This window comes from Trichomycterus rosablanca, chromosome 7 (genome assembly GCF_030014385.1).
Source record: "Trichomycterus rosablanca isolate fTriRos1 chromosome 7, fTriRos1.hap1, whole genome shotgun sequence".
NCBI lineage: Eukaryota > Metazoa > Chordata > Actinopteri > Siluriformes > Trichomycteridae > Trichomycterus > Trichomycterus rosablanca.
This window is the reverse complement of record NC_085994.1, coordinates 27,544,362-27,688,540: the sequence shown is the minus strand read 5'-3', so window position 1 is coordinate 27,688,540 and position 144,179 is coordinate 27,544,362. Positions and strand designations below refer to the sequence as shown.

The following is a 144,179-nucleotide window of genomic DNA, read 5'->3' as shown; positions in this document are numbered from 1 at the left end:
TCCATTTTGCCATTTTACCCACACTGGTTTCTAACTGATAGTTAACATAAAAAATAAAGCCAAGCAATCTCCAAAAACAATCACTGTCATTCAGGCTTGTACTTAAGGTCCGGGGTGCATTCCTGCCTTGCAATCAGTGTCATTCACTACGAGGCTAAAGCACACAGTCATTGCATGATGAGCAGCAAAACCAATTTCTGCTGGCTGTGCCACTATGCAGTAAACTTAAAAAAAATCAACAATACTAACTGACAGTATTGACAGTTTAATCCCCTGCAGTTCTGCTTAAAATCTTTTTTGGTTCATACAAGAATTTCGGCCATCCACTTGAAAAGGTCAGCAGTAAACTGTCAGTTTCAATCAGACTGAACTTTGAGTGCAGTGATAAGCAGCAAAGACAGAGCATCAAAACGGCAAATCTGTGCAGTGTATGACACTCATTGTAGCGCAGCGACACTGCCTCACCCCATACCGGTTTTGCCACATATCATGCAAATGCAGCCTTATTACCAAAAAAGTACAACTCTGTATTAGTGGCATGTTTAACCAGCTTTTGAGCATGAAGAGCACATATGCTCTTATGTGACACTCACTTGTCCAGGCGAGATGTTGTCCGGTACCCCCTCTAGGACAGAAACATTGCTGCTTTCAATGTCCAAAACACAGAGAACAGGGGTGCTTTTACTGACCAGATCTTCACCCCAGTCCTCATAGTACACAAACTGATCACCCTAAGAAAAAACAAAGCATATTTGTTATGAATAGAAACAAATAAAGACAAAAGCATGCAAATTAAGAAAGACACAAATAGGTAAATTTGCATGCAACCTACTAACCTAACTAAAAAACTGCTTTAATGTTTTAGCTGGAAAGAAAAAATTAACTGGAACAAAAATTGTAAACAAAATAAATGGAATCCAGTAATCCAAGTAAAGCCATGTAAACATCTTGGTTTCAAAAGCCCACTGTCCTGTAGGATTTTAAGCTTCTTTTTAAGGAGGGTTTAATAGTCAGTTCATGAGCTTAAAGAATTTACAGGACAGTGAGTCTTCAAAACTGGACTTGAATAACCCTACCCTAGAACATTCATCCTGTCCGATACTAATGTGGCCATTTATTAACTTGGTTATGGTAATAAATCTGATCACACTTTTGCTTTTGCATGTATTTGATATGTGTACCATTTTTATTTAAAAAATGTGTTTAAAGCACAAAGTGCACCCTAATTAGGGATAAAAACTAAAGATGCAACATTGTGTTTTGTATTTGGTAGCATTGTCAGCATGTAACCTGTTTGGCTGGATATATGTGCTTATACTAAATAGTCTAAAAATTCCAAACTTCTGCAAAATTGCATTTCGATGTTATATTTTAGGCACAAAGTTGATCTAAAAGTTGATTTTTGGCCAGACATACCAAACTGCCATGGAGATTTGGAAAAAAAAGGTATAAATATTTTGGGAGATAGCCAATGGTAAAAAAAAAATGCAATGGTCTTTTTGATAAGCGTTTTATGAGTTCTTGAATAATGCTAATTTTGGCACTTATCTGAACTATTTATTTCCTATTTAAATGCACTATTATGCTTTTCAGTGACTTGACAAATCCTGAAAATAAAGCAGTATTGTTTACTGAAGTGTACTGCCAGATGACCTAGGTTGTGATGCAGCCTGAAGCAGCATGAACACTGGGGGAAATTTTGTTGTTTTCAAGTTCTTCTTAGAGATCCTTCATATGGTTTCAGATTGTACTTATTTACACAAAGTCATCTCTTTGTTCGGCACAGGTATATATAAAATCCCCCAAAATAAAAATATATACTATACAGTTGTGCTCATAAGTTTACATACCATGGCAGAATTTGTGATTTTTTGAACATTTTTCTGAGACTATGAATGATAATACAAAAACTTTTCTTTTATTCATGTTTAGTGGTTGGGTGAAGCCATTTATTATCAAACAATTGTGTTTGCCTTTTTTGAATCATAATGACAACAGAAACTACCCAAATGACCCTGATCAAAAGTGTACATATCCTATTGCTTAATAGGATATGCCTTTAACATCAATGACAGCTTGAATTCTTTTGTGGTGGTTGTGGATGCAAAACTTTATTTTCTCAGATGGTAAAGCTGCCCATTCTTCTTGGCAAAATGCCTCCAGTTCCTGTAAGTTCTTGGACTGTCTTGCATGAACTGCACGTTTAAGATCTCCCCAAAGTGGCTCAATGATATTGAGGTCAGGAGACTGAGATGGCCACTCCAGAACCTTCACTTTTTTCTGCTGTAGCCAATGACAGGTTGACTTGGCCTTGTGTTTTGGATAATTGTCATGTTGGAACATCCAAGTGCGTCCCATGCACAGCTTCCAGGCTGATGAGTGCAAATTTTCCTCCAGTATTTTCTGATAAAATGCTGCATTCATCTTGCCATCAATTTTTACCAAGTTCCTTGTGCCTGTGTAGCTCACACATCCCGAAAACATCAGCGATCCACCTCCATGTTTGACATTAGGGATGGTGTAATTTTCATCATAATCCTTGTTGACTCCTCTCCAAATGTAGCATTTATGGTTGTGGCCAAAAAGTTCAATTTTGGTCTCATCACTCCAAATAACTTTGTTCCAGAAATTGTAAGGCTTGTCTCTGTGCTGTTTGGCATATTGCATTGGCGTAGTAATGGCTTTCTTCTGGTGACTCGACCATGCAGCCCATTTTTCTTCAAGTGCCTCCTTATTGTACATCTTGAAACAGCCACACCACTTTTTTTCAGAGAGTCCTGTATGTCAGCTGATGTTATTTGTGGGTTTTTCTTTGCATCTCGAACAATTTTCCTGGCAGTTGTGGCTGAAATTTTTGTTGGTCTACATGACCTTTTTTTTTTATATCTTTTTATTTCCTTTTCCTGTTTTATAAAGTTCAACTATCTTCACCCACAGATCCTTTAATAATTCTTTTGCTTTCCCCATGGCTCGTAATCCAACATGTCAGTGGCAGCACTGGATGAAACATGCAGGGGTCTGTCAGGAGCCCAGAAACTCACTGACTTTTTATACACACACACTAATTACAAGCAAACAGATCACAGGTGAGAATGGTTACCTTTAGTAGCCATTTAAACCTGTGTGTGTCAACTTGTGTGTATGTTATCATGCCAAAACTTCCAGGGTATGTAAACTTTTGATCAGGGTCATTTAGGTAGTTTCTGTTGTCATTATGATTTAAAAAGGGCAAACACAATTGTTTAATAATAAATGGCTTCACCCAACCACTAACCATGAATAAAAGAGTCTCAGAAAAATGGCCAAAATAAATTGTGCCAGGGTATGTAAACTTATGAGCACAACTGTATATAAAATCCCATCTCCCTACCTGAGACTGTCCAAACCGGTACAAACTAAACACTTATTGCTTTAACATTAAAACGCAGTTTTGCAGAAGTTCAGAATTAAGAACAGACTTGGGGCTAAATACACACAAAAAAGATCACCCGGCAGCCATTCTCTTTCCAAAGATATTAACCTAACCATGTAGTAAATTCACTTTTAGGGTAGGGTCACAGCAAATCTGGAACTAGTCGACAAATCTGCAAATATTCGGGATCTTTCCATGAATGGGTCCCTTCATTCATCCCACTTTTTTGTCATATGGACAAACTTTCAAGAGGGAAAGGGGAAATCAAATTAATTAGATTACATTTTGAACCTTTTTGTGTGTGTTTACCTTGACAGAGTCCTCCTTTTTGTTGGTCCTTAATGTCTCCTCCTCGTCACCAATCAAACTGGATTCAGACTCTGACTGTTAAAAAAAAATGACCATAAGTAATGACCACTTTATTACTCAACTCTAAACTAATTTATCTGTTTTATGATAAGTGTAGGACCTGAAAGTAGGACTCAGTCTTGGGTCGTTTCTTCTCTGCTACATACAGAAGATGGGTCTCAGAGTGAGACCAAACCAGGCAGCCAAACTGATCTGCAAAAAGCAGACACACACACACGCAAACAACGTACATTTTCTTGAAAGGGCATCACAGTCACCAAGATAATGATCCCTAGCACATTTCTAAGTCAACCAAAGCTTAGTCCAAGAATATCCAGTGTATATTGTATATAGTGTAGATCTTTGAAAACATGTCTGGAGGGGGCTGATGCCTCCCTACAACATCAGCTGCAGCACACAAACTGGAAGCATCTTCTTATCTTAGGCCATTATAGACTCAACATGTACAACTCTGTTCTGAACTACATCAAGTGTGTGGACAGTTACAATATAAAAATAAATCAAAAACATTCCCCAATCAAAAGACTTGGATTAAGAGCGAGGTTCGTATCCTATTGAAGTCAGGTCTTGATCACTCCCTTCAAGTCAGAAAAGGCGTACTGTACATCCAGAGCTGATTTGAGGAGGTGCATTATGATAGCCAAATACTTAAATAAAAATAACTAAATAAAGCTTCTATCTATATCTACTCTTCATTCAACCACGACTGCAAATCTGTTTATCCAACATCAAATTTGCAGATGACACCACAATGGTTGGTATGATCAGCAACAATAATGAGACAGCCTACACAGAGGAGGCACCGCATCTTGCGCAATGGAGCGCCAGAAACAACCTCACACTGAACTTACAGAAAACTGAAAAAGTTATTGAAAAGCCCTCCAGCAGGTATTAACAACTGCACAATGAATTACGGCTGTCCAGCTCCCCTCCATTAAAAACTTACAAAGTTACATTATCAAACACAGTTCCCACCCGAATTATGGACTGGTAGCACTCTTACCATCAGGGTAAGAAAGTTCACTGCTGTCAACTTTATCAACAGATTATGTTAACTCCAGTACTTCTGTCAACCACCATCTTACTGTCTATGTAATTGTTTAATTTAAATAATTGCTAGATTATGTTTTTTATCTGTCTGGTTTACATTATATCTGCAGTTTCACAATATTCACTGCAATTCTGCTTTTTGCAATGTTTATTTATGCACCTTATTTCATTCATACACCTTATTTGTACCATACTTGCATGTTAAATTTACCTCATCATCACTTGCACAATTTATATGTTTGCTACTTTGCACGTCTGGTTAGATGGTATCTGCATTTCATTGGTAATAGTGAAAAGTTGAATCTACTTCTTTAAGAGAAGGTTATCAGTGCAAAAGGATGTCCACCAAGCATCGAGACTGAGGGTTAGATAATAGTGGACATGGACATTATACAAAACTAGATGTTATTTTATTATCATTTAGGCTTAAATAAGCTTAAATTAGCTTGTCAGCTTATGTTTTCAACATAGCTTGTACGTATTTATTTTTATGTAATTCTATACAAATCATCATAATAACTTTTAAGGTATTTTACTAGGGATGTCCCGATCACGTTTTTTTGTTCCCGATCACGATCACGAACTTTAATTTTTATCCCGATCCGATACCGAGTCTCAAACCGATACTTGCATTTTGTAGATATTGTCTCGATAAGAACTAGATAATACTGTTTACACAGTGCATACTTCAAGTACATTACAGTTATTCAAATTAATCCAATGTTTAACAACTGAATAGCTCTGCAGTGCTGTAGGAAAAAAATTGCCTGCATCCAAGCTATTGCTTAATGTTCTTTTATTTTTACAAAATAAAAGTAAACAAACTTGTGCAGCATTGTAGTAGTAAAACTAGAACACTCAAAATGAAGTGAAGATTCTTTTTGAGGAAAATCAGCATCTCTGCCGTGTTTGATGGACGTTTCTACTCGAAGTGAGTGTGTTTTGACCCTTTGGGGCTTCCATAGTGCATGGAATAGCGTGCTTGGCTAACGCGATGACACTAGCTGTCCGCTATTCGGTACTGTAACAGAAGAAGTTAATAAAGTGTTATGCTCCCGACAATTTGTGAATATACCGTGTAGTTATTTCTTTATTAAGCAAGTGCATCACTACGTTGTTTTGTAAACCAGAGTGATCCTTGACTCACACACCATATAAATAGTACAATTCTACAGTAATGAACGCAGCTCTGCTCCTACCGCCTCGTGAAAAGCTCGCATTGCAGACATTACACTTCGCTGTTGGACTTATTTCACTTTCCAATTTAAAGTATTTCCACACAGCGGACATGCTGACGTAAAACGAAGGATCGGCTTAGGAGTAAAGCCTATACCGATCAGTTAAAAAATGCCTTGATCTGCCCCGATTCCGATCTTTGAGATCGGATCGGGACATCCCTATATTTTACTGAATATTACTGATCGCAACTGTAAATTAAGAGTACTTACCATCTCCGTAGACCTTTTCATGCTTTTTCAGTGCAGTCAGGTTAAGGCTTTTTATCTTACTGTTCCTATGCCAGATCTAATATTCCCAAAAATGTAAAAATGAAAAGAGATTAAAAATACAAACACTGCATTACATTTAAAAAATACAATGTGTTAAAACAGGCATTTCATCTTAGGTTGTTCATATTACAAACCCAAATCATAAACAGTAATTAAAATTCAAAATCATTGTACAGATATTTCTTACAAAACATAAAAGGATGTAATGTTTTATCTAACTCATAAGCAAGATCCATAAAGCCAAGCTTAGCCAAGTATGGTTTACAGGACCTCCATTGGCCTAAACCTGACCTTAAACCAACTGAACAAATTTAAGATGAACTAAAACATTGATTGGCCTTCTCAATAACATTAATGCCTGTCCTTACAGATGCTTTTTGACTAAACATGGGCACAAATCCTTAGACACCAAAAATCAGGCACCAAGTTATCCCTGAAGAGCACAGTCTGTTATACCCACGGTGTTGAAAAAGCTTATGGTGTGGTGTCTGAATACTTTTGGACACATAGTATCTATCCAGAAATTTAAATAACCCTGCCCATAGCTATTACTATTTAGCAGTGGTAAATTAATGCTGGCTCACCTCAAGAAACTGTTTCTCCTCTCCTTTGATGGTGCACTCCCTCACTACAGCCTTCATCTCACCAGACGGAGAGTCATGACACAGCAGCCTGCACGTAACCATAGTGCAAAGATCAGTATAACTGTACAGTAGAAATTATCAAATTAGACACATTTGTGCACATGGCTGTGTCCATGAAGACTGCTAATTGGAAAACGTACTCTCCCTTGATCTCTGTGCAGTTGCCAGAGGGACCAGAGTACACTATTGACTTGTCGTCATGAAAAGCAATGTACTGTCTGCAAAATTTAACAATTTCATTCCTCTCAAGATCCCGCTGAATCCACTCTAAAAAAAAAAAAGAAGAAGAAAAAAAAACGTTAGTGATATGGTCTAAGTAGCCTCAGTCCTTAATATCACAATTGTTTTTATTTACTTTACTTATATAAAGACTCAATGTTTGTGTGCATGCTAAGGATGAGCAACAGTCAAGAGTGAATTATTGGGGCAATGTCAGTACAATGCTGACACTGACAAAAAAAAAAAGTTATCCAACACCATCTAGACCTGAGTGAAAAGGTAATTAGCTCCCATTACTGCCATCTTTACTAGCAACAACTGCGACCAAAACATTTAATAATATGTAGATTGCAGATTTATTTTATCTAGCCCCATCAGTAGTTTTTTAATTTAAAAAAACCTGAATGGTTAATATCAATAGCATTTTAATATAGCATAAGTAAAGGCTTTAACTGCATCATTCTAAAAGACTAATATTTCTAATGAGTAATTCAGCGGTGGAGCTGTGCTTGAGCTTTGGATCCTTGTCTTAAACAACCAAACTGCCTTGGATCTCCTGGTTAGAGGAAGGTTGGTTTGAATGTCATTAATGCCCAGTTTCATTTTAACAGTGAAACCTTTTTTGAGCTAACAAGGCCTGTGGTTCCTTAGTTGTTTGTCTAGGTTCTTTTTCTTGAATGAGCTATCAATGCGCTCTTAGAAAAAAACGTTGTTCTGTAGAATGGGTCTTACTGTGGTTTGGTAAACCTTGTCCAGTCTGATATATGTTAGAAACCTTGTTTTTCATCCTTTCCTAAATTTTCTTTGATCAAGGCATATATTCAGGCATAACTGTATATAATGATAAGCATAAAGAACTTCAGGTAATGCAGAAGTCCATCAAGCTAATCAGCACAGCAGGGAAGGAAGACTTGTGACATGGGGGTATGCAGACTGGTGATTGGTCAGTCTTCACAGAATTGCCACTTTACACAACACATCCAGCATCTTGTTGAGAATGCTGCCACCGACTCACCTGCAACAAACTTACTCTACATCTACAGTAGGTTTTGTGCAATGGAATAAAGGCATTAGCCAAAAAGTACGTCCCAGGCCAAAGTTTTTATTTAAACTAGTTAATGTTTGCTTGATGCACAACACCACAAATTGGAATAGAGTTCACATGACCACCTGTAAAAGCTGTGCTTGACCACTATCTCTTACCTGCAATGCAACGTGAGAAAAATGTTTGTCTTGTTTGCAGTCTTAACCTTGTCTCAAATTTATAAAAATGTTTTATTTGCTGCATATCTTGAGGTAGAAAATAAAGTGGATCTTCTTGAATGTACCAGAACCTTGTGGGAAGCATACCTGTGGAGATGTTGCTGTACTTTCCCCCATATTGAGACTCAATAACAGGCCCTACGTCAGCACGGCTAAGAGACGGAAGAAGACTCTGCTCCCGGTAAAGCTTGGCTATGTCCTCTGAACTGGTGATAACCTTATTAGACACAGACAAAACATAGTATATTGGTAACTCAGTTTGCCAGCATCACTGTCCACCATTGCAAGCATGTACAATGTCACTTAAAACAACTGCCATAGTTAGAAGCTGCTGAAACATGAATGAAACTGTCTACAGCCAAGCACACTACACAAATATTTCCATTGGCTGTTGTACAAAATTTTTTAATAAATTAGCAGCAAATCTCAGTATAGCTTTAGAGTGCAGCTTTAAAAGCAAGGGCTTCTTTCTTTCTTACATGATTGCCTCTAAGCCACACCTGGGCATTGCAGGGCTGTCCCCAACCGGCCCGAATGAGGTCAGTGGTAATTAAAAATCAGACGTAAATATCACACATGCAATACAACAGGATTGTTTTTATTTTGAAGGGACCGATATTTCTATTTACTTACGTTTCAAATTACGTGTGTGTGAGTGGATCCAGCTTCACCGTAACGTGTTGGCAAACAGAACTGAGTGCGACTGATAGAGACGGTAGCGTTTTAACAAGACATGAACTTCTACGTATTTATTTACTGAAGTCAGATGTATTATATTGAATATTGAGCAGAATTAAGTTCACCCTAATGGTCTGGCTCTCCACAACAGTCCCAGTTTCTTATGTGGCCCCTTGGAAAATTTAATTGCCCACCTCTGCTCTAATCCAAGGACAATTCCATGGCAATACACAGTGTACGTAGATTGTTGGCAGCATAAGGTGACAGTCTGGGTTTTCTTCTAAAAATTGACAAGACCATTGTTGCATGTTTTAATGGGTGAAAATCAAACAAGCTTAACTTAAAGGGACACAAACAAATCTCAACTTTTAACATAACCTGAACGCATACACTATTTAGCCAAAAGTATCTGGACACCTGACGGTGACCTTGTTGATCATCTAATTCCAAAGCCATTGTCATTCACATTGAGTTGTTCCCCTTTATAGCTATAACGGCCTTAATTTTTTTAGGAAAGCTATCCACAAGATTTTTTTAGTTTTTCTTTGGTAACTTCGGTGCCCATTCAGCCATTTGTGAAGTCAGGTCCCAGCCTCGGGTGGCAAGGCCTGGCTAGCAATTGCCATTTCAATTCATCTTAAAACTGTTTTACTGAGCTACACCTTTTTGTGCAGGAGGCACGGTCATGTTGGAACAGTAGAGGACTTTGCCCAAACTGTTTCTGCAAAGCTTGGACGCATATAATGTTTTACACCTGTTAACAATATGCGTGGCTGTAAAAAAAAAAAAAGGAAGTCAAAGAAAATACGTTTAGCCATAGAGTAGCAGCAAAAGCTTCAGTCAGATGGGTGACTAAGGTTTTATGTTACGATAGAGAAGGTTTAGCTGGTCAATTAGCATGAATGTGCAGATGAAATGGAGCTTAGTGGCATTATAAGCCACACCTGCGAATCGCAACAAACCATTTTACAAATGTATGTTTTAGATTGAGACAGCCAGATAAAATAAACAATTAGACATGTTATTCCATGTAATGTACAAGTTAAAGTCAGTGTAGGTCGCTAAGCTAGCTGTCTTAGCATTAGCCCAACAACTTCCTTAAAAGTAGAAAATAAAAGTGAATGCATGACCCTTCAGCAAACGGTTTTTTGTTGTTATTATCTGTTGTTATTATCTGTTGTTATTATTGTTGTTGCTGGAGCTTCAATGCAACAGGATTTACATTGTTTGATGTTCTTACCCAAACCGTATCCAACCAGCCACCATTTCATCTCAATTATTAATTTACCTTGTAATCCATGTCGGCGCTCAAACTCGTGCCCGTTCTAATCCAAGTCTTTTCTCCGTACGCTGTCACCGCTGTCTTGTGCCTGTATATTTTCCAATAACTTCGAGAATACACCGTTAGGTAGCTCGAGTCTTTTCTCTGATTTAAGTGCAGAGTCTGAATAAATAACTTGATCACTAGCAAGTCACTTTTTCTCCTGCTTAACATAAAGGCACTAAATCCACTATAACCGTACACCGAAGTACGATTAAAAGCCGAATTTAAATTGGTGCAGTATTATGTATTATAACAAGAAGATTGGAACCTGTCATGCTTTTGCACTCGTCTGCCTAGCTGTGTCGTCTGCTAAATGAGTCGACTCATTGATCCGATATAGATGATCATAGGGAACCGATTCACCTATACACAACTCGGCAACTACAACTACGTGGTTGCAAGTTGTCACAAACTATTCATTGTCTGTTTTAACACTACTTTGTTCTGGTCAGGATCGCGGCGCGGCGAGAGGTTAGAAGTCTGTCACAAGCAGGGCTCTCAAGTTTTGCCTCAAATGGGCCCCTTGAACAGCAGTGGTCATTGTCACAGTGACTACACTAAATTCTGTAATATTAAATAAATTGTTTTAGCTATGCCTTTCTAAACAAACAAAAAAAACAGACAAATTAAATAAAGAAAAACAAATGGGCCCCTTGAACAGTGGTGGTTATTCTGTCCCTCTGTGTGTGTTTGTGTTTATGAGTGATGTTGTGTGTTGTAAGTGTTTGTGGCAGATTTTGATGCCTTGATGACCGATATTGGGGGCTCCCATTTAAAGCACTGTGGTTCAATGTCCATTAATGAGTTCCATCCAGCACCAAACGCGTTCCTGGTTTTGGTTTTATTAAGCCCCACCATGGAAAAAAAACCCTCTCTGCATCTGCATTTGAGTGTGGCAGAACTAATACCAGTTTGGCAATCGTAGACAGCCTCGGAAATCTGCTCATACCAATCACCTTTGAAAAAAATGAACCAAGGAAGCCTAATTACACTCTACTACATATTTTTGCAGTTACTAAGTTGCTCATGTCAATGGGCGTGTGCTGAATATTTCTTGTATATATACAATGTCAAACATGACTGGGTCTTGGGGCATAGGAATGTCCATCAACTGGTAGTCCAGGAACTCCTCACCCAGCAACAACAAATTCTATTTTCTCATTGGCTGAGAAATTCTATTTTTCTGATTGGCCGATAGGTCGCTAATTCAAGACAGCTGTATGAGCGCAGGATAGGCTATATAGTCATTTCTGTGCGGCGAAGTTAATCATTTCTCAGTGAGAAATGCCATGTGTGGCGTGTGAGCTTGTTGAAATGCGTGTTGAAATGCGTGTCTCACGCCCTGGTCACAAGGCAGACACACATTTACACAAACACTCATACTTAGGGCAATATTAACATTATATTGCTAAAATATGTAAAAAAAAATAAATAATAATAATTAAATAAAAAAACGAAATCACTAAAATATTGTAGCGTCACTAAGAAATCGCTTTTCTTGTGAATATGTGGACAATCACCCATTCACACACATAGACATTCATACCACATTCACACAGCTAATGATGAATTTCTCGCGTAGCCAGCACTGATGTCAGTAACGCGTTACTCTAATCTGACCACATTTTTCAGTAACGAGTAATCTAACGCGTTACTATTTCCAATCCAGTAATCAGATTAAAGTTACTTACCCAAGTTTCTGTGCGTTACTATTTTTGTCATTTTCCTTAGTGAAAAGATATTTTTGCTTTCTTCTTGGCAGGGGCGGAGCCAGGGGGTGGCCAGTGGTTGCCATGGCCACCATAAAGTAATCTTCGGCCACCCCTGGCCCCCCCACCACCGCTTTGCCGGCAATTTTTTTGCGGAAACATTTCTGCATGCAGGAGCAGCGCACCTCAGATAAGTAGTTCTTCACCAAAACAGTGCAGTAATACATTCAACATAAATGTCAACCACCAACACAATTACAGAAGTAGTACTATTTAGTAGTATTCGTGGCGCGCTACAAGTAAAAGCGCCAGCTGGCTCTGCGCATTCCAGTGTTGCCAGATTGGGCGATTATCCGCCAAATTGGGCGGATTTTGTTGGAAAACAATTTAATAGCAGGTAAATAACACTTCTATTTAAAAGAAAATCTTCCGTTTTAAGAAGCTCCAGCATTGTAGAAGGCTATTAAAAGTAAAGTCAATTTTCAATGCTGATTTAGCGTAATAGTGTTGGTCAGTCTGTATCATATTCTTGAAAGAAAATTAAAATTTGTTTTCCATGCATTCACACTAGCATGTTCTGGGATTCAATTGAGTCTCATCAGTACACACAAGTTGGCAGCCAAATGATAAAGTATTGCAAGGAATATCTTTGAAATAGTCTGCATTATATAACTAATAAAGTAACTTGTAATCTAACTTAGTTACTTTTAAAATCAAGTAATCCATGAAGTAACTAAGTTACTTTTTAAAGGAGTAATCAGATTACTTTTTCAAGGTAACTATGCTATCACTGGTAGCCAGCCTATTCCCAGCGCTGATCAACACGGTCACGGTAGATCTTAATACCACAGCCAAGTCCTTGGTAAAGCTCTGCCCCCTTCTCATCCACAGCAGCGGGTTGCTACAATATGTTATACCACATTATACCCCATTAGATACATCTTTAACTGTTTATTGGTTTCAAACATGTAACAAATATTTTATAACTCTGTAATTTCACTATTATTTTGTCCCTGTGGCTCTTGCAGGGATCAAACAATACAACAGGTCTAAACTCAAGTTAGTCATTTCTTTGTTATTTTGTCTAACGTTTAAAACAAGTTCTTTTTTACTGCATTTTATGAAACGTCCCACTTTTCTGGAAATGGGGTTTGTAGATAAGCAAAGACCACACCTTATAAAGTTTCAACTGTTTGACATTTAATTTGCCTACCACACAAGTGCGAAATATCCCATTCAATAACTATGGGGTTTAATTAACCCCCCTACCCTGCCTCTGTGTCAGTGTTTTTTTCTAACATACAATATATTGCCAAAAGTATTCACTCACCCATCCAAATCATTGAATTCAGGTGTTCCAATCACTTCCATGGCCACAGGTGTATAAAACCAAGCACCTTGCAGACTGCTTCCACAAACATTTGTGAAAGAATGGGTTGCTCTCAGGAGCTCAGTGAATTCCAGCGTGGTATCGTGATAGGATTCCAGTCGTGAAATTTCCTCTCTATTAAATATTCCACAGTCGACTGTCAGTGGTATTATAACAAATTGGAAGCAATTGGGAATGACAGCAACTCAGCCATGAAGTGGTAGGCCATGTAAAAAGCGGGGTCAGCGGATGATGAGGCGCATAGTGCGCAAAGGTCGCCAACTTTCTGCAGAGTCAATCGCTACAGACCTTCAAACTTAATGTGGAACCGTGCGTAGAGAGCTTCATGGAATGGGTTTCCATGGCAGAGCAGCTGCATCCAAGTCTTACATCACCGAGCGCAATGCAAAGAGTCGGATGCAGTGGTGTAAAGCACGCCACCACTGGACTCTAAAGCAGTGGAGACGTATTCTCTGGAGTGACGAATCATGCTTCTCTGAGTCTGGGTTTGGCGGTTGCCAGGAGAACGGTACTTGTCTGACTGCATTGTGCCAAGTGTAAAGTTTGGTGGAGGGGGGATTATGGTGTGGGGTTGTTTTTCAGGAGTTGGGCTCGGCCCCTTGGTTTCAGTGAAAGGAACTCTTAATGCTTCAGCATACCAAGAGATTTTGTACAATTTCATGCTCCCAACTTTGTGGGAAGAGTTTGGGGATGGCCCCTTCCTGTTCTAACATGAATGCGCACCAGTACACAAAGCAAGGTCCATAAATTCTGGAATTGTCCATAATTCCTGGGTGTGCACATCAGTGAGGATCTCACCTGGTCCTGCAACACACGCCATATCATCAAGAAGTCTCAACAGAGACTGTACTTTCTAAGAAGACTAAGGAAATTTGGCATGTCAACCAAAATTCTCAGCAACTTTTACAGATGCACAGTCGAAAGTGTCCTTACCAGCTCCATCACAGTCTGGTACGGAAACTGCACTGCAGAGGACAGGAAGGCACTCCAGCGTGTAATAAAAACTGCACAAAGAATTTCTGAAACGTCCTTCCCTGCACTACAGGACATTTATCAGACCAGGGTGGTCAGGAGAGCCCACAACATAATTAAGGACAGCACACACCCCCAAAACATCCTCTTCACTCTTCTGCCATCAGGCGAACGCTTTAGAAGCATTAAGGCCAGAACAACACTATCACACACACAACCTACCTCATGAACATTAAACCTCATAATACAATGCACAACTGTATATCCAATGACTGCTGCTATGCATATTTGCACCTTAAAACAACCTAAACAACTTAAAAATTACTTAAAATAACTTAAAATGCTGCTATATTCTTAAACACTGCACAATTTTTCTGCACCTTAAACAACTGCTGCTATGTGCCTTTTTTTTTACTACCTTAGTTTACTTTTATTTCTATGTTTACTCATTGTATATAAAAGTTTTTATAGTTTAAGTTTATATTTAAAAAAAGTTTTTTATTGTGTTAGTTTAATTTTTGTTTTTATGTATAATACTTATATTTACGTTTGGAGGATGAACAAAGTAAGAATTTCATTGTACAGTGTAACTGCTGGTTCTTCTGTGCACATGACAATAAAACTCTTGAATCTAAAGACATGGATGAGTGAGTTTGGTGTGGAAGAACTTGACTGGCCTGCACCTCAACCCGATATAACACCTTTGGGATGAATTAGAGCGGAGACTGAGAGCCAGGCCAAAAATTCCCATAAACAAAATAATACACTGGATATTCCTGCATATATTTTATTTAACACCATTAAGAAGATTTCATATGCATCTTATTCAGTGTTCTATGTTCGTATGTGTTTATGATAACATGTATGTCAACATATAAGTTTAAAAACAATAAAACAATTCTCATAAACATACTCCTAAACCTTGTGGAAAGCCTTCCCAGAAGAGTTGAAGCTGTTATAGCTGCAAGGGGTGGGCTGACATCATATTAAACCCTATGGATTAAGAATGGGATGGTACTCAAGTTCATATGCATGTGAAGACAGACCAGCGAATACTTTTGGCAATATAGTGTATCCAAGTCACCCATGCTGTGGACACTGTTGACCCCCCTCCCCCAATGTAATAACAAAAGTTGGCTTTTGTACTTTTTTTGTACTTTCACATAATGTTTGCTTGTAAAGACTGATCATTTAACAGATCCTCTTTTTATATTCAGTCATTTCTTTGTACATGTCAGTTTAAAAAAAGCTTAAAGAGAATGAACAAACCACTGATTTTTGTTTTTTTGTATTTTACAAAATGTTCCAAAGTTTCCAAAAACAATTGTGATCCCACATTTAGTACACTGAGTCACTCTAAAAGAGGTTTTTGACAGAAGCCACAGCTGAGTTGGAGTTTTCTAAAACATGATGAAAAACATTCTGTAGTTGGATGAGAAGTATTCTTTAGGCAGAACATCAAGCACTATGTCTGGCACTGCACATTACCTATCTAATACCTATTCTATGGTAAATCAAGATGGTGGCAGCATCACTGTGTTTCTTATTGGCAGGGATAAGAAGACTGGTAAGAACTGAGGTACAGGGGAATGCAGACAAATACAACAATCACCCAAAACATAAAACCAAAGCACTGGACTGGCTTTACATTAAGTCTCTAATTGTCATTGAGTGGCTCAGCCAGACCTAAGCCCTATCGAACATCTGTCGAGAGATGTGAGAATGCCAGTTCACAGACACACAGATCTATTTTAAAGAATGGAATAATTACACAAGTGGAACCATATTCTTAAAAGTTTAAAAAATAAATAAAAATCAAAATACTTTTATAAAACCTTTATGCACAGAACTGTAGACTGATGAGTAAAATAGAAATTATATCCATTCAAAACAAATCCACATCACCACAGTGCAATTGTGCAAAAAGTCATGGGGCTATGGATTAAACAGAACTTGAACTACTTTATTACCTATTTTTTGTCAAGAGAGGTAATGGAAGTGTTGTCTTTAGTTACTGGACATACAGCGCCTATTAAAAATCGTCATACTCCTTTGCAATAGACTTTTTTGTCTAACAGCCTGCAAACATAACTCAAAAATATCTTTCTCCAGGTTTATTTACATGTTACCTCTTGGTAGTTTCCCAGATCAATATCCTCATGGCTCTGTCATCCAAAGACGGGCCAATCTTTGCAAGGTGCTAGTGGTGTCATTCCTGATAATGTCTTGAATTGTACTTAGCAGTATAACAAAGCCACTGAAATCTTTCTGTATCTCTCTCCTAACTTGTGCATTTCAATTGAGCACAAAGCTAAATTCCTTTAAATTCCATTCTTTTGTAAATTCCTTTCCATTAATAGTACATTTTAGTAGGGATGTAACTATTCACCACAATACAGTTAATAACCAATTAAAAAATTCCACGATTCAAATCAATTTGACATATAAAATGAATCGATATTCACTTTAAACAGCAGAGGTCACTGGGGCTATACACCTCGCCCTGTTGACGTCACTGGCGCTATACGCCTGGTTGCCAAATTTGGGGGTTTTCAGCCAAATTGGGCTTAATTCAAATAGTTTTGCATAGTTTGTACCTACCTCAGAAATAAAAGGGCATTCATTATTTAGAGAAATAAAAGATAATCACAAATACAGTATTTCATTTTCTTTTTTTAAGAGAAATAATAAAAGGAAAAATTTGTCTTTAATTTCAGTTTTTAAAAAACGGTAAAAAATCGTATTGTGAACCCAGTATCGTGAATCGCATCACATCGTGGGTAGAGTGTATCGTTACATCCCTACATTTTAGTGTTACCGTGCAATACAAGTAGTGTAATCCACAAAAAACAGCCGGTTTTATTCAAAAGTAATCATAACCACTACAATTGATCAGGTGTGGGCCATTTTGCCTGGTGCGTGATCTAGAAGGTGATTGGTGGTTGTACCTGACCACATTTATAATGCATGCTCTAAGGGGCTAATTACATAGTCAAACCAGGTATGTTGCTAATTAAATAATAATGATTTACCAGATTTTTATAAGTATAATTTTCAATGTAATCTGAGGGTTATATTGTGTAAATAAAGCCAAAAAGTTAATCAATTACTTTTTAATTTTCTTGGTAAGGATTTTTACAGAGTAAATGCTTTTCTATAAGCTACCAATGTACTGGACCTCTGGTTCTCAACCTTTCTGTCAATAAATATTAAATGCAATGAAATAGAAAAAGCCATTCTAAAACACAAAAGCCTGGGCCACATTTTCATGTGACGAGACATGCTTGTGACTTCATCACCTGATGTTTTATCAGCCTATGTTGTCTCAATCGTTGAGTGCCTAGTGGGTGTGTGTTAGTCTTTTCTTCATAGAACATTCAGCTGTCAGTCACTCCATTTTCCTTTGACGTTTTTCTTTTTGTTCATGCTGTGTATCGCTGACAGCTGCTGTCACAATAAACATGATTACATACAACACACTGCACAGCATTCTATGACTGTGCCTATCAGATAACAAAAATTATTCTCCAAACACGGCTTGAGATAAATCAAGTTTTAAAGACAATACTTGTTTTTTCATAATTCATATTTATTTTTTTGTTACATTTTCTTGATTGAAATGTATCATAGGTTCATTATTTCATTCATCACATAACATGACATGATGCACCAAGTCAACTACAACTGTTTACAGGTATACACTGAAACATACACAAGGTTTACAATGGGTGCATGAATAATAGCTCATTGCACTTACAACAGTGAATGTACCATATATTTTTTATTTGCTTAAAGTTCTTAGCTATTATTTTCGATTGCAATTTTATATTGGAACAAAAATTTTTTTTTTTTCAAATTAAATTACCCCTGTCGCAACCTACAAATGAATGGAAGCCAGGGCATCTTCTTAAATTTTTCTTATAATACAAACACAACATGTATATAAACTCTACACAGACCAGTAATGTTTCCGAATAGATTTTTTTTTCTGCAAACAGTCCACATGAGCCAACCACATACACTATGTTGTTTTTGATGCCTGCAGTAGTAGTTGATGACCTTAGAAAAAATTTACACAAAGCACAAATTTTGGTCTTTCGATTGTTTTACACACCATTCGCTTGTTCTATGTAAAGCTGTTTGTGCAGAAATGAGTGAATTATACAGGTGTGTTTTTTTTTTGTAAAAATGAGTGCCAGTAGGTCTGGAAAGGGGATTGGCTGCTGCTAGGCTTATGCACTTGTTACTTCAGTATATTAAAAAAATAATAATGACATTTTCCCTGATGTCTGAGTGACAGGATTGTTTATAGCATTACATAAAATCACCATGTTTAGCTACAGTTCCATTTCTTAGATTAAACCTAATGCTGTAGTAGAAATACCTTTAAATTAAAATAATAATCACTTTATTACAGAATTAGGTTTAAACACAGCCTAATAAATAAGCCTGTCGTTCAGTTTCTGTGTGCTAATAGGTAGCCAGAGTAAATGTCAGGGTGACACAGGGCATTCACGGGTGAAATCATTTTTGGTTGGTGTAAAATAATTAAACAAGGATGTAGATTTCTCTGTTATCAACTACTAGCAAATGTCTCTGTAATCTGCTAAGCTTCGGGCAAAAACAAAAGATGGCTTTCTCAGTATTGGAAATAAGCCCTTACAACGGTGCATATTAGATCTTCTTTATATCACTGTGTCGCATTTACTGTGTGCTTTCCTGAGGTGAATAGAATAAGACATGGTTTATGATTTAGAATAACACAAATTCATTTTATACAGTGTACATATTACAAATATATACCTAGATATCTGTCTCTGTGTATTGACTGGGAAGATTCAACTTAGGTGCCAACTGTAAACTTAATTTACTCATCGGTCATAAGATATTTATACAATCATTCCCAACCCTATTAATAATCCTTTTCCTTTTTTATAAGTAGTAAATCATCTGTAATATTCTTTTAATATACGCTTTATACTAAAATAATATTTGAATTTTCATGTTTAAAAATAAAAATTATACTCATTTAAACTAACACATATATATCCTAAACCACATTGAGAAAAAATGTCCTGGCTTACCTACAATTCAAACTCAACGTACAGTTTATCAATACACGTTTTGTCATGGCAGGCAATAAAGCACAGTGTAATAAAACTTAAGGAATGTAATGGTTGCTTTAGATGAATGTTTCACCTATCCTCTAAAAGCATGTTCAGTATTGCACAAAGTCTCCCTTGGCCTGTTATAGATATTTGTTTTAAATGATAAATGCATCATGAAGATGTAAAACATTTGGATCAAGTTGTAGACAGCTCTGTCACAACAGTTATTACTATTAAAAAATGAACTTTTTATAATTTTCCTTATGTAATTTCTTCCATTTACAAACCATAATTCAATACATGTTTATGTAATAACAAGTTCATCAACAGGCAGCAAAACAACTAGTAAACTGTTCACATTGGCTTATGGAAACTCAAGTGCAAGAACCCAAGCTAAGGAAGTGAATAAAATGTTTGGCTACATGCAAAACAGCATATTATTCTCCTAAATAGTATATCTAAATGTTTTCAAAGTAATTATTTAAGTAGTATGCAGTTTTGGTTATAGCCTGTTATTTGTGGTGGCTACTGATAAGTTGTATTAGGGGGACTCAAACATGCCACAAATTCAAAAACAAAAAGTTATTTTAAACTTTTTACATTACAAGGATTTATTTACAAACCAGTCACATATTTACCATATTATTTTTGTTTAAACTTCTATCAATTTTTTTTTAACTGACAGGTGTCTTGTCTCTACCTTTTCCCCCAAATAAGAATCATTGCATAGAACATTTAAATTGTAAAGTTGCCCCAAAAATCACCTTCTACTTTTGCTAATCTATCGGTTCCTTTTTGTTTATAGTGCCCACAAACTTAACACATACACACACACACACACACACACAAAACTGCAATGAGTAAAAATATTGAAGTGACTATTTTTTTCAAGAGCATGCTTTTACACTATCTTAAATGGCTATGTCAGCCATACCATTAAGCATAAGGTCCATTACTTTGACAAGCTGAAACTGGTGGAAGATCTGACCTGAGAGGCTTTAGTTGCAAACAAGTATTGTTTATATATGATGGGATGAACCTAAACCTTAATCATGTATTATGATCAAGATATAAACACGTTTTTTCTGACCTTAAATTAATCCAATGTAGTTGTAAAATAAAATCAGGTGTGTTGACATGTTTTATTGAAAGCAACATTTTGTTTATTGGTAAGCTTTTCACTTCATTTATGCATTTTTGTTTTTAACTTTTAAAATATTCTTTTTTGGTTTATCCTGACTGTAATGATTTATTTAGCCCAGCACTTTATTTGAAAAGAGCACCCTTTAAAAAAAATAAATAAATGCTTGTGTTGTACATCAGTCACAGTGGGATAGACTAAACTCAGTTTAAATTTTTGTAGGCCAATTTAAGCCCCTGAAAGCAAAGCTCATAGAAACAGCAGTGACTGAGACAGACTGTAGTTAGTGCACTAACATTTGTGTAGTTACAGTGGGCTACAGTAAACTCAGAATTTTTGTATGCCAATTTATGCTCCTTATAAGAAAAAACTGGGATGCACCCAGGAAATCACTATGCTGTGTAAATGCTATCCCCGTTATAACCATGAATAGAGGCTAGTATACCTCAAAAATCACTGGATCATTAGGCATAAAGATGTGTCTTGTGAGCGTAGAGCAGTGGTCCCGAACCACCGGGCTGCGGACTGGTACCGGTCTGTGGGCTATTTATTACCGGGCCGCACAGAAAGAATGAATAATTAGAGATCGCTAGAAAACCCGTTTTCACTGCTTCTATTTCGGGTGTTATTGTCTTATTGTCACCCCTAGGTGGGAGCAGCGTCATTTTACATCGTTTGTGAGCAATATTATTAAATCCTCCCTTCCCCGCCGGTCCGTGAAATTATAACTTACAGTATATGAAACTGGTCCGTGGTGCAAAAACGTTGGGAAACGCTGGCATAGAGAACACATTAAATGCAGTAAAATAATAATAGTAAATAATGATATTGTTCAATAATGAAACAAACGCTGCAGTCAGATAAATATGCATTGAAGGAATTGACAGCATTGGGTTTTTAAAGTCTGTGGGCATAGCCTGTGCTAAAATTTAGTGGCTTTTATAGTTATCTACAGTGCCACCTAGTGGTCAAAAAGTACATTGAATACCTTTAAGCATCATCACTTCCTCTGCTGTGTATTGAAATTGCAATAATAATAGAAAAAAAAAATTGGCTTAACACTTTTCACCATTTTGAGGATAGCTAATTTGTTATTACTTGAAACTATTGCTTTTAATAGATTTGGATAGTTGGTTTTGGGATAAGGACTGTGGTCTTTAGAAAACCATGATCTTTCTGAAATGTTTAAGCTTGGTAGGCAAATGCATTGCTCTTCTGACCATAAGTGTATAAATGTCTAACAATTGTGCTCTTACATGGAGTGACTGCAAATCCCCTATTGCTTATTTTTTTTACACCTAAACCAATAAAAAAATGAATCCCCTTAATGTAAAGGCTAAATGTTAACAGACTAATAAAGCCCATAAAACAGTGAATATAAATAATTAAATAAATATAAAACAAATCATTCACATCCAAAAATATAAATAAACTTTCCAGCATCTATTCTGACGTGTTATTATAATATATAAACAACTGTCAAGTGTATAAAACAATAAATAAAATCATGAACTAAATCATGCCACATTTGAAGAAAATGAAATCATTAGTTTAAGGCAACAAAAAATTGGCAACAAAATTAAACAACAAATGTACAGAAATATCATCAAAGTCCCCGATATTGTAGTTGTGACCGGCCTTGAGCACTATGCCCAGGCCGGTTTTTAAATGGCTTTGCAATGGCTAACAGACAAGTAAGACCTGACTGGTCAAAGCCTCAAAACATTCTTATATATTTCATAGTCTAGTGTCTTCTGTCCAGAGTATCCTCATAATATATTATATAATCATCTCATCATACATGCATTTCTTTTTTTTCTGAATCATCATTTTTTATGCCCATCCAAAGTCTCATCAAATAGGTGAACAGTGTAAGGTCTTGGATATAAAGTAACATGCATTCAGACTCCACTGTACATTTCTTGAACACATTGTAAGATCAGAGAGAATCAACAGTCTGCATTCATTGAAGAACCAAGAAAGAAAGTTTTTCCCCCATTTTGGAATGTTAAAAACTGAGCTTGAGATGCAAGCTTAAGAGATTTCTCATGTAACATTTTTATTCTTTCTTTTTTTTATATCAGGACATAAAATAAGGTCATTGATGGGATAGGAAAAACCTATGAAGTTATATTAACTTGTTTACATTTTTAGCTTTGCTGTATTTTTTTAATTTTAATTTTTTATTTTTTTATCATTCCTGAGATAAGAGGGGAGTCAAGTTTGTCTAAGTAGCTACAGAAACGTGGAATCACAAATCCTGGCAAGCAATGCACTGCTACCTTTTTGCCAAGAGCAAGCAGATATGTTGACACGTGATTGAAACTTATGAACCTCCTCACCTGCAACATTTTCATTCCTCCAGTAGTGAAGCTAAACATGGATTGAATTTTTGAGATGCCCATTGAATTAATTGATGCAGAAATAGTTGAGGTTTGCCTTTGCATTGTTACACTGCTGCCTATTTGCCTGGAAGAGAAGCGGTCATTCTTGTATGTGTAGTAGAGTATCCGGACATCTTTGGTAGTGTTTGCTTGCCAGAACAGGGAGGACAAAGTAAATCCAACTTCTGAGCAACCTACAGTGAGAAATATATGCACAAAAACCATATAGGAAAAATTTTAGGTATTAATTTATATTACATTACATTACATTACAAAGAAGTAGTTGCAGGAATGATTAAAATTCATAGGCTGCATTGTCCTTTTTACAACTACTTTGGCATTTCTATGATGTATAAATTTGTCATAACAGAGGTCTATTCGCTCCAGCTCAGGTAAACACTCGTCAAAACACCCCCACCCTATGCCTTCCGCCAACCCACCAGCCCATGGTGTTTTTTATTTCCAGTTCTGAAAGTTGGCAACCCTAGATACACGCCAAAACATTTTTTAAGTTTTGTGAAAAGGAATGGCGACATTATAAAGCTCCAGCTCAGTAGGCAGTTAGGGTTGCACCTATAAAAAATGTAACGGGTCTTACACCGTCATAGGAACATTATCAAAATGTTTTATTTACACTGTTTAACATATATTATTTTCATTCTTTATAATAATAAATCAGAACCATATTTTAGGCAAAACAACATGCATAAAGAACAGCATGTAAAAAAATTTTTTCAATAGTGCAAACAATATTTTTACATAATCCATCTTCACACTGACATGCAGCCTCGGTTCTGGACTGCGTTGCTTAGGGGGGCAGTGAGAAAATCTGGGGGGGGGGGGGGGGGGGTGTTGTTATGCTGATATGCCTGTGCACACACGGCGTTACTGAGACTAAAAGTAAATACCACTTAAAATAATAACCAAACCAAACGCTTTCTAATTCCCACGGTAGCAGCAGTTTCCTTCTGTTTCATACATATCGCCCTGTCTCAGTCTAATCTGCAGCATTTCTTTCCCACTGATAAAAATACGGAACAAAGCGCATCAGTTCAATACGGAACACGACGTTTAGTTTTCAAATAAGGAACGATTCCGTATTTTACGGGACGGTTGGCAACCCTACGTGTATCAGGAGTTATTTTGTCCTATTCTTCCTGCAAACGCATGGTGTGCAACAGAACAGGGTTGTTGTTTTCAGTTACAAATTCTCCAGACATTCTCCATTGGGACAGATCAGGACTGCAGACAGTCCAGTCCAGTACCCAAACCCTTATTATCTGGGTGCCTTTGGAATGTGTGCAGCATGTGGTGTTGTAAATGTAATACCTTTTCATACTGTGTTGTAAATGTAATACTTTTGTTTTTCATACTGTCCCAGCTGTTTCTGATTTGGTGTTGTAAGTTAGGCACTAAGTCTTGAAAATCTGGTTGTGTGAACATATTTACAATGTTTTTACTGACAAACTACATTATATTTTTTTTAATAAGAACAAAATTAGAATTTGATCCCTGCAACACACTCAAAAAGTTTGGACAGAGGCATGTTTACCACTTAATATTGTTTGGGAAATTATAGATACTTATTGTTACTGTTTTGCAAGCAGTTAAGCTTGGGCCCGAGAACTTGCAGGGGTGGTTTCACAGACAGGGATTAAGCCTAGTCCTAGACCACACAGCATTTTGAATGGAGATTCTCCATTTAAAGCAAAAAGTAGTCTTGCTTTGTTTTCAGCAGTGTTTTCACATACTCAGCTGCTTTTTGGTCCTGTATGATTTTTTATTTGCATGTTTAGCCGTCTAGTCAGCTAGGTTAGCAAGCTAAATGACTTGTTTTCTCCCTGCCTGATGGGGAACTGTGTACTGTAACTGTGTACTGTGGTTGTTTTGTGTTCTTTTTTCAATGATTATTCTGGGCAAATGGTTAACATATTGGTGGCTCATATGATTGATAATCATGGGTATGTGTGTTCCATATTTTTTTTATTTGTGCCAAATAACTGCATGACAATTGCAAAATTTAAATTAGATATTTAATCTCTTTTCAGATTAAATGAGAATCTGAGAAGATGATGAGGGAGATTTTTCAGCACCGCCAGAAACTTGTTAATGATCCAGGCAGAAGTGCTGATATCCTTTCCACCTTCCCAAGATTTCTGGATACAAAAGGATTGGTAAGTTTGGAATGATGTTTATACTGGGTTGAAATTAAGCATTTAATGTAGTAGTACAACTAGTAGTTTAAAATTCATTCTTAATTAAAGACTGATCAAGACTCTCCTTTTTTTATGACAAGACGGAATGCGTTCTTCAAGCTTAATATCATAAAAGAGGTCAAGAGGCTCACTTCAACACCAGAGCTGCGTCACGTGTTGCAGTCAGCAGAAAGTTCACCAGACATGTGTGTTTTGCATGTTTTAATGCATTTGCTATAATGTTCACCTTTCATAACTTTGTAATTATAGTCTAGTTTATACACTGGACAATCATTGTCTGTTTACTGTTCTTGATATACAGTGTATCACAAAAGTGAGTACACCCCTCACATTTCTGCAAATATTTTATTATATCTTTTCATGGGACAACACTATAGAAATAAAACTTGGATATAACTTAGAGTAGTCAGTGTACAGCTTGTATAGCAGTGTAGATTTACTGTCTTCTGAAAATAACTCAACACACAGCCATTCATGTCTAAATGGCTGGCAACATAAGTGAGTACACCCCACAGTGAACATGTCCAAATTGTGCCCAAAGTGTCAATATTCTGTGTGACCACCATTATTATCCAGCACTGCCTTAACCCTCCTGGGCATGGAATTCACCAGAGCTGCACAGGTTGCTACTGGAATCCTCTTCCACTCCTCCATGATGACATCACGGAGCTGGTGGATGTTAGACACCTTGAACTCCTCCACCTTCCACTTGAGGATGCGCCACAGGTGCTCAATTGGGTTTAGTCCATCACCTTTACCTTCAGCTTCCTCAGCAAGGCAGTTGTCATCTTGGAGGTTGTGTTTGGGGTCCTTATCCTGTTGGAAAACTGCCATGAGGCCCAGTTTTCGAAGGGAGGGGATCATGCTCTGTTTCAGAATGTCACAGTACATGTTGAAATTCATGTTTCCCTCAATGAACTGCAGCTCTTCAGTGCCAGCAACACTCATGCAGCCCAAGACCATGATGCTACCACCACCATGCTTGACTGTAGGCAAGATACAGTTGTCTTGGTACTTCTCACCAGGGCGCCGCCACACATGCTGGACACCATCTGAGCCAAACAAGTTTATCTTGGTCTCGTCAGACCACAGGGCATTCCAGTAATCCATGTTCTTGGACTGCTTGTCTTCAGCAAACTGTTTGCGGGCTTTCTTGTGCGTCAGCTTCCTTCTGGGATGACGACCATGCAGACCGAGTTGATGCAGTGTGCGGCGTATGGTCTGAGCACTGACAGGCTGACCTCCCACGTCTTCAACCTCTGCAGCAATGCTGGCAGCACTCATGTGTCTATTTTTTAAAGCCAACCTCTGGATATGACGCCGAACACGTGGACTCAACTTTTTTGGTCGACCCTGGCGAAGCCTGTTCCGAGTGGAACCTGTCCTGGAAAACCGCTGTATGACCTTGGCCACCATGCTGTAGCTCAGTTTCTGGGTGTTAGCAATCTTCTTATAGCCCAGGCCATCTTTGTGGAGAGCAACAATTCTATTTCTCACATCCTCAGAGAGTTCTTTGCCATGAGGTGCCATGTTGAATATCCAGTGGCCAGTATGAGAGAATTGTACCCAAAACACCAAATTTAACAGCCCTGCTCCCCATTTACACCTGGGACCTTGACACATAACACCAGGGAGGGACAACGACACATTTGGGCACAATTTGGACATGTTCACTGTGGGGTGTACTCACTTATGTTGCCAGCTATTTAGACATTAATGGCTGTGTGTTGAGTTATTTTCACAAGACAGTAAATCTACACTGCTATACAAGCTGTACACTGACTACTCTAAGTTATATCCAAGTTTTATTTCTATAGTGTTGTCCCATGAAAAGATATAATGAAATATTTGCAGAAATGTGAGGGGTGTACTCACTTTTGTGATACACTGTATGTCTCTTCATTGTTACTTACTTGTTACTTATCTGGACACTTTAACTGTATTACAGTGTTAATTTCCTTGACGAATGACGAATGATAACTAAATAAAAACTACATATAAGGATAAAAACTATGACGAAATGAATCGACACTTTCGTCAACGAATAAAAACTAGACGAAAATGTTTGGCAGGGACGACATCCAATCAGAACTGATTTAGTTTTGTGGAAGGTAGGGACAAGTTAGGAAGCGATCCAATCAGAACTACTTTAGCGTATGAGGAGAGGCGGGACAAGCCGATTAGCCATCCAATCAGTACTAATCTTTTGCAATACCACGGTAAGAGCACACTTGCACAGATTTGATCTAAACCCGGGAAGACCAGACTAGCCTGTGAACTGTCTTTACTCATGGAACTAGATTAACTCCACAATGTCAACAGGGTGAAAGAGGAGAGTCAATATATGGACACATTTCTCATATGACATCATGAAAAACAAGACGATGTGTGTAAACCATGTGGGGCGACGATCTCGGGTAAAAACACAACAAATCTGAAACATCTGGCACTCTGAAACATCTGGCACTGCTGGCAGTATAATGGCAACACAATGTCACAGCTGCTTTTACGGTACCCAGTTTTATAAAGAATGTAATATGCAATTTGTTATGAACAATGCATATACTCTTCAGGCAGAGCAGGCCTACTGGTCATTAATCTTTTGTTATTGTTGTGCTCAATAAGCAAGGTCATGTAAATAAAGATGTTGTTTGAAATAAGTTAAATCTGTTTTTGTGTGTATTGCACATTCAAACATTAATAATATTCCATAACTGATTAAAAATGTTTCATTTTGTGTAAGTGTATATAATGACTTAAATAATTTAAGGGAACTGATGAAAAAGCATTTACATTTTACACCCTTTATATGTATTTTAGGGCGGCACGGTGGCTAAGTGGGTAACACTGTCGCCTCACAGCAAGAAGGTCCTGGGTTCGAACCCCAGGTGGGGCGGTCCGGGTCCTTTCTGTGTGGAGTTTGCATGTTCTCCCCGTGTCAGCGTGAGTTTTCTCCGGGTGCTCCGGTTTCCTCCCACAGTCCAAACACGTGCAAGTGAGGTGAACTGAAGATACTAAATTTGTCCATGACTGTGTTCGATATAACCTTGAGAATCGAATAAACTTGTGTAATGAATAACTACCGTACCTGTCATGAATGTAACCAATGTGTAAAAACATGACGTTAAAATCCTAATAAACAAACAAACAAATATGTATTTTAGTCGACTGAATCGACTGTAGATTTAGTCGACTATATTCTTATGGTAATTAGTCGACTAAAACTAGACTAAAACTAAAACAATTCAGATGACTAAATTATGACTAAAACTAAATTACATTTTAGTCAAAAGACTATGACTAAAACTAAATCAAAATTTGCTGTCAAAATTAAAATTAACACTGCTGTATTATATGTAAATAATCTCTATCTTCTGGTTAGATGCTACTGCATTTCGTTGGCTCTGTACTTGTACTCCGCACAATGACAATAAAGTTGAATCTAATCTAATAATTGCAGTCTCTTTTTTTGCATTAATTCATGCATTCATTATTGTAGAGTTTAAGATTTAGTTTGTTTATTCTCTGTTTCAAAGTTTATCTGATTTAAGGGAAAATATGACCAATAGATAGACATTTCAAAACTCAACACCTCTCTGTAAGTATTAAATTTGATGAATTTTCCATTATTTGATTGTGACTTTGTCTTTAGCCTATGACCAACAAATGGCCTGTTGTTGCTTTTGCATCTTCAACCGCCACCACCAGGAAAAATAAATGTTATTTTTGAAAATTATTTGGTGTATTGGAATTAATTCTTCTTATTATTAGAAGAATAATTTAGGGAGTTAAATGAACACTACTGAAATAGTACAATATAACTCAGAGCAGTGTTATTTTTAGATAGAACCCAACAGTGGTTGCATAGCAGAGCCTGGATTTGAACCACCAATCTTTCGGTTGATAGCCCAAAGCTCTACCCACTAGGCTACCACTTTACCTTTCAGCCAAAGTTTGTACTCCCTTAGTTACTTTAACTCTGTTTTATGAGTTAAAACAGGAACTCTGACAAGGTGTTAAACATTTAACTATTTTGAAAGTGTTGATTTAACTCTTAAGAGTGTGGAGCTATATAAACCCTGAAAAAGTGTTAAAATCAACTCTGTGGGAGTTAATTCAACACTGGACTTTTTGCTGTGTAGAATTGGTTTTATAGTTTCAAGCTGGATTTCTTAATGCAGTGGCAAATTTTGTTAAATGCTTAAGTACTCTCAAACACATTAATGAGTTTGGTGTGGAGGACTATGGCCTGCACAGGGCCCTGACCTCAACCCCATTAAACATTTAGATGAACTGGAATGTCAATAGTGAGCTAGGCCTTTTCATTTAATATATGTTCCTGACCTCACAAATATTTATATATCACAGTAGCATGACGGTTTGTCTTGCAATGCCATCCAAGGACTCGAAGGTCATGCACACTCAACAATACTTTCCAGCCTTGCCCTACACAGACTGAGATTTCTACTGATGCTACTGATTTCTATAAATCAAAATATTATGTATGATTGATGGTAAAAGACCTGAATTATTTGCACTATTGCATTGAAATATTCTTTTTTATGGATTTTCCAACAATTTCTCTTCCAATGTAGTCATATCAAATTACACTATTATATTTCACCTCTTATTGCTGCAGACCACCACTCCTGATTGAGAAGGACCATAACTAAGGCACTAACACACAGTAGCTCACCTCCACCAAGCGAGTTCATATAGACATCTGTACCATGCACAGGTAGTCATGCAAAGATTCTATTGTCCCTGTCTCTGCACAGGCGCCATTGACCAGTCAGCAGAGGTCATTACTGTATCACTTATGAGGAACCTCTCAGACCCTCGCTCCCCTGACAAGCCAATTATTGCCCTATAGGCCATGTGTGAAATGTAGTGGTCCTTACAAAAGGATGGTCCTTTTCGTCTTTGGTCTGAAGCAAACCTCATCCATTTCTTCCAAAAATTATCTGGAATGCTGATTCGTCAGACCACAATACAATAGACCCTTATGTTACAAACGCTTTACTATACGAACATTTCGGGTTACGAACGATCTTTTTCAACTTAACGTACAAACACATTTCGATTTACGAACCGAAATTCACGAAACACGTGACTCCCAGCGTCTCTCTCTTGTATAATTACTCCTGCCAGTAGCTGTCACTGTGTATCAGACAGAGGGGACAGTGAGTGAGAGAGAAGAAGGAAATTGCTGAGTAAAGTATTCTTTATTTCGTGCAATTACACCTACAAAATAGAACACTATTGAAATAAAGAAGGAAATAATAGAGAAATATGAGAGTTATTGTTGTTTCTGGTAGATATAAAAAAGGATTATGGTGTATGGTACAGCACACATACTGTACTGAAATGTGATGTGTGTTATGTATAGTACTACTGTGTGTTGTTGTTTATTATTGTTTATTACAGTAATGTCTATTCTATAATTTAAGATTTAAGGGACAATATACTTATAACAAATATATACAGGTCCTTCTCAAAAAATTAGCATATTGTGATAAAGTTCATTATTTTCCATAATGTAATGATAAAAATTAAACTTTCATATATTTTAGATTCATTGCACACCAACTGAAATATTTCAGGTCTTTTATTGTTTTAATACTGATGATTTTGGCATACAGCTCATGAAAACCCAAAATTCCTATCTCAAAAAATTAGCATATTTCATCCGACCAATAAAAGAAAAGTGTTTTTAATACAAAAAAAGTCAACCTTCAAATAATTATGTTCAGTTATGCACTCAATAATTTTTGCAGAAATGACTGCTTCAATGCGGCGTGGCATGGAGGCAATCAGCCTGTGGCACTGCTGAGGTGTTATGGAGGCCCAGGATGCTTCGATAGCGGCCTTAAGCTCATCCAGAGTGTTGGGTCTTGTGTCTCTCAACTTTCTCTTCACAATATCCCACAGATTCTCTATGGGGTTCAGGTCAGGAGAGTTGGCAGGCCAATTGAGCACAGTAATACCATGGTCAGTAAACCATTCACCAGTGGTTTTGGCACTGTGAGCAGGTGCCAGGTCGTGCTGAAAAATGAAATCTTCATCTCCATAAAGCTTTTCAGCAGATGGAAGCATGAAGTACTCCAAAATCTCCTGATAGCTAGCTGCATTGACCCTGCCCTTGATAAAACACAGTGGACCAACACCAGCAGCTGACATGGCACCCCAGACCATCACTGACTGTGGGTACTTGACACTGGACTTCAGGCATTTTGGCATTTCCTTCTCCCCAGTCTTCCTCCAGACTCTGGCACCTTGATTTCCGAATGACATGCAAAATTTGCTTTCATCCGAAAACAGTACTTTGGACCACTGAGCAACAGTCCAGTGCTGCTTCTCTGGTTCAAAAGTGGCTTGACCTGGGGAATGCGGCACCTGTAGCCCATTTCCTGCACACGCCTGTGCACGGTGGCTCTGGATGTTTCTACTCCAGACTCAGTCCACTGCTTCCGCAGGTCCCCCAAGGTCTGGAATCGGCCCTTCTCCACAATCTTCCTCAGGGTCCGGTCACCTCTTCTCGTTGTGCAGCGTTTTCTGCCACACTTTTTCCTTCCCACAGACTTCCCACTGAGGTGCCTTGATACAGCACTCTGGGAACAGCCTATTCGTTCAGAAATTTCTTTCTGTGTCTTACCCTCTTGCTTGAGGGTGTCAATGATGGCCTTCTGGACAGCAGTCAGGTCGGCAGTCTTACCCATGATTGCAGTTTTGAGTAATGAACCAGGCTGGGAGTTTTTAAAAGCCTCAGGAATCTTTTGCAGGTGTTTATAGTTAATTCGTTGATTCAGATGATTAGGTTAATAGCTCGTTTAGAGAACCTTTTCATGATATGCTAATTTTTTGAGATAGGAATTTTGGGTTTTCATGAGCTGTATGCCAAAATCATCAGTATTAAAACAATAAAAGACCTGAAATATTTCAGTTGGTGTGCAATGAATCTAAAATATATGAAAGTTTAATTTTTATCATTACATTATGGAAAATAATGAACTTTATCACAATATGCTAATTTTTTGAGAAGGACCTGTATACTTATATTTATAACCAAAAAGACCATTTAAGACATTAGAAGGGTTAGGTAAGGGGGTGGTTTGGGAGGTCTGGCACGGATTAATTCTATTTACATTATTTCTTATGAGAAAAATAGGTTTAACTAACGAACATTTTGACTTAAGAACAGCCCTTTGGAACCAATTAAATTCGTAAGTCAAGGGTCTACTGTACACATTTTCACTGTGATGGTCCATCCCAGATGCCTCAGAGCCCAGAGAACCCAATGCTTCTGGACATTGCTTCTTTTTGCACAGTTTTAAGAGGCATTCGTGAATGTAACTCTGTATTGAAGTGCTTGACAAAGGTTTGCCAAAGTAATACTTTGTTCATGTGGTTATATCAACGCTTGATGAACTAAGGGATCGTAGATCAAGGGTGTTCAGTTTAGGTTTGTGCCCTTGCCCTGTATGCACTGAAATTGCTCCTGATTCCTTGAATATTATGCACTGTAGAGGAAGATCTATGCAAATCCTATCCAAATTGTTCTTTGAGGAACATTGTTTTTAAAAAATTTGATAATCTTCCCACACATTTGTTGACAAACTGGAGATTCTCTGCCCATATTTGCTCCTTAAAGGCTTTTTTGGATACTGCTTATGTACCAAGTCATGATTACAATCACCTGTTAACATCACCTGTTTGAAATCACATCAGCATTAGTTTTTTGGCTAATTACTACCTCTACATTGCCACAGTCCCAACTTTTTGAAATGTTTTGCAGGCCTGAAATGCAGGAGTAGATGCATATTAACAAATTAAATGAAGTTGACAAAACAAAAAAAATAGTTTATACTGTCTGCAATAAACTACAAGTCAAAGTAAATGTCAGAAACATTTTTATTTTACTTTTATTTACATATTGTCCCCAACTCTTTCTGATTTGGGGTTGTATTTTGCTAATTAATTGTTAATTGTAAGCTTTTATAGACACAGGTGTCTAATCAAAGACTATGTCAAATCAATTTAGTTTGCAAGAGCTGGACTTTAGTTGAGTTCTAGACACATAGCCAGGATTGCAAACAGGATGCATCTGACCATAATTTGGAGCAATGCAGCAAGGGATCTGAATATGTTAGTGAATACGAGATTTAATTATTTGATTTTTAATTAATTTTCTAAGTCTAAAAATGTTTTACTTCATTATTATGGGTGATTTGGTGTCTATTTCATGTACTTACTGTATGAATCCTATTGTTATGATTTTTATGTATATGTAATTGATACTTACTCTTTGGCTTGCTAAAGGAAAGCTGCGTAGTGCAACTGTGATCATGTAACCAGGCCTAGTGCAAATGGAGTCCTGTGATTCCAGTTCTGGTTGGCTAAAAGCATACAAAAAACTAACTCAGTTAAAATATAAAAACAATTAATAACATGTACCATCATGCTATCCAAGTGGCCATAACTTAGGAATTCAAGACATTTAGTTTTAAGATTGTAGTTTTTTAATCTGTTTAACTCTTTATGCATTACCATTAAGTCTGAGGTTTAATTCTACCTCCATAGGATTTAAAAAAGATACAGTACAGTGAAAGTATTTTCCCCCTTCATAATGTCTTCTATTTTTACATAGTCGTCACACATAAATGTTTCCAATCATCGAACTAATTTTAATATAAGATGAAGATAATGCAAGTAAACAAAAAATGCTTGTTCAAATGATGATTACATATACTGAAGGCTGCTTGACCCTGTGTGGAAAAATAATTGCGTCATTAGCTACTAAATAAACCAGTTAACCAAATTTAATTGTCAACTAAGTTTAATTTTACTAGCCACACCCAGGCATGATTACTGCCAGATTTGTGGAAACATTACTTAAACTGAACTTGTCTGAAAAAGTGAAGCAGGCTAGAAGGTCTCAAAATTCAAATACAAATGAGAAACAAAGTCATTAAGTGTTTCAGTCCAGAAAAGGTTTCAAACCATTGATTGGGCTCTGGAATTCCAACAAACCCAGTGAAAGCCATTATCCACAAATGAAAAAGACAAAGTGATAACCCCTTCCTCAGTGGCTGGCATACCAAATTTCACCAAACATAAATCGATGACTTATCCAGGAGGTCACAAAAGTACACAGATAAACATCCAGAACTGCAGGCCTCACTTGCCTCAACTGAGGTAAATGTACACAATTCAGCAAAAAGAAAGACACTAAGCAAAAAAAAAACAAAAAAAAAACATGCATTAGAGGTTTTCAAGATTTTAAACCACTACTGTCCAATAATAACACAAAGCCTCCTCTTGCATTTGCCAAAATAAATCTAGATGACCCCCAAGACTTTTGGGATAATATTATGTGGATTGATAAGTCAAATGTGGAACTTTTTGGAAGACAAGGGTCCCATTATATCTGGCGTAAAGCTAACACTGCATTGCACCAAAAGAACATTTTAACAGCAATCAAATGTGGTTGTAATAGTGTAATGGTCTGGGGTTGTGTTGACTTGTAATAACTGATGGAACCATAAATTGTGCTCTATATTCTCTATTAGAGAATCCTGCAAGAGAATGTCCCCTGTCAGTTCATGACCTGAAGCTCAAACACAGTTCAGTTTTGCAGCAGGACATTGACCTGATTGACCGAGTACATCTCTGAATGGCTCAAAAGAAACAAAATTAAGAAAATTAAGATTCTGAAGTGGCCGAGTCAAAGACGTGATTTGAATCTTATTGAGATGCTGTGCCGAGACCTTCATTGGACAGTTCATGCTGATTTAAGTAGGCCAAAATTCCTCCACATTGGTGTAAAAGACTTATCGCATGTTTTGATTGTATTTGTTACTGCCAAGGGTAGCAGTAGGTTTAGGGGGAGGATTACTTTTTCACATGGGTGATATAGGTTTAAAATAAGTCATTATCCTTACTAAATGAAATGATCATTTACATGCTTTATTTGGTATTTACTTATGTTGTATCTGTCTTACATTAAAATTTTATGGAAAATATGTAACATCTACATGCTAAACCTCCTCCTAAATTTTCCTCCTTTATCTCACATTCTTGTAATTTACGATTCCCGACTGTGAATGCTCTGATGCTTGCACAACTCTTGATCTGATGAAAGACAGTCGGATCACCAAACGCCCCCACTGATGTGTCCAATCAACAGCCGCTTTTTATCATCTGCCAGTGTTGGGTTCCCACACAGAACCATATCACTTACAGAATGCCAAGCTTAGCCTTATTTGAACACCCTCCCCCCTTACTACCGCAGGTGCCGAGGACCAGTCCTGGAGATTCTATATTGCAGCATAAGTAAGAGGAATCCCCTACATTTTCTCCCTCAAATGTGGCCAACTGTGTTTGTGTGGCTGCCTGGCCTGGTTGGTGGCTCTGCTGAAATGAAAACTCATGAGTTTAAACATACCACACTGGGGTGCTAGTTTGTAAGACTGCTGTGCCACCTGAGCATCAGGTAAGTTAGGTAAAAGTACTGTATGTAACCATTAAACCTGAACTTTAGTTTCCTAGTCAAATAACTATGCTATGCTAATAAACTTTGTAGATAATCTTTCATTCTACCCAGGAGTCTAAACTCCCAGTGGCCCATTAGCAGAACTTAATTAAAAACAGCACTACCCACTGCACCACTGTGCTATCCAACAGATTTTAATATATAAAAATTTTCCAAGATGTAAAGCAATATACAGAAACTAGGTGGGAAAAAATAGGTAAGTTTTTTAGTATGTGTTTATCACATGCACCATTTTAACAAAATTTTGGCCTACTCTTTAACCTTTAGTTGATTGATTTTGATTTTGAGTTCTTTTTAGAAAGAAGGTGCTTTTTCCGAGCCACCCTTCCATGAGAGCCATACTTATTGTGCACATGATTGTCTTAGTTTTTTTCTTTATACAGTGGGGCCAGAAAGTATTTAGTCAGCCACTGATTGTGCAAGTTCTCCTACTTAGAAAGATGAGAGAGGTCTGTAATTTTCATCATAGGTACACTATGAGAGACAAAATGAGAAAAAAAATCCAGGAAATCACATTGTAGGATTTTTAAAGAATTTATTTGTAAATTATGGTGGAAAATAAGTGGTCACCCCCAAACAAGCAAGATTTCTGGCTCTCACAGACCTGTAACTTCTTCTTTAAGAAGCTCTTCTGTCCTCCACACGTTACCTGTATTAATGGCACCTGTTTGACCTCGTTATCTGTATAAAAGACACCTGTCCACAGCCTCAAACAGTCAGACTCCAAACTCAACCATGGCCAAGACCAAAGAGCTGTCGAAGGACACCAGGAAGAAAATTGTAGACCTGCACCAGGCTGGGAAGAGTGAATCTACAATAGGCAAGCAGGTTGGTGTGAATAAATCAACTGTGGGAACAATTGTAAGAAAATGGAAGACATACAAGACCATTGATAATCTCCCTTGAGGTCAAGATCTCATCCCGTGGGGTCAAAATGATCATGAGAACGGTGAGCAAAAATCCCAGAACTACACGGAGGGACCTGATGAATGACCTGCAGAGAGCTGGGACCAAAGTAACAAAGGCTACCATCAGTAACACACTACGCCGAGAGGGACTCAAATCCTGCAGTGCCAGGCGTGTTCCCCTGCTTAAGCCAGTACATGTCCAGGCCCGTCTGAAGTTTGCCAGAGAGCATATGGATGATCCAGAAGAGGATTGGGAGAATATCATGTGGTCAGATGAAACCAAAATGGAACTTTTTGGTAAAAACTCAACTCATCGTGTTTGGAGGCTGAGTTGCATCCCAAGAACACCATACCTACTGTGAAGCATGGGGGTGGAAACATCATGCTTTGGGGCTGTTTTTCTGCAAAGGGGACAGGACGACTGATCCGTGTTCAGGGAAGAATGAACGGGGCCATGTATTGTGAGATTTTAAGCCAAAACCTCCTTTCATCAGTGAGAGCATTGAAGATGGAACGTGGCTGGGTCTTCCAGCATGACAATGATCCCAAACACACCGCTCGGGCAAAGAATGAGTGGCTCCGTAAAAAGCATTTCAAGGTCCTGCAGTGGCCTAGCCAGTCTCCAGACCTCAACCCCATAGAAAATTTGTGGAGGGAGTTGAAAGTCTGTGTTGCCCAGCGACAGCCCCAAAAAATCACTGCTCTAGAGGAGATCTGCATGGAGGAATGGGCCAAAATACCAGCTACAGTGTGTGCAAACCTGGTGAAGCGTTTGACCTCTGTCATTGCCAACAAAGGTTATGTTACAAAGTATTGAGTTGAACTTTTGTTATTGACCAAATACTTATTTTCCACCATAATTTACAAATAAATTCTTAAAAAATCCTACAATGTGATTTCCTGGATTTTTTTTCTCATTTTGTCTCTCATAGTTGAAGTGTACCTATGATGAAAATTACAGACCTCTCTCATCTTTCTAAGTAGGCGAACTTGCACAATAAGTGGCTGACTAAATACTTTTTGGCCCCACTGTATTAGTATTTGGATTTGAACTGAATTTGCTGGAATGCCAGGTAACTGTCTTGAAAGCTCTTGATTTGCAAACAATCTTTCTCATTCTAAATTTGTGAATTTCAAAATGTTTGAAGATGGCCCTACAACCTTTCCTAAGAATCCTGCTTTTATTATAGACAAAGCCTGTGCATTAGTAACACCTGAGTGCTAATGAATCTCTCAATAACTGCTAAATTTGGAAGGGTGTACTTGGTAAGCCAAGTTAAAAGTCATGACCTTCTGCATTGCTATTTTGGATGGCACGGAAAGTGCCTTGCGAGTGTTCATTTGCTCTAGGTGGAAGTTTTTCTATATAACACAATTTGTCCCTTTTAGACAAATCTTTGTTTGAAAATGAGCCAATTCTCTGAAACCATGATACAGTAAGTCTGGTTTTCTGCTGCCATGTGATGCCATTATAGTTTTTTTATTTGGATAAGTCATTAACTTACTGTGGTCATTGCATTTTTGGGCCTTACAACTAGGGGTGGGTGATATAATATCATTCACGATAATACCGGTATAGTTGTAAATTCGATATGATTTTTGCCATATCGCAATATTGTTAGCAAACAGGCGTCACTCGCTCTCAGACGCATAACAGTGAATAAATGAAGACCTATGCAGAGAGTAGTACTGGAGTTAGCACTTAGGACGAACTAGTCCCTAAAAGGGGAGCTACATCACTAGTGTGGAAGTTTTTCGGATACAGAAGGTCAGACTCCAAACAAACGACTGTAATTTGCAAAACGTGCAAAAATACTGTGACGACAAAAGGTGGCAACACATAAAATTTATTTCACCACCTAAAGCAAAAGCACCCGCGTGAGTACGAGGAGTGTCAGTCACTGCGTGAGTCCGAAAAGGATGTGAGGCCAAAAACGGTGTCAGTGACCAAACATAGAATACACAGGTTACCATTTGAGAACGTTTAAAACACAAAAGCGCTAAGCGGAATGCTTTCCTTCACGTATGAGCATGGAAACTGAATCACTGAGTCAATGAGTCAGAAATGACTCTTTTCAGACAAATTATTCATTGGAATTGAATCAGAAAACTGTGCTCTTATCTATGGTAAAGATTCATTCGTTTTGCTCACTCTGTGGGCAAAACAACTCAGGTTGAAGAGATTCAGATGTATAAACCAATCAGAACTTCGAATTAAGTTTTGGGCGGAATCTCTCTCTTCATTGGTTGCTGTGTAATTAATAGATAAGTGAACGAATTACCAGTTTCAGCTTTCAACCGCAACAGCCGAGACAATAAATGAAGTTAAATTATCTAAGACGGTTTTCATTAGTTAGGTGGATAAACACAGTTAAATATGGATTTTTATATTCTGGAAATATTCTGGAAACACATATACAAGTGGATGGCGGCGCGCACGGACGCAGCGGCTTTTGCTCTCCTGAACGGTACTTTGTTTTGTTTGTTTTTGTTAGTCTACTTGTTTTCCGGCATGATTAGAACACTCACGAACTCAACTTATAAACGACAGGATCTATTAAAGATCGGGATTTTATGTAAAGAGTTGGATTTTATCAGGAACTACCAACATGAAAACATCCCAGAAGAGATCGTGCGTCCAGCGGGATCTCCATGGATCACCATACCGGGACGCAGACGCAAGCGGCGTAGAGAGAGGAAACAGAAGCGAGGTTGCAGGGCTGGAATAAAAAACAGACTAAAGAAGGCTCCTCACAAGCCTGCGCTTCCCAGCCTATACATAACCAACGCAAGATCGCTCAGCAACAAAATGGGAGAATTGGAACTTACGATTGCAGCTCAGAAATCTGTGCAGGACTGCTCGCTAATGATAATAACTGAGACCTGGCTTCACTCCAAGATTCCCGACGAAGCTATCACACTAGCGGGTCGCACAGCTCACCGGAGCGACAGGAATAAAACCTCCGGTAAGAGCAGAGGGGGAGGGCTGTGTATTTACTCTAATAATCGGTGGTGCACGAATGTTACCATCATAGAGAAGCTTTGCTCGCCTGATTTAGAGTACATTACAGCAAAATGCCGACCCTTTTATCTGCCGCGAGAGTTCACCATCGTCATTGTCATTGCTGTGTATATTCCTCCAAGTGCTAACACCAAGATAGCATTAAGTACACTGCTTACAACGATCAACACACTGCAGTCTGCTCACCCTGAAGGGATTTTCATCATAGCAGGAGACTTCAATCAAGCTAATTTGAAAACTGTCCTTCCCAAATTCTACCAATATGTGACATGCGCCACCAGGGGCAGAAATACATTGGACCATGTTTACAGTAACATCAAGGAGGGATATAAAGTCTCCACCCTCCCCCACCTAAGCACGTCTGATCACCTATCACTCTTTCTCACACCTGCATACAGACCCATCATCAGCAGAACAGAGCCTTCTGTGAAAACCATCAAGATCTGGCCAGAAGGAGCTTCCATTCAACTCCAGGACTGTTTTGAGCGCACTCACTGGGACCTATTTGCACAAGAAAACATAGAGGAATATACATCCACTGTCCTGTTTTACATACAGTCTTGTGTGGATAATGTCACTGTTGACAAGCGCATCAGATGCTTTCCAAACAACAAGCCATGGATGACCAGGGAGGTTAAGTGCCGACTGAGGGACCGCAACACAGCCTTCAGGTCGGGAAATGGCGAACTTTACAGCACTGCCAGGTCCAACCTGAAGAGAGCCATCAAAGACGCAAAAGCAGCGTACAGGCTGAAGATTGAGGGCCATTTCAGTGATGGCAACCCCCGGCATGCATGGGAAGGCATCCACCACCTCACAAACTACAAAGGCAATAAAAACACAATCACCAGTAGCAGTGACTCACTAGTGGAGGAACTGAATTATTTCTTTGCACGCTTTGAGGGGGTTGCAGTGGAGGAAGCAGAGAACAGGACAGCACCACTGCAAACTGCTGACAGCCTAGCACTTACTGTGAGTACAGAGGATGTCAGGAGAGTGCTCCGCAGTGTGAACCCCAGGAAAGCGACCGGCCCAGACGGAATTTCAGGGAGAGTACTTAAGGACTGTGCATATCAACTGGCAGAGGTGTTCAAAAACATCTTCAACCTCTCTCTGTCCCACTGCACTGTCCCTAAATGTTTCAAGTCTGCCACCATTGTGCCTCTTCCAAAGAAAGCCACAATCAACAGCCTGAACGACTTCAGACCGGTGGCTCTCACCTCCACGGTGATGAAGTGCTTTGAAAAACTGGTTCTGAAGCACATACAGTCTTCACTCCCGCCCACCCTGGACCAACATCAGTTTGCCTACAAAGGCAACAGGTCAACAGAAGACGCCATCAACACTGCTCTCCACGTGGCACTGACTCACCTGGAACATCAGGGAACATATGTGAGGATGCTGTTCGTGGATTTCAGCTCTGCGTTTAATACAGTTATTCCCAGCAGACTGGTATCCAAGCTGCTAAACCTGGGTGTCAGCCAGCACACATGCAGGTGGATTGAGGACTTTTTAACAAACCGCCCACAGTCTGTTAGGATGGGGGCCCATCTCTCCCCTGTTCTGACACTGAGTACTGGAGTTCCACAGGGCTGTGTGCTGAGCCCTCTTCTTTACTCCCTCTACACCCATGACTGTACACCAACCCACAGCACAAACTCAATCATCAAGTTTGCAGATGACACCACTGTAATTGGATTAATACAGAATGGAGATGAGTCTGCCTACAGGGAAGAAGTCCTCAAACTGTTTGAATGGTGCTCCATTAACAACCTGGCACTCAACACCTCTAAAACAAAAGAAATGGTCATCAGCTTCAGGAGACAGAGAGAGGAACCTACACCCTTAGACATCGGAGGAAACACAGTAGAGAGAGTGTCTAATTTCAAATTCCTAGGCACACACATCTCCCAGGACCTCACATGGACCACCAACACCACCTCTCTAGTGAAAAAAGCACAGAAGCGGCTCTACTTTTTAAGGACACTAAGAAAGGCCAACCTGTCCAAGCAGCTACTGGTGTCCTTCTATCGCAGCACGGTGGAAAGCATACTCACCCATGGCATTCTGGTGTGGTATGCCAGCTGCTCTGAGGCTGACAAGAAGGCTCTTCAGAGGGTAATCAAATCAGCTCAGAGAACCATCAACACTGAGCTGCCTTCACTAGAGAACATTTACAAAACCCGATGCCTGCGTCGGGCCACAAACATCATAAAGGACTCATTTCACCCTTGTTGCAACCTGTTCTCCTTGTTGCCCTCTGGTAGGCGCTATAGGAGTATCAAGGCCCGTACTTCCAGACTCCTGAAAAGCTTTTACCCCTCCGCCATAAAAACACTAAACTATCAAACTTTACATCCTAGGAAATAATGTGCAATTTATAGAGACCGTGCAATAACCTTCTTCTTCTTTTCTTTTCTGGAAAGTTCTTAAAACCACACGTTTATTTCTGTATCTAGATGTGTATATGTTTATTTTGTAAATACATGTGTATATATATGTCTGTGTGTACATACATGTACCGTCAAGGAGATGCTCAAAAAATTTCGTTGTGCACTGTGCAATGACAATAAAGGCATTCTATTCTATTCTATTCTATTCTATTCTTCCAAGGTAAACTGCCGTTATGATTTTATGCTGCTGTGTGGTTGATCTGGCTCGCGGTGCTGCTGTTTACCATGCACTTTCATTTTGCTATTATAGCAAAGCATTATCAAATATTAAACGTTTTCGGGATTTTTTCTATGCTCATTTATTTGAAGTAAAACGGACAGTATAAATGTGATTGTGAGATTCTGCTGGTTTGTTTAATATAAATGTTGTCAATATGAATACAAATACAGCCTGTAATAATACAAAATATAAACACTGTAATTAGTCAGAATTTATCAGAACTACAAGGTTTTGTGTTTTTAAGATAGCTTATAAACAATATAAAGTAAAATATGGGCAGCGGCCTGCCATTGTACTTTAAGTTTACATTATATCGTATCGTATTGTATATCGCAACTTCTCAAAAGCATATCGAGATATGAGTTTTTTAGCCATATTGCCCAGCCCTACTTACAACTGGCAGAGTAAGCGTGATGTCTCTATTCCTAACTGTTTTATTGTGGGCAGAGTTGCAATGAGTCTCGTTTCCCCCAGAATCGCCAGGCACAATGCAGTAACACACCCTGAACAAGTTGCCAATTTACACACCCCAGACAGGATGCCAATTCATCTTAGGGCCTTGGCCAGCCCTCCCCAGACATAGCCAGTCATGTCTGTATGTAAACACCACTGGGGGCTTAAACCTTGGATTCAAGCGGTAATGGGCTAATGTATTTTACTGCCGTGCCACTTGAGCGCCTTGTCACATTTTAAAAAGTTATACTGCTCTACATGAGAGCTCTATAGCTATTAGATTTACTTTGTACATTACTCCTGTACTGCCCATGAAAACAAAATGAAATAATAATAATATAACATAATACTGAATGAATCTCATTTTGGTATAAAATATTTAAAGTTGTACTTCTTTTGATAACATGCAGATGTACAACATCAAATGCACATACAGTATGACTTTATTGTGAATATTAGGTCATATAAGGTCAAGAAATGCATATTTTTAAATTTTTATGCCTTTGTTTATTGAAATGGAACAATTAAATCTCAATACATCAATCTGTTTAAAGTCAGTACTTACCAGTATACCCAGATGTATTTTCTCCCTCTCTCTCTATTTTAAGGGTTTCTTATAGATTATAACTTCATAGGTTTTTCCAGGACAAATCAAAAATTTTCAATCTTTTTGTGAATATCCTGAAAATACAGAAACATTATGAGAAAACACACACATAACTATATTTTCTAAGAAGCAGTCTCCCACATGCACATTTTGACCCTCAAAATGACTTCCCCAAGGGTAAACTTGGCCACCTACACAAATGCATTTTACAAAACTGCAGTGTATTGTCATAGTCTTGTGGTTGAATGGGCTGCATTAACAACAGAGAGGGTTGAAAGTCAAAATGATGCAGACACACATTAACAGACACTTATTACTGGCATAATACATGGCCAAAAGAATGCGGCAAACTGATCTAATTATTTTAGCCACACATCACATATTAAATGCTTTAGTTTTAAAGAGGCAATGCCAATATCTCAGCTACAAAGCAGCAGACAAACAAGGTCATAGAACAGAACTAAACACAAAAACTGTAAGATCTGTATTAATTTGGTTCCATGACCAAGCAGACCTAACTTCACACTGCCACTAAGCTCTGGAGCATGTAAACACATGTATTAACATCAAGCTCAACATAATTGCATAAATGGTTTTGAGGTTAAACCTGTGGGTGTTCTGGATATACTAACAAAAGTATCCAGACACTCCTAAATATTGATTTGATGTGTTTTAGCCACATACATTGTAAATCTTTTATTTTTAAGAAAAACAAATGAGTTGATTATTAAGGACACATACGGTATGTGTGCTGTTTTGAGGAAATCACCAAGTTATGCAAATTATTGGACATAAATTATAACCTAAATGAACATGTTATAAGTGTGTAACTGGCATTACTATGCATGTATGTTCTAGATATTTCCATGCTGCGAGTGAATTTAATACGAGTTTAATAAGTCACTAATAAACCACATATACAGGGTGGGCCATTTACAGTGGGGCCAAAAAGTATTTAGTCAGCCACTGATTGCGCAGGTTTTCCTACTTAGAAAGATGAGAGAGGTCTGTAATTTTCATCATAGCTACACTTCTAACTATGAGAGACAAAATGAGAAAAAAAAATCCAGAAAACTACATTGTAGGATTTTTAAAGAATTTATTTGTAAATTATGGTGGAAAATAAGTATTTGGTCAATAACAAAAGTTCAACTCAATACTTTGTAACATAACCTTTGTTGGCAATGACAGAGGTGAAACGTTTCCTGTAAGTCCTCACCAGGTTTGCACACACTGTAGCTGGTATTTTGGCCCATTCCTCCATGCAGATCTCCTCTAGAGCAGTGATGTTTTGGGGCTGTCGCTGGGCAACACGGACTCCACAAATTTTCTATGGGGTTGAGGTCTGGAGACTGGCTAGGCCACTCCAGGACCTTGAAATGCTTTTTACGGAGCCACTCCTTCATCGCCCGAGCGGTGTGTTTGGGATCATTGTCATGCTGGAAGACCCAGCCACGTTCCATCTTCAATGCTCTCACTGATGGAAGGAGGTTTTGGCTTAAAATCTCACGATTCATGGCCCCGTTCATTCTTCTCTTAACACGGATCCTGTCCCCTTTGCAGAAAAACAGCCCCAAAGCATGATGTTTCCACCCCCATGCTTCACAGTAGGTATGGTGTTCTTGGGTTTTTCTTCTTCCTCCAAACACGACGAGTTGAGTTTTTACCAAAAAGTTCCATTTTGGTTTCATCTGACCACATGATATTCTCCCAATCCTCTTCTGGATCATCCATATGCTCTCTGGCAAACTTCAGACAGGCCTGGACATGTACTGGCTTAAGCAGGGGGAAACGCCCGGCACTGCAGGATTTGAGTCCCTCTAGGCGTAGTGTGTTACTGATGGTAGCCTTTGTTACTTTGGTCCCAGCTCTCTGCAGGTCATTCATCAAGTCCCTCCATGTAGTTCTGGGATTTTTGCTCACCGTTCTCATGATCATTTTGACCCCACGGGATGAGATCTTGACCTCAAGGGAGATTATCAATGGTCTTGTATGTCTTCCATTTTCTTACAATTGTTCCCACAGTTGATTTATTCACACCAACCTGCTTGCCTATTGTAGATTCACTCTTCCCAGCCTGGTGCAGGTCTACAATTTTCTTCCTGGTGTCCTTCAACAGCTCCTTGGTCTTGTCCATGGTTGAGTTTGGAGTCTGACTGTTTGAGGCTGTGGACAGGTGTCTTTTATACAGATAACGAGGTCAAACAGGTGCCATTAATACAGGTAACGAGTGGAGGACAGAAGAGCTTCTTAAAGAAGAAGTTACAGGTCTGTGAGAGCCAGAAATCTTGCTTGTTTGTTATTGACCAAATACTTATTTTTCACCATAATTTACAAATAAATTCTTTAAAAATCCTACAATGTGATTTTCTGGATTTTTTTTTTCTCATTTTGTCTCTCATAGTTGAAGTGTACCTATGATAAAAGTTACAGACCTCTCTCATCTTTCTAAGTAGGAGAACCTGCACAATCAGTGGCTGACTAAATACTTCTTGACCCCACTGTATATGGATACACCTAAATAAAATGGGAATGGTTGGTGATATTAACTTCCTGTTTGTGGCACATTAGTATATGGGAGGGGAAAAACTTTTCAAGATGGGTGGTGACCATGGCGGCCATTTTGAAGTCGGCCATTTTGGATCCAACTTTAGTTTTTTCAATGGGAAGAGGGTCATGTGACACATCAAACTTATTGAGAATTGTACAAGAAAAACAATGGTGTGCTTGGTTTTAACGTAACTTTATTCTTTCATGAGTTATTTACAAATTTCTGACCACTTATAAAATGTGTTCAAAGTGCTGCGCATTGTGTTGGATTGTCAATGCAACCCTATTCTCCCACTCTTCACACACTGATAGCAACACCGCAGAAGAAATGCTAGCACAGGCTTCCAGTATCCGTAGTTTCAGGTGCTGCACATCTCGTATCTTCACAGCATAGACAATTGCCTTCAGATGACCCCAAAGATAAAAGTCTAAGGGGGTCAGATCGGGAGACCTTGGGGGCCATTTAACTGGCCCACGACGACCAATCCACTTTCCAGGAAACTGTTCATCTAGGAATGCTCGGACCTGACACCCATAATGTGGTGGTGCACCATCTTGCTGGAAAAACTCAGGGAACGTGCCAGCCTCAGTGCATAAATCTGTAGCAATTTCAAATATCCAGTGGCCTTGAGGTTTCCATTGATGAAGAATGGCCCCACTATCTTTGTACCCCATATACCACACCATACCATCAATTTTTGTGTTCCAACAGTCTTGGAGGGATCCATCCAATGTGGGTTAGTGTCAGACCAATAGCGGTGGTTTTGTTAGTTAACTTCACCATTCACATAAAAGTTTGCCTCATCACTGAACAAAATGTTCTGTGTAAACTGAGGGTCCTGTTCCAATTTTTGTTTTGCCCATTCTGCAAATTCAGTGCGCCGATCTGGGTCATCCTCGTTGAGATGCTGCAGCAGCTGGAGTTTGTAAGGGTGCATTTGTGAGTAGCTAATATCCGCCGAAGGGATGTTCGACTGATGCCACTCTCCAGTGACATGCGGCGAGTGCTACGCTGTGGGCTCTTGCTGAATGAAGCTAGGACAGCCACTGATGTTTCTTCATTAGTGACAGTTTTCATGCGTCCACATTTTGGCAAAATCAACACTGAACCAGTTTCACGAAACTTGGCAAGTAGTTTGCTAACTGTAGCATGGGAGATGGGTGGTCTCGTAGGGTGTCTTGCATTGAAATCTGCTGCAATGACCCAGGTACTGCGTTCACCAGACATCAACACAATTTCTATCCGCTCCTCACGTGTTAACCTCTGCGACATGTCAATGGCTGTAAACAAAGAGAAGCTTGTAAATAACTCATGAAAGAATAAAGTTACGTTAAAACCAAGCACACCATTGTTTTTCTTGTGAAATTCTCAATAAGTTTGATGTGTCACATCATTGAAAAAACTAAAGTTGGATCCAAAATGGCCGACTTCAAAATGGCCGCCATGGTCACCACCCATATTGAAAAGTTTTCCCCCTCCCATATACTAATGTGCCACAAACAGGAAGTTAATATCACCAACCATTCCCATTTTATTTAGGTGTATCCATATAAATGGCCCACCCTGTATATGATTTATTAAGGTCTTGTTTATTGCTCAGTGAAGCATAAATTAGACAAATGAATGATTTATTCACTATGCACTATAGGCTTTATTCACTTTGCCCTTTATTAGTACATAATTGGGGGTCTGCTATGTGTAAATGTCTAATAATTGCATAATTATCCACAGTAAATACAATATACCTTGGAATGCAAATGATTAAGTATGAATTATAACTAGGGCTGTCGTTAATTGTGTTAAATAACGCGATTAACGCGTTAAAATTTTAATCGCAATTAAAAAAATTAGTAATTAATCGAGATTACAATTTTTAATCAAACTATTTTTATTGAGCTGTGTCTGTGCCATGTAAATATGTGTCTGTTTTAATTTGCGCTGCTTTAACACAGCAATATTGTGTTTATACTGTATAGAGATAACATCGGTCTTTTCCAGTTTGCGTCGTGAGCTGCTGCTGCTGCTTCATATTGCGAAATATAGGGGTATTTTAAATAATCATTTTTGTTTTCAAAAAGTGTGAGAAATCATCACTAAACAAAATTAGTTGTTAATTGACACTTTAATATCATCTTTGGTCAAAGCCGCATTTGTCTCGTCGGGCGTCTGCGCGCACGGATACGCGTTACAGGCTAAATGATCTCAGACTTTATTACCTAACTTTATTTCAGATGAATTTGGATGGAAAGCCCGTGGACTGTACACAGAACATTACAAACACTGGTGTTAAATGGATCGCAAAGGACTGTATAAACCATACCTGTCAAGTTTTGGATTTAAAAATAAGAAATTTTCCACCGCGCGCTTCGAGCCGTCCCACCAGCACCACCGAGGTTCAGTATCCCTTACATTTTAAGACAGGTTTACAAGAAATCTAAAATAACCACCTGTGAACCACTTACAAACTACAATTAGATGATCAGAATCTGATAGGCCTACCTTTGTTGACACTGAAATGCTGTGGACATTCCTACATATGTAATTCTTATAATACAGCCTAAACACAAACACAAAAGGGAATTGAAGCACATTTATTTATTTTACATATTTTCAGCATATATACACATTGCTTGTCTTAAAGTGAAACACATTTTATTTTCTTCTCCTCTTTAGAAAGGTAAATTCGATGTCCCATTTCTCTAGATATTTACATGCAGTCTTTACTTTTTTGGCAGGAATGCCCTCTCTCTCCTTGCATCCATCCATCTCTCCCTGTTCCAGGTTTGTTCCCGCTGTCCGCACTAACCTCGCGAGAACTGCCATTTGCAGCAGCCTGGGTGGCAGTTCTCGCAAGGTTAGTGACATTTCAGTTTGGAGAGGCACAGGAATGTTTTTTAAAATTATGATATAATACGGGACATTTACGGGAAAATACTAATACGGGAGGACGGCGGGAAAGAGGGGTAAAATACGGTAGTTTCCCGGCCAAAACGGGAGACTTGACAGGTATGGTATAAACGCTGTAACATAGATAACGCTGTAGGTCGACAGGACGTTCGTGTTGCACAGGGGCGTAACTACAGGGGGGCGGGGTTCCTCCATGACATTTACTCAACCACTCACCTCACTGCCCCCCCATTGGCTGCACTCGCCAGGTCGTTATTATTATATTCAGAGGTGGAAAGTAACGAATTACATTTACTCGCGTTACTGTAATTGAGTAGTTTTTTTGTGTACTTGTACTTTTTAAAGTAGATTTTACAACCTGTAATTTTACTTTTACGTAAGTATGTTCTGTATTAAGAATTGTAATTCGCTACATTTTAAATAACATCTGTTACTGAGTAAAAAGAAAAAAGAAAACAATAAAAAACTCGACATCAAGGTCACATCTGGCCCGCTGAGCATTTACAAAATTGTTCTTTAGAGTAGGGCTTGAGAAACTGAATCACTGAGTTAACGAGTCAGAAATGACTCGCTCTGTTTCATTATGATGTTGTGCATAAACAACTCTATGAATCGGTTCATTTGGTGAAGAGATTCAGATGTATAAACCAATCAGAGCTTCAGAATTCACATTCTGGGCAGAATTTCAATCTCTTTCTTCATTGGTTGTTGTATAAATGACAGTTAAGTGAACGAATAACCAATTTAAGCTTTTTACCTGGAAAGCTGAGAGAATAAATGATCTACAATGGTTTTTATTAGTTAGGTGGATAAAACAGTTGGGTATGGATTTATATATTCTGGAAACATACAAGATGGTCTTATATAAAGTGGATTATATCCCTAATGAAACAACACACGGATATAGATCAGGTAAGCAGATAAGTGGTTATGATTTTCTGCTGCTGCTGTGTGATTGATCTGGGTCGCGGTTCTGCTGTTTACGGTACGCTTTCATTTTGCAATGATAGCAAAGCATTATGAAATATTGTGATTTTTTATGTTCATTTATTTGAAGTAAAATGGACAGCATAAATGTGATTGTGAGATTCTGCTGGTTTGTTTTTGATTTTGATAATGTTCCTATGATGGGGTAAGACCCATTATATTTTTTATAAGTGCAACCCTAACCGCCTCCCCCCTCCCCCCCTGCTCCCGCTCAGGTAAACACCCGCCACCCACCCCCCCTATACCTTCCACCAACCCACCAGCCCAGGGTGTTTCTTTATTTCCAGTTCTGAAAGTTGGCAACCCTAGTTGGCACTATTGACCTGAACCAAGTCAGTTAGCGTCAAGTCCAACAAGTTATAAAATACAGCGATTTATTGAGGATAAACAGAAATAATGCTGTTTTGAACTGTTAGGTGTGTAGAGTGGTTAAATCCACACATTAACTGCTAATATGCACTGCATGGCTGGTGAGCTGTGTGTAGTCTGCTGTATCATTCATCTATCAACTTTTGTTGGAAAATGATGTCCTTCCTTCTGTTAAAAAAGTAACTAAGTAACGTTTACTCTGAGTACATTTTAAATGAGTTACTTTTGACTTTTTACTTGAGTAGATTTTTAGACTAGTAATTTTACTTGTACTTAAGTAAAAAATCATCAAAGTAATAGTACTTTTACTTGAGTACAATATTTTAGTACTCTTTCCACCTCTGATTATATTACAATATTTTCGTTAAGTAAAATTAAAATAACTAAAACTGTGCATTAAAAATACCAGAGGCAGGAATTTGGACTTGAACTTCTGAGTGAGTACTTTTAATTCATTCTGATCAGCTGTCAGCATATGCAATTTGTTGAGGGGGCCCAAAAATTATTTTTGCACTGGGGCCCATGAGTTCCTAGTTACACCACTGGTGTTGCATCTAGAAATGGTTCATATTATGAGCGCCTGTTTTTGGTGGCAGGGTTATGAACAGGAAAAGATCCTCACTTTTGCTCACTAATGTGAACAGACATTTTAAATAACAAATAACTGGCTGAAAGATGGGTAGCTGTTAACAACTCTTTATAGGCACTGGCTGGCTTTCTAAAAGTAATTTAGATTTAATAATTTTATCATAATTTTTTTAAGTTTTCATTGGTAAACATGTTCTTGCAATAAATATGTGTATAACTGTTCAAATTGTGCTTTGTTATTTTTGCAAGCAATTAATCGCGATTAATTTGGTTTTCTAATCGTGAATCATCTTGATTAAAAATTTTAATCGTGTGACAGCCCTAATTATAACCTAAATGTACATGTTACTAGTGTGTGTCAGCACTTTGAGTCATGTGGGTTTTAGGCTTTTTTGTTTTTCTTTTCTGTAGTTTGTAGTTTCATTTTTGTTTGTGGCTCTTTATCCACATTATTGCTTTGCCTGTTGTTCTCTCATCTGCATATTGGGTTCATTCTCCTGGGTCATTGTCAAAAATTATGGTCAAATAATCATTTTAAAATGTCACTCTCTCATTGTTTTTCTTTCTTCATCCCTTACTTGTAGTTGTACTGCTTCACCACAAAGAGGTGAACTTCTTGCCGAATCCAGAAATTGCTATTAAAAGAACAAAAAAGCAACAAAAATAAATTATTTTACTTTAAAAATGGGTAAATATGTAGCACAATTCTAATCAGTGTGTAAACACAAGAACTCAATACAGGTTGCTCTTCTCACCTTCTCCCAGTTTTCCAGCCTGCTCTGCAGCTCCACCAGGAAGAATCTTAGACAGCACACTTTCTCCTTCCAAACCAGACTGACCTGCTGCAGCACTGCCAATTCCACCAGGTCTCGGAGCAGCCTTAGAGCCTACGAAGAGTAAGAGAAATCAGAACAGACCAAAACTGGTTTCTTTCTGTTTTTACCCATTGTGTAGAATGCAATAATAAGTGCAAAACCACAACTCCAACTCAGTAACCTTCTCCACATCTATGCCTTAACACAATCCTGTTTCTGAGGTCTGCAGACAATTCCTTTGACCCCATGGCTTGAAGTTTGCTCTGATATGCACTGTCAACTGTGGGACCTCATATAGGCAGGTGTTGGCAATCCCAATCATGTCCAATCAATTGAATTTACCACAGGTGGACTCCAATTAAATTGTAGAAACATCTCAAGCAATGTTAATGAAATCTAAATTCACCTCAGCTCACTTTTTGGTATCATATCAAAGGGTGTGCACTTGTGTACATATGATACTTTACATTTTGATTTTTAATAAATTAGCACAAATGTCTAAAAACCTGCTTTCGCGTTGTCCTTGTGGGCTATTTTGTGTAGAATTTTGTGACAAAAAATGAACTCAATCTATTATATAATGAATTTGTGATGTAATAAAATGTGGAGAAGGTAAAAGAGGTGTGCAGACTTTCCGGCTTGACTGTAAGTGACCTGTACATGGTTCTTATACTGGAATGATTTAAAACCAGGAATTAGCACAGATTCCCACAGAAGCACTTTAAGATGTTGTCAGATGTTGTCAAACTGCAAGAGGATGCAACTCTACATTAATGCCCATGGTTTTGGAATGAGTTGTCCAGCAAGCTTAGGATGATGCGTTCACATATTTTTGAGTATAAAGGTTATTTATTAAAAAGCCCAAAATTTATTTATTATTATTCCGCTCTTTGAAAGGTGCATGTCTAAATCAGATTTTTGCATGTTGTATGTTTAAAAACAGGATTTTTAGAAAAGGAATGTATGCTTTTACACTATAAATAGAAAGATATAAATTCACTCTCACTTCTCTTCTGCCACTTGCATTTGCCACACTGAAGTAAAATTTAGCATTTGAATAGTAATAAACCACAATGTATTATTTGTATTTTAAGTGTATTACAGTTAAGGTCCGTATTTCTTACTTAGATTTTGTTTTAAATTGTGTAAATTATTTTATTTAAGTATTAAATATTATTTAAATATTATATTACATACTAAATTAAGAATATAAACATATCGTTCTAAATGTATTTTCAAATGTAATACTATGCACACAAGAGAAAGAGAATGTTTTAGGATGTCTACCCCATGGTTTCTGACTCTAAGATAGACTAAGATAGACAGTAAACAGAAATATACAGTGTGTGGGTGTGAGCTATTTACCTATTCCTGTGAGCGGTGGCTGGGCTGCTTTTGGAGGTTGTTGTGTGGCAGCTTTTGCTCCAATAGCAGTGACTGGAGCAGCAACAGGTTCAGGCTTAGTCTATCAAAGAGCAGAGACATATGATCATTTTAAGGATAACACACTATACAACATTTAATGTACTTAATATTAGATACATTCATTAGTATGTGGCAGAGAAGTGAATATTTTAAGTTACTGTGTGTGTACAATATTGCAGTAGGTGGGGTGTGAATACTTTTGCTCAGACATGTGATTGTGACACAAGCATGCTCAGCAAATGCTAATGTGTTGCTAAGTGGTTGTCAAGGTGTATTCGTTGGTTGCCTAAGGTTTTCTTTGATGGTTGCTAAGGTATAGCTAGATGGTTGCTATGGTAATAGGTTGTTGTTAGGAGATGCTAGGCAGTTACGAAGATGATGCAATGTGGTTGCTAAGGTGTTACTAGGCTTTTGCTGTGGTAGTGGTTTAGTTGCTAACATGCTACGTTTTGCTGTGTAGTTGCTATGCTGTTGCCAAGGTGTACAGAGTTTGCTAAGCTGTTGCTAAGTGGTTGTTAATGTGTTGCTAGACATTTGCCAAGGCATAATGGGTGGTTGCTAAGGTGTTGCTAGTTTGTTAGTAAGAAATAGGGGATGGTTGCTAAGGTGCTCCTATGTAGTTGCTATGGTAATGGGTTGATTGCTAAGCTGTTACTGAATGTTCGCTAAGGTGTTTGAAATAGTTGCTATGTTAAGATAAGATAAGATAAGATAACACTTTATTGATCCCAAAGGAAATTGCAGTAATTGCAGTTGCTGATACATGGTTGCTAGGGTGTATGTAAGTATGTATGTGAGGGGTGGGAATACTTTAGCTTAGGCAAGTGTCTGTGTGTGCATGAAAGCATGCACTTGGTGGGGTCTGAATACTTTTGCTCAGGCAGGTGACAGTGTGTGTGCAGGCATGCACCTGGTGGGGGTCTGAATAATTTTGCTCAGGCAGGTGACTGTGTGTGTATGTGCAAGCATGCAGTTGGTGGGAGTGTAAATACTTTTGCTCAGACAAGTAACTGTGTGTGCAAGCATGTAGTTGGTGGGGGTGTGAATCCTTTTGATACCCACCAAACATTTGGTCAGTGGTTAAGGTACTGGACACATTAACAGAAGGTTGATGGTTCAAGACCCACCACCACCAAGTTGCCACTGTTGGGCCCCTGCTTAAACTGAGTTTGGTCAGAATTGTAAGTCACTTTGGATAAAAGCATCTGCTGAACGCAACTTTTCAAATAAAGCAAGTTAAAGGCTTATTAATGTTTGTTTCAGATGAATTGTTGCATAAGCAAAGAACTGCATTGGTTGGAGTGTCTAATAATTGTAGTACTAAATGCAAATAGTAGTATATAACTCATTCATGAGCAAAACTACTCACAGCAGCAGGTGGTGGCTGTACTCCTGCAGTAGGAACCCGTGCTGCAGGACCAGTTTGGCCAGGTTTAGCTTGGAGTTGCTGGGCTTGCGTTGGCTGTGGCTGCACAGCACCCACTGTAGGTGTCTGCTGTCCTGGTCTAGCTGCTGATGTCTGTGCCTGCTGTTGTAGCTGGGTTCGTTGACTTTGCTGTGCATCAGCTAGCTGATGAGAGGCAGGCTGTCTGCTTGAGCTTGAAGGTCCACCAGAACCTCTCTGCCCTAAACCAGCTGAGCCCAGCTGTCTAGAGGATGATATATGGCCTTGGGGATCCTGCTGCTTTCTGCTGGAAGAAACTTGGTGATGGGAGGACTGTTTCCCAGGGCGTGAACTATGGTGGTGGCCTGAGGGGTCACGGGAGTAATCAGAAGAGTGGTAGCCCTGAGAGCGAGAATCTCCTCCCTTTCCTGAAGTAGAGGACAAGGATCGTGAATCATGCCGCATGGTTGGGTCCTTTGAGGAGCGAGATGATCTAGATGATCGAGGCTCATCAGAGTGGCGGGAAGTAGAGTGTCTGCCAGAACCTCCACTACCATGGTGACGATGCTCTCTAGAAGATGTGTGACGTGAATGGCCATATTCATCTTGTGGCCAAAGGTCTTCTTCTGGAGGTTCATCATAGTCATGGTATGTGTGTTTGACGTGACCACGCCTTCCAGAGGAGGTATGGCTACTGCTATAGTGACGGGAACCACGAGCATCTCGGGGCTTCTCAAACCAATCAGTCTCCTCCTGTCCGAGATGGTAGGCTTTGGAAACCAAAAGTAGATCACAATTAATTTCCAAGTCCAGTGGTGACAAACACATGCAATCTCATGCAAAGACAAAAAAAAAAGAAAAGAACAAAACAGAAAACTAGAGCTTAATATTCATGCATAGCACTCTAAAGCCAAGTACACCGCATACAAAACAGTACAAAAAATACATCACAACATTTAAAGCACTATTTCTGATGAACAGGCATTTTCTAAAATTTGCAGGACAACCTATAAAAAAATCATGCCTTAAAACAGAAAAAATAAAGTGAAGCACAATAACTTTTATGCAATGCAATTTAGGTTAGTTCTGATTAAAGCTGGTTGCCTAAAGGCACAACATAAGCATGCACTGGGCTTTCCTTTCTTTACATCTTCTTTTATTTGTCTTTTTCTGGGTGGGTGGGGGATGTATAAAGTAGACAGTGATTCTGGCATTTAGTACCCATTTACCTTCACTGTCAGACATAGCGCAACACATATCGTCTATAATGTACATATCATCTGGTTTGTAGACAATGGTCCGTGGCAAATCTCGAATATGGTCCTGTACATCGGGGAGAGAGTGACTTGAACCATATGAATGAGATGGATGATAGTAGGTATGCCTACTGGCCATGAATTTTCCCAGTGGACTAATTGGGCTTTCCTCTTCAGAATACTGAGATCTGCTGCGGCCATAGCTACTCCTGTATGATCGGTCTGTATAGTCCGGTTCATAAGACCTGCTCCGATAGCCCGTCTCCTGAGAAATCTTATCCATGCCATAACCAGCTGAGCGGGACCTGCCATAGCCATAGAAATGTTCATCATCATAGTAGCCCCGATGTGGGTCATATGTAGTCTGTCTCAGCCCACAAATTTCGTCTTGAAGTTTTCGTGAGCGCGAACTTGTGCCATAACCACTTGTAGTAGAGGTGCTCATGGTGTATGAGGCCAGATCAGCCTCCACATCACGAGCTTCCTCTATTGGGGAGAACCTGGAGATCTTTTGCTCTAAGCCTTGCTTACGATGCTTGCTTCTCTTTGAAGAAATGATAGATGAGGTCAAGTTTTTTATGGGGTTCCTCTGGGTTGTCTTTGTGGTTGTTGAGTACTTGTAGTCATCACAGTAATATGTGGATCCCCCACCCATACTACTGCTGCCCACTACCCGGCCATGCGTATCTCGCCCTCGTGCTTGGTAGCTGCCAGTGCTCTTACCCCTGCCATGGTGATGATCGTACATCTCTGCATCACGCTCATCCTCTGGTCTGCCGTAGGAGCTCCCCCCTCGTGTGTGCAGTCCATCACCCCCATGGCGCCCATAGCCCTCACTGCGGTGTGGGTCTGAGGTGGTGCCCATGCCCTCTTTGGTAAGTTCACTTATATCATCAATCATTACATAGTTCCTTGGAACATTCTGCTCCACACTGGAAGAACCATAAATGCTATCTCCATTATAAGCAGAGGAGCTGTCTACTGAGTGCAGATGGTCAGACAGCATTGTCTGCCCATATGTGTTAGCAATTGTGGTGGTATACTGTCCATAAGAACTGGCAGTAGTTGTTGTGTACCCATATGTATTAGCTATAGTTGTAGTATAATGTCCATAGCTACTTGCTGAAGTTGTTGTATATGAGCCATATGAACTTGCTGTGGTAGTTGGGTAGCCACCATAAGTACTTGAAACTGAGGTTGAGTATGGTCCGTACATGTTTGCCATGCTTGTGGTAAACTGTCCAAAAGATGGAACTAACCCAGACTGGCTATATGTAGAATCCTGGACTGTGGTTGTTACTACAACAGTAGGATTGCTTATAACCTCATAGTTAGTGGGCATCTTGTGTTCAAGGTCAGCCAGTGAAGTCTGACGTGGCCTATGATGGACAGTTAGTATATCTGCCAGTGGCTGGTAGGTACTTGCCTGACTGACCGGGTAGGGTGGTGTCTGGCTCGGGTATGGTGTAGTGTGGGTTGGGTAGGGAGTTTGACCAACAGGTGGTTGAGAAGGATGAAATCCTGGATGGCTTGGCTGAGAAGAAGGTAGTACGCTATGATCTGTTGGGTATGGTGGTTGGCTTGGTGGGAAGCCTTGAGGTGGAAAGGTCCCTTGAGCCTGATAAGAGGGGGTATGATGATGGGTATGCAGGGGTGTGGGCTGAGGTAGAGCTTGGGCCTGGGAGATTGTAGGATAGGGAGGCTGGTTGAATCCCGTGCTCTGGAATGTAGAGGCCTGGGGGGCGTTTGCAGTTGATTGACTCTGTGGGTACTGGTAGGACATAAAAGACGACGTAGATGGAAACTGTGCAGCAGTATAGTCCGGTTCACTGGTAAACTGGCTAAGAGGTGCTGTGCTTGGTCTTGTCAGTAGCCCATTGTTTTCAGATGTGGCTACAGCTGCCAGTCTAAGGTTGTTTAATTCAGAATCTGACATGTAGTCTCGTGTGTCACCCATACAGCGCAGATATGTCAGCTCTCTCCTTTCTCTATCTTTCACCAAAGTTTCCTTTCTCTGTGTGATACCCAGTTCTAGGTATCGAAGTTTGGCATCAATCTCTTTTTCCTCCTCTTCCAATTCAGCCTGTTGTTTTCGAAGTTTAGTAGATTCCTGCTCAACAGCCTTTAATTCATGGGTCAGGTCCTTCAGGAGACTGGCCTTGGCTGCTAGGCCTGGACGGGAAGCAGTCTTCAAGGAGGGCATTGAGGGCACATACATCTGGGGCAGGGCAGGGGTTACCATTGATAGTTGAGTTTCCTCAGGTGGGGGGCTTGGCAGTGTTCTTTTAACCTTTCTCAGGAGGGAGCTCTGTTGAAGTGCCATTAACTGCAATGATAAATTGGGCAGGGAGAGTAAAAAAATCAAAAGCATGCAAAAAATATCACAGCACAATGTTACATATTACAGGCTCTGTAGAAACACCTCTTTAAAACAAATAATATTGGGTAAAGCAGAGTTTAGAAGTGCAGAAACATAGTTTGTGAAAGATTTATTAACCTTCTACATATTGCACTAATCAAAACGATACCTAGTTTCTATTAAGACTGGTCCTAGCTGAAGACCAGACTGTTTATATCTGAAATCATTAGAAATAACAACATATATTAATAAACCTGCTTTTTGGACAGCAAAACATAACACATAGATAATTACATAATCTACAAAAGTAAACAAAAATACATAGGAACAAATAAAACAGAAGAAGCTGATATGGCAAACTAACATTTGGTAATACTTATACTTTGGTAATACTCACTTATTAATAGAGTCTCAATTAGAACAAGTAAAGAGACTTGGCTAAAACAATGTAATAAACGTAAAAACTCTGTTGTCCAATCTTACACAGTAATGTGGATGTAGTTATCATATTACAAATTTAAAATCTAAAATGAAAAAATGGTGGAACATTTTACAAAAACATTAACCTCTGAAATAGTGTTGTAAAATAAACTTATAAACATTCAGATTTATTTTAGATTTCTGAATGACATTAAGCAATGGTTCCTACGTAATTTTATGTGTGTACGTATGCATCTGTTTATTTCTTTATTGCACTTAATAATTTTGAATCAGGAGCCAGACCTGCAAAAATCCAGATAAACTTTAAAGCACATTAATACTGTAAACATAAGTGAACATTTAAATTTAACACAGAATATGTTTCCACCCATACCTGACTCTGAAGTGCTTGCTGCTGGTAAAGAGATATTCTAGCCTTGGTTTGCTCATCAAATGTGGGACTGAGGGGTTTGGGATCTGACAAAGATCGCTGAACATTCTTCATTGGCCGAGGTAAGCTCTGATGTCTTTGTGCTGACTCAGTTGTATAGGATTTCTGCTGTGGAGTAACATGGGCTTTATTTAGCCTCTCGCTAGATGAGAATGATGTCTCTATAATACGATGTGGTGAAGACAGAGGAGATACAGGAGAATACAGCACCTGAGGAGATTTGGGTGGTTGCCGAATCACACTGGACAGCGACTCATTGTGCAAATGGTGCTGCTGGTATCCAATGTCCAAAGGATCTGGCTTCCGTTTTTCAAACTTTGAGACATTCTGTTGACGAGAGACTAGTGGATCTGCTGATGCCACAAGTGCACTGTTGGAATATGGGCTAATTGTGGTGGTCACAATTTGTGGCACTACCACACCCTGAGACTGGGACTCAGGTTCTGTCTGACAAGCTAAGCTTTGCCCTTTTTGGGTTCTCTCTGGACCAGAAATGTAGTGGACAATCTCCACTTTGTTGGGGTCTGGCACAGTAACATGTATTGCTGGGAAGGTTTTCCCTAGCTGTTCTGTCTCTGTTTGGCAAGAGCAGTCCTGAATAGTTTGGATGGCAATACTGGAATATGTTACTTTGGGAGCTGCAGCTAACGTTGGAGTTTCAGTTTTAGAATCAGCCCCAGATTCTGAGTGCCTAGAGAACCGTGAACGTCTTCGTCTGACAGGCTGCTCCCACTCGACTTTATCTTCGTCATCATCAGTCTGAACACTGCAATCTACACTACGCCTAGTCCTTCTTCTCCTGGACATAAGGTATCTTTCTCCTTCATCTTCATCATCTGTTTGCACACTGCTGTCTACAATCCTACTGGGCAAGGAAAACATTGTTACCTCTCCCTCAATACCATCCTGCAGACGAGGCATTGATCTTTGTTTCCGCATAGACCTATGATCTGTTTGCCCCTCGTTATTCCTTAAGCACATCTCCGATGAAGAGTTGGGCAGGGACCTGGAAGACACTTGAATTTCACCATATTGCATATCTGATGGCAGCTCTTGTGACTGAATAATTCTGCCAGTTTGGTCACAGACAAGTTGAGAAGTAAAAGCAGCAGTTTTTTGTCTCTTTTGCTCCTTAAGATGCTGCTGAAGCTGTTGCTGCAGTGACTGTATCTGATCAAGCTGCTGTTTCTGCTGAGCAAGTTGTTCTCTCTGCAGGACAAGTTGGTTTTCTCTTTCAGCCTGCTGCTGATGTAAAACATGCTGTTTAATGGTCTGCAGCTCCAGAATTTCTTTTTGTACTAACATATGCTCTTTTTCCCTGTGACGTTGCAATTCTGCTCGTTCCATCTCAAGTTCCTCCTGAACCCTCAGTTGTCTTAATTTTTCAAGCTCTATTCTCTCTCTTTCAAACTTTAATAACTGTTCCTGTTGACGATGCAGCCTGTCTTCTTCTGTATCAATTTCTTGTAGAGGTCGTTCATAAGTTGTTGCAGTGGTTGCAGGTGCCTGTTTTGATAGTTCACTGTAAGTGGAAGACTGAGTGTGAAAGTGGGATTGAGAAAGGTTTAATGGTTGTTGCTGAAATTGTGATTGGCTTTCTGGCAAAGCCACTTGTGTTAATCCAAAATTTGTTGAGGTTGGGCAGCTTTGAACAGTAGAAGTTAGTGTTGCAGACGTCCAAGGAGCTGAAGAGCTTACTGGAGACTTTCCAAGATATAGAGGTGCCTCTTGCTCTTTTGTGATTGCAACCGGAACATTTGTAGAAACAGAAGTTGAAACAGAAGGACTACTGGGGGTTGGGAAATGGTAAGGTGCCTGTCCTGTAAGAGGCATTCTGGGGGCCAAAGGCATTCTGTTGAGGCTAGCCAGAGGAACTGGTGTCATATTTGGTGTTATATATGGTCTATAAACACCTCTCAATAACGGATGCAGCACAGATGCTGGCTGTGTTGTGATTGGCACAGTGGATGCAATAGGTGTGTTAATAGTTGAATATGTCATACCATCAGCTGACCTAATAGCTGATGGATACATTGCTCTAAGGCTGGCTTGTCTTGCATTGATTAGGCTAGTAAGAGCTTGAGAAAGAGGCTTTCCATCTTGGCCATACATAAAGCTTGGTCTAAAACTTTGCTGCAAACTTGTTCTACCAGGTGGACCAACAACTCGTCCAGCACCTAACTGTAGAAGATCAGGGTTGCTGCCATATCTATCCATTGAATTCAGGGCTGCACACATTCTACTAATCTCTCTAGCAGTAGTTGCACTATACTGGGCAAGGTTAGACTCCTGGAAACTAGCAAGGTCACGTGAAGAGTATCCATAATCTGAACTGATATTGGACAGAGAACTGTATCTTCTTATAGGTAATGGTGCAGCTGCCACATCACCTTGCCGAAGATCAGTGTAAGAGCCATATTGCAGTCCTAATCCAAGATATCCTCCTTCATAGCCATGCTTAACTAAATCCATAGTCAATTCTCCAGAGGATTTTAAGTGTGTGTCAGGCTTTGATTGATAAGGCTGGAAACCTACATCTGCAAGATTGGTCTCAGACAAGGATGGCTGCAGCTGACCAGAGAAAGGGAGTGTGTATGATTTTGATGCAAAATCTTGATATTGTTGTTTCTCTTGTCGAGACTCTGTTGGTTGATAGAGTTGTGGTGGTGCAGAAGAAAACTGTGAAGGCTCACTAACAATTGTCTCATCTGCTATTGGCTTTTGAGAAAATGGACCACCCACACAGCTGCCACTAAACGGCAAGTTATAAACTACATCACAGCAAGCCACTTGATTCTCTTTCTTGATTTGCTCTGTAGGATCTATAATACCATGCCCTTCCTTTGCTTTGATAAGGTGGGTTAGATGTGATCCTTGTGTACCATCTGCTTGGACCATCATAACTTGAGGTTGGACATTTACCAGGTTTACAGCACCAGGTTCTATTGGCTTAGCCCTTAACTCCAATGATCCACCAATGTTAAACATATCAGTGTTAACAGATGGGGATACTGCACTGACCATAGGAGCAGAACTTGTCTGACTAACAATTAGGTCTTTCTTTAATAGTGGCAACTGAGTAGATAGGTTAAGTTTTCCAAATGATGCAGCTTGCTGATGTTGAAGCTGATGGTGTTGATGAAGTTGCTGCTCTAAGAGATTTTGTTGCTGCTGGAGCTTCTGCTGCTGCTTAAGTAACTGCTGCTGCTGAAAACTTAGATCTTCCAGCTTGGCATCAATATTTGGTATAGATGGGTCAACTGGTGGTTGTTTGTTCTGTAGAAGACATACCACTGTTCCCATGCCCTGGCTCAAATCAGTTCTGTTTTGAAGGGGATCACCATAAGCCATAGGATGCTTGGGTTGAGATATAAACATTGAGGCAGCAACAGTTACACTAACTGTTGTGGCTGTTGAGACAACCACATGTGTCTGTTCCTGGGCCTGCAAGTTCATTATAAGAGGTTGGATAGTTGTGGAATGGCTCCCTTCAGTATTACCCGAGTACTTTTGTGCCTCAGTGGCCAATGAAGTCAGGTCCAGTCCCTGATCTGTCATAATAATTGGAGATGACCTAATAGCAGTTCTTAGGTCTGTAACACTTGCACTATGTAGCTTGTGTCCTTGCTCAACTCTTGATGTTCCAGGTACTGTGGAAATACGACACAAAGATATGTTTTCCATTGAAAGTGAGCCACGACTGTACGTGCTTGCAGCAGTTACCATGCTTGTCCCAACATTAACTCTCTCAATTTTATGGGTTCCATAGAAACCATGCCTCGGTGACTGTTGTTGTGGCGGTGTGTCTGGAGGGCTTACAGGTGAAGAATAAAATTCATAATTTGACTGGTAACTAAAGTTGGTCGGTGAGGACAAGGGAGAGGTGGCAGTGTTAACAGTTACTGGCTTTGACGGGCTGGTGGGCTCAGATCCAATAGTTATCACCATAAAAGAACCATCCTGAGAAGACTGCTGTCTAAAAAGACGTGATGAAAAAGTCCTATGAGGTGTCTGAGTGGCCTGTGCCATTACAGGAGAGAAAGGGCCAGAAGCCTCTGAGGGGCCAAATGTTTGAGTTGAAAATTCAGCTGTTTTCCTGTTAGGAGATCGAGATGGACTATAAGCAGGAGATGAAGTAGGTGAAAGGGGTGGACTCTCTTTGTAGTATGCATAGGCTTTAGAAGTGCGTGCTTCAGTTACAGACTCAGGTGGAGTGGCATTGTCTCTTAAGTGGACTCTGTCCGATGGCCTTTTTCCCTCTCGTTGACCATAAGCCTGAGTGATTTCAGCTATTTTGCTAGACACACTTAAGATGCTGGTGGTTGCTGTAACAGTGTTGTCTGTCTGGTGGTCATACAGAGTGGACTGCATTGTTGTCATTGTTTGACTGGTAGTTGTTTGAGAGACAGTATCCCTGGCATATACTCCATATGCAGTTATAGTGGTAGCAGGTATGATGACATGTTTGCCAGCGGGACCTCTCAGTCTATCCTTATGCCCATCTTTGGAGAAGTGTTGAGTTACTCTAACATCAGGTATTCGTCCTCCTGTTCCTGTTTCAGAGAATGACACAGGGGCTGAGAGCTGTGTTGGACTTGTGCCAGGGGTCAGAAGGGCATTGCTTTGCTCTAGGAGTTTAGCAAAGGCTGATCCTGTGTCTAGCAGTTGTTTATCTGTATAAGACACATCAATTTCCAATTGATCATCCAACTGTTTGGTAATGTTTTGTGAGGTCTGGCGAATTTCCTCATAAATGTCATTTGTATCCACATTGTCATAGATAGTATCATCTTGATCAGTATATTCATACATATCATCATACTGCTGCTCATTACTTCTGTCCTCATCTTGGTAGGCACTAGTGCTATATGGCTGTGATAAACAAGACTGCTGTTGTTGCTGTTTTTGTTGTTTCTGTAGCATCTCTGCTTTTCTCATCATTTCTTCATAGACTTCTTCTGCACTCTTTAGGGGTTTGCCACTTGAGGTAGTTGCAATGGTAGTATAAGATGTAGTCTCTGGCTTTTCAGTAGGCGAATAAAGTGACATGAATGTAGGCAGGTTATACTCACTTCCAGACTTGTAGAGCTTAGATGATATTTCAAAGCCCTCAGCCTCTGAATCAATAGATGGTGAGTATTCTGAGCAAGAGGAGCGATGAAGTTCCTCCATTTCAGCAGCTTGTCTCAGCTCCTCTGTTGGGGAGGCATCTTCAATGGGAGATAAGTTACTGGGAGGAGTCTTGGATCTTTCTCTTCGCCTTTGTGCCCGTAGCTCTTCTTTATCCCGTTTAGTTTTACGAGCAGTGCTTCGAATTCTCTGTTGCTCCACTTCTCGCATTTTTTCTTGTTCCCTCAGAAGTTCCTCCTCCTCTCTCAGCTCATCTTCTTCTGAGGAGTCCTCTATGGTGGGAAGAAGTGGACCATGGGACCGGTGTCTGGCTTTTCTCTGTTGCTTAGCCTCCTCAAGGCGTTGTCTCCTGCTTGGACTGCTGTCACTGTCATCTTCCATTGAGGAAATAGACGTAGGCGATGTACCTGAGTTGTAGCTAGAGGTGGTGGGTGGGATAGTGGAGGAATACTCCCCTCTTGAGCGCTCTTCTGGGGAATCTGTAAGGCTTTCCATTTCAAGTTCAGGCTCTCTGTCCATACTCAAGTCATTTTCATTGCTCAGCTCAATGTCTCGACTATAGCTGCTGGTGTTGTTCAGCTCTATTGTCTTAAATCTCCGTAAGCCTCCTTGTGAGCCAATTAGCTCCTCCTCCCCTTCCTCAGCTGAGCCTTTATAGATTTCACTACTTGTTTTGCTCTCTTCCTCAAAACTGCTTGAATGGTGAGTAAGACGACGCTTTTCTTTAACTGAGTCACTGGTGTGCTTGTGTATCTTTTTAGTCTTTTGGTAACCATAACCCTCATCATCATCTTCCTCATCCTCATCCTCCATCTCTTCCTCTTCTTCATCTTCATTTTCTTCATCTGCACTCATCTCCATGATTTGCCTTCGCATGAACTCTTCATCAGTGATCTCGGCACGTTCTGCCTTTTTCTTTTTTTCTTTTCCTGAATCAGCCATTGCTCTAAGCCCTCGTTTGGCCTCCCAGTCAGCTGTGTCCTCTTCCTCTTCCATTATATCCTCTAGATCCTCATCTGAGTCATATTCATCTGGACTGATGGATAATGACTGGGATCTGTGTTTTCTGTCTCTCCCATGCTCTCTGTCCCATGTTTTCTCTCCTTCTGATAAAACTTTAGACTCCAGAAGAGGTCGCATGGAGCTCTCTAGTTTTGTAATCTCAGATGGGCTTGGTGGTGTTACATGCCCAGACATGCCCTGCTCACTTAATTTTATCTCCTCCTCCTGAATGAGGCCATTAATCTCACTATGTGAGCTTGATATTCCATCTGAGGAGTAGCCTGTATCACTTAGACTCTGAGGGCTTCGGGATAGGTCATGGGTACTGTTTGTTTTGTTTGTATCCTACAAAACAACAAAAACACACACAAATTTGACTTTCCACAGTTTTACATACATCTGAGAACTCAAATCCAACACTGATAAAATTATAGTAACAAAGTCATAAAGATAATTGTACACAAATTACCTCATAATTGTTACACAATGACTTACCTCATAATATCTGGACCTCTGCAAGTCCTTTTTTTCATCCTTCATTGCAGTGTTGGTCAGAATTGGTTCTGTTGTTCCTTTTTTATGAGTAGATTTAGTTTCAACATGTACAGCTGAGACATGCTCAGTTTCATTTTCCAGTTTTGGTATGGTTTTGTTCTTCCTTTGTGTTTCACTAACAGATACAGTAGTTGAAGTAGGAGCTGTAGAGGACTGTTTGAGGGGTTTGGCTTCAGTGGAGAGAACAGGTCCAGCTCCTTGGGCTTTCTGCTGTGGTGCCATTGTCCTTGTCCCTGTCTGCTGATTATTGGAGACTTTCTGAAAATGTGGCTGCTGAGGTGGTTGCTGACTGGCCAGTACTTGATGCCGGGGAGACCCCATTGGCTGGTGCTTTGGTGATGAATAAGGAACTGAAAGAGGTGTGTCATCAAGCCCTCCAGACATCAGACGCTGGGTCTGACAGTTCAGACAAAGCCATTCCTTTTTCTGAAAAGTGAATAAATACATAAATGAACTTGTGTACACATTAAGGAAGTGTGTTAAAGTGTTGTAGTATGTAAAGAAAAAGATAAAAGCAAACTGAAGATTCATACATAAATTAACGAATAAATAAATCATTACAGAAGAAAAGTCCAGTAAACTGCAAATACAAACAAAATGCAGAGAAACTGTTTTACAGTTATTTATTTTAACAGCACAAAGAAAATATATTTTATGTTTTACTGTATCAACTTTGTTTTTCTGTAAATATATTTGTATAATATATGCTTGTTTTCTAATATTGTACACTAAATAAGATAAACAAATAAATTTTATCATAATTGGGTATAAAAGGGCCATTAACTGAAGGTTCAGTCATTTATATACAAGAATAGGTCAAGGTTAAGACTACTATATAGAGCACAGTCCCATATACACAATCCGGGACAGCACAGTGTTTTCTACATTTACTTTGGCTTTTATTTTATTGCAGACAGTATTAATCCAGGCTATTTCATGTTTTGTCTGGTAATTTGCATTTTAATTGTTAATATATGTCCATTCTTGCATTTCATGTCTGCAACACAAAAAAGTTGAAATGGGGCCAACTAGGGCTAGTTACAAGGTAAAAATTCAAAGCATAAAGGGCAAGGCCACAAGCCTAGGCTGAACACATGTTATCTCCAGTCCCTCAGGTGGCACTGCATCAAGAAGCATCATTTATAATTAGCTGATATTACCACATGAACAAGGTATTACTTTGGCAAACCTTTGTCAAGCACTACAATACAGAGTTACATTCACAAATGCCACTTAAAATTTTAATTTGCAAAAAGGAAGCCTCATGTCCAGAAGTTATCTGGGCTCTCAGGCATTTGGGATGGACCGTCACACAGTGGAAACATGTATTGAGGACAGATTAATCAGTATTTCAATCCAATCCAACCCTGCACCCTACACGTTACAGTTACTTAGCATTCTTACACACTAAGTTCCACAACTGTGACACACCTCAGTGTGACACACTGTAGCCTAGTTGTTTGTTTGTTTGTAGCCATTAGCTAAATAACTTTTTATATACGTATGTTTTAAACGTTAATCTTTCGCGCGAAGTTGATATAGAGTGTTATTTTGTCTATCGTAAAAAAGCGCTTGTGTTTACGCTTGTTTACTAACGTAAATCCGTGCTTGTGAAAACTTCTGCTACCGGCATCCGAACGAAGCCGGTTTTAGTTTGTTTTGTAATTCAGCGCATAAACATATTATTCATCCAGAATTAAAACCGCTTTCTGTCCGCACGAAGCGCGTTTGTGTTTGTTTGTTTTTGTACTTCAGCGCTTAAACATATTTGCTTTGTGGAGAGTTAAAGCCGTTTTCTGTTCGTAGGAACCGCGTTCTGTTCGTTTGTTTTGTACACCAGCACATAAACACCGTTTTCCTTTAGAATTACAGCCGGTTTTGTCGGAAACAAAGCGCGTTTGTGTTTGTTTTTTTTGTACTTCAGCGCTTAAACACCTTTGTTTTGTGGGGAGTTAAAACCGTTTTCTGTCTGTAGGAACCGTGTTTTGTTTATTTGTTTTGTACACCAGCGCATAAACACCGTTGTCCTTTAGAATTACAGCCGTTTTATCTGAACGAAGCGCGTTTGTGTTGTTTGGTTGTTGGTTTTTGTATTTCAGCTCATCATCGCCTGTTTCGTCCGGAATTAAAGCCGTTTTTCTGTGACTACCAGCAGAAGCGCCAGTGAAACCAACATAAACATCAACTCATCAACTTCAACTCATCTTCTAAAGCTAAGTACTGTTATTATGGCCCCAGCAGGAGCTTTATATCCCTGTTCCGAGTGCAACATGTTCAGTTATTCCTTCTCCGTGTTTAGTGATAACTTTATATGTGATAAGTGTAGATTAGTTGTTAGCCTGACGGAGAAGATCTCAGTGTTAGAAGGGCGCATTCGGGCGTTAGAACAGACTACTACTAGTGAGTGCTTAGATTCAGCTGTAGCAGTCCCGAATGCCAGCATTTCAGGTACAGAACCCCAGACTCCGGCATTAAAGCCCTCACAGCGGGGCGACTGGGTGACGTCTCGGCGACATAGTCGTAGGGCAAAGCACCGACCATCTCAGTTGCACGTGTCCAACAGGTTTTCCCCACTCAGTGACCCACCCGCTGAGAAGCCTGTTAATGTAAGTGCTCTGGTTCTAGGAGATTCTCAGCTCCGACACGTGCGTATTGCAACCCCCATAGAGACACCAGCAACCATAGTCACTTGTATTCCGGGGGCCAGGGCACCTGACATCAGAGCAAATCTAAAAGTGCTGGCTAATGCTAATCATAGATTTTCGAAGATTGTTATCCACGTCGGCACTAATGATGTTCGCTTACGGCAGTCTGAGGTTACTAAGAGTAATGTTAAAGAGGTGTGTGAGTTAGCTAGGTCGATGTCTGAGGCAGTAGTGTGCTCTGGCCCCTTACCGATTCGACCCAGTGGCGAAACCTACAGCAGGTTGTTGTCGCTGAACCGCTGGATGTCTAAATGGTGCTCAGAAAACTGCATTGATTTTATAGATAACTGGTCCACCTTTGAGGGAAGGCCTGGTCTTTTGAAGCGGGATGGTGTCCACCCCACGTGGGAGGGTGCTGCTCGCATTTCTTGCAGCATAGGTGACAGGCTTTACCACCGCGCTAGTGTAGCGGCAGATAGTGTTAAATGACTATCCAGAGCCAAGACCAGGCAGCAGACAAACAGGCCTAACCGACTGTCTGCGAGTCGCCATCGGACGTCACCCGGAATCCTTAGGTCACAAACCATTGAGACTGTGTCTGTTTACCGTGGCAGGTGTAAGCCAAAACAAAATCAAAAAGTATGTCATAATAACTTAATTAAAATTAATCTAAATGAGCATCATGAAAACCCTAGTAAGGCTAAACTAAAGTTAGGACTTCTAAACATCAGGTCACTTGCATGCAAAACAGTAATTGCAAATGAAATAATTACAGATAATTGTCTTAGTGCACTTTGTTTAACCGAGACCTGGGCTAGACCTGATGAGTATCTAAGTTTAAATGAAGCATCTCCTCCGGGTTACAGTTATGAACATAAGCCCCGTCTTAGCGGTCGTGGTGGAGGAATAGCCACAATTTATGATAAAGACATAGGTCTTACTGTAAAATCATCTCCTATAACAAACTCGTTTGAAGTTCTTATCTCTGACATAACCAATAAATGTTCATCTGATAAAACTAGTATGTTTAAACTGGTTACTGTTTATCGACCTCCTGGTCCTTACTCAGAATTTCTTAACGAATTTGCCGATTTTCTTTCTAAATTAGTCTTATCAACTAAGAAAGCTTTAATTGTTGGTGACTTTAATATTCATTATGAGGATAAGTGTAATCGTCTCAAAATTGCGTTTGATTCTATTTTAGAATCCTTAGGCATCACCCAAAATGTAACAGGACCCACTCACCGCTGTAAACATACCTTAGATTTAATACTTACTTATGGTATAAACATAGACAACCTGGAAATTGTACCACAGAATGACTTAATTTCTGATCACTCCCTACTAATTTATGAAGTGTCCCTGTCCAATAATATACAGCAACCACATCATTTTAAATGTAAGCGCACTATTACATCTGCAACTGCAGCAGCGTTCATAAACTGCCTACCAGAATTACCAAATATATCAGCATCAGAACCTAAAGAACTAGATCAGGCAACTCAAAACCTAGAGACCGTACTGCGCACAACCTTAGATAACGTATCCCCACTCAAAACTAAACTGATTAGGGAGAAAACACTTGCTCCATGGTACAATGACCACACATGCGCACTTAAACAAGCAGCACGGAAATTAGAACGCAAGTGGCGTCACACTACACTGGAGGTGTATAAGATTGCTTGGAAAGATGCTCTAACTGAGTATAAACATGCACTTATAAAAGCTAAATCTTTATATTATTCGTCCCTAATAGAGAAAAATAAAAACAATCCTAGATTCCTTTTTGAGACAGTGTCCAAATTAACTAAAAACTAGGGCTGTCAAACGATTAAAAATTTTAATCGCGATTACTCTCAGAATTTCATATAGTTAATCGCGATTAATCGCATTAAATAAAATCTGTGTAAATGTTATAGAAAACAAGGATTTTTAAGTGAAATGTTACCATTAAAATGGTGAACACATTTTATGCTAAATGTACTTATGTTAAAAACTGCTGGGACAAGAGAAAACTGTAAGGGAGTTTTATTCACTCACATACTATGCAGTAATACTATCCAGCAGAGACCCTTGACTTCGTATAAATGTCAGATTGTAGGTTAGAATTTCTCCATCAGCAAACATTGTAGATCAGCGGTGCTTTAGGTGGGATAAGGCGTAGTTATTGTAACAGACTTTTCTGTGCTTGTATCGTGACAATGGTTTGATGGACGTTTCTACACGAAGTGAGTGTGTTTTGACCCTTTGGGGCTTCCATAGTTCATGGACTAGCGTGCTTGACTCCGGTATTCAGTGCCGTAACAGATTAAGTTAATAAAGTGTTTTGCTCCCGACAACTTGTGAATATACCGTGTATTTATTTCTTTACTATGCAAGTGCATCCCTACGATGCTCAGTTATATTATTTTAACAAACCGCAAATGAACAACGGTGGCAAGTCCGACATTAAAACGTTGGTTCTACCAGTCAAGTCTCAACATGAACTAGAATTTGCGTTAACGGCACTATTTGTTTTAAATTGAGATGGCGTTAATGCGTTATTATCGCGTTAACTTCGACAGCCCTACTAAAAACGTCAATGAAACTGAATCTAATATACCGCCTGACTGTACTAGTGATGATCTTTTAAAATTCTTTAATGACAAGATAGAAAAAATACGACTTCAGAGTCAAAGTGTGTCACTTGCCAATGTTAAGTATGGACTCACTCTGAGCAGCATTGGTGATAATAGTAACGAGTTAATCCAACTAAATTCCTTTAATCCAATCTCCCAAAATGAACTAACTGTGTTGATTAAATCATCTAAGTCATCATCGTGTATACTCGATCCTGTTCCAACTCGTTTACTTAAAGATTTACTCCCAGCTATTGTAGAGCCCCTGCTTACATTAATCAATGCATCCCTTAGCCTTGGGTATGTACCTAAATTGTTTAAAAGTGCCGTTATTAAACCCCTGATTAAAAAACCTAATCTTGACATGTACTAGCTAATTATAGGCCAATTTCAAACCTTCCTTTTGTCTCTAAAATATTAGAAAAAGTAGTTTCCAAACAATTATGTTCTTATTTGAATGAAAATTGTATTCATGAAAAATGTAAATCAGGATTTAGACCAAATCATAGTACCGAAACCGCATTAATTAGAGTAGTTAACGAGTTGTTAATGTCTTCAGATATTGGATGTGTCTCTTTTCTTGTTCTATTAGATCTTAGCGCAGCGTTTGATACGGTCGATCATAACATTTTACTGGAGAGGCTAGAAAATACAGTAGGTGTTAAAGGACTCGCACTCTCTTGGTTTCAATCATATCTGACTGACCGCTCGCAATTTGTTTATGTAAATAATAAATGCTCGGAAACTACAAAAGTAAAGTGTGGTGTTCCACAGGGGTCGGTACTTGGACCGCTATTATTTACACTCTATATGCTTCCACTAGGTGAAATTATTCATAAACATGGCATAAAATTTCACTGCTATGCAGATGACACACAGCTGTATATATCAGCCAAACCAAATGATACTGACACAATCAGTAAGATAGAAGATTGTGTAAACGACATAAAAAACTGGATGTCGTGTAATTTTCTTTTACTTAATTCAGATAAAACTGAGGTTTTACTTGTTGGCTCTAAAGCTGCAAGAGACAAGTTGTCTAACCTGGTGCTAAACCTAAACACTTTCTCTGTTACTCCCAGCCCAGATGTAAAAAACTTGGGTGTCACAATAGATTCAGATCTTTCCTTTGATACACACATTAATAATATTACTAGAGTTGCTTTCTATCATTTGCGTAATATCTCTAAAATAAGAAATATACTATCTGTTAATGACGCTGAAAAACTGATCCATGCGTTTATAACTTCTCGGTTAGATTATTGTAATGCTCTTCTAACTGGATGCTCTGGTAGATCCATAAACAAACTCCAGTTAGTTCAAAATGCAGCAGCTCGAGTGCTAACTAGAACTAAAAAATTTGATCATATCAGTCCTGTTCTATCATCTCTACACTGGCTGCCAGTTAAATTCCGCATTGATTACAAAATACTTTTACTAACCTATAAAGCGCTACATGGTCTGGCTCCACAGTATCTGAGTGAACTTATTCATCACTACAGCCCAGCGCGTCCACTTCGTTCACAAGATGCAGGGTTACTTATAGTTCCTAAAATTAAAAAGACCACAGCTGGTGGAAGAGCATTTTCTTACAAAGCTCCACAACTTTGGAATAATCTTCCTGCCTCTATTCGGGATTCGGACACAGTCTCAATGCTTAAGTCTAGACTGAAAACATATTTATTTTCTCAGGCTTTTGATTAATATAGACAAAGGCGCAGAGCTTGGGGGTTCTTGGTCATAGAAACTTGTGGTGATCAGGGATGTTGGGTTGCTGTCGTTCTGCCTCTCTTGTCCGATCACTCCGGTTTGGGTAGGAGAGGTGGGCGCTGATGTCCTGTGAAAGCCTTCATGACCTTGTTACCTGCTCGCTCTCCCTTTTAGTTATGCTGTAATAATTAGGGCTGCCGGAGTCTAAAACTCAACTAGCATTGTACATTATTAACTACATTCTTTGTTGTTTTACTCCAAAGGCATTCTGATGGAAACCTGTTTACCCGCAGAGGTTAAGGATTAAAGTCGAGACTGCCGTGACAACTATGCTGCTCCTGCCGGATGTGACGGATCTGGAGTAATTGCACCAAGAATGACAAGAAATCACTACAGACATTATTGAAGACTACAGCGAAGAACAACTCTATTATTATTTATCTATTTATTACCAGTTATAACTTTTAGATCATTTAATTCTGTGTTCGTATGCTCTGTGTAAATCGTGTATTTATTTAAAGTATCCTCCAGGCCACCCAAGAAGGATGGGCCCTGCTGAGTCTGGTTCCTCTCAAGGTTTCTTCCTGTAATTTTCAGGGAGTTTTTCCTTGCCACAGTCGCCCTCGGCTTGCTCAACAGGGGTTTTTTGTATCTGTTGGTCCTGGATTTTGTAAAGTTGCTTTGAGACAATGTCTATTGTAAAAAGCGCTATATAAATAAAGTTGACTTGACTTGACCTCAGTCAATTTACACCAAACACCTAAGCTGTTAACACGCCCTTCGCAGAGGTAATTTACACTTCTTTTTTTTATGCATTTTCTCCCTTTTTCTCACGATTTTTTAGCGTGTATAATTTTTACCCAATTGCATTATGCTTCCTCTCTACTGGTGCTGACCCCCGCCTGATTGAGGAGAGCGAACTGACACATGCCCCCTCTGACACGTGAGCAGTAGCCGACTGCATCTGTTCACCTGCACAAGGTGAGTTCATATGCCGACCAGCCTTGTGCACAGAGATCCACACCCTGATCAACATTATTCCTCTCTCTGTGCAGACACCATCAGTCAGCCAGCAGAGGCTGTAATTGCATAAGTTATGAGGTCCCTATCCAGCTCCCTTCACTGGATGAAGAACAGCCAAAAGTTGTTCATATAGCCACCCAGCCCAGATAGATGGCAGAGCTGAAATTCGATACGATGTATTCGAAATCCCAGCTCTGGTGGGCTAGCACATTTTAGTGCTGCGCCACCTGAGCGGTGCAATTTACACTTCTGTGATGGCAGCATTAATGCAAAAAATTACTCTAAGATTTTAGGGCAACATATGGCGCTTTTAAGACAACTTCTCATTCAGAGATATACATATACTGTATATTTTTAAGAGGCAATGCAAAACCATATTCTGCACATACTTACAAAGGCATGGCTACAAAAGAAAAGGGTATGGGTACTGGATTGGCCTGCCTACAGTCTTAACTTGTCCCCAAAAAAGAATGTGAGGAGATTTTGAAATAACAATGTTACAACAACTGCATACTGTTGCACACCTTAAGACATTTTTGCAGGGAAAAAAAGGACAAAACACCTGATACACTTTAGCTCTTGATATCTTAAGTGCCGAAAAGTGTTGTGAGAAAGAATGGCATCATTACAAAGTAGTAAATGCTTTACTGGTCCAACTTTTTTGGAATGTGTTGCAGGTCTGAAAGAACAGAAAATAAGGTGGGCCAGGGACGCAAAGCCTAGATCAGACTCAGACTCAGCTTTATTGTCATTCAACCACGTACATGATAGAACGAAATACAGTTTCCCAGGTCTCGGTGTGTGTGACATGAAGGAAATAAAATAGAATAAAATATAGAATAATATAGAATAAACTATGATAAGTAATACAAATAAAAATTAGATGCAAATAGATGCAAAGGGTTGCTATTTTTCACAGAAAGACTGAGCGAACCCAGGGAATCCAGGAATGGGGGACAAAATAGAGTTGTCTTTCATTTCTAATCAACTCTGAAGCAGCTGGAAATTTTCTTTTTATGATCCTAGTCTCCCAGTTACATTCTCTTCATTTAATGCTCTACTAAAATCAATGTTAGTGCCCTCAATAGACAACCTCTAGGGTATGGTAAAATCAGCAAACAAACCATTTATCACATGGTACAGAAAGGTGCTTTACACACTGAGCAAATCACCTTTTTATTACCCAATAGTGTTTGGGTATCCTTGGTTGGAAAGACATAACCTCATTATATCATTGGATTTCGAGGAGATGGAGCCCTAGATGTCAACGGAAATGTCTTACTCTAGTTTGTCATGTAACTCATGTCAAAAGCCGTGTGAAGAGGAACAGATGAGAGAAGCCACCATATTCTCTAAGATGGACCTGAGAAGTGCTTATAACCTCATTCGAACTGAATCCAGATACCATCATTTGGACTGTTATTCTGACATGGATTCTGGACTATGATTCGGTACTGTTGGTTTCTGATAAACCTCTGCATGGAAACATGGAACCACGGCTTTCTGCCCCATCTGTATCATCACACACACTTATACCTAGGAGGGATCTGGTATCTTTAATTAACCTGACTGCATGTGTTTGGACTGTTTGCGGTAACCCACACAAACACAGGGAGAACATACAAACTCCACACAGAAAGGACCTGGACTGCTCCACCTGGGAATCAAACCCTGGACCTTCTTGCTCTGAGAAAAGCAGCTTTGCCATGCAAACAAACCAGTTAAACAATCTTTGATTACAAGCCATTTGTAACATCTATCCATGGAGTTATTCCACCTGATCTTTAATTGGACTGTTACATACACATGGGACTTGTTACCACTCTCATTTCACACACAAAGTCCTGACACTTCTTATCTGAGCTTCCTTAAAGACAGCATTCTGCCATTATTTTGTGATCATTAAAGTGATTAGATTTAACTGCCTTATCATGTACACATGCTGCATTCGCCATGCTGCATTTGTTGAATGTATTCACCCCATGGACAATGCTTAGCCAAACCACCTATGGTTGAAATTACAGTCTACTGTCTCAATCAGTTTTTCACATATGGATCCTGATCTTTTTGCTGACTGCATTCCGCCCAGTGATTTCTAGGAAACATAAAACTGATGATGATTTTTACTTTGGTGACTTTTCCCTTTCTCACCCATTTGTTCTTTTGTGAAGTTCTTAAGAATCAACTCAAATTCTCAAAAGTCAATGTAAATGTATGAAACTGTTTTTTATTATTTGCATTTTCCATGTTGTAACTTTTTCTTCTTTTAGAAACAATTTTTCTGAATATTGTGGGGTTTTTTTTAAATTATGTGTACACAGTGTTTGTTTGTATCTTAATAAAGAGACCAAAAAATAAATATGGATGGTCATTAAAACTTTTGCACAGTACTGTAAAGTATTTATATGGCATGAGCAAATTATATTTTTAAAAAGTGGCCTATTTTACACAGTAAAATATACACAAAGCTGTTATAATCTGAAATGTACATCACCAAAAAAGGTGTTGACAGTATGGGACAAAAGCATGTTCTGCTTTGTCCACTTGATCAAATTAACTATTTATACTGCTAGCTGCTTCATTACACACTATGTGACAAAAAAGTACCAGGCCATCTCTCCTAATTATGGAGTTTACATGTTTTAGCTACATACATTGCTAGCAGGTGTATATAATCAAATTTATAAAATAATTTTATTTTTCCAACTTTGTGACAACAGTTTTGGGAAGGCACTTTCCAATTCCAGCATGACTGTGCCCTTGTGCACAAAACAAGGCTCATGGAAACTTGGCTAAACATATTTGGCTCTGACCTCCATACCACTCCATAACACCTTTAGGATTACTGGAACACTGATTGCAAAGTCTTCTTGTCCAACATCAGTGTGTGAACTTAGTCATGATTTTACTTGTGTATGGGCACAAATTCCCACACACACTTCAAAGTCTCCAAAATCCTTCCCAGAGGAGTGGAGGCTATTATAGCAACAATGTGTGTAAGGGGTAGGGAACACTACTGTGTATTAATGCCCACATTTTAAGGTGGAATTTCTAATAAACACATGGTCAGTTGCCCATGTTCTTTTGGTCATGTAGTTTAGTATTTTTTTTTTTACATTTATGCATTTTCTCCCTTTTTTCTACCGACTTTTAGCACGTCCAATTGCCCGATTGCGCCATGCTTCCTCTCCACTAATGCTGACAAATAAAGACGCTAATCCACGTCCCCTCCGACTTGTAGGCAGCAGTGTCACCTACACTAGACGAGATCAGCTGGGGATCAGCTCTGTGTAAGGAGAGACACACCCTGCACAACACACTCCCTCCCCGTCTCTGTGCAGGCGCCATCAACCAGCCAGCAGAGGTTGTAGTTGCTCTTATCAGTCATGAGAGTCAGTCATGAGAGAGTCCCTATCCGGCTTAATGCCCCACCCCTAAATGAACAGGCCAATCGTTGTTCATGTGGTTGCTCAGCCCAGCCGACAGGCAGAGCTGAGACATACGATGTATTTAAGATCCCAGCTCTGGTGTGCTAGCATGTGTTTTTACCGCTGCGCCACCTGGGCGGCCACTATTTACATTCAGTCAGGGTCGCTGTGAGTTTGATTCAGTGGGCAAAAAGGCAGGTAACACCCTGGGACAGGTTGCCAGTCCATCACAGGGCAGACACACACAAACACACTCACTCACATTAAGGGCAATTTTCAGCTCCAACTGGCCTGACTGCACGTCTTTGGACAGAAGAACACAGAAAAACCCTGGCTGCCCAACCAGGGTATTAAACCCAGGCCCTTCTACCCACTGCACCATCGTGCTGCCCTAGCTCTTAATGTAACCTGACATTTTAATTAAAAATTATAAGGGTATGGAAAGACAAAACTGTTAACAGATAAAAAGATTACTAGTCCAAGATCACTGAGCTACCACTGGTCTATATGGTTTCTTTGCTTTTGGTTTCCAATAAGCAATCAAATCACTGTATGCCTCAACTCACAGTGCATGTGTGTTAAACAGCACAGAGCTGTGACATTAAAATAAGTCAAGAATTACATTTATCTAAGCACATTTGGTAGAGCTTTATTCTCTATCTCTCTGCACACAATTCCCAGTAGGTTTTGAGCACAGCAAATGGAAGGTGAGATGTTCACGCATCTGATGGCTGATACCACATTTCCCACAGGATCCTGCCAATTGTTTTGCTCATGTACTCTCTTTAAGTGCTTTTAGATCAGAGAGGGGACTGTCCACACATCTCTCTCTCTTTCCACAAAAAGTGAGTGCACTACTCAGAAGCCTTACAAATGCAAAATGATAATTTGAAGTGTTTTTGCCAAGCACAATTAGTCAAAAAATATAGCTTTCAGATATATTCACTCCCTAAAAAGTGTTTTTACATGCTCCTCCAAAATTGTTCTCCCATAAACACACACACACACACACACACACACACACACACACACAATGCATATTGGGTCCTCCAGCAAGGCTACTATCCATCTATTTTTACTTTGCCTCATATTGGCTTTCAGCTCCTCCAAACATGAGAAATGAAAGGAATCAAGTGAGGGGGAAGGGATTGGATAGAGCCAGGAGCAAAAGCAAATCATTTTAGCATTCCAGGAAATGGAGACTATCAGGATGCTTGTGTGCTTATGTAGGCGTGCTAATAATTAACTAATAACTGCAAAAATAGTAACCTCATTTCCAAAACAGTGAGGATGGTAAGCAAGATACCAATAAAAACCAAAAGCTTTGTATGTTTGTTTGTTTAGTAGGTGATGACCTCTTGGATGTACTCATGCATGACCTTCTGCTTGGGGACAAACAGGGAGAACAACTTTCGCTAGGGTGGTGTAGTACCAGGGAGCACATTGATAGTACAGTCATAAGGGTAGTGGGGTGGGAGAGCTTGTGCTCGGCATTTGCTAAATATGGCACAGAAATCATGTTACTCAAAGAGGAAACATCAACAGATTGACTGCTTTTTGTGGTGTTTTGTCAAGTAAAGATGTGTTCTGCTACTTTTTGACACAGCTTCTCTAGAAAAAGGGGTCCCCAGAGAAAAACAGAATAGGTGCATCATTCAATTCTGGGGTTGTGCTGTTGGAGACATGGGAACTCTGGGATAAGTGGCAGATCCAGAGCATTGGTAAGTAGAATAACATGGTTACCCAGCCATGAAGTAACAGAGTAGGTCGCTGGGTAATCGCTCTGAATGCCAACAATTGACCGTCAATGGTGGTAATGGGTAACCCAGCCTCCAGGGGGTACAGTGAGTATACCCAGGGCCTTGACCAAATCAATGAAGCTGCCAGCTGCTCTGTAGTCAATAAACATTTGAACTTTTTCCATGTGCTTATAATACAGTGTATTACCTTAATGTATTGATCCAAAGGTCAATGTGAACAAGGTTAGGTGTTATTGTGCCCTGTTGAAGTGAAACAGTCACTTTGGCTGATTTTAATAGCAGGAAAGCCTGTGTTATGCCAGAGCTTTGAATAGCATCCACTATTTTTTCATCAAACCAATTTAAAAAAGCCAGAGAAAACGAAACAGGGTTATGACAATGTGTCTGTATCATGAAGTGGGAGAACCAAGCATTAATGTTGTGGCATAAACTAGGAGCTGCATAATTTATTAATTAAAAGGCAGTCTATGGAATACATTTAACCTCAGTACATGATCATTACAGATTTAACTGCACTTTTGTATTAGATGTTAAGTCATTATGATCTGCTTCTGATAGCACAAGCAAAGGTAAACATGTGAAATGACTGTTTCAAATTTTACACTGAGGCGGAACAGACACTGTTAGTGGAGAGATCCAAAGACAAGTAAAAATTGTTTCAGACCTTTAATATAACAAAATGGCTTCTGATAGTTATTGCAGGTACATACTAAATTCATTATTTTTGCAAGCATGATTTCACTTGAACCTCTGCTTGGTGACAGGTTAAAAACATTCAATAGATTCAATAACCAATAATATTAATAATAAAGAAGTTTTGTTTTTACATTTTAAAGTTTCATTTTTTAAAGAACTAATGTGGAACATTTAACACAAAACCAAACTGATGGGTTTGGTCTCTTTCAACAGGACAATGCGCCACCACACACATCTAGAGATGCCAAATTATAAAGGTATCTGAGTTCGGGGTTTTGCCGATTCCACCTAAATCACCAGATCTCAACATTATCAAACACATCTGGGATGCCATGTAACACGCTGTGGAACACAGAAATCCTACACCTTGCAACACAACAGAATTGTGGATCGTTCTGCAGGAAGCATGCTGTTTATTGCCTACAGAATATTTCCGAAAGCTCGTGAAGGCCATGCCCCGTCGTATTTCTGCAGTCCTACACTTCCGTGGGGAACTTAACAAGTATTAGACTGGTGTACCAGTTTTTCTGGCACTTCAGTGTATGTGGGTCATTACAGACTGTAAGAGACATCCCAGACATGCATTGCTACTGACATATAACTACATTGTGTTACACCCTGAGCAATTTAGGGTTGGTAGGTAATGAGACACATGAATAATGATGTGATTTCAAACAGCTGACGTCAATAGCTGATTGTAATTATAATTTAGTACAAACGCAGTATCCACAAAAGGTTGAGTCTTAGAGGAGCAAAGATAGGATATCCAATTTTTCAACAAATGCATGAGAAACGACAAATTATTGAAATGCTTAAAAACCATGTTAAAAAAAAAAGGGATTTACATATTTCTCACTCTACAGTGCACAATATCATAAAATGATATAACAATATCATAAAAGCTGAACACCCTTGATGGTACTGCATCAAGAACGGTCATTTATAAATAGCTGACATAACCACGTGGGCAAAGGATAACTTTGGCAAATCTTTATGAAGCACTACAACATGGAGTTACATTAAAAAATGTTACCTAAAACTGTGCAAAAAAGTTAACCATGTCCAAAAGAGGTCTTGAGATCTTTGGGCTCTGATTTATCTGGGATAGACCATCACACAGTGAAGATGTGTTGTGGTCAAAAAAGACATTCCAAATACATAGGAATTACATAGGAATGTAAATTATCTAATAAACCATGAAATATTTTGGGTTCATACAGTCTGCAATGAAATAAAAGTAAATGTAAGAAACACTGCATTTTTTTATTTGCATTTTCCATACTGTTCCAACTTTTTCTGATTTGAGGTTGTATTTTGTTGTATTATTATGTTTTTCCTAATATTCAAAAATAATTTTCTAAATTAATGTTTATACTATAAAAAGGGTGACAACATGTAACAAAATTATTCGATTGAATGGAGCAGTGGTGTTCACTGGGCAGATATGTTGTACACTGGTCAGTAGTTTGTTGTTTTTACAATTACAAATAATAAAATCAAATAAACTCTTATTTGCTACATCATTAGGTTCACCTATTTTGTGTAGAACAACTGCTTTCAGTTATCCTTATGACTTCAATAAATAGGTAATGGTAAACTAAAAACAAAGGTCAGCTGTGTCATGTTCAGCCATTTACTGTGTTTAAATGCACATCCACACACAATGTTGCTGATGGTGATTTTGCAAACTGTTAAATACCATGCAGACAACATGCTTAAACTTGCTCCTGATATGCATATTACATCATGACACTCATTGTAATGGCTGATTACATTTTTTTGACGTCACAAATAAATTTTGACATGTTTTTCAAGCATTATCTAACCTTTTACACTGTATGACAAACAGCATTAGATTCACACATGCAGTTCATCCATAATCAAATTAAAAGTCATGCCACAAATGTACAGTGTATGTTTAGTCATTTTTTCTGCAACATTCAGTTTTGGTATGCTATCAGAGTATGTCAGGTACATACAGAGGGCTATAAAAAGATAGCAAAGCGTTTTTAGGTTGCCATTTCCTCAGTTCAAAATGTAATTAAGAAATGGCAGTTAACAGGAACAGTGGAGGTCAAGATAAGGTCTGGAAGACCAAGAAAAAATCTTGACTTGACTGCAAAAGACCTTCAGGAAGATCTAGCAGACTCTTAAGTTGTGGTACATTGTTCTACTATTCGTTTACATTTACATTTTCTGCATTTAGCAGACGCCTTTATCCAAAGCGACTTACATTAGAGTTACAGTATACAGTCTGAGCAATTGAGGGTTAGGGGCCTTGCTCAAGGGCACAACAGCAGCAACCTGGCAGTAGTGGGGCTTGAACCAGCAACCTTCTGATTACTAGTCCAGTACCTTAAGCGCTAGGCTATGGCTTATTCAGCGACACCTGCACAAATCAGAAGAAGAAAATCTCTCCTGCGTCCTCACCACAAAATTCAGAGTCAGAAGTTTGCAAAAGAACATATAAATGTAAGGTGTCTGCGGCGTCAGTAGAGCCTACCATCGGTTCCTGACGTTGCAGGCTTTACAGATCACCAACGAGCATGGCCTCATGTAGACGGCCAGCTCGTTAGGGCGAACGACCTGCAGCTGTGACATACCTACTTAAGGGGGGCGTCGCTAGGCTGCAGGCGTCGCACCTTCTGGTTGTTTTCCTTTGTTTTTTTTCCTGGCATGGTGGCACAATACCTGCCGGCTTTGCAGGGCCAGTGGTAGCCCCCGGTGCCCTTATGGCATTGGGGTGTGTAGGTCGCAAGGCCGAGGTAAGTTAGGGGTTTTGGTTCTATTGGTTAGGGATAGCTGGTGCGGTTTTTACAGCCCGCGCGCTGTTGTTTGTTTGTGGTTCCTGGCTTCAGTTAGCTCAAACAGCGCTAGCATGAAGCTAGGACCAAACGGACCGACATTTGGTAGCACCCTTGTAAGCCAAAAGCTGCCATGGATTCATTACAGCCGGAATGGCTGATCGGTGAAGTTACCGCTTTTCCATGTCTGACAGCCCCGGTTCGAATCTGCCCTTTTGCCTCCTTAGCCAACGCTTTTACTTTGGTAGCCACTACGTGCTAGCGGAAGTGCCCGAGTGGCTTTTCTTTAAGCCGAGTCTCGCTCCGGCCAACCCCAGTACACCTGCGAGCTGGGGTCAATGCCCGAGTGGCTTGCGTGTAGCCGTTATTGCTCCGGCCATTCCCAGTTGCAATATGCTGGTCTTAATGCCCCGAGTGGCTTACGCTGAAGCCGTTTGCACTCCGGTTATTCCCAGTCTCAACGAGCTGGCAGTAATGCCCGAGTGGCTTGCGTATAGCCGTTATCGCTCCGGCCATTCCCAGTCGCAATATGCTGGTCGTAATGCCCCGAGTGGCTCACGTAGAAGCCGTTATGCTCCGGTTATTCCCAGTCTCTAAATACTGGTGCTAACGCACGAGTGGTTCGCTCTCTAAGCCGTGTCAATTCCGGCTCCTTCCCAGCCTTGTAGTGCTGGAGATACACTCGAGTGGTTTTTCTTTTAATTGATTTTTCCCCCTTTCTTTTGATTACTTTACCCGGGTTTTCTGTTTGTTCTGTTAGTTCCCGTTGCAGCCTTAGTTAGTGCAAGGGCTTTATTTTTATCCCCCTAGCGGTGGCGCACGAGGTTTGTGAACTCCTCGCACCTGAGCGACCTGGGTTCGTGCCTCGTGTTGGACTGCGCTTTTTCCCTTGTGTGTGTCTTTGTTTTTCCCTTACAGTTGCTAGTGGCGCCAGCAGCTCGTCCCCGTTCCTGTGCTGTTTCCCTTTTGTGCCGTTATTTGCTTATTATTATTATTATTTAATAAAAAAACTATTATTTAACACCTCTCTCTGCATCCTTGGGTCCTTGCTTCTCCCACGTGACAATAAATAAGCCTGATGCATTTTGGAAACAAGTCCTGTGGTTAAAATAAGGTTAAAATAGAAGTCTTCGGCCGCAATGAGCAAAGGTATGTTTGAAGAAAAAAGGGCACAGAATTTCATGAAAAGAACACCTCTCCAACCATTAAGCATGTGGATAGATCAATCATGCTTTGGGGTTGTGTTGCAGCCAATGGCACGAGGAACATTTCCAGGTTAGAGGGAAGAATGGATTCAATGAAATTCCAGCAAATTCTGGAAGCAAACATAACACCATCTGGATAGACCTCAAAAGAGCAGTGCATGCAAGATGGCCCAGGAGTCTTACAGAACTGGAAGACTTGCGGGAATCCCTCAAACAAGAACTAAAAGACTCTTGGCTGGCTACAAAAATATATATATATATATGCCTGACATACTCTGATAAGATACCAAAGTGACAGCAATAAAGCTACCTTTGAATTGAATTGAACTAAACTGAGAGAGTGAGAGAGCAAGACAGAGAGAGAGAGAGAGAGAGAGAGAGAGGGAGACAGAGTTGGGTGATGTGATGCAGTGGGGATGTTGCGGGAGCTCCATGTAATTACAGACTGTCACTTCTGTCACTTTGATCATTCGTTTTCCCCTGCTCACTCTCTCTCTCTGTCTAATCAAAGCTGCAATTTCCTAATACTGCAAAAAGATCGTTATTATTATCCCATCATCAACATCATACAAAAGAATGGTGTGTTATTATAATCTGGAGAATATAGCACAACTACTTTTGTATGTCATTGATTGATTACAGCTTTTTTCATTTAGTTACACAATAAATGTTCATGGACCCTATATGAAAACTATGAAAAACACAGGCTATCGTATCAAAAAGGAAAACTTAAGTTTTTTAATTGCTCCACTGTGGTTTGTCTAAAAAGCAGATGCTTTTAGCCATCAACATGTTTCTGGCACAAATATGGTTTAATCATTAAACCTTTCTAATGATATCAAGTCATTCAAACCCAGTTGTGGGGTATTGTCCTGCTAGAACACCCAGTTAGATCCTTCAGATTTAGATTTATTGTTTAGAATTTTTTTTAAGTAATATTAGAAATATTTAAGTGAATTTTCTAGTTTATTTTAACATGCCTTTTCTAGCAACAAAATTATAGCAGCCTTTAAGCCTACAATGTATAGGTCATTTCAGTGTTAAGAGTACTACCAAAGTGCCAGCAGCTTTTAATTTATGGCTGACCATTTTTTTGGTGGTTCTTAAATCATGAAATTCTTCAAAGGTTTTCCACAACCATGGATACCCTGTTCATTGTTTTTGTACGTTTCGTAAATAATTATAACTAGCACTTGCCAAATTGAAAGTCAAAGAACATATAATTACAGCTGCATTAATCCTAGTGCCTTACATTTTGTTCAATGTTGTTATTTACTGATCACTGTATAAGGCATAAGGCATGTCTACATCCGAAATGTAATATCACATGAACAATTTAAGTTGATGGACCTTTAGAAATTTTAGAAAAAAACTAGAAGGACAAAAAAAAAGAAGGACAAAGGAGAAAGGTAGTTTTATTGTGCTCAGACACACACTAGGAAATAGAATATAAAAGTGGTGAGGAGGAAATAGTGGCAAAGGTTATCATTACCATGCAATGCAGATTATAGCTCTAAGATTCTACTGCATCATTAGGCACAACAGGATTCTACATTTAAACATTCTACATGTAAAAGTCCAGTTTCAAATTCACAGCCCCCATGTTTAATAACTATATAAAGTGCTTTTATGTGTTTTATTATATAAATAACACTTTGATGGTACAATGGTGTCAGTGGAGTATAGTAACTAAGTAATAATACTTTGTTATAGTACTTAAGTATTTTTTATAGTATCTGTACTTTTACTTTTAACTTTTACTTTTACTCCACTACATTTTCTAAATAAAATGTATATTTTTACTCTAATACATTTGCAGTATGTAAATTCGTTATTAATTACTACAAAATAAAACGACAATAAATTGTTACATCTAAATGATGTAAGTTGTGTTACATACTGCAAATTGCAAGTCTGGCGAATCTGTGCTTGTAAGTTAGATCTGCAGTTAAGCACATTAATGCGCAGGTGCAAACATGTTTTCTAAAAGTGATCGGAGTGAAGCTCTTATGTTTACCCAAAGACACGGAAATGTCGGCATTTCAGAACTACCCATCCAACACACTGATGTAAGTTAAGAATGATTAACAATAAAGCCGCAGCATCATAGTTTTTATTTCTTATAATTAGCATTAAGATTGTTCAGATATCTTGCTAAAATTTTTTATTACATTCAAACCACAGATATAACATTTCACTAAATTTGTTTGGAATTAATTCCGTGCAAAACTCATAAAAGCATGTCCATAATTTCTAAAAACTCACATGTTTTTAGAAATTATGTTTCTACAAATATTTCTTCAACCAACTTTTAAATTACACTGGCAGAGGAAAGATTCAAGGTCTTTAACCCTTTAATGGACTCAACAAGAAAATAATATGTTCTCAATAAAAAAATAAAAAATTTCTTTGCTTTTTCTAGCTTTCAGCTTTTTCAATGTATGATTTTTCAGCTGCTGGCTCCAAGTCGACATATAAGTTAGAAATGATGTTTTCTTAAAATAACATGTGTGATCTACCAATATTTTAGAGTTTAACACATGTCAACCAGGGAGTAGATCTGGCCCAAACAAGATTATTTAAATACAGCTTATTTTTTTCCAACTAATGATTGAGCAAATCATTAAAGGGCTAAAAGTGGGGTCTTATATGAACCCAATATATTTCACGTTTTGTCTGGTCAACTTCATTTCAACTCTTAACATGCATATACATGCATTTTAGGCCAACAACACATTCCAAAAATGTTGGAACAGGGCAATTTAGGGCTAGTAATGAAGTGAAAAAAGACCAAATTATATGATTTCAAACAGGTAATGTCAACAGCTAATTGTAATCGTGATTTGGCACAAATCATGTTCAGAGGAAAGGAATAAAATTTATTTTGTTCTGTAAATTCTTATGTTTTAAAGACCTGGTTTTTCTGTAGGTGTAAGGTCGGCTCCATTGTTAAGGTGGTTTACAGGCTTAAAAGAACAAGCTTCATATTTTTCAAAATTCTGACCACTTCCGTTTTTATTAACAGCATTTACTTTTACTTCTACTTTTAATACTTAAGTACATTAAAAATCAGATACTTTTAGACTTTTACTCAAGTAATATTCTAAAAAGTGACTTTTACTTCTATCAAAGTAAATTTCTGGTAAGATACTTGTACTTTTACTCAAGTATGGCCACACTTTTTAGCTATTTTAATCCAGCTGTATTGGAGGGTTTTCGAGCATTAACCACCTGTTTAAGATCTTGCCACAAATGATTTTAAGTCAGGACTTTAACTCAGTCACTTCAAAACAATACCATTATTTTCTCTCAAGCAATTCAGAGGTGGACTTGTTTGTGTGCTTTGGTTTATTGTCCTGCTGCAAAACTCTACTGCATTGATCTCATTTTCTGACAGAGAGACATTCTAGGCATGATAGAGATTTATTGAGAAATAAACAAGTAATACACAAAGTAACACTGGAACAGTGAATAAACCAACAAGACTTAACAATGAACACAAAATAAACACAGACACAACCTAAAGTTTGTTATGCTGTGCAAAAGTCTAATGCTAAATGCTAATCTAATGCTAAACATGAAACAGATCCCTACACTAAGCTACTCTAAACCATGAACTACTCAAAACGTGAATGCTAATCTATATGCTAAAGGCTACGCTAAGCTAACAAAGAACATAGTCTACATAATGAACAAGCAAGGACAAACAGGACCAGAAAAGGATATCACCAAGACAGAAGCCAGGGCAGGAACTAAGATAGGAACCAAGACAAGAGCCAAAGTCTACACACTAACATGAACCATGAACAAGAATATACAAACACACAATGTCCAACAAAGGAAACTGCAAATAGAGGGAACTATATACACAGCTCGGGGTGATAATCACCAGGATGAATCAGGGACAAGATGTTCTGTACATTTTAAGCTGTGATCATGACAGAAGCCCCCTCCTTAATGCATAGGTACAGTGTATCACAAAAGTGAGTACACCCCTCACATTTCTGCAGATATTTAAGTATATCTTTTCATGGGACAACACTGACAAAATGACACTTTGACACAATGAAAAGTAGTCTGTGTGCAGCTTATATAAAAGTGTAAATTTATTCTTCCCTCAAAATAACTCAATATACAGCCATTAATGTCTAAACCACCGGCAACAAAAGTGAGTACACCCCTTAGTGAAAGTTCCTGAAGTGTCAATATTTTGTGTGGCCACCATTATTTCCCAGAACTGCCTTAACTCTCCTGGGCATGGAGTTTACCAGAGCTTCACAGGTTGCCACTGGAATGCTTTTCCACTCCTCCATGATGACATCACGGAGCTGGCGGATGTTCGAGACTTTGCGCTCCTCCACCTTCCGCTTGAGGATGCCCCAAAGATGTTCTAATGGGTTTAGGTCTGGAGACATGCTTGGCCAGTCCATCACCTTTACCCTCAGCCTCTTCAATAAAGCAGTGGTCGTCTTAGAGGTGTGTTTGGGGTCATTATCATGCTGGAACACTGCCCTGCGACCCAGTTTCCGGAGGGAGGGGATCATGCTCTGCTTCAGTATTTCACAGTACATATTGGAGTTCATGTGTCCCTCAATGAAATGTAACTCCCCAACACCTGCTGCACTCATGCAGCCCCAGACCATGGCATTCCCACCACCATGCTTGACTGTAGGCATGACACACTTATCTTTGTACTCCTCACCTGATTGCCGCCACACATGCTTGAGACCATCTGAACCAAACAAATTAATCTTGGTCTCATCAGACCATAGGACATGGTTCCAGTAATCCATGACCTTTGTTGACATGTCTTCAGCAAACTGTTTGCGGGCTTTCTTGTGTAGAGACTTCAGAAGAGGCTTCCTTCTGGGGTGACAGCCATGCAGACCAATTTGATGTAGTGTGCGGCGTATGGTCTGAGCACTGACAGGCTGACCCCCCACCTTTTCAATCTCTGCAGCAATGCTGACAGCACTCCTGCGCCTATCTTTCAAAGACAGCAGTTGGATGTGACGCTGAGCACATGCATTCAGCTTCTTTGGACGACCAACGCGAGGTCTTTTCTGAGTGGACCCTGCTCTTTAAAAATGCTGGATGATCTTGGCCACTGTGCTGCAGCTCAGTTTCAGGGTGTTGGCAATCTTCTTGTAGCCTTGGCCATCTTCATGTAGCGCAACAATTCGTCTTTTAAGATCCTCAGAGAGTTCTTTGCCATGAGGTGCCATGTTGGAACTTTCAGTGACCAGTATGAGAGAGTGTGAGAGCTGTACTACTAAATTGAACACACCTGCTCCCTATGCACACCTGAGACCTAGTAACACTAACAAATCACATGACATTTTGGAGGGAAAATGACAAGCAGTGCTCAATTTGGACATTTAGGGGTGTAGTCTCTTAGGGGTGTACTCACTTTTGTTGCCGGTGGTTTAGACATTAATGGCTGTATATTGAGTTATTTTGAGGGAAGAATAAATTTACACTGTTATATAAGCTGCACACAGACTACTTTTCATTGTGTCAAAGTGTCATTTTGTCAGTGTTGTCCCATGAAAAGATATACTTAAATATCTGCAGAAATGTGAGGGGTGTACTCACTTTTGTGATACACTGTACACTAAAAACACTGGAGGTGGCTCCGGACCCTGAGAGGCAAATTTTACATGCCTTGGAATGTCCTGAAGCTGGCATGGCAAAGTTGGGAGACCCAAGACTGACAAACCAACATGGGCTAAAGAGAGTTCCAACTCTCACAGACTGTGAGATCTAACAGACCAACTGGGACTGACAAGGGCAGATAGAATCCTTCAAGACCAGCAAGAGTTCATACAAGCAGGTTGGGACAAGCAAAGACACAAAGGATCCTTCTGGCTATGGTGAGAGTTCAGGCAGGCCAGCTGGGACTGACAAGAGGTCAAACAGGCTGGCTGGAACAGAGTTCAGACAAGCCACCTTGGACCAGTGACAAGACCACAGGAAAGCGCTCTGGTAATGGCAACGAGATCACAGGATTGCTGTCTGGTAACAGCGGCGAGACCATGAGATTGCTGTTTGGTAATGCCGACAAGACCACAGGAAAGCCATCTGATAACGTCGACAAGACCACAGGAGAGCCGTCTGGAGTCTGGGACAAGGCCACAGAAAAGCTGTTTAGAGTCAGCATCGAGGACTCTGGAGACCCACCTGGAGTTGGTGGCAAGGACCCTTGAGAGCCTTCTGCAAAATGCAGCTTTTAAATCATTCTATTTATTGACAACAAAGATGTATTCAAAAGCTGTATCACCCATGTGAAAGAAAATGTTTCTGTATCTGTGACTAAATGTTTCAAACTTACAATTATTTTAAATATTACATTTAGTGGGGAAAACTATACAGTTGTGATTAAAATTATTTAACCAATATGCAAATTAGGTTTATTAGCCAAATTTACAAACGTTTAGCTGGTTGCAAAAAAACAATCAAGAACAATGTAACAACCTGCGCCTTTTGTATTTGATTTGCTCCTTTTTATTGTGTCCACTTGTTTCCTACTGTCTTGATTATTCAAATCTAATCTTATAATCTAACCTTGGCCAAAAATATGTTTTTCAATCATTCAGTCACATAAAAAGACACATTTCATACCAAATAACATTACAGAAATCATAAAAATTCCAAGACTGCCGTGAAATATATGAGTGTAAACTTTTGACCACAACAGTATATACAGCACACACATACAAACACACCAGCCATTGTCTACAACACTGCATTTGATATGTGTGTCTTACAACAATTTGTAAATTGTGTTTAAATGCCTAATATTTTTTCTTTTCAAAATCCACAGGTGCATTTAAATATTTCCCATTTAAATAAGTTTAACCTGCAGTCATTAAAGGCTACATCATTTTATAACAGTAGCCAAAATGTAAAGCAGTTAATGCAGCAGGCCAAAAGACATTGACCTCATTTCCTTAAGATTAACCCCCTTAACACAAGCAGTATGTCAAAGTCGATAAACATAATTATAACATCAATAGGAGCTGGCCAGCAGAGACAGAGTGACAGAGAGAGATGTATATGACTGGAGGAAAGAAATGACAAATGATTGATTTGGCTCTTGTTCCAAAAAAAAAGTGACAAGAGGCTAGGTCTGTCCGATATCACAGTATAACTTGCAGAGGGACTTTCCCCCACAGTAACATACATACACACACCTCCTTATTATTGCATTCAGGTGTTTTAGCCCCATTGGAACATTTATTTGATAAAAAATTCATTATACAATTTTAACCATGTGGGAACTGCTTGGGACTGTGTAGATCCATAAAGAACCACGAGGTCCTGACCTTAATCATACCAACAATTGTTTATAATTCATTGTTTATATTTAAAAAAGAAAAAAATAGATTTTGTCCAGTTATCATTTCCAAACAATATTGCACTGTTTAGTACTACCATGGAAATTGATGACGTATCAGTTGTTACCTACCAGAAACTGTGCAAATTTTATGTGATTAATGTGCTGTTAACAGTACCGTAAAAAGTTCAGATTACTCTTCATTTACAATAAAAAAGAAGCTACACCCTGTCAGATCTATGACAACATTATTTTGTCAAGTAACCAACATTATATAATCAATTTATCACACTTGTGCTTCCAAATTTACTTTCATAAACACTTCAAATAGCCAAACAGTGGTAGACAATTTTTAGAAGTAATTGGCTGGATGACTGAATTCTGTAATTGATTTATGAAGTTTAAAATGGTTATAGGTCATTATTTGTTAAGAAATCTCACCATCAGTAGGTGCATTGTTAAAGTAAGACACTGTCTCAGATGTGCAGATGGCTTGAATGGTTTACAAAAGTCCCGATTGATATTGTGCACACATACACACACTGTAGCTAGACCAATAATTTGCTTCACTAGTACCACTGACTTATCAGCATCAGTATCAATTGTAACGTACCAACCTTGGTTTCTGGGTACTCATTGGTAAATGGTAGGGGCAGCATTCTTGCTCCAAGGCACTGCACTGTAGTTGCCACATGTACTTTTTAATTTAAGTTTTGTTCATGCTTTCCATGATTTTTGCTGATGCCAGTAAAGTGTTTGGGTTTTAACTCGTCAGTAGACTGAGAAGCTGACTATGTTATCAAGATGCTATCAAGTTCTCTTTATGTTTCTTCTTGTGCCTGCCCCTTTATTTCCTGAGTTTCATGGTGATTAGACTGTATGGAATGCAGTATTTCTGCTCCAATAATGAAGTCAACCATTTTTTTCCCATTCTTAAGTTTTACTTCAGGCTGTGGCTTTTGTTTGGTTTATTAATTAGTTTTATTTTATTAGTTTTTTAATATTCATTTTGTGTGGCTTTTGAGCTGCAGTATGGCTCTGGCTCAGGTAAGTCTCCTGCACTTGGGTTTATTCTCTAACAGTGCAGGTGCAGGGTTACACCTGACGCCTTTTCATCATACTTTGGACTTAGTGTCAGAATGTCACGGTCGGACTTCTCTGCTCCATTGCTTGTACCACTATGGCTGCTTTTAAGACAATTTTAGACCATACTGCAATCAGGATGCACACACTTTAGTTTCAAGTCATTTTCAGAGATCTGCATGTAGGGTGTTAATGAAATCTCACACATCTGTATTATGACCAAAAACATTTGTTTTCACAGTGACACAATGTGGTTTTTTAAGACTTGTGAGTCTTAATTATTTTTGATCCAGTTCTATTTTAACAAATATCTACAACTCAAATAAACATGATTAGTGTTAGGGGGTCTGCGGCGTCTGACAGACTTACCACCTGTCCTCGGCGTCGCAGACATTACAGAACAAAGAGCAGCGTGGCTTCATATAGGAAGCCCGCTGATTAGGGCGTACGACCGGCACCTGCGCGCTTACTATATAAGTGGGCGTCGCCAGTGTGCCGGCGTCGCACCTTTTGTTCTCATGCCGGCGTTTGGCTGCATTGCTCCAGCCACTTTTTCTTTCCTTTAGTCTAGTGGGTACCTCCAGGCGCCGTAGGCGGTTGGAGGAGTAGGGTCAGGAGGCCCGAGGTACTAGATCAGTTTTGGTAGATTGGCTGGTGCGACTGGGTGCAGTCTTGCCATCTAGCTTTCGGCTAAAGCTAACGCCGGGGTATTCACTTCCCCGTGCTTTATAGCGCTTACCGGCTCAGGGATCTTTGTAGCGCTACTGGCGCTTCCCTTGTGAGCCGCGCCCCCACCGGAGCGACCAGGGTTCGTGTCCGGAGTTCGCTACTTTATTGCGAACTAGTTATATTATACGGTCACTTCCCAGCTGCGCTGGTGACAGCACGGTCGAGCTTTTTAGAACCTGTGTTCCATTCCTCTGTTTTGGTTTTGCCTCGTGGGTTTTTTTCCCCGAGCTCGGCTGAGCGCGGTGCCTCGTTTTAGCGCCGGCGCTATTACTTTCTGCAGCCTTGCTGTAGCGAGGCACTACGGTCTTGGGACGGCGTGCCAGCGACCAGGTTTCGCGGCTCGCTTCCAGTACAAGTTGTTTCTGGTTTTGTTTCTCTTTTCTTTTCAGAGCCAGAGTCTTCGGCAGCGTTCGGGGTCCCCGAATTGTTTTATGTTATTCCTTGGTCTGTTTTCATTTATTAAATAAAGAACCTTTATTTTCTCTTATCTCCGCGTCTTGGGTCCTCCCTCTCCGCTACTCATAACAGAAAGGTGCAACCACGATGGACCCAGCGGAGAACCCGCCCCTGGTAGACGCCCTCCGTCACCAGGGGGCTGCTCTAGGGAGGCACGAGCTGGCGTTAACTGAGTTGACTCAGCGGGTGGCCGACATCGCCCAGCTGCTGTCGACCCTGGTGGCTGGTCCGCGTCCTCCCAGCCCCCCTCCCCTACCATCACCTCCTCCAGCTCCCTCACGTTCGAGCTACAGCCGTCCCGCTTCCCCTCCGAGCGCTCCAAGGTGGCGTTTATCATTTCTCTGCTCACCGGTAAGGCCTTGGAGTGGGCTACAGCCCTGTGGGAGCAGAACGCCCCTGAGTCGCCGAATTTGTAATCGAGTTTCGCTCTCTGGCGGCTGAGTGCGGTTGGGATGAGGAAGGATTGGAGAAAGGATTAAGGACGAGCTGGCTACTCGAGAGCTTCCCACCTCTCTGAATGCCTTCTATCTCCTGGCTACCTCAATTGACACCCGACTCCGACAACGTGCGCAGGAGCGAGGGTCCCACCAACCCTCTTTTCGGCCGCAAGGTCAGCCCCGCGCCGTGTCGGGAGATCAGGACCCGGAACCCATGCAACTTGGGTCAACCCGGGGGGCCGCCCAGCGTCCATCCGACCCCTCCACGAGAGCCCGCCCTCGGTTAAACAAGTAGGCTGTTCTCGTGGCGAGAGTCGAGGGCGAGCCATGCAACCATCCCTGGGCAAGGCCTATTCCTCAGCGCATCGTTGCGCTGGGAGTCCGAGTCCACCGATCTCAAAGTCTGTGTTGATTCAGGTGCGGTGGAAAACTTTATCGACCATAACTTGGTGCACGGGTTGGGGATTGAGCTCCAGCCATTGCGAGTCCCCATTGCGGTTCACGCCGTGGACGACCGGGTGGTGGCCGGGAGTCCAATTACGTTTCAAACGTGTCCTCTCACGATGCGTTTGGGGAGTCATGAGGAACGGGTCACCTTCTTAGTGACCCAAGTTCCTCAGCTCCTAGTGGTACTGGGGCACTCATGGCTTAAGAAGCACAACCCCCAGATCGATTGGCAAACCGGGTCAATCTTTGCTTGGGGAACGCGGTGCCAAGCAAGCATGTCATCGGCCCCAGCAACATCCGTAGAGGCAACCCCTGATTTGACCCGGGTGCCTCCCGTGTACCATGACCTACAGGAGGTATTTAGTAAGTCCCGGGCGCGGGATTTACCCCCACACAGACCTTTCGATTGCGCCATCAATTTGCTTCCCGGCACCTCTCCTCCTAGGGGGCGCCTCTTCTTCCTGTCGGGACCGGAGAGGATTGCTATGGAAGAGTATGTCAGGGGAGCGCTCGATCAGGGGTTCATCCGACCCTCGTCCTCCCCTGCCGGGGCGGGATTCTTCTTTGTGGGAAAGAAGGATGGAACTCTGCGCCCCTGTATCGATTATCGAGGTCTGAACGCTATAACGGTTAAGGATCGTTATCCGCTGCCGCTGATGGCCACAGCTTTTGAAGCTCTTCAGCGGGCTTCTATTTTTACGAAGCTGGATCTACGCAGCGCATATAACTTGATCCGTATCCGGCGAGGGGATGAATGGAAGACTGCGTTCATTACGCCCACGGGACACTATGAATACCTGGTGATGCCCTTTGGGTTAATGAATGCCCCCGCGGTCTTCCAACGCTTTATCAATGAGGCCTTGCGGGAGGCCCTTGACAGATACGTCTATGTTTACTTAGACGATATCCTAATTTTTAGCCGATCCATCGAGGAACATGTCAGGCACGTCCGTCGGGTTCTCCAGCTTCTGCTCGATCACCACCTATTCGTCAAGCTGGAGAAGTCCATCTTCCACGCCCCAGCAGTCTCCTTTTTGGGGTTCATAATTTCCCAAGGTGCTCTGCAGATGGATCCGGCTAAAATAAAGGCAGTGGAGGACTGGCCAACTCCTAGTTCCGTTCGCCAGGTGCAAAGATTTCTGGGCTTTGCAAACTTTTTTAGGCGATTCATCCGGGACTTTAGCACGGTCGCCGCCCCCTTGACGGCACTAACGGGGAAGGGTCCGTTCACATGGTCGGTGCAAGCTCAACAAGCCTTTGATAGGCTTAGAACTCTCTTGACAACCGCCCCAGTGTTGCAGTTGCCCGATCCCGAGGAGCCCTTCATAGTTGAAGTGGACGCCTCAGATGTCGGAGTAGGGGCAATCTTGTCCCAGAGAGTGGGCCCGGAAAAGAAGCTCCACCCTTGTGCTTTCTTTTCCCACCGGCTGACCACTGCCGAACGCAACTACCCCGTTGGTGACAAGGAACTTTTGGCCATCAAGTTGGCACTTGATGAATGGCGACACTGGCTCGAGGGGGCGAAACATCCTTTCCTTGTTTGGACAGACCATAAGAATCTGTCGTTTATCCAGCAGGCGAAGCGGATGAACTCTCGCCAGGCCCGCTGGTCTCTTTTCTTTGGTCGGTTCCACTTCACCCTGTCCTATAGGCCAGGGTCGAAGAACACCAAGCCTGATGCTCTTTCCAGGCAGTGGGATTCGACCAGACCAGTGGGTGAGCCCGGTCCTATTATCCCCCCGAGCCAGATTGCGGCCCCAGTTACGTGGGGTATATTTAAGACAGTTCGGGACGCGCATGTAGTTGACCCAGACCCAGGTGGAGGACCACCTGACCGGCTGTTTGTTCCATCAACAGTCCGCCGTCAGGTGTTTGAATGGGCTCACGCGTCCCCATTTGCGGCACATCCAGGAGTCTCTAAGACCCTGGTGTTACTGCGCCGAAAATTATGGTGGCCGGGGATGGAGGGGCAGGTCAAGGACCTAGTCCGAACCTGCGCTGTCTGTGCTACTAACAAGAGCACAAGAGAGCGTCCGCGTGGACTCCTCCATCCATTACCAGTACCTTCGAGACCATGGTCCCACCTGGCTCTGGACTTTGTCACAGGGTTGCCAAAATCCAGGGGATTTATGGTGGTGCTGGTGATCGTTGACCGGTTCACTAAATCTTGCCTCTTCGTCCCGATGCCCAAGCTCCCGTCCGCGATGGCCACAGCACAGGCTGTTCTGCAACATGTGGTGAGAGCACATGGGGTTCCGTCCGACATTGTGTCGGATCGGGGCCCGCAGTTCATCAGCCAGTGCTGGCGAGCCTTTTGCCAACTCCTGGGCGCGACGGCCAGCTTATCCTCGGGTTATCACCCCGGGTCCAACGGGAAATCGGAGCGGGTTATCCAAGACCTAGGCAAGATGCTTCGGTGCCTTACCGCAGGGAATCCAGCCACCTGGGCAGATAAATTATTGTGGGCTGAATTTGCCCACAATACCCTGCACCATGCCGCATTGGGTATGTCACCTTTTGAGGCACAGTACGGCTATCCCCCTCCACTGTTTCCTGATCAGGAACAAGAGGTTGCGGTGCCGTCTGTGCAGCAACATGTCCGTCGCTGCTGCGTTGCCTGGCGGAAGGCAAGACAGGCCCTTTTGGCCTCTCAGCGCTCCATGAAGCGCAATGCCGACCGCAGGCGACAGCCGGCTCTGACGTTCCGGCCGGGCCAACGTGTCCTCGTAGGCGTAGGCGTAGGCCGTAGGCGGTTGGAGGAGTAGGGTCAGGAGGCCCGAGGTACTAGATCAGTTTTGGTAGATTGGCTGGTGCGACTGGGTGCAGTCCTAACGCTGGATTTTCCTTTCTGGCTCTTGCCGTCTAGCTTTCGGCTAAAGCTAACGCCGGGGTATTCGCTTCCCCGTGCTTTACAGCACTTACCGGCTCAGGGATCTTTGTAGCGCTACTGGCGCTTCCCTTGTGAGCCGCGCCCCCACCGGAGCGACCAGGGTTCGTGTCCGGAGTTCGCTACTTTATTGCGAACTAGTTATATTATACGGTCACTTCCCAGCTGCGCTGGTGACAGCACCGTCGAGCTTTTTAGAACCTGTGTTCCATTCCTCTGTTTTGGTTTTGCCACGTGGGTTTTTTTCCCCGAGCTCGGCTGAGCGCGGTGCCTCGTTTTAGCGCCGGCGCTATTACTTTCTGCAGCCTTGCCGTAGCGAGGCGCTACGGTCTTGGGACGGCGTGCCAGCGACCAGGGTTCGCGGCTCGCTTCCAGTACAAGTTGTTTCCGGTTTTGTTTCTCTTTTCTTTTCAGAGCCAGAGTCTTCGGCAGCGTTCGGGGTCCCCGAATTGTTTTATGTTATTCCTTGGTCTGTTTTCATTTATTAAATAAAGAACCTTTATTTTCTCTTATCGCCACGTCTTGGGTCCTCCCTCTCCGCTACTCATAACAATTAGGTCCAGTTCCACTGTCCAGCAAATTGTTGCTATGTGAAATATACTGTATGCTTTCTGCAATATGGACATATGGGCTGTGAATATTTATATGCAACATTTTAAAAGGAAATGTTTTTTTACATTGTAAGAAAAATAATAAAATTTATAAAAATATCATGCTTTAAATAAAAAAAAAAAAAATGTGTGTATCTCTTGATACTAGCTCTAAAACAGCCCAATATAATAATTTTTTAAAATTCACAGCATAAAAACTGTTGTCATATTGTCACTACATCTACATGACATACAAAGCTCCCAGAAATCTTTAAAAAAAAAACATCAACTCTTAAAATACAGTTAATAACAAAATTGTGAGGGAAATATGATAGATTATTCCTTCAGCTCACAAGAAGCACAGTTAGCACTGGCAATGTGTGAGGAATGTAAAGGAATTTACAGACAGGGGAAAATGGGGGAAAAAAGCAAGACAAACAACTAAAAGGGTGAAAAAAAACAGTTAATCAGAGAACAAGATGGCCAGAGAGGGAGTAAGATAAGAAAAGGAAAATGAGAGAGCAGAAAGGAGAGGAAATAAGCACTGACTTATTTGTCTGTGCAATGTCTTATGAATCATTTACATTTACTTTTCGGCATTTAGCAGACACTTTTTTCCAAAGCGACTTATAACACTGTTGAAGCAATTGAGGGTTAAGGGCCTTGCTGAAAGGACCCAACAGTGGCAACCTGGCAGTGGTGGGGCTTGAACCAGTGACCTTTCAATTACTAGTCCAGTACCTTAACCGCTAGGCTACAACTGCCCATCGAGGCTCCCATCACTTCTACATGAAAAACACAGTGATGCATGCACACACTTAAGCAAACTATAGTCCTGCTCAACAATATTTATTAAGATAAACACTGAGAATTTAATACATAATTTAAAATAAGACTTGTTTTATCTGTCCAGTATAAAAGTGAACGTGTTCACATGGTTAATGATATTACTTAGGTGATTTCATAATGTGAATCCTTTGCATCTACATGTGTCAGTAAGTAATCTGATTGTGTTGTCCTGTTTCAGTGAGGTGAGAACATTACTCACACGGTATCATTTGACTACTCTCTTAATTAAGTACATGCTTTATTGTTTAATTCAATTAATTTATTTGTGTAGTAAAAAATTTTCAATTAAGAAAAGAGATTCAACATGATTTCCTCAGTCATATTATGTTTCAGTGGTCTCTATATCTAAATATATTTATTAGCTTTAAATAAAAAAATTTTTTCTAGATATATTGAACCTGCTAAGGGATTTATCACCCCCATGGCAAGAGGGAGAAACATTGGCCTGTAATCTTGTCGCAGGATATTGATGATTGAGAAGTATTGTGCCCAATCATAATCTGGTGATCTCGCCTCAACAGTGCTTAGTTTATTTGTTTATTATTTTGTTTTTTTTCCTGTGAACCGATTTGAATTTGCTGTTTACTAATCGTATTCACTTCACCTGGCTTGCAGTTAGTTCACTTTAACTGAGTGGCTAATATGAAAAAAATGCAAATGAAAAATCCAATCACCTGAGGCAGCATTGATATGACGCTGTAGAGCATCAAACACCCTACAGTGTCGGGTCAAATCCCCTCTCAGGCGAATGAATTTCTTGCTTTTTTCTATAACAGCCACTTGCAGTGTCTGATCTGATATTTTATTTTGGCTTTCTTCACTTCTGCTTCTGTTTAACCACTGCACTTGGGTCCACAATCAGTTTAGTGATGAGTCGCTGTGTAGTCTTTCTTTTGACCTCTTTGCAGAAAACTTTTCTTTATCAGAATAAAAAGAGACCTGACAAAAAGGCTTTTTTGTCATTTGTAGACTAAATGTTAAATGCTTGAAAGGACAGCCCTCAGTAAAGTAATAGTAAAAAGATGGTGGTTTTATAGTCTGTGTTTCTACACTAGCTAAATATAAATAATCAAGTGCAAAATCTATTTTGTACAAGGCCCATGTTTAATTTAAGACAATTTACCTCATTAAAAAAACTATTTTTCCTCGGTCAGACTAATGTAAAGTGATGTACTTTTTGTTTTACATCAACTCATTATATTACACATATGGCTTTTATTTTAAAAAATAAAAACATAAAACGAGGAAGATTTTAGTGTGTTATCTGCTATAGCAAGAAGGAGCCAGAAATACACTGGATAGGGCGTCAATCCATCATAGGCTTTGACCACCCCCATAGCAAACATATCAGAGTAGTGACTCCTCCGGGACACAAACCTGGATCCAAGAGATGGTGGCCTAGCATAAGAGACCACTGTGTCACTCTTGTGCCACCTATTTTCATTTTTATACCTAAATTGCATTTTGGAAAAGTTGGAACTGTTTGTTAAATACAATGAATACAACAATCTGTTTGTTAATCTGTTGTCTTTTGTATCATTAATAGACAAAAGTACAAATAAATTACTTTTATTAATTTGGCTGACCAAGATATTATGTGAATGTAAAGAAACCTTGGCAAAATAAGAGTAAAATATTTGTACACTATTTAGGTTTTGAAACATTCCAAAATAAGCAAGTGCATTGGTAATAGGTGAGAGTATCATGATTGGGTACAAAGCAGTTTTCTTTACGGAAATTAAAAGAAGGAAAGTGGAAGGACTCTAATTCTTGCCTTTGCTCAACGTCTGTAAAGAGTTTTGCTTGTCCTGCCTGTGCCACAGTGAGTTAAAGTTGCTTATAGGTGTGAATGAGTGACTAAAGGTGTGAGTAAGAGGGACCCAGGATTACCCTGTTCAAAATGAAATAGTTAATGAAAATTACTAAATAAATAGAAGTTAGAGTACACTGATATATGCTTTTTTTGTAATCAAAAAAGTCTCTATTCTTCTGTGTGTATTAAAGTGTGTGATGCGTGTGTGTGGTGCAGTTTTACCTCTACAAGATGGGGTGCTGGGTTGAAGCCGCACATATTGCAGACCTGTGTATGACACTGAGTGCAGGAGTTGTAGTTTGGGGGCTCATTAGATCCCATATTAAGCTCCGTATTACACAAGGGGCAGTTGACTTTGGGCTTTTGAGGCTCTTTTACCGATGACTGTGGTGCCTTTTGTTGATGTGCCAGTGACTGCTGCTGTGGCCCCTTTTGTTGATGTGCCGGTGACTGTGGCCCCTTTTGTTGATGGGCCGGTGACTGCTGCTGTGGTCCTTTTTGTTGATGTGCAGGTGACTGCTGCTGTGGCCCCTTTTGTTGATGTGCTGGTGACTGCTGCTGTGGCCCCTTTTGTTGAAGTCCCAGTGACTGCTGCTGTGGCCCCTTTTGTTGATTTGCTGGCAATTGTGATGCTTTTTGATGATGTGCTGTTGACTGTGGCTGCTGCAAAGGCTGTTTTTGTAAAGGGGCGTGAGTGCCTGGTGAAAACATAGTTTCTCCCATTCCCGGTTTGGTTGCACCTGCTTTAGCATTAGCATCACTAAAGACCACCTTGGCACCCTGGGCACCTTGTTGCCTAATAGGTGAGGAATGCGCTGAGGTACCACCCCCAGGAAGTGGATCAACTGAGATAAGTGTGCTAGCCTGATTTAGCAATGATGCCCCAAAACCAAACAGCTTGGTAAGACCATCCTGAGGAGGGGTCTCATGAACAGAGGAAGGACGGCGAGCTGGAGAACTCCCAGCACTTTTGATCTGCTCTGATCGTCTCTGATGAACTGGAGATGCATGGCGAAGATCTGGCTGGGATGGCGCCTTTGTCAGTCCTGGTAAGGGCACTGCACCTGGGTGGGGGATCCGTGGGCCAGTTTGGAATGGTCTGCTTGGGCTTTTCTGCCCAAACTCTACATTCTGTCCCTGGGTTCGTGATTGCATTCCTTGAGATCCAATTTGTGAGGGTTCACTTTCAACTGCAGGGCCTATATTTTGAAGTCCAGTCTTGTAAGAGTCAGTAGATCCTCTCTGGATCTGAGGGCCAACTGAGGCCTGGCTTTGAGTCTGTGGTTGTATTTTGGAATGTGGCTGGGTTTGGTGTTGTGTTTGAGATTTGGGCTGAGCAGAAGGCTGGGAATGCGGTGGAATAATCAAGTCTGGTTTTGACTGGTGGGTAGAAGAGTGAATCTGCTGCTGACTCTTGGAGCGTGGAGTTGTCATGTCCATTCCTAATGCTCTCTGCATCTGACAGTTCAGACAAAGCCACTCCTGGACCTGTGTAAATACATACATATACATATATAAGCAAACAAATTACATATTTAGGGGAAATATTTATTGATAGATAAAGTAATTTTCACAAGTAGACAATTGTGAATGTAAATAAAAAAAAGCATCTTGGTATCTTCACACATGTGTGTGTGCAGTGTATTTCAATACTTGGTGAACCGTCCTTTTGATAACTGCTAAAAAAAAAAAAAAAAGGCAATTTCGGTAAGTGCTAACAAGCTTCTGACACCTCTATTGTGGAACCATTGCTACTTAAAGAATTTATTAAGTGAGTCAAGGGGACCATGGTCATTTTGGGACAGGGCCAAGTACATCTCAGTATTATCTTTATAGCTGTGGTAGAACAACCCATAGTCCTGTAAAATTTGGTCAAGAGGAAGTGTGTATAAATTATATAAATAAGAGTGAACCAATCAATCCTTGAGGGGACACCACAGGTCACTGGCACATTTTAAAAATGTTTTTATTTCGACAAAGTAGTGCCTGCAATTAACACTTAACAATTATAGAACTGTACCTGTGAATCCAACCCAGTTTGCAAATCTGTTTTTAAGAATTTTTGTGGTCAGTGATATCAAATGCAGCACTGAAATCAAAGATTTTCTATGGGATTTAAATCTGGAGACTGAGAAGGCCACTATAGAATATTCCAGGACTGATTCCTTAACCAAACTCTGGTTGACGTGAAAGTGTGTTTGGGATCATTGACTAGTTAGAATTTTTACCAAGGTTCAATTTCTGTATTTCTGTGAATCCATGATGGCAGGCACATTGTCAAACCAGTTGCTGCAGCAGAAAAACATCCCTACGTCACCATGGGGATGAAAATTATCAACATTTTTCATAAGCAGTTAACCAATTTCAAGTGTTAGGCTGATTTATTTAATTAAACACAGCCAGACTTGACATCCCCCCCCCCACCACCACTTTTTTTACTGTCCAAAAAAAGTTGGGACAGTAAAGCATTTACCACTTTGTAATGTTGCCATTCCTTTTCACCACACTTAAAAGACGTTTTGCCATTGAGGATACCAAGCAATTTAGTGTTTAGGCTTTACTTTGTCCCATTCTTCCTGCAAACACGTATTAAGATGTACATTTTTTTGTTTCAAAATTCTCCACACATCCTCTACTGGGGACAGGTCAGGACTGTAGGCAGACCAGTCCAGTACCTGTACCCTCTCTTCCGCAGCCATGCCTTTGTAATGTGTGCAGCATGTGGTTTTGCATTGTCTTGTTGAAAAATGCATGGACATCCCTGGAAAAGGCAGCACATGTTGCTCTAAGATCTTAATGTACTTTTCTGCATTAATGCTGCCATCACAGAATTGTAAATTACCTTTGCCAAGGGCACTGACACAGCCCCATACCGTGACAGAACCTGGCTTTTGGACTGATAACAGTCTGGATGGTCCTGTTCATCTTTGGTCCGGAGTACACAGCGTTTATTTTTCAAAAAAAATACCTGGAATGCTGATTCATCTGACCACAATACACGTTTCCACTGTGTAATGGTCCATCCTAGATGCCTCCAAGCCCAGAGAAATCGCCACCGCTTCTAGACATGGTTAACATAAGGCTTATTTTGTGTTAGTTGTTTTATAAGTTTAAGCTTTTGCCCTTGGCCTTTACGCACTGAATTTCCTCCTGATTCCTTGAATCGTTTATTGATATTATGCACTGTAGAGAGAGAAATATACAAATTCTTTCCAATCTTTCTTTGAGGTACATTGTTAATATACATTGTTAATATACATTAAGGTATATTAACAAATGAAATGAAGTTGAGAAGACAAAACATGAAATATCGTGGGTTCAAACTGTCTGCAATCAAATAAAAGTCAAAGTAATTGTCAGGAAAACATTTTTTACTTTATTTGCATTTTCCATACTGTCTGGAGAAGAATTAGGACCAGAAATGGAAAGTGCATCCTGTGTATAAAATGTGCTGTATTTACACAGATAAGCCAAAATATTAGAACCCCCAAAATAATATGCTGTCAAAACAGCTCTTACCCAGCAAGACAAAGAATTCAGATTTAGTCCTTTATCTTTTGTACATTGTGATGTGTATTGTCCTACAGCACATACTGGTGCCATGATTTCTGTGGGTAAACAGTGCACATCTGTCTGGCTGTCTGTGTGATCTTGGAGATAACAAGATTGCCACCTATCAGCATAATTTTATTGCACTGATGTTTGATTGCACTGTTTTGATGCCTGCATGCCTATTAGTAGGTGCTTTCAACAATAGACAGTCCCATACACAAAAGGGTTCAATGCACTGTATTGTGACACATATACCTTATCAGTGATATTAAAATGGTAAATGTGAGCCAGAGCTTCTCTGTTGGTCCATATCAGATGCTATAACTTTCATGTCCTCTGGCATCAATGAGTCTTGGACAACAAACAACCAGTTCCTAGCTTGACCCTAATCAGACCAGTGTCTTAATTCACCACTGCTGCCTGTAAGCACCCATTGCAACAATGTGGGCCATGAAAACTGGATTATCATTTATGTGACTCATTACATGAAAAGCACATAATTATTTGCTACTAAGATGGAGTTTTGCTGAATTGTATCTTCTATATGTACATGATTTTTCATTTAACCCCCTAAAATAGTCAGCTGATTAACTCCAAATTTAGCCATGTTAAATTTCCCATTGCACCTTCCATCTCTGCCGTATGACAGCTATGCTGATTGAGGATGGCTAAAAACAATGGTAGATTCCTATAGCAAGCTTTAAGACACACAGAAAGAGCATTCAGTATTTTTTCACCACTTGGCTAGCGGTTGACTCCTAATTTGGCCTTCCTTTCCTCAGACCCAAATCCAAATAGCAGCAGTGGTGAGCTAGTGCATTAGACACTACACATCCAATTCTAGGTCTACACACTCACACACACACACACAAACACGCCTACATAAAGGCACATACTAAGACCACATTCACATGGTTTTGGCACCATGGCATACTGATGCATGGCATTTATTATCTTTATCATCATTTTGGGGGACAGTGGCAGCCTAGTGGGTAGAGCTTTGGGCTATCAACCGGAAGATTGGCGGTTCAAATCCAGGCTCCGCTATACAGCCACTGTTGGGTCCTTAAACAAGGCCCTTAACCCTGCCTGCTCCAGGGGCACCATACGATGGCTGACCCTACACTCTGACCCCAGTTTACAAACAAGCTGGGATATGTGAAGAAAGAATTTCATTGTATTGTACAACTGTACATGTATATATGACAAATAAAGTATATCTATCTATATCTGTTTAAAAAAGCATTTAATGACGTGCACCTCAAAGTAATAATGTGCAAGCAGATCAAAAAGAGACCTTTTTTATATTATGTAGCAGCCTTTCTTATTTAAAACTGCTTAATCCAGGGCAAAAAATCCAACAGCATCAATCTCAAAAGACTCAAAGAAAAAAACTGATTCATTTTTGGATTTACCTATCAATATTTTATGGAGAGATTCATAAAGATTTACCTAAAGAGAATGATGTTTCAGTTATTAAAGGGAAAAGCAAGTGGCTTTCTATCCTTTCAGTCACAGTTCACATCAACTGCAAACAAGATGTGTTTTTAGTGATGTGGAATAATAAACTCCTCCCATAAACAGACTAGCAACACACATCAGTGAATTTTCTGAAAGATGCCAAGTTGTCCATGTAAATGCAGCGCTCAGTCTCAACCACAGATTACTTCATCAGTAAATCACATCGTGTATAAGCATTTGCCGGAGGATTCAGGATTGATGGAAAGAATATTAGCAATCTCAGGTATGCTGATGGCATTGCAATATTGGTCACATCACCTACAAAAAAACTACAGGAGCCAGTGTGTCATTTGGAAGGCTGCAAAAATATTACATGCTAATAAATGAAGCAAAAATGAAAGTGATGACAAACACTGAAAGGTAGAAGATTGGAACAAGTGGACTAATTGGAATAATTGGGATGTAAAGTATCAAATACTGCAGAAATTGCTAATGAAGTGAAGGCAATAATAGCAATAAACATGGCAGAGATGGCAGAATTGACAAGGATATGGAAAAAAACGAGTCACCAAAGGGGACAAAAGAAAAAAGAAAGAGAGAGAGGTGGTGAGCAAAGCATAAAAAAAATCTGTCATTTTACAAAAGGCTTCTCAAACAGCAGTAGAACAGCATGGCGGTTATAAAGCACCAGGGCAGCCTTGGCCTTTTAAAATCCTCCCTTGCTGTTTCTTTTTTTCACACTCTCATATTCTGTCTCTTTCTTTTTCTCTCGGTCTTTCTCCATCTAATCCTTTTAGTGGACCAGTACTTCTGTGTGTGAGTCTGTTTTGTTATGTTAATACATATCATGCTGAGTATATAGAGATGATTTGAGGAAAGTCTGTATGTGTACATGTTATTCATTCATTCTTAGTAACAGCTTTATCCTGATCAGGATCTTGGTTGGTCCAAAGCCTACCTGGAAACACTGGCTACAAAATGGGTATGTAGTCTAACAAAGCGCCAGTTACACACTTTCATATACAATGTCACTCACACTTAGAAAAATCTTTTTATTATCCAGTGCACATACCTGCATATTTTAAGAGGAACCCTGATTAATCAAAGGAAACACAAGTGTACACACAAAGAAAAAGCTCAATACTAGGAGTGAGTTTCAAACCAAGGTTACCAGAAACCTGGAGCTTTGTGGCACCAACACTACCTAAGTCACTGCCTAGGGATAAAAACTACTTAGGGTCCTTGTTTGGGTAACAGTGAGCAAGTTGCCATGGAAACACTAAACTTTGGGTAGGGACAAAAACTGGACAAGGTACCATTTCATTGAAGGGCAGCCAAAGAGACCAGCCAAAGGATCAAAGGAAGCCTAAACCATTGTTCCCCCTTGACCAACCTTTACAGTCAGGACTATATATTCAGGCAGGTAATGTTCTGTCCACAAAGCTGCCACCAACTTGATGATTTTACCATATTCCTGGCAAATTCTACAGGCATCGACAGCCATGACATGCCCAATGTCACATATATCACATTTTCTACATTCTGATAGTTGTGAACTTAAACTTTTGACCTTTGTCACTATATTTTTGTATTGCACTGGTGCAACATGACTGGCTTATAGGATACTTAAAATTATTAAGCAGCTATGCTGGTATTACCAGTAAAGTGGCCAGTGTATAACTACATATTGAAATCACATTGACAATAACAGAAAAGAGATGGATAACCATAACCTTCACCAACCAATCCAGTGCAGTCAGCGTTTTTTATCTGAGTACAGAAGAAGTATTAAATATTACTGACATGAACAGAGTTATGAACAGAGTCTTAATATTTAAGGTGAGAGACAACATCAGAGAATTGCAACACAATGTATTATGTATTATCACTAATTCATATAAAGTGGTTTCAGAAGCAAACTCTAATTAATTGTAAATTTGTCATAAAATAAATTTTAATGCATAACAGTATTTGTACAACCTCAAATAAAAAAAAAGTTGGGACAGTATGGAAAATGCAAATAAAAAAAAATGCAGTGTTTCTTACATTTACTTTGACTTTTATTTGATTGCAGACAGTTTGAACCTGATACATTTCATGTTTTATCTGCTCAACTTAATTTCATTTATTAATACACATTCATTCCTGCATTTCAGGCCTGCAACACATTCCAAAAAAGTTGGGACAGGGGCAATTTAGGACAAGTAATGAGGTGAAAAAACTAAATAATTATGCGATTTTAAACAGGTGATGTCAACAGGTGATTGTAATCATGGTTTGGTACAAAAGTAGCATCCAGGAAAGGCTGAGTCTCTGATGAGCAAAGATGATTAGAGGATCTCCAGTTTGTCAACAGATGTGTGAGAAAATTATTTAAATGTTTAAAACAATGTATCTCAAAGAAAGATTGGAAGGGATTTGCACATTTCTCCCTCTACAGTGCATAATATCATTAAACAATTCAAGGAATCGGGAGGAATTTTAGTGTGTAAAGGCCAAGGGTCTGTCATGGTATGGGGAGGTGTCAGTGCCCTTTGGCAAAGGTCATTAAGACTTCTGTGATGGCAGCATTAATGCAGAAAAGTACATTGAGATCTTAGAGCAACATGTGCTGCCTTCAAGACGTCATCTTTTCCAGGGACGTCCATGCATTTTTCAACAAGACAATGCAAAACCACATGCTGCACACATTACAAAGGTATGGCTGCAGAAGAAAGGGTACAGGTACTGGTCCTGACCTGTCCCCAAAAGAGAATTTTGAAAGACAAATTTAACAACTACGACCCCGTACTGTTGCACATCTTAAGACACAGGAAGAACGGGACAAAATAAAACCTGAAACACTAAATAGCTTGGTGTTTGACATTACAAACAGATGAATCTTGTGTAACCAGTAACAACCTGTCCTGTCCTGAATGTAACCAGTGTGTAAAACATGAATAAATAAATAAACATTCTTAGCATTAGCATGTTAGCAGTTAGCTTTAGCACAACTTTACATAAGATTTTTATATATTATTGTGATTTGTTATATCTGTTTGGTGGTGGTTTGAGTTAGTTTAGTTTTGTACTGTACTGTTTACTTCTATTTTAATAAATACCCTCACTAGTGTTTGTAACCCATGTCTAGTGTTACATTATTACAGAATGCTGTGCACAGATGCAACAAATGCTGCAATTATGGAGGTCACAATGTGAAAGCGGTCAGATTGCAGAACGTATTGTCAAATCAGAAACAGCAAATATCACTGTTACAACAACAGAAAGCCCAGATTGCTCAGATGTTAGCGAACTTCTCTCAACAATTACCAACCACCCAACCAAATCTGTTTGTAAACTCAGATGAGGTGGGTTTGAATAGTTGGAAGATCTGAAATATTTGAATTTAATTTTCATAGCACTGTAAGTAGATTAGCACTTACCAATTAGCATTAGCCCTCATCAGGTATTTATGTATTATTGTCACAATGATTTGTTACATCCATTTGATGGTGAGTCAAGTGTATTGTTTGCACTGTTCATTGTTTATTTTTGTAATGAATACTTGCATTAGTGTTCTTAACCCATAGAGTTCCATTATTTCTGTGTGTATTTTCTATTTATTTATTCACCATGAACATACAGCACATATTACACCATTATTTTCAGTCCTTTCAACATTTGAGTGGCCCTAAAGTAACAGAGTGCTACCCCTCTTGTTCTTTTAATGCAACATCTTTATTATAGCCAAGGCTTCCCAGGTTTCTGGCAGCTAGACAAATGAAGCATGATTAGGTTGGCAGTGTGGCACATGAATCTATCACTGAATTTGGCAGCAGAGCTAGCATGTGTGCACACTGGGATCATTCTGTTTAATACATTCTTAAAATATCACGTTTCACACTCAACTGATACTGTATTATTATTTTTTTTTTTTCAGAAAAGCCTATTCTGGAAATGTAAATGGTTTTAGTACAACACACTTGGGTGAAACAGAACTACTTGTTTCAGCTGTTTCCATAACGGGTTGCCACAGCAGATGATTCGACTCCATCTTGCTCTGTCCTGAGCATCTTCCTCTCACACCCCAGTCACCTGCATGTCCTCCTTCACCCCTTTCCATAACCCTCCTTTTAGCCTTTCTGTTCTACCACTGCCTGGCGGCTCCATCCTTAGTATTTTTTTTTGCAAATATAACTCATCCCTTCTCTACACATGCCCAAACCATCTCACCTCCCTTGTCTCCAAAACATCCTAGCTGTGCAGTCCACTTTACCTCCCTACCACACTCTCCATTACTATGTACACTCGACCCCAAGTACTTAAACTCATCCACTTTCATCACCTAAATTCCTTGCAAGTGTACCTCCTGTCCTTTCTTTTATTCACGCACATGTACTCCGTTTTACGTCTGCTAACTCACTCCCTTCACTCCATCTCTCCAGGCTCTCCTCAACCTGCTACATCACCATTTTAGTTATTAAGCCAGAAAAGACTTCACCACGGAGGACCATTTCAAGTAAATTGATCCCACGAAGTGCTGCTCACAAACCATGAAATGAGATTTGCAGATTGATTTGTTTATTGCGGCTTTTTTTTCAAGCACTGACAGTGATCACAGTGATTTTTAAAGTGCTTATGGTGGGAACTGGGGGTACAGATATATGGTTCTCCTACACAAATTTAAGAGCAACTTTAGCAACATTGTCTAAATCAGAAGTAGGCTTCATTTGATACAGTGCCACAACTATTACATTTTTTATACAAAGTGCAGTTTAAAGAGCACTTTGGGTACACAGCCTTTGGCACTAATTGAGGTCTAGATATGCCTTGACAGGTTTGGTGGAACTGGAGGTGCTTTGAATTAACTGCAGCAGCAGACACAAAGACCTGGACTTAACCCCACTGAACACATTTGGAATGAAAAGAAACATTGATTGCAAGCCAGGCCTATCGACTTTACCAATGTTTACCACATATATGAGCATATACCACATATAACAAAAGTGTGCTTGTTCTGATTGTTGGGTTCAAGTCACTTGCAAGGAGAAGTGTTAGCTTAGCCATAAAAGTACTGGACTAGTAATCAGAAGGTTACTGGTTCAAGCTCCACCATGGCCAGGTTGCCCTAAGCAAAGCCCACAACCCTCAATTACTTGCAATGTATACGGTCACAACAGTAAATCGCTTTAGGTAAAAGTATCTGCTTAATGCCATAAATGTACTGTATATGTGAATGTACAGTGGTTACCATGCCAGCATTGGTGGTCCAATGACTAGGTATATGAGCAGTCACATCACAATTCACGGATGAGATGCAATAACGCACACATACATATGCATACATATATTAAAAAAAAAACTTTTGTGCCCATTTGTGTTAAATGTGTTCGTCAAATTACAAATATTTTTACAACCTCAAATCAGTATGGAAAATGCAAAAAAACAATAAAGCTTACATTTACTTTGACTTTTATTTGCTAAAATAAACGTCTTTGCTAAATTACATCCATTCCATGCTGCTCAGGTGGGGCAGCGGTAAAACACGCTAGCACACCAGAGCCGTAATTTCGAACTCGTCGGTTCAAAACTCAGCTCTGCCATCTGGCTGGCTACATGAACAACAATTGGCTATTGTTCATATAGGGTGGGAAGCCGGATTGGGACCTCATAACTGATGCAATTACGACCTCTGCTGGCTGGTTGATGGCGACTGCACAGAGTCGAGGAATAATGCTGATCAGAGTGTGGCTATCCGTGCACAAAGCTGATCCGCATATGAACTCGCCTCGTGCAGGTGAAAAGATTCAGTTGGCTACTGCACACGTGACAGAGGGTGTGTGTGTCAGTCTTGCTCTCCTCAATCAGAAGTGGAGATCAGCATCAGTAGAGAGGAAGGGTAAGGCAATCGGGTAACTGGATACGACTAGATTGGGCGGAAAATTGGGAAAAAATTCAAAAAAGAAAAATCCTCCATTTCAGGCCTTCATCATATACAAAGAAAGTTGGGACAGGGCCAGTTTAGGGCTACTAATAAGGTAAAAAAATAATGTTATTTTAAACAGGAGATTTTAACAGGAGATTTTAATGTTCTGGAACAAAAGCCGTATTCACGAAAGGCTGAGTCTTTGATGAGCAGAGATGGGCAGAGGATCTCCAGTTTGTCAACAGATGCTTGAGAAAATTATTGAAATGTTTGAAAACAATGTACCTCAAAGAAAGATTGAAAGGTATTTGCATATTTCTCCCTCTACAGTGCATAATATCATTAAATAATTCAAGCAGTTTGGAGGAATTTTGACCAGACAAAACATGAAATATGTTGGGTTTGGGTTCATACTGTCTGCAATGAAGTAAAAGTCAAAGTTAATGTTAGTTAATGTCAACTTTTCTTCTGATTTGGGGCAAACATCAAAGCAAACAATTAACAACATGTTTTCTGTAAATCTATACATGAAAACACACAGTTAACTGATCCTCTTCAATCTTTATTTACTGTACTGCAGTAATGTAGTTCTTCTAAGGTTACTGGGCTGGATTGGAAATCTGCACAAAAAGCTTGTGTCTCAGTATTTTTTTCACTGATCTCAATATTAAAATTTTTAATTGTTTTACAGATTTTTTTTCATTGTCCATGCTGTCCCAACTTTTTCTGATTTGGGGTTGTACAAACAAAAAACACAAAAACATCAGGCTACCAAAAAGTACATGCTACCCCAGCCAAAAAAGCTAGACGGAAATGCACAAGTGGCACCCCAACCCCACCACCTGATGTCAAACATCTGTGTCTCCATGCCTCATCTGCAGGCCAAATTTGGGAAGGCAGAAGGACATGATTTTATAAGGTTTACATCAGTACAAATATAGTTTAGTTATGAAATGTGTGCTACATTTCTATCTGGAATATTACAATGCAAATATTTTCAAAGTGATTAAACAAGCCCAACTGATGACTGTATAGTAAGCGACTCAACAATAAATGGTCAATGATGAGTTCGCAGTTGAAAATCAATCAAACTCACAAAATGTATCAAAATTGTTTTGTGGCAGGACATAACACATGATGCTTATCTGTAAAATAACAGTGATATGAAAGGTGATTTATATATTGCTATTAAAACAGTATGAGGAAATACAGTGTACTGTACACTGTGAGTAATCTGAGCAAGCTAGTCATCTGTTTCGCACTGAGATTGAGGCACAGTAGGAAGAAACCAAGCAGTGTTACAAACAGCTAATAAGATGAAAACTTATTAGCACCCTAGTGTCAGTCACTGCTAAAATTATAGCCAAAGCAAAAGAATAGGCAGCCGAGGGAAAGAACGAGCCTTTGCTTTACTCATTTTCTTATTTCCTGAACTTAAATTTATGCTGGATTCAGAGAGAAAATATAATATTTTGCCATTGTTTACTTGTACTGCTTTAACAGTTACAACACTTAGAACTCTATAACAGTTCCTCTTGACATTGTAAAAAGTAGATGCCTTCTTAAATAACAAGTTCCCCAAATTTAATTGTTGAGCCAAATTAGGACACAGCCAAGCTTAATAGCCTGCCTGTAAAATTGTGGTACAACATGGCATTGTTTGTTTATTTAGATTTAATGTCATGTTTTAAATTTTAGTTAAAGTAATGACAGGACATGTAGTTTGACTATGCATGATTCATTAATTTACATGTCTTTGGACTGTGGAAGGAAACCAAAGCTCCAGAAGGAAACACAGACCCAGAGAGAGCATGCAAAATCCACACTGAAAGGACCCAGATCACTCCACCTTGAAATTAAACCCTGGACAGTGCTATCCACCAAGCCAGTGTACCACCCAGGACATGACATTGCAACTCATAGACAAATGTTCTTTGTAACTCATTTTTAATTGGTTTCATGTGCCAAATTTAGGTAACTGAGTGGCCCATGAATATCTTTTTTGTTTTGGTATAAAACTAAAAAAGTTACAGTTCACAGTTACCCTTTGTGATAATGGAACTTGATATAATTATATAATCTGCCAATCGATATATCAGGGCTGTAGTGGAAACAGCAAAGCACAACACTCATATATTAAAAAGACTGCCAGAGCAAACAAGTAATAGTATTTTTACTGCTGTCTATAAGCTGTCTTTAAAACAATGCCATTATTTTATCCTCACTGAGGATGTCATTTAATTTGAATATGTGTGAAACCCTTACATAAATATTAATGATCTTGCAAATTATGTTAATCAAGGTGGTGTCTCATTACTTGTTTTAGGTATGCATAAATCATTATTGGACCAAGGAACATACATAGTAAGAAACAAGAAATAAAGTTTTTACACAATAGTGTACAAAAATTTTTACTGATGTAAGTTTAAGGTGTTTTCTAAGGTTCTGCAGTTCGCATTCAAATGTTATATCATAATCAGAAGGTTGGCGATTCAAGCCCCACCACCGCCGAGTTGCCACTGTTAGGGCTCTGAGCTAGACCTTTGACCCTCAGTTGCTTGAAATGTATTTAATTACAATCACAATTTGTCACTTCGGATAAAAGCACCTGTTAAATGCCATAAATGTGAATGACTATAGCCCATTGGTTGGTCTGCACACTTTGTTACTGCAGTGACACTAATGACATGGTAGTGTGTGTTTTGATATGTGTCTAGAAAGTGCAGCATTGTTGTTTCATTTTTTGCAGTGCTGAGAATGGTTCACCAACCAAAATAAAAAAAACATTATCACTGAAGTTCTATCAAATAAATGAGGTACAGGGGATGATTAATTGTACAGAGCAACAAATACAGCTACAGTAAGCAACTTATCAAATAGGTGTACATGATTTAGTATCTGGCAATTGTATCTCTGTGTGTGCATATAAGTGTTGTTTATGTCTTTTTGTTTCATGTTTATGTATATTTAGTCAAGAAACAAGGGCAAATCCTCTAAAACCCCATCAAATTGGATGTGGCGTGTCCGTGAGCTACAATTCTTAGGTCGTCTTACAGATATTTAATAAGGTTTAAGTCTAGTCTTTGGCTGGACCACTCAGGAGCATTCAGAGACCCAAAGCCACTCCACTGTTGTTTTTCACTATTGTGTTGAAAGGTGAGAGGATGCCCCAGTCTGAGTTTGTGAGTTTTTTTCAAGAATGTTCCTGTGTTTGTCTACATTTAACCATCCATTAATTTTACAAGTCTTCCTGTCCCTGACACTGAGAATAGCATGATGCTGCCACCACTGTACCACTGATGTCTCACTGTACATATGGTTTTGGGTTCAATTAGCATCTTACCAAAGTAGAGAATCATTTTCCTCATACTGGTAAGCAAACTTTATGTGGGCTGTCTATTACACAGCATTGGCTTCTGTCTCACCACTCTGCCATAAAGCCCTGATTCATAGAATGCTGCAGAGATGGTTGCTTATTCGATAGGCTTCTCCATCCCTGCACAGGACTTTTAGTGCTGTTTTAGAATGAATGTTAGGGTTTTTCCCACCTTCATGACCAAGGCCCTTTCTGCTTGATAACCCAATTTGGTTGAACGACCAACTCTGGGAAGGTCTCAGTTTGAGGCCACTGTGGTCTTAGAAACACTTAAAGCCTTAGATTTTTTTAATTTTATGTTTTATATTCTACGTCTTGCCACAATTTGATTGTGGAGATCGACAGACAGTTCCTTAAATTCATGGTTTGTTTTCTTGTAGCATCATGGTAAATTGTGGGCCACTGTAGACCCAGGTGTGTGTCTTTCCAAACTGTGTCCAGTCAATTTAAATTGCAATAAATAGACTTCAACTTATTTCTAGATAATGTCAAAGATAATTACAGCAAACATTTTACTATGGGTGATTAAGTTTATATAGATGTGTAAAAAGGCAAGTACAGTATATCCATTAAAATCAAGACCACTAGTCCTTACTCATAAGCAAATAAATTTTTTGTGTGGGCAGGTTTATAAATTTAATTTGTTCAATTTAAAGAAAAAATTAAACTACCGCTTTATCCTATTTAGGGTCCCGGTGGGTACAATTCACAGGTTGAAAGGTTATACACTTATACATTCACACATAGGGCAAAAAGTAAACCCACACAGACATGCAAAATCCACACAGAAGGGACACGAACTGTACATTTGGGAATCAAACCCAGGACCTTCTTGCTGCGAGGCAACAGAGCTGCCCACCAAGCCACCCTGTTATTTAAGCAACTGACTTCAAATTTACTGTGGTGGTGACCCATCATATTAGACTGCTGTGTTACCTGAATGCCGTTCATTTGACATTTGTGAGTACTATAGTTCCATAGCACTGATCAATCCATAGCTCTACTTAGGATATGAATAAAAGTATTTACCTCTGTGAGGTGAGGGTTGGGATTGAAGCCACACTGGTTGCATACAGTGGTACGACACTGGGTACACTTGTTAAAGTTGGGTGTTCCATCAGCATTGGTCAGCTCTGTGGTGTTACAGATTGGGCACAGCTTACTGCTGCTGGGCATGGGTGCTATTTGTGGCACAGAGTAAGGTGAGCTGGGTGTGCTGCCCCGGTCAGGAGATACAGATGGGGATCGACCTGATCGCCCTGTAGTGCTGCTGCTGAAGTCCACCTGAAGGTTCCGTCTAGAGGCATGCTGCCCAGGACCCTGGTCTGCACTTTTGCTTTGGGAGGATGAGTGAGTCTGTAATGGAGGGGTTGAAGAGGGTCTGGGGCTCTCATGTGTTGCCAGCCTGTAGGTGTCTCCTCGTCCTGCCATTCCTCCCATGCCACCTGTACCCAGGCCCCCACCTGTCCCTATGCCACCTGTAGGACCATAGCTTGTTTTGGCAGTTTGAGGTGCTCCAGACAGCCTGTAATAAAGCAACAGAAATAAAGAGACATCTTGATTTATCTAACTTACCATTACTTATTATTTAGCTAATTATGTAATAATGTATTTTCCAGTCACCAACTGTAAATAAGTGCATGTAGTACTCAGTTCACTGTTTTTTCATGCATAATATGGTTAAATACAAATCCATGTAATAATTTTCTTATTTATGCATAATAAAAATGTTAGCAAATCTACCTTAAGAAAAATCCTAATTTGATTTAACCCTGTAATCAACTTCAAGACTGTTTGACATCAGAAAAACACATAACTTTTAACTTCAGTTTGAGGGTGTGTTTATGTGTGTCTTCAAAGACTACAGTTTGTTTGTAAGTTATTTGCATGTAAATAACCACCGTATACTATTAAAACCATTTAATACATACAAGCATTCATTCATTGTCTATTTTGCCACCGCTTTATCATATTTCACCAGGCGAAAGGCAGGTCTATCACAGGGCAAACATACACACATTTGCTTACACTCTACAAAAGGTATGATGTAATTCAACAACTTATGTAGTGGACTGTATGCAAAGTGAAAGAATGCAGCCATAGAGAAAAATATGCTTACAAATTTATGGCAGTTTGGGGAAGGTCCTATTCCAGCATGACTGTGCACCTATGCACAAAGCAAGGTCCAAAGTACAAGTATTTGATTTACTGTGCTGCCATTGCATCCCATTTCTAGCTAAATGGCTTTTAAAGAGAGACTAACAGTCCCATAATATATGTTACATACAAAAGTATGTGGACACCACTCACTCAATTGTTTAGTTTAGATGTTTTAGCCACATCCATTGCTAAAAGTGTTGTTATATATGGTTTTCTGCAAACAGCTGAAAGTTTGTACATTTTGCTAATAAACCTAATTTGCAACTGGGTTGAACAATTTACATTGCAACTGTGTCTACACTGTATAGTAGTTTTTAACAATAGTTATGTTAAGAGCAAACTAGGTTGCTATTTGCTGCACAGGTGCTCTACACAGGATGCAATGTAACTAGTTCCACACTGAACACCCAACATTTGGAATAAGGACAGAAATAAAACAGCCCAAGATAAATAGAGCTACTGTCCCAATAAGTAAATGTACATTTTATTTTTACAAACTTACATTGATAAGAGCAATGCTACAAACCCCTATTCCAGAAAAGCTTCCAGAAACTTTCTAAAAGACTTTATTTTTTTGAAACAAGAATCTGGTGTTTGTTCATTTTCTTCAACCCTTCATGTAACTGACAGAAGTACAAAAAAATTTTTTGGCTGACCAGTATTTTGTAATTATATACAATTGTTGAATTTCATATCTACAACACACTGAAGAAAAGTTGGGACGGGGTAAAAAGAAATGTAACTATTTTTAATTATTCCACATAAAGCAGATATATTGCTAACAGGTGAGAGTATCATGATAGGAAATAAAAGGAGGATTCACCAAAGGTTTAGTCTATACATGCAAATATGGTTGTGGCTCACCACTTTGGGACAAACTTCAAAAAGAACTGCAAATAATTTTGGTAATCTGTTTTCACATAAAGTATCAAGATTCAAGAGAATTAACAAATCACATATTCCTGTTTTAACTGCATTTTACATGATTACACTCCCGGAAATGTGGTTTGTAAGTAGTAAAGTTTTCCTATATAGTATACTCATACTCAAACAACCCAACTCATACTACTCTACCATGCCATTTAGAGTAGCATTGCAGTGTTAAAAATGAAACTTTTTAAACATTATCAGGTCAGTGTAGGTCCTATGGGGGGATCTGCTGTAATGCTGAGAAGGACAAATTGTGTTTAAAAGTGACCCCATTTGCCTTTCTGTTTTGTTTGTAACAGCAATATTAAATATGGACACAAATATACATACATACATACAGTCAAGCCGGAAAGTCTGCACACCCCTTTCACCGTCTCCACGTTTTATTACGTTACAGACTCATTCTATAATATATTGAGTACTTTTTTGCTTTAAACATTTACACACAAGCACCAATAGTTACGAAGTGAAAACAGGGGCTGCGTCCGGAATCGCATACTTTCATACTCAATAGTACGCGAAATGAGTATGCGAGAGCGGTTAGTATCCGAATACATAGTACACATAAAAAGGTACGCGAGAAGTACCCGGATGACCTACTTCTTGAGCAGCCATGTTTGAGTATGCAAGCGATGCACACTTGTGATCCGCTAATGTATCCCATAATGCAACTGGAGCTGCGCAGGCGAAACAAGAAAGATGGCGGAAAACGGAGAGTCTTCTGTTTACAAGTGTAAGTAAGATAAATAAAATAAAAATTTTAAAGACGAATAAACAACAAAAAGACGATACATATCCACATACATACATACATAGACGATACATATCCGTTGGTAAGATGGCGGATGTACAGTGTATCACAAAAGTGAGTACACCCCTCACATTTCTGCAAATATTTCATTATATCTTTTCATGGGACAACACTATAGACATGAAACTTGGATATAACTTAGAGTAGTCAGTGTACAGCTTGTATAGCAGTGTAGATTTACTGTCTTCTGAAAATAACTCAACACACAGCCATTAATGTCTAAATAGCTGGCAACATAAGTGAGTACACCACACAGTGAACATGTCCAAATTGTGCCCAAATGTGTCGTTGTCCCTCCCTGGTGTCATGTGTCAAGGTCCCAGGTGTAAATGGGGAGCAGGGCTGTTAAATTTGGTGTTTTGGGTACAATTCTCTCATACTGGCCACTGGATATTCAACATGGCACCTCATGGCAAAGAACTCTCTGAGGATGTGAGAAATTGAATTGTTGCTCTCCACAAAGATGGCCTGGGCTATAAGAAGATTGCTAACACCCTGAAACTGAGCTACAGCATGGTGGCCAAGGTCATACAGCGGTTTTCCAGGACAGGTTCCACTCGGAACAGGCTTCGCCAGGGTCGACCAAAGAAGTCGAGTCCATGTGTTCGGCGTCATATCCAGAGGTTGGCTTTAAAAAATAGACACATGAGTGCTGCCAGCATTGCTGCAGAGGTTGAAGACGTGGGAGGTCAGCCTGTCAGTGCTCAGACCATACGCCGCACACTGCATCAACTCGGTCTGCATGGTCGTCATCCCAGAAGGAAGCTGACGCACAAGAAAGCCCGCAAACAGTTTGCTGAAGACAAGCAGTCCAAGAACATGGATTACTGGAATGCCCTGTGGTCTGACGAGACCAAGATAAACTTGTTTGGCTCAGATGGTGTCCAGCATGTGTGGCGGCGCCCTGGTGAGAAGTACCAAGACAACTGTATCTTGCCTACAGTCAAGCATGGTGGAGGTAGCATCATGGTCTTGGGCTGCATGAGTGTTGCTGGCACTGGGGAGCTGCAGTTCATTGAGGGAAACATGAATTCCAACATGTACTGTGACATTCTGAAACAGAGCATGATCCCCTCCATTCGAAAACTGGGCCTCATGGCAGTTTTCCAACAGGATAACGACCCCAAACACAACCTCCAAGATGACAACTGCCTTGCTGAGGAAGCTGAAGGTAAAGGTGATGGACTAAACCCAATTGAGCACCTGTGGCGCATCCTCAAGTGGAAGGTGGAGGAGTTCAAGGTGTCTAACATCCACCAGCTCCGTGATGTCATCATGGAGGAGTGGAAGAGGATTCCAGTAGCAACCTGTGCAGCTCTGGTGAATTCCATGCCCAGGAGGGTTAAGGCAGTGCTGGATAATAATGGTGGTCACACAAAATATTGACACTTTGGGCACAATTTGGACATGTTCACTGTGGGGTGTACTCACTTATGTTGCAGCTATTTAGACATTAATGGCTGTGTGTTGAGTTATTTTCAGAAGACAGTAAATCTACACTGCTATACAAGCTGTACACTGACTACTCTAAGTTATATCAGCATTTATAAGATTGCCATGGTGATGGTGGACGCTGGCGCATTTGGCTGCCGCTACCGTTACCGTATTTTACCGTATTTTATTGTATTTTATTGTATTTTTATCGTTTTTCGTTTTCATCTTTTTACACACCTTGTGGATCTATTTCTTTTAAGTTACTTTTGATACTTTTATTTGTGCTTTTGATACTTTTTGTTCTTTCTACTGTACATCGCGTCTGCGGCCGGTGGTGAACGGTGGATGAGTTTTCCTGGGATCGGCACGATGTTGAACTATTCCGTTGACCAGCTGAGGAAGTTCAACAACTGCACTACTCCATCGTGTATTTCAGTCATCAAACAGCTTGGACTCCTTCGCCGGCCTCGTTATATTCACAGGGGCTCCCGGAGAAAGCTTGTTTATCTTCGAAACGGTAACGCTATTCCATCCTTCTGGTCAGCCGTGCGCACTGTCGCTCCGCAAACACGTCATCAGAGCGCTGCTGCCTTGCACACCAGTAGCGGTGTAGTCTCCATGACAACGCTGTCCACGGAGTGGGATGGGAAACGCAGAGTGGACTTAGCAAATCTCCGTTCTCTTCCTCGTTCCTCACAGCCAACTACACAACAATACCACTTGAAAATGGCATTGCTTAATGTTCGTTCACTCAACACAAAAAGTACTGTACTCAGTGAATTTATATCTGACAGTGAACTAGACTTTTTCTGTCTCACTGAAACTTGGCATAAACCCTTGGATTATTTTACGTTAAATCAGACCACGCCAATGGGATACTCGTATATTGATGAACCTCGTATGGAAGGGCGAGGTGGTGGTGTTGCTGCAGTCTATAGGGATGATATTAAAATAACCACTTTGTCTTTTCCTGCTGCTCTTTCTTTTGAACACCTGGCTTTCAAGTTGTCAGGGCCTACTCCTCTGGTCACTGCTGTAGTTTATCGTCCGCCAAAGCCAAACGCTTCCTTTCTCTCTGATTTTTCAGATTTTTTAACCCAGCTTAGTGCCCTCTCATCCTCTGTACTGCTTATGGGTGATTTTAACATCCATATTGATGACAACAACTGTAAATTTGCCAGGGAATTTTTGGAATTGTTACAGTGTTTTAATTTCACACAACATATACATTTTCCAACTCATAAAAAAGGTCATACTCTTGACCTTGTCTGCTCTACTGGTGTCCTAGTTCATCAGCCGTCCAGCCATGACCTTACTGTCTCTGATCATTTGACAATCATCATGGACATTGAGGTCACTAGGCCCATCACTAGAGCTAAACGTAAAATATCCTTCAGGAATCTTCAATATATCTCTCCCTCTGCTTTCTCAGATTCTCTTGTTAAAAAGATGTCTGTCTGTCCTGTACTGTCTAGTAATTCATCTGACCTTGTCGATTACTATAATGACATACTCGCCTCATGTCTTGATGAGCTGGCTCCTTTGAGAACCAAATTTGTTTCATTTAGTCATTCCGCACCATGGTACACAATTGAGCTTCACCAAATGAAATCCCGTAAACGCCAGCTTGAAAGACTTTATAAGAAAACCGGTCTAACAGTACATTATCAGATTTATTCTGATTATCTTCAACATTACAAAGACGCTCTTACGGCAGCCCGATCCACTTACTATTCCGAACTCATACATGCTGGATCAACAAATCCTAAGACTCTCTTTTCCACAATAAATAAACTTCTCAAACCAGTTGACAATACTACCAATTCCTTTACAGTTGACAAGTGTAACTCTTACCTCTCATTTTTTCAAACAAAAGTTGAGAATATCCACAATTTTCTGACAGTTTCCCCTGTCATCTCTGTTTCTCCGCCTATCTCATCTCAATTTATTACCCAGCCTCTGTCTCAGTTCTCACCTGTGTCTCTTTTGGACCTATCTGAGATCTTAACAGGGATGCGAAGCTCCACTTGTGTTTTGGATCCTGCTCCATCAAAACTTGTTAAGGGTTGTTTTCCAGTTATCTCATCACTTATCACAGAGATAATCAATTCCTCTCTTAGTTCTGGCTCAGTCCCTCAATCACTCAAATTGGCTGCTGTTACTCCCATACTTAAAAAACCTGGACTTGACTCTAACATTATGAGTAACTTTCGGCCCATTTCCAATCTTCCATTTCTGTCGAAAATACTGGAACGTGTTGTTGCCTCACAGCTCAAAGATCACCTAAATTCCAATAATCTATTTGAATCATTTCAGTCTGGTTTCCGCCCCCAGCACAGCACTGAGTCAGCCCTCCTCAAAGTCACAAATGACCTTCTTCTTTCCTCAGACTCTGGACAAATTAATATTCTCGTCCTCCTTGATCTTACTGCAGCTTTTGACACCATTAATCACTCCATTCTTCTGTCCCGCCTTGAATCCTCTGTCAACATCACTGGTACTGCCCTTTTGTGGTTAAGGTCATATCTCATAAACAGACAACAGTTTGTTAATATCAACAATTGTAGTTCTGCCATTGCTCCACTGTCCCAAGGCGTTCCCCAAGGCTCAGTGTTAGGTCCCCTTTTGTTTATTCTTTATATGCTCCCCCTTGGTGACATCATACGTCGGCATGGTTTACATTTCCACTGCTATGCTGATGATATTCAGCTTTACATCTCCTCCAAATCCATTAATACTGAACTTCACTCCACTCTGACAAATTGCATCACTGAAATGAAATTGTGGATGAAAGCTAATTTCCTCAAATTAAACTGTGAAAAATCAGATATGATCATCGTAGGTCCTACAACCCTGGCAAAAACCACAAAAAATTTTCAAATTACCATTGATAATGACACTTTGTCTCCGTCTTCTAACATCCGAAATCTTGGTGTAATTTTTGATAGCAACCTCTCTTTTGACCGCCATGTAAATCACATCACCAAAACTGCTTTCTTTCATCTAAAAAACATAGCACGTCTACGTCCATCACTCTCCTTTTCTGCCGCCGAAACCTTGATTCATGCTTTTATTACATCCAGAATTGATTATTGCAATAGCATCCTTTATGGTACATCTAACAAAATCCTAAAAAAACTTCAGTATATCCAGAATTCAGCTGCTCGCCTCCTTACTCATACTCGCTCCCGTGATCATATTACACCTGTTCTACAAAAACTTCATTGGCTTCCCGTTGCTCAACGCATTCAATTCAAAATTCTTCTATTCACTCACAAAGCTCTCCATAATCAGGCCCCATCCTACCTCACCGACCTGCTCCATCAGCACATTCCCTCCCGTAGCCTTCGCTCTTCTGAGGCTAACCTACTGTCCATACCCTCTAGGACCAAGCACCGGACCTGGGGTGACAGGGCCTTTTCCATAGCTGCTCCATCTTTATGGAATGCTCTCCCCAAACACCTACGAGATTGTCCTGACCTGTCCAAATTCAAGTCACTTCTCAAAACTCATCTATTCAGAGTGGCATTTAACTTGTAACAACACAAAATAAATGCTTTTATTTTTGCTATTCTTTTTAATAGTTTTTATACTTAGATCACGACAGAAATGTGAAGTCCTAGATCCTAAAACTTGTAAAGTTTTCAGTTTCCTGATTGCATGTAAATCTGTCCTGTTTCTGTCTAATTTTAAGAAATTGTTCTATATTTGTTGTTCTCTCTCATAATTTAGCTAATTTTTAATGAACTGTCTTATGCTGCTCTCTTTGTTTTTATCTTAATTATTCTTGATGTTGATGTACTATTTTGATTTTGTACTATGATTTGTATGGTGTATGTACGTATTTGTTTTGATTATTTGTCTTATGTAAAGCGTCTTTGACTATCTTGAAAAGCGCTATATAAATAAAATGTATTATTATTATTATTATATCCAAGTTTCATGTCTATAGTGTTGTCCCATGAAAAGATATAATAAAATATTTGCAGAAATGTGAGGGGTGTACTCACTTTTGTGATACACTGTAGTACGTAGCGGTGTTTTGTGCATACTTCTGTACTGAAAGTATGTACTTCTTTACCGGCCGAGTAGTGCATACTTCCTCCAATCTAGTACGTACTCTGTAAGTATGCGATTCCAGACGCAGCTAGGGGTTAGAAAATATGCGATTTTATTTTACTGACAAAAATTGTTTATTTAGGGGTTACATATCTGTACACACCCTTAGCCTAATACTTGGTTGATGCACCTTTGGCAGCAATTACAGCTTCAAGCCGTCTTGGAAAAGAAGTTACAAGCTTGGCACACTTGTTTCTGGACATTTTTTGAACATTCCTCTTGGCATATCCTTGCAAGCTCCGTCAGGTTGGATGGGGAGCGTCGGTTTTTTTCAGCCATTTTTCAGCCATTTTCAGCTCCTTCCACAGATGTTCGATTGGATTCAGGTCTGGGCTCTGGCTGGGCCACTCAAGGACATTCACAGACTTTCTCCGAAGCCACTCCTTTGTTCTCTTGGCTGTGTGCTTCGGGTCATTGTCATGTTGGATGGTAAACCTTCACCCCAGTCTGAGGTCCATGATTTGTGGAGTGCTGCCTGGATGGTTGATCTTCTGATAGGTTCTCCCATCTCCACAAGGATACGCTGGAGCTCTGTCATAGTGACCCTCGTGTTCCCGCTCACCTCCCTGGCCAAGGCCCAACTTCCCTGATTGCTCAGTTGGCCGGGCGGCTAGGTCTAGGAAGATTTTTGGTGGTTCCAAACTTCTTCCATTTACAAATGATGGTGGTCACTGTTCTCTTTGGGACCTGTAAAGCTGCAGCAATTTCTCTGTACCCTTCTCCAGATCTATGCCTTGACACAATCCTGTTTCTGAGGTCTGCAGATAATTCTTTTGACGCCATGGCTTGGAGTTTGCTCTGATGTGTGTACCACAGGTAGACTCCAATTAAATTGTAGAAACATCTCAAGCAGTATCATGGAAACAAAATGCACCTCAGCTCACTGTTGGGTGTCATATCAAAGGGTGTGCACACTTGTGTACATATGATATTTTACATTATGATTTTTAATTAATTAGCACAAATGTCTAAAAACCTGCTTTCACTTTGCCATTGTGGGATATTTGGTGTAGAATTTTGTGACAAAACTGAACTCAATCTATTATAGAATGAGTCTGTAATGTAATAAAATGTGAAGAAGGTGAAAGGGGTGTGCAGACTTTCCGGCTTAACTGTAATTATACTGGTTGCTCTCCAATTCCCTCATTAATTATTTTAATGAAAATATTGCCAAATTAGAGCTAATTTTGCAGTGTTAATTAAGTAATTAAGTATGTCAAGTGAATGTCAAGTGAATGTACAGAAAAAGTAATAGTCCATAAATCTCACAATTTATATAAAAATCTCCTCTGTCATTTAGTGAAATGGGCCCTGAAAATACCTGGGTAATCCTCCTTCTAAGTACAAGTACTCTTGAACTCTTGGCTATGTATCTAATACATAAGTCATAAACTTGTCTGAATTGTTCTCCCCCTGAGACATCTTCCAAATGCTCTCAGACTTATCTCTTACGTGGAGATAATTTATTATCTGCAAAGACTTGACAATAAAACCAAACAGGACATATGTAAACAGAGTTTTTTTCTTTACAAAACTGGCTTCTTTGCTGCCAATTAAATAATGTTTGATACTATTATTCCAGTAGACCTGTAAGACTGGCTTTGCTTAATTACAATGCAGCAAGGAAGAACAAGATTCTGACTCTGTTGTTTAATCCATGAATAATTAAATAAATTAAGGACACCATACACAGTTAGTCACGCTTTACTGTATATTCCAAAGGGCTCTTAAAGCTAAAGAAAGTTGCAGGAATCAACATACAGTACATGTCACCTGCATTTGAAAAATTAAGAGAGATTTAAGTTTCAATATTTTATATATTTACAATAAAAAAAGATAAAAATGTATTTACTTAAATAAGCCACTGATGAGTATTCAGACATCCCTCAGGGATGCAGAACTCATCATGCACCCCTTTTTAAAATTCATAAGATTTAACAAAATAACTGACATTGTAAATTTCACAAATACGCTTGCTTGCTTTTCAGTAGTGCCAAATTGTACCATGCTCACTTGCTGTACCCACGCTGGTGCAGACTGATAAAAAGTGCAATTCTTTTTAAACTACACTTCAAAGCATTCTCTGCACCTAATCAATTGTTACATGCTGCACCTAGAGACAGCTTTTTACCTAGGATTCATGCTTGGCTTCAGCCATCCCCCACCAGACATAGCCAATCATGCCAGTATGTACAGATCCAACTTACCAATAGCACCACTGGGGATTCAATCACTGGATCCCAGCAGCAGTGGCAAGCGCAACATTATTTTATTAATTAATTTAATGATTATGGTCCTGTGCTTTTCCTGTTGTTTTTTCTAGGTTCTAGATTTCTTTTTTCTTTTCTTTACAGCTAGTTTTTTCAAAGAGGTATTTCTTTCTATTTCCCATGGAATCTAATATACGGTTTGACCACTGGTGGCAATTTTTAGAAATTCTTTTAAAATCCTGATGAAACAAGAAGGCTAATGTGAACACAAAAATATGTTTAAACTACATTCAATTGTATTAGGGTCAAAGACGAGACGTAACTTTTTAGTGTCCCCACTTGATAAATAATATACAATTATATTAATATAAGTGGATACACCTTCAATATACTCCATTTGTACATCTTTACTGAAACCTAAAGTCATTTTTACGGAAAATGTATGATTTTTGAAAAGATAACCCTTGAAACCCCCAAAATGTCATTCAGTGCAACGGTCCCCCTACCTCTTTAAGTAATAAAACATTAAGAAAAAACTAATTAATCTTAAGTAAAACTTAAAATTTACTGATTTGGGATAATTGTACAAATGTCATGTGTGACATATTAAATAATATTCAATCAGATGTGTTTTTTAATATTAATAATATTCAGGATACTTTCAGTCCCCATTTTCCCAATCTTCAGTTGTCATTCAGTACAACGTTAATAAAAAGCCTTATTTTAATATGCAATCAAGCTACTGCAGTCATGTGACCAATTATAACAACAAAAGAAGACTCCTGGGGACCCTTCAGCACACACACGAGGTCAATGCATTTTAACATTATTTGATAAAAATGTCTTTTTACTGACACAGTACATTAAAGAACAAAACTGAGTGTCATTCAGTACAACACAGAAAACGTAATATTACGGTTAATCTTGTAAACAAACAAGGTTATTAACATTTAAATGTGAATATGTGTAGAAATGTCTTTGAGCTAAGGTCAATGTTAGCTTTTGCTAACCACTGGGATAACTGTAAAATGTGCTAAAGTAAAATTTCTGTCATTCAGTACAACAACAGTGATAGTGACAGGCCAGTGATAGCTCAGTGGTTAAGGTACTGGACTAGTAAACAGAAGGTTGCCGCTTCAAGCCCCGCCACCACCAAGTTGCCACTGTTGGGTCCCTGAGCAAGGCCCTTAACCCTCAATTGCTCATTGTGTAAGTCGCTTTGGATAAAAGCGTCTGCTAAATGCTGAAAATGTAAACAACAGTCATTCAGTGCAACAGAATTTCGCTGTTGCACTAAATTGACAATGACATTGTTATACTGACTTTTTAATGTTTTAAAATTATTTTTAAATATTAAAACCACTTTTTTCCATTCTAGTCTTCCTTAATAAGAGCAGTAATTACAATGAATATTAATAATTATGTTTTTGATGAAGTGGTCCCTGAGATTTTGTTATTGTCAAGTACGATGACCTGCCATTCGTTGGGCAGGTACTGCTGTCTGTAGGAGATGAGGTGCAAGTTAGCTGCATGCTACAAAATTGAAACAGAAATTCCTTTGTGTGGCCAAATCCACATGATGAAATTTACTACCTTAAGTCTGATGTCAAAATCATAATCGCAGCACCAAAGCCATGTACAGCAAGAACCTCAAGGTTAACAACAAAAGACTGGATAACATTTGTTCAGTTCATGAAATAAAATGCGACTTCAAATGGTTTTTACTGCTGAATGAATTTAGATTTACTGCAGCAACTTTTTCACGTGTTATGACACAAATTCCACACTTCCACACTGTTCAGGTGCCTTACAAGTTGTTATGATGGCTTCATTAGCTATGTTTTTGATTGCCTTACTTTTTTCATGATGTAGTAATATTATAACACATACTTGCCACTGGTGTGGCATATTTTCATTCTACTACTGCTACTTTAATCAATAAAGAACTTAAAAACAAATTAAGTCATGAATATTCTGATGTAACAGGATAATTTGGAATATGTCATTCAGTGCAACATAAAATCATCATACAGTGCAACAAAAACATTTGCTTAAAATAACTGTAATAAGTAATTATTATATAGTTTTTTCATGTGAATGCAAGAGAATCCAGGCCTGCTTCATAGAAAACAGAGTTTGATTAGGTTTCAAATACAATAGAATGTGTAGCAAAAACATCTTGTATACAAATAAACAAAATCCCAAGACGCATTAGAGTACAAACAATGCACAGAAAATTCAAAACAGAGTAAGTACAGTTTCTTCTGAGGTTTTAAATCCTTTGTAAGAGATATACTAAACTTATAAATTTGAAATGGCTAAGATTGTTCCTTGTGTGTGTATTTTGTCATAAATTAGTCGTTGCACTGAATGACATTTTTGTGCCCTTGTTGTGTGTCAACAACACTAAAATTATCAAATAAGCCAAATGCTGAGAAAAAAAATACATATTTACATAGGTGACACATTTGTGCACAATATGAAATAAAAAAATTATACAATTTAACCATTTTATTTTTTTCACCCATTAATGTTAATGTATTTATTTTTCCATGTTGTGATTTTTCCTAGATGTCCCACTCATATTTTCATACATCCTTATTTAAAATGTCAAAATGCATCTATACATACAGTACTATGCTTAAATGCATCATGAATCCCAATTTAATCTGCTTAAAAACACCTCTATGAAATACATCAAAAATGCATCAAGCAGTCCTATTTAATATGCTTGTAAACACATCCCTAATCAATATGCTTACAAACACAATTTTGTAATGTGCTTACAGATGTTCGATGGTTAAAACCTTTGGTTAAAACCAGTTCACAAATACCTAAACTCACCCTTGGGTTAGAAAAAGCTTTGGAGAGACTTTGCTTTTATTATCATAAACCAGGTCACCTTATTTAAGATTGTAGTGTTTTAAAGAAAAATAATGAACAGAGGAAACCTGTTAAAAAAGGTAAACACATTTAGTTCTGTACGGAAAACTGTGGTTCCCTTGCCTTTATTAAACGATACAGACTCTGTGTTTAAACCCCTCACAACAATGGGTTATGTTTCAATTCCAGGTTCAGAAGAAAAAAAGTACATTTTAATTTTAAGAAACACAGGCTCCGCACAGTCTTTTATTTTGGATTGCGTACTTCCCTTTTCTTCTAATAATTACTGTGATAGTGGTGCCCTACTACAAGGTGTAGGTATGGAAATTATCCATGCACCCTTGCAAAATGTCCTTGTTGAATTGCTGTAGCACCTGTCACGTGTGTCAACTTGTCTGTAAGCCAAACCAATTAGTTAAATCTGTACCACTTTGTACAATTCAGATAATGTGTGAGCCTTTAGAGCAAATTTTGAAAAAATGTTTAGGACTATTACCTAAAACTCGTTCTGAGAACAGTTACCATTTAACAATAATGTACACTGCTATTTGGTTCCCAGATGCCATTTTCGTTTGTTTCACTATTGTGTTATTGTGAAGGCACTGATTACATTTAGCACCACACTTGGATTGTAAAAAGTGGTTCTAACTTCCTGTCTTGCTTATAAATGCAAGTAATTGAAGAGCTTTCATGGCATACCACCCTAAATCTGAAGAAGCTCTGGAACACTTTCACCAAAATTAATAATAGTATGTTGAGAACATTTTGTTTTGAGTTAGAGAAAGACTGGCATGAATGATGTTTTTGTTATTTGCTATTCGTGAAAATGAGCTTTTCATCATGTAATTAGAGGTCCACTTCATGGTCTCCAGGAACAGTGGTTGTCCCTGAAGTCACAGTTTAGGCCTAAGTCAGTGTTAAAGTATGTGCAGTCTCTTCATAAGACAATGGAAACTGCATGATAGTCCTCAGCACAGGATACGATGAAAAAGATGTACGACCACAAGTCTAGTTTCAGGTTGCGATTTGTTTTTGGCTCAAGTGTGTCACTTATGTGTGTGACAGTGTGTCACATTAATTTGTTAAAGCTGTGTCGTGCCCATCCATCCCAGACACTGTCAGAACCAGCAGTAGTGCCTGCTGTGTCCAAAATCAGTAAATGCCATTTGTTTAGGATGCTGTTTTGCCTAGTGCTCGCTTGCTAAATTCTGTGGCACTAGAAAATGTATTAATTAATTTGTTCCCAGAGTTGTTCTCTGACACCATAGGGTGCACCTCAGCATTATATCATGATATCGTTGTCAGCGTCCATCCACCTATAAACCAACATCCATACAGACTTAATCCTACTGAAAGAGCAATTCTCAAGCAGGAGATGGTGTATTTAGTTAAAAACAGTCTCGCAACTGTTTTAGTCCATGGTCATCATCCTACAACCCCAAATCAGAAAAAGTTGGGACAATATGGAAAATGCAAATAAAATAAAAATGCAGTGTTCCTTACATTTACTTTGACTTTTATTTCATTGCAGACAGTTTGAACCCAATATATTTCACGCTTTTTTTTGCTCAACTTCATTTTATTTGTTAATATACTTCCACTCCTGCATTTCAGGCCTGCAACACATTCCAAAAAAGAGGTGAAAAAACTAAATAATGCTGTGATTCCAAACAGGTGATTGTAATCATGGTTTGGTACAAAAGCAGCATCCAGGAAAGGTTGTGAGAAAATGTGTGAGAAAATTATTGAAATGTTTCAAAAACAATGTACCTCAAAGAAAGACTGGAGGGGATTTGCATATTTCCCTCTCTACAGTGCATAATGTCATTAAAGGGTTCAAGGAATCGTGAGGAATTTTAGTGTGTAAAAACCAAGAGTGCGACCCCGTACTGTTGCACATCTTAAGACGCATTTGCAGGAAGAATGGAACAAAATAAAACCTGAAACACTAAATCACTTGGTGTCCTTGGTGCCAAAACATCTTTTAAGTGTGGTGAAAAGGAATGGCAACATTACTAAGTCCCAACTTAGTAACCCAACTTTACTGTCCCAACTTTTTTTGGAATGTGTTGCAGGCCTGAAATGCAGGAATGGATGTTTATTAATAAATGAAATGAAGTTGACCAGACAAAACATGAAATATCTCCGGTTCATCCTGTCTGCAATGAATTAAAATTAAAGTAAATGTAAGAAACTGTGCTTTTTTATTATTTGCATTTTCCATGCTGTCCCAACTTTTTCTGATTTGGGGTTGTATATTCTGGTACCCGAATAGCAGTGGTGTATAGTAACGAAGTAATAATACTTCGTTACAGTACTTAAGTAGTTTTTTGAAGTATTTGTACTTTACTGGAATATAAAAATTTTCGGCAACTTTCACTTTTACTCCACTACATTTTCTAAAGAAATTGTGTACTTTTACTCCGATACATTCGCTGTATGTAAATTCGTTACTCGTTACTACAAAGTGAAAGTTAAATGATGTGAGATGTGTGACTGCGCCTGTAAGTTAGACAGTGGTTAAACACATTAATGCGCATGTGCAAACGTTCTCTAAAAGCTATCGGAGTTTTCTAAAAGTGCGTCATTCACCCAAAGACCCGCAGATATGGACATTTCAGAAGCTCCAACACACTGATGTAAGTTAACAATGATTAACAAAGTAAAGCTGCAGCATCAGCGGTTTTTTAATATTATTAGCATTAACATTGTTCAGATATCTACCTATCATTTTTACCGATTACATTCGAACCACATTCAACTTATCCAACTTATTATTAATGATTTTTCAGCTGTTGGCTTCAAGTTAGAAATGGTGTTTTCTTAAAGTAAGAATACCAATATTTTTTTAGTTTAACACATGCCAATCAGGTAGTAGATACAGCCCAAATATTTTGATTTAAAATAATGGTTGAACAGATCATTAAAAGGATAAAAGTGCCACATGTTTTGTTAAACTCTCTTGAGTTTTGCTTTAAATTAATTATGCCAAAATTATTTTTTTATATTGAAATATACTACCCAAATAAGAAAATGGGACAGTGTAGAAAATGCAAACAAAATAGATGCAGTGTTTCTAACATTTACATCGACTCACATTCTAAAAACGTTGGAACAGGAACATTTAGGGCTAGTAATAAGTTAAAAAAACAACTAAATAATGTCATGATTTCAAACAGGTGATGTCAACAATGATTATGATCATGAATTGGCACAAATCATGTTCAGATGAAAGGAAAAAAACAGGTTAATTGTTAAGGTGGTTTACAGGCTTAAAAGAACAATCTTTATATTTAAAATGACCACTTCCATTTATACTAACAGCATTTACTTTTACTTCTACTTTTAATACTTAAGTACATTTAATATCAAATTACTTTTGATACTTAATACAATAAACATCAGATACTTTCAGACTTTTACTCAAGTAATATTCTAAAAGGTGACTTTTACTTCTATCAAAGTAAATTTCTGGTAAGATACTTGTACTTTTACTCAAGTATGGCCTTCCGGTACTTTATACACCACTGCCGAATAGTACATTTTACTTTTGTACTGACTTTAGAAAAGTCAATTTAATTACTAAACCTGACCGCTATTCTTTAACCAAGATCGAGAATTGTGTGAACAGTGTCGGTTCCGCAAAATTTGTGACCAAGTTGGATTTACTAAAATGGTACTGGCAGGTTCCCCTTATCAGAATCAGAATCAGAATCACTTTATTTTGCCAGGTATGTTACACATACGAGGAATTTGCTTTGGTGATACACATAATAGTCCACATAGTAATACACACAATACACATAATAGTTACATATTTACACATAATTACTCAGCTTTTGTAACTCTGAATTTGTGTAGTCGGTTATGGCGGTGGGTTATGTAATGTGCCAGCAGCGTTTCAACACCTAATAAACATGGTGTTGTCCGATGTTTCCCAGTGTGCTGTTCATTTGTTTGATGTGGTCTAAAATAAGCTAATTTGGTTTGGCCAGCTATTACTGGCGTTTTTGTAAAAAAAAATTCACTTTAGTAAACCCCCTCACTAATTTGTTACACGCAAATGTATTGTTTGCATGGTCCCCTGAAGCTGAGAGTGCCTTTATATTGGTCAAAACCTTATTAAGTGGATTTCCTGTGTTAGCAGCACCAGTTTTTCATGAACTGTTTAAATTAGAAGTTGATGCATGTGATACAGCTGCAGGTGCTGTATTTGTCTAAGAGGATAGGCTGAGTGTTATTTATCCGGTCTGCTAAAGTTTTTGAAACATCAGCTCGCCTACAGCACAGTGGAGAAGGAGGCCCTGGAACTGCCTTGTAACACTTCGAGGTCTACCTGGGTTGCAGCAGTAGTTCTATCCGTGTGTTCACAGACCACAACCCATTGCTGTACCTACACATAATAGCTAAGGCAAAAATCACTGACTGATGAGGTGGTCTCTAATGCTGCAGGAATATAATTTATTCTCTTTTATTGCCTTCCGTTATTAACGACAGTTTGAAAACCTGTTTATATTTAAAATATTCCCTACATGACTTCTACATTTAAGTGTTACAGCCTTTTCCCTTAGACTGGGTTGTAACAATCCATATTCAATATGCTTACAATCGCAACCATATTTAATAGGCTGTATATGGCCAAAAATCAACTCAAGTCAAGTCATGCCACAAAGCATGGTCCATAAAGACATGGTTTGATAATTTTGGTCTAGAGGAATTTCAGTGGTCTGCAGAAAATAAAATCATAGTGCAGATTAACCAGTTAACGTTAGACACTTGAATGCTACAAGAATTAAAAATGTTTACTAAAAACATACCTTAAATTTTGAATTTTACAGAAATTGCATATTACACGGGAAGAGGCTCATTTCATGGTTTTTCACTAGATTTGTACAGCCGTGAATTAGGTAGGGCCATACAAATGCACCTTTGAGCATTTAGCAGCCTGATTATCCAAAGACACAAACAAAAGTCTTGTGGAAAACCTTTCCGAAACGGTACAGGTTTCTATAAGCTGCAAATTTTTTGTTGTTGGAATTGATTGTCCATCAAGCTTATTGTGGGGTGTTTTTATCCCCTTTTTTTCTACTGGCAGGGTCAGGTGCCATAAGCAATATTGTTAAAACAATGACAAGTGACAAGAAAAGCAGAAAATGTCTATAATGTCTACACATAATTTATGCCTATTATTTATATAGATGTAGCAACATTAGGATGTACTGCTTTGTAAGTAAATATTAACCATCTGTATAAACATTTTAAACTTCAGTGATTCTGGCTGTAGTCCTGAAACTCTTTTCTGAGCTTTAATGGATGTTTACGGGATCAGCTCTCCCCGGGAACACCACAGCTACAGAGCTACAGATCATGAGTGCTTATTGATTCAATTAGAGAAAGTATACACTTGGACTGGAAGCATTTTGTCTGCAGTGGGATGATATTCTTTCTTGCATAGTAAATGTGGTTTCACTAAATCAGCAATTGCTGAAGCTCTGAACCAAGATAACATCTACAGTAGTTAATTAAATCCACACAGTTATCACATGCACATATTTAAGGTTTTTAAGGGTTGCAGTAATTACATAAAGTAAGAGTAAGTATTTCACCACTGTGGTTTTGTTACTAAAAAAAATACTTTATACTTCTAGTATACATCCACTTTGAATTTCCCACATACACATCTTTTAACTGTGTATTTAAAACTAAAATGAATGTATTTAAAAGATAAGCAAAGATTAAATTATTAAGAAAAAAGTTCAGACAATTCGATTTTAGGACATCTCTGGTAAAAAAAATAATTAATTTTTGCAGCAGTGTGACCCATTCCTTGTGACAATGAGGAATTTGGGTCTTTACAATTTACAGAGGTTATAACAGCCCCATTTGATAAACCTGCAATATTACGATCAATTTTAATAAACTTTGTTATGGAAGTCAAAAGGATGTTGGAAGAATTCACCTTGTTTTTTAGAAACTTAAGTTATTCAAGCTAAAAAATTGGTGTCTAAGATGGATTGGTGTCTTCTCCAGGGCTAACCCAGAGCATTGCTATGGCATTTATGGGAAAACTAAAAACTAAAAGATGTCTGTGGCAGCTAGAGCAACCAAAAACTGTTACTATTTACCAACTGAGTTCCTGGAAACCAAAGCTGAAGAATGCTAGCAGGGGAGCCACTGGAAAACTTAGGGAGTATATTGGTAAGTCAGCAAACCTACAGTTACAAATTACATTTATTAGCAAAATTTACAAACTTTTAACTGTTTGCAATAAACCAATCAAACCAGAACAATTTAATAATTAAATAGCTAAACACAACTAATATAACAAATGTTTTCTCCAAATTCAACACAAAATGTCGATTTTAATGATAACTGCAGTTTTAGAATTATTCAACCTCCCTTCATGACAAGCATTTTTAGTACTTAGTAGAGCACCCTTTTGCCATTAGGACCTGCTGCAAATGTAATGCATAGACAGACACCAGCTTCTTAGCCAATTCCTAATGGCAATGGCCTCCAGTACACTAGTTTTCTTCGGTGTGCATGCTCCAAACACCTTTAAATCCCACCAAAAATTATCTATGAGGTTCAAGTCAGGCAACTAGTACAGCCATTCCAGAATCCTTCCAGAATGTTATGAAACCAAGCCTTGGTGGACTTTGATGTATGCTTGGGATCACTGTCTTGTTGGAAGGTCCAATGACACCCAAGCTTTAGCCTTTTCACAGAAAGCATGATGTTTTCACTTAGGATTCCCAAAGCATCACCAAGCCACTGTCATGCTTCACTGTAGGCAAGGTGTTCTTTTCAGCATATACTTCATTCTTCCTCCGCCAGACACACTGCTGATCCATAGGTCCAAAAAGTTCCAGCTTTGTTTCATCACTCCACAAAACAGAATCCCAAAACTTCAGTGGCTTATTTACAACCCCAAATCAGAAAAGTTGGGACAGCATGGAAAATGCAAATAATAAAAAAACACAGAGCTTCTTACACTTACTTTGACTTTTATTTAATTGCAAACAGGGTGAACCTAAGATATTTTATGTTTTGTCTGGTCAACTTCATTTCATTTATTAATTAACATCAATTCCTGCATTTCAGGCCTCTCAGCTGATTGCTGACTTCTCTGTTTACCATTCACCATAGTCCATAGTTCACCATAGTTTTTCTATTACTTTTGGCTATTTTTGCATTTCATTATTAGAGTTCAGTTTTTTTTTACTTGTGTTTATACTTGACAGCTTTGATTTGATCAAAACAAACACTGGTTTCAATTGCTCTGTTTATGCAATTTGTCACATTAAAGTGTGAACGCTTCCTTTCAAACTTTGGTGTGCACCATGTAAGTGGAATGGTGCTTCAGGTGTGATTAAGATGATGTCACACATATGCTGTTTTGTTTATGCATTTTCTCCCCTTTTTCTCCCGACTTTTAGCACATCTAATTGCCAGATTGCGTCATGCTTCCTCTCCACTAATGCTGACCCCCGCTCTGATTTGAGGAGAACGAAGCTAACCCCCCTCCGACACGTGGGCAGCAGCCGTAGGCATTTTGTCACCTACACTAGACGAGATCTGTGTTAGAAGAGACACTCCTGACAACGCACTCCACAGAGCTGAGACTCGATACAATGTATTCGAGATCCCAGCTTTGGTGTGCTAGTGTGTGTTTTTACCGCTGCGCCATCTGAGCGGCCATACACTAAAACAGTTACTCCTATATCGATTTTACCACTTCTTGCTGTGTTTCTAGTTGGTAATACTACCACCTGGTATACATTACCTCAATAAGTGCATTAAGCCCAAGATGGTGCATTGTTCTGATGACTGGCTTGCAAAATATACAGCAAATGTGTCACTTTTTTTTTTTTACTTAATCTGGTTCAACATTTGTGAGTGTAAACACTAAGCAACCCAGGACTAAAATGTAACAATGTATCATTTTCTTGTTTGGTCCAGACAAGGGACCCAAACTAAGCAAAGTATAAACACGATCTTAGTTGCTCCTTAGCCACAGTATTATTTTGCCTTGGTTAAAAATCCAGCAAGTCCCTTTTCCCCAAAATCATAGGTACAGAGCTCCATCTGGTGCCTCCCTGGCAAGGCACGCTCTGACCTGTCACAAAGTTTGTCAGTAAAATGTAAAAACATTGGTAATCATGTGTATAAACAAATTCATGAGAATTAACAAATTACAAATTTAACTGCATTTTACAAAATGTCCCAACTTTTGTGGAAATAGAGTTTGTTAATTAAAAGGTAATCCAACAGTTTATAATTATATGATATAGATCACTACACTCTCTCTTCACACACACAGACACACAGTCATAGTACTAGAATTCATTTTATGTTAAGTTATTAGAAATGCATAGCCAGGTGTTTTGATCTAAGGGAAATGGCAGGTTTCTGATTCTCTGATTTTGTTTTCATTCTTTTAAATCAGTGTTGCTATATTTTCAAAAGGGCAAATTTAAAACTGTAACTACCACAAATTTTAAGGAGTAATGGTGACAATGCTGGTGGAGTGAATGAAGCACAGTATCATGTATGTAGTGGCCACGGTAAATTAAGATAAAAAAAAATAATTGGAATGTTTGTTTTGATTAGAGATCACATAAACTTGAGAAACCAACAGGAACACATTTACTCAAATTATTTTATGAGAGACAATGAAAAACTTAATATACTACTAGTATTTTTTTTACATTACTTGTTTTACTAGTAATATACTATTAGTATTTTTCTAACTACTAGTTTTACTAGTAATATACTACTAGTATTTTTGGAACACAAAAACAATTTTAAAGAATTTTCGTGCAGTTGTAACTGGTTCTCCCGACTTCAAAAACAAACAGACTATGTGTGTGTTTACTATACCCTGGATGGATTGAAAGTCTGTCCAGGGTGTGTTCCTGCCTCAGTGAGTCCACGTGGCGCCGGATCCACTGAGACTCTGATCTGAATAAAGCCGTTAACGAAGATGAATGAAACTGAATCAAATTTCTCCATCACTACACTGAATGCTTGCGTATACCAGATAGGTAGGGGAGGTGTGTCGTGTGCGAGCGCTCACTGGAGAAGAGAGGAGCGCTCCACGTGACGCTGCTCGCTCACATGCATTTTTATGTTATAGATATCTAACGGTACACGCCTTTAAAAGCTAGACATCCCAATTCACGCATGTTTTAAATAGTAGTTGTCAGCCGCGGCCTGGGGTAATTATTGCATTATTAAATTTGCACGTTTGCAATTATTGCATTCTACTAAATTTGCTTTCATTCTGCTTGTGGAGCTTTGCACTACTGCACTGAGGGCTCTCCAACGGCTCTTATGTAATGTGTGTCCAGTCCAAAAATAAATATAACACGTTAGTGATTAGGGATAAAACACGTTAGTGAGACGTCCTACCCGACAAATCTGGCAAATTGTGGCTGAAATAACCCGCAAAACCTACGCAGTAATCTACAGGCACGATGGCACAGCTAGACATCACTCATTCATACACACAAACGCACGCACGCACGCACACACACATAATAACGAGCGCGTCAGCATCAATGCTATTCTTATGCGGAAATGTTTCAACGCCTTCGTGTTCTGTTAACTTGCATAGTATTTTACATTAATATTCTTTTTCATTTTGCCAATGATTAAAAGCTTACCTGCATCTCTGATCACATGATTGTACGCGTGTGAAAACCGTATAGAGGGACGAGAGATTATAAATAGCATCTGTGCGTGCACGCAAACACACAAAATCTATCAACGTTTGAGGGCGTTGCACAAGCGTTATTTAATGGAGAGATACACAAGGACGTAATATTTCAGTCAATGATTACCTGCACAACCATTTACAAAAGCGATGCTGTAGCGTCATGTATATGTTTAATTAAAAGCCTGGGCACAAATTCATGCATCCTACCTGTTCATGGGCGACCCCGTTCCCAGAGTTGCTCCACCACCAGGCGCAGCGCCATTCACAGGCTTGATGTGCTGAGCGGAGCTCGGTGATGCTGAAACGGATACGGGAGCTCCCGCGACCCCTACCTCCCCGCCTTCCAGGCTGGCTTCGTTCCCCATAGCCTGTTTTATTCAAAGCCGCCGAAGAGACCGTTCGCGACTGTCCGTAGTACTAAAATACCGTCTACGTCGTAACCCGTCGTAACTCAACAAGGATGCTTGTCTTCCGCCATCATCCTCCTGCCGTTTTGCGCTCTAGAGGAGCTGGAAGAGGCGGGAGCGGCGCACGAGCACGCGCTTCTGACGCGCAGCCAGCACTGCTTCAGAGCACGCTCGCTTTCCAATGCAAACCCTTGCCTGTCAAAAATAAAGATTTTCAGTGCATTAAGCTTTTTCATACAATTACATGACAGGTACAAATGCAAATGTATTTTATTAAAATCTGTTTTATGAAGCATTTAAGTAACACAGACAAAAATAAGTAGGTGAAAGGCTGTAATTTCATATCTGATAGTCCCTCACATCACCACCAGAGGTCATCAGTTTAATTTAGCACTCCCGGACCACAGTTACTGCCTGAAACAGACGTATTTTAAAACTAAATTAACAGATAAACATTTTTAATGTACAGTAACCAACCTAAAATACGCCATCCCAGCTAACAATTTTTGGTTCCCAGAACGTTCCGGGAACGTTAGTTTTTGGTTCCCAGAACGTTCTGGGAACGGATCATTTTGGTTGCCCTTTGGTTCCCCAGGAAAGTTTTCTTTACGGAAATAGAACGTTCCCGTTTGGTTGTGCATTATAGTTGTGGGAACGTTCCCCTAACGTTCCCGTAACCTTAAAATTATTGAAACCTTAAGGGAACCTTGTACTAACCTTTAAATTATTGAAACCTTAAGGAAACCTTCCTACTAACCTTTAAATTATTGAAACCTTAAGGGAACCTTGTACTAACCTTTAAATTATTGAAAACTTTAGACAACCTTGCAATAACACTCCGGTAACACCGGCAGACCGTGTCGGCTCTGACTCTTTTTGAATGACTGCCCAGAATCGGGCCAAATACACTGGCCCAAATCCGGATGCCAGATCTCCGCCGACTCTCCCATAACTGGGCCGGAATAGCCCCCGAAACACTACGATACCATTTATTTACCGTTTTCTTCTCCTTTCACATCCTCAGATAAAATAGTAGATTTATGCTACAGATTAACTACAGATTGTGCAGCAGAAAGTATTTTATTAAGATAATTGCAGCAAGTAGTGTAATAATAATCATCAGAATATTATAAATAAGACCAATTACAAAAGCAAACCAAAATGACAGCTATATAAATACTATATGTAGAAAATAACATATTGCACACACACACACACACACACACACACATACAGTATATATATATATATATATATATATACAGTATATATATATATATATATATATATATACAGTATATATATATATATATATATATATATATATATATATATATATATATATATATATATATATATATATATAACAATATAAAGAAGTACTGTTTGTTTGTTCGTTTATCAGGATTTTAACCTCATAACACAAGATTCATCAGTTCACAAGGTTAAATCGAACACAGTCATGAACAAGTTAGTGTCTCCAATTCACCTCACTTGCATATCTTTGGACTGTGGGAGGAAACCGGAGCACCCAGATGAAACCTACGCGGACATGGGGAGAACATGCAAACAACACAGAAAGGACCCAGACCGCCCCACCTGGGGATCGAACCCAGAACCTTCTTGCTGGATCTTGTGACCTTGGCTGATGATCTACACCGGCTGTTTGATGCTGCAGAGTAGTGTTCATAGTTTTTACTCATGTATGAGAGGTGAATAAGCAAATGTGGCTCAGTGATGGTAGTGGACACTTGAATATCTACAAAGGGACAACCTTTGGGTTATAAAATTATATACGATCAGCCATAACATTAAAACCACCTCCTTGTATGTATACTCTTTTTCTATCAGCTCCACTAACCATATAGTTTACTAACCATTTACTGACTTTCCCTATGGGATTAATAAAGTTATCTATCTATAGGTGCACTTTGTAGCTCTACAGTTCCACTGTCGCTTTTTATGCTTATCTATGCTGAAAACACATTGAGCCGTGTCAATTCGAAATGTAAAAATTCAATTAATCACCACATAGATACGTTAAAAGCGCTTCATTAAACTTCCCTGACGCATTGTGCAATGTCAGTTTTAACAAAGTATTATGAATGTAGAAAATCAATTAAACACCACATACATGAGTTTAAAGCGTTTCTTTAAACTTTTCTGTAAATCTTTTCTGTTAATGTTATCCACAGTATTCAATGAACTTTATTATATTCGATGATTTAGCAGCTGTTGTCTAATGCTAGAAACTGTTAGCCTTTTAGCTAACGTTACCTGAAGTGTTTCAGTTCAGACCACCAGTTAACCTAAAACTCACTAAAAAACATTACCTAACAGTTTCCATTTCCAAATTACTCTCTATCTTAATCCAGAACTCATTAATAGACTTTCTGCTTACATTTTACTAAGTAAAAAGTTGTTAAGATTAAACGTTTATTTACCTCATACGAACGAACGATTCCTCATTTTCAACGGCTCGCGTCGCACTGTTGCCATGGTGACGCTGTTCAACATGGGCCAGATGATTGTACTAGCTGGGTTAACTTAGAAACCTTCCGGGAACGTTACTGGAACGATACTTTATACACATAAGAAATAAAACCTTATACAAGCTTTAACTAATGTTCTCTGTTAGTTCTCATAAAACCATGAGAGAACGTTAGGTTTCATAGTTTTATAGTTGGTACTTGTAAGTAAAGGTTGATCTACATGGACCGTCTCAAGCAAAAGGCTATTTTTTTTTGTTCCTACTAAAAAACTTTAAAGATCGTAAGAAAACCTTCCGGGAACGTTACTGGAACGTTACTTTAAACACATAAGAAAGAAAACCTTAAGGCAACTTTTAGATAACGTTCTCTGTTAGTTTTCATAAAACCATGAGAGAACGTTAGGTTTCATAGTTCCCGGAACGTTCCGGGAACAGCGCTGATTTTTTAACGAAAATAGAACGTTACCATAACGTTATGGGATGGTTCCCTAAAAATAACCGTAGGGGAACCAAAAGCTAACGTTACGGGAACGTTCTGTGTTAGCTGGGTATGTGGCCAAAGTATGTATGTACAGTATATGCATGTTATGTCAAAGCATCGTGCCTTAATACAGGTTGCATCCCATTTTTGATGTTGCCTTCTTCATTCTAGCAAAGTCACAGTAAAACATTGAGTATAAATTGCACTGAAAATAACTGCGAAGCTATGCCCACATTTTTTCTAAAACCTGCCGCTGTGAGGCGTTGGATCCATAACACAATGTTTGTTGTTTAAATAAAAAAAAGAAAGAAAATTGTCTTAGGAACTGATTCAGCTCTTGATTTAGCTGCTTTTTCAATGCACCAATGTTTTTTTACAGCACATAAAAGCACAGTGTTCAAATCTTAGAATTAATTTCTCATAATCATGGTCTCTTTTATCTTAATAATAAAAGTTTTGAGATGGCGTTACTAGTGGGCATTTGAATTATTTTGGTAGATGACAACAAAAACGTTGCTTTTCCATGCTGCCACTTATAAATTCAGAAGGATTTACCTAGCTAACTAAATACTACTAATCATGTAAGCCGTCTGTAAAATTATTTCATACTACCCAACCAGCCAACTCCAGTAACTAGCAACAAATCAGCTATAGCTAACATGGAGCTGGCTAGTTGGTTGGCTAATTACTACACCAGTGGCCACCAAGTAAGCTAATACCTTTAAAAACATACAACTTGCAAAACATGCATCCTCTGTGCAGTAATCATGACAAAACAATTGTTTTTGTTCTTTGCAATTGCTGTTTATTTTTGGAAGTTTAACATCGCAACAATTCATTTATTTTCCATCTCCAGCATGAACTATTTTCTAGGAACCAAAAAGGGAGCATACCATTTAACTGTGGCAGAGATAATGTGCATAACACTCTGCTCAATGCTCAGTTCCTATTGGTAATTGCCACATCGTTCCGCTCCTAATTTGCATAAAGTTCAACTTTTCTCAACTTATTCACATTAACAACTCCACTGGCCACTACACATAGCCAACATTTATGCTGCCTCCTGTCAGTAAATTGCTAGCTCTAGTTAAAAACAAATCACATTTCTGCTGGTCTGAATGTAGGGTTAGAGCTTTTTAAAAAAAAAAAACATTTGCCCTATGCACAAAGCAAGTTCTATAAAGATGTAAAGAAAAGCTTGGTTTAAAGAAAATTCCTGTACAAATGCTCCTTTAACTGAATGGGCACAAATTTCCAGTCTTGTAAAAAGCCTTCTGGGAAGACTGGCTGTTGTTATGTGTTGTCACAGCAGGAAGGACCTTGGTTTGATACCCCAACTGGGCATCCGGGCTCCTTTTCATGTAGAGTTTACATGTTCTCCCTGTGTCTGTGTCTAAAAACATGCAATTAATGAATGCATTTTTATGTGTATATTTCATTACAAAATGTAAATACACTGTCAGTTAATAAAGTAAAAGTGTGTCTTTTGCTAAGTAAAGAAATGAAGAGCAAAAAACACTGCTAATCTAATCTTTATTTTAAATATGAAATTTTTTAAAAACATTTGTTCATAACACTTGTAAAGTGTTTGAAAACAAAAGATCAACATATTTAAAGACTTGGGTGTATAACTTGACAGATGTGGCGCTACAACACCCATTGTAGCTCAAATTCCATTTTATCACAAAGGTCTTTTATGGAGTTAGTTTCAGGGCTCTGTAAATACCAGCAATTATTTTATGCTAAATTATTTCCATTTAGAATTAAGGTAAAATGTTATACACTGAAAGGGCAATGTGAGTTGGGCACTGTATTATTTGAAATTCACAAAAATAGTTTGTGGCTTTTTAGCCAGTGTTATTCTACCTTGGATTGATAATCTGCACAGTGAATTCTAATTTCTTCTGTACTAGGTGTGCAG

At 39.3% G+C, this 144,179-nt stretch overlaps 2 protein-coding genes across 4 annotated transcripts in view; both read right to left on the bottom strand.

Moving 5' to 3' along the window:
* The window catches only part of LOC134317833 (acylamino-acid-releasing enzyme-like), a 34,690-nt gene extending 23,947 nt beyond the window's left edge, over window positions 1–10,743 (bottom strand). Inside the window, exons 1-8 of the mRNA XM_062998555.1 lie at window positions 10,432–10,743; window positions 8,553–8,682; window positions 7,124–7,250; window positions 6,924–7,011; window positions 6,280–6,355; window positions 3,882–3,973; window positions 3,722–3,796; window positions 594–731 (exon numbers count right to left, since the gene is read on the bottom strand). Coding sequence (XP_062854625.1) covers window positions 594–731; window positions 3,722–3,796; window positions 3,882–3,973; window positions 6,280–6,355; window positions 6,924–7,011; window positions 7,124–7,250; window positions 8,553–8,682; window positions 10,432–10,638 — 933 coding nt within the window. The 5' untranslated portion in view covers window positions 10,639–10,743. The remainder of the gene's footprint in view (window positions 1–593; window positions 732–3,721; window positions 3,797–3,881; window positions 3,974–6,279; window positions 6,356–6,923; window positions 7,012–7,123; window positions 7,251–8,552; window positions 8,683–10,431) is intronic.
* A 12,155-nt stretch (window positions 10,744–22,898) lies between these two features.
* On the bottom strand, window positions 22,899–139,468 carry bsna (bassoon presynaptic cytomatrix protein a). 3 transcript variants are annotated; one of them, XM_062999194.1, is made up of 13 exons: window positions 139,087–139,468; window positions 115,641–116,136; window positions 100,540–101,805; window positions 65,742–66,227; window positions 59,058–65,591; window positions 55,858–58,210; window positions 54,614–55,398; window positions 53,185–53,284; window positions 51,760–51,891; window positions 51,583–51,639; window positions 43,561–43,676; window positions 33,690–33,783; window positions 22,899–23,365 (listed from the first exon to the last, which is right to left on the bottom strand). In XM_062999194.1, the coding sequence occupies exons 1-10, from the start codon at window positions 139,242–139,244 to the stop codon at window positions 51,599–51,601; spliced, it is 12,351 nt and encodes a 4,116-aa protein (XP_062855264.1). In that variant the 5' UTR covers window positions 139,245–139,468; the 3' UTR covers window positions 22,899–23,365; window positions 33,690–33,783; window positions 43,561–43,676; window positions 51,583–51,598. The 3 variants fall into 3 exon arrangements, with proteins under 3 accessions (XP_062855264.1, XP_062855267.1, XP_062855265.1); XM_062999197.1 differs by having other exon boundaries at window positions 56,608–58,210; XM_062999195.1 differs by lacking the exon at window positions 33,690–33,783.
* Window positions 139,469–144,179: the final 4,711 nt, after the last annotated feature.

Excerpts from the sequence above, each read along its gene's own strand:
- bsna (XM_062999194.1), bottom strand. The coding sequence starts at position 139,244 with ATGGGGAACGAAGCCAGCCTGGAAGGCGGGGAGGTAGGGGTCGCGGGA. Across the intron at positions 66,228-100,539 it reads CAGCACCCCATCTTGTAGAG|AAAAAGGAATGGCTTTGTCT; the intron begins GTAAAACTGCAC and ends TTCACTTTTCAG. Across the intron at positions 51,640-51,759 it reads GGCTGGAAAACTGGGAGAAG|CAATTTCTGGATTCGGCAAG; the intron begins GTGAGAAGAGCA and ends TTCTTTTAATAG.